This window comes from Schistocerca nitens, chromosome 9, assembly GCF_023898315.1.
Source record: "Schistocerca nitens isolate TAMUIC-IGC-003100 chromosome 9, iqSchNite1.1, whole genome shotgun sequence".
Classification (NCBI taxonomy): Eukaryota; Metazoa; Arthropoda; class Insecta; order Orthoptera; family Acrididae; genus Schistocerca; species Schistocerca nitens.
This window is the reverse complement of record NC_064622.1, coordinates 232641480-232785658: the sequence shown is the minus strand read 5'-3', so window position 1 is coordinate 232785658 and position 144179 is coordinate 232641480. Positions and strand designations below refer to the sequence as shown.

Genomic DNA, 144179 nt, shown 5'->3' with positions numbered 1-144179 from the left:
AGTAGAAATAATTTCTTCATTTCTTTTCAAGTTCAGATGTGTTAACTAATACTGGTGAAAACCTTTATATTTCACGTCTCTTTACGGCTAGTCAGCATTGATGAGCGTTGCATTGATCAAGTACCGGGCAGGTGCGAAAGTGTAATTTAGTTATTACTGGCTACGTCTGCTGGGTATCTGTTCAGATTCATAACAAAAAATTTCGTCATGTCATTTATAGTTCAAACATGTGGGCAAATAATTCTTCTTGAATAATTAATACAAAGACGTTACTGATTATACTCCATTAATATTGCTGTTTCTACAGAGCGTTTACCGCTGTTTATCACGTTTTCTTTAACTAGGTCCTTTAACAACCAGATTATGCAAAAACCAGTCGTCACTGGGACATTTAGCAGGTGCGGGAAAACCTTATACAAAGGAAAAATACTTCGAACTACCATAGACCTTTATTAGTCCAGGTATTGTCTGAGAATATCTTGTTCATGCAAACATTTACTTTGTTTAAGGATTTCTACATAATTTATCTGCCATAGTTAGTTGTTTCATATTGTAATGAGATGGTAACGTTTTAGAAAATCATTGAAACCTGTACAAACGTTGGGGATTAACTCGTCTCTAATTACGCGTTTTTCTAGTTTTTGCAGTATCATGGTGTGATGTTACATCGCACTGATTCCCTTAGAGAAGAGTATTGTCTAGTGGTCTCTCGTGGTATCCACTTTGTATAGTCAGAAGATTATACCGCAAAGCGATTAGAGGACCCGCTATACAGCTACGTTATGTTGGTTGCATGTAAATCAGGCGGATCACAATTCAGGTCGTTCGGATACTTTTACACATGATAGTACCAGAACAGATTGGAGTGTCTCGGGAACAACGTTCAGAATGCGTGTGTTTCTTCAGTTCAGATACCTTCGTAACTGGAGCTGTAATCATAACGATTTTCAGATAACCGATCAGCCGGAAGTCATACTGATGAAGATCAGGTGGTATCAGAAATCCCTCCGCGACAGCCACTTCACTGGCTGTGTAGTGTGTGTGTTTATGGGGGGGGGGGGGGGGGCGACTACTCACACATCCACGCTATTTCAGGGTTGAAATGACGTTAGTGTGCAAAAGACTCTCATAACATTTACAGTGACAATACAGGTAACAGAAGCCGCAGGACTTATCTCCTCAAAAAAATACGGCCCTACGATAAACGATGCCGTCAGCGCGTACTACAGAAACACTTTTCCAGAACAAAGTGGTACCTGTTGATAAGCGTACAGATCTTAGGTTGTCCATATTCCGCAATTCTGAGTATTGATATGTACTTGAAGATTGCAACGCAGCGGCCACATCTTCGACCGACGTCGGATCAACAATTTTCCTCCATTTGCCACGTTGCACATCAAGAGAATCTGTCTTTTAGAATTTTGTAAGAATTTTTCTATACCCACAGCTGACTCTAGACCACTGCCTTTTTTCATACTCTTGAGCGTCCGGAACTTCCGAAGCTCTATGGCGTGAAGCCTCCGTTCTTGGAAAAGACCTTTACCGGCAGCGCGCTATTCTTCGTTGAGACAGTCATGCTGGGAGCCTCGGACGCAAACTGAGGAACAGCCGTGTGACGCTTGTTTGAGATGTGAAGATTTTGACGGCTACAGTGCAATCTATTATTCAAATTTTCGTTATCTTTTTTTTTTTTTGTGGCTTTTCCCCCTGCGGACAAAAGCCATACTGTGACGGTACGCACACATACAGATGGCGGTAGTATCGCAAAACAAGGAATAAAATGGCGGTGCTTCCGCGGAGCTGTCATTTGTGCTCAGGAGATTCATGTGAAAACGTTTCCGACGTGGATATGGCAGCACGACGGGAATTAAAAGTCTGAACGTGGAACGGTGTTTTGAGCTAGACGCATAGGACATGCCATTTTGTAAATCATTACCGGCTCTCGCGATTAGGTGTCAGTGCTAACAGACAAGTAAGACTGCGTGAAATAACCGCAGAAATCAGTGTGGGACGTACACCGAATGTATCCGTTAGGACAGTGGGGCGAAATGTGGCGTCAGTGGGCTATGGCAGCAGACAACCGACACGAGTGCCTTCACTAACAGCAGGACTTCGTATGCAGTGATTCTCCTGCACTTACAGGCATATCGGTTGGATCCTAGCCGACTGGAAAATCATGGCCTAAGAGCCAAGATTTCAGCAGGTAGGAGCTGATGGTAGGGTTCGAGTGTGGTGCATATCCCATCGAAGCCATGAGCCCAGGTTGTCAACAAAATACTGTGCATGTTGGTAGTGGCTCCATAATGGTTTAAAATGTATTTACATGGAATGGTCTGGGTCCTGTCATCCAACTGAACCGATCGTTGACTGGAAATGATTATGTTAAACTACATGGACTTCATGCTCCAAACAATGATGTAATTTTTATGGATGACAACCCATCATGTAACCGGGCCACAACTGTTTGCTATTAGTTTGAAGAACATTCCGGACAGTTCGAGTGAATGATTTCGTCACCAAGATCGCCCAAAATGTATCTCATTGAATATTCATGGGACACGGTCGAGTGGTCAGTTCGTGCACAAAATCCTACATTGCCATCACTTTCGCAATTAGTGATGGCTATAAAGGCAGCATTGCTGAATATTTCTACAGGGGGCTTCCAACGAGCTGTTGAATCAATGCCACGTCGTCGGCCACTGTGGCCGAGCGGTTCTAGGCGCTTCAGTCCGGAACCACGCTGCCGGTACGGTCGCAGGTTCGAATCCTGCCTCGGGCATGGATGTGTGTGATGTCCTTAGGTTAGTTAGGTTTAAGTAGTTCTACGTATAGGGGACTGATGACCTCAGATGTTAAGTCCTATAGTGCTTAGAGCCATTTGAATTTGAATGCCACGTCGGGTTGCTGCACTACGCCGGGAAAAATTATTCCCGACATGGTATTAGGAGGGCTCCCATGACATTTTTCACTTCAGCGTATTCTGTTCAAATTGATGTCATTCTGAGCCGTGGTTCTGTCTCTACACCGATTTGAAACTGGAACTTTAATTATGGACACCGCGTTTATTATACGGCTTACCCAATAGCCAACTCCTGTCTTTTTCAGTATTACGAACATATTACACAAATTTACAGCAACGAAAATTTTGTTCCAGGTCAACAGATTCTATGAGCGTGTCTTTATTCAGTCTTGCTTCCGTTATCAAGAACAAATTCAGAACTGTGTCTCTCGTGGGTTTACCTTTTCTAAAGTCAAATATATCGACATCTAACAGATCTTGTTTTCTTTTCCATTCTTCACTACAATATTATTCTCAGCAGCTTCAGTGCATGAGCTTTTAATGTGATTGTGCGGTAGTTCTCGAACTTATCCGCATTTGCTAACTTCGAAATTGTATAGATGATAGAAGGCTGATAGTACGTCGACAGTATAATTGATACCACGCACCAACTTGAGCTAATTTGGTTGCGAATTAACACAATGATTTTAGAAATTCTGAAGGTATGTTATCTATCCCTTCTGCTTCATTTGATCTCAAATCATCCAAACCTCTTTTAAATTCTGACTCTTGCACTTTCTATTTTTTTTTTTTTTCGTTCCTAAGGGGTATATATTGCTGCATTCTGACCTCTCTTGAACATTTTTGTACTTTTTTTTCCCGCTACCAATGGAAGTATTTCTTCCGTAACGGAAAGTTTCTTTGGAATTACGTTCCTTGTAAAGGTCCTGATCTCTTCTACATCTGTCATTCCACTATCAAGAACGTCCACTCCTCTTCAACTGAATTGTCTACACTGGTATTCCTTATCGCAATACCCATATCCTTAGTGAATATCAAATGCGTGTCTCATCTTTTCTCAGTGCTTCAGTATCACACTTCTTTACACACTAATTCTCTTGAACTTCTGTCAATTCTTCGTCATTACTAAATTTTAATCTGAGTATATATCTGCACTAGGGTACGCCTTAATTCGAGTATTGGATTTCTTATCTGCATCTGATAATAATGTAATCCAGAAGGAATTTCCGGCATCTGCTTGTTGTATTCGCTAGTATTAACAGCTGATATTGCTGAACTCAGTTAGACTTTCTCCTCTCTTATTCCTACTGCCTAGTGCATATACTGCAGTAACGTCGTCTACCAATCTTTTCCCCACAACCAGGCTCCAGTCCTCCATTTTGTTAGGTATTCATGTCCACTTACACAGTGAATTACCCGTTCAGTATCCCCATACACTTTCTGTACCTCTTCATATCTGTTGTGGATTGGCAAGACAGCCAACCCACTATGAGAGGAAGCCGAAAGGCACGCATTGTAGATCACGCAGGCTGGCGTGAGGTCTGGAACAGGTCAAGGAAATGAGACTAGAAAAAAGGACGTAACTGTGGAATACTTAACTTTAATCCATAAATGGTGAACATCGCTCTTGACGGTACATGTTTTACAGCATCAATAGTAACTGGTAATGGCGCCTTGCTAGGTCGTCGCAAATGACGTAGCTGAAGGCTATGCTAACTATCGTCTCGGCAAATGAGAGCGTAGTTTGTCAGTGAACCATCGCTAGCAAAGTCGGTTGTACAACTGGGGCGAGTGCTAGGAAGTCTCTCTAGACCTGCCGTGTGGCGGCGCTCGGTCTGCAATCACTGATAGTGGCGACACGCGGGTCCGACGTATACTACCGGACCGCGGCCGATTTAAAGGCTACCACCTAGCAAGTGTGGTGTCTGGCGGTTACACCACAATATTCTTCTTGCTAAGTTGGCATTTATATATAAACTATCATTGACGGCATTGGTTTGCTGTCAAATCTGATGACAACAACCCTATAACTGAACTGTTCACAGTGACCCGCTCCCTGCCACACTTCCCTATTCATAAAGAATTCTGCTCCATTATACAATTTTCTGCTGCTGTTCATATTGCTCTGCGTTCATCTGACTATACATCCCTGTCTTCTTTCCATTTCACTTCACTGCCCCCATAGTATTTAGATATAGAACCTGCATTTCGTTTTTCAGATTTTCCTGCTATCCTGCTACCTTCAATCTTGCGAGATTCCATGCTCCGCCCAGTAGAATATCATCCAATCGTTGGTTATTCCCTCTTTCTTCCCTGGCCACCTCACCCTTTACTGTCCCCTCCCAGAAAACAGAGCGTTGATATAATTCAGAATATTTGGCCAATAGAGAGATGAATAAGACCGTTTTCCTATTACTTGCCGGATGGACTGTGGATACATCATGTGTCTTTAGTGCAGAGTTTTTTCATTGCCTTCTGCATCCTCATGCCATTGATTTTTACTGATTCTTCGCCTTTTTATGGGAGTTTCCCACTCCAATGGCAGAACAGTACCGTGAACCTCTGTCCACATCTCAGCTCTCTTCGACAATGCCGTTGACAGTTCGAGTAGGACTCCTTATAGTGGAAGTCCTTGGCCGCCATTGCCTATAATTTTTATTCAAAATTAAAGCAGTGCTTGGTTCGAACCTGGCAACCAGTACATCTGGATCACTTGTTACAGATCCTACTCGTAGACCCCACTTACCCAAAGTAAATATCCTACAGTTCCCAGGACACGAAAATTATTGAGCGTTAATGAATGTGTGTGCAGTTTATTCGGTTCGGACTTCTTGACCGGCTAACCTTCAACGATTTCACACTTTCATCTATCGTTCCCTGCTGGAACAAGCGCCCCAAAGAGTTCTATAGTATGCTGGGAAAGATCAATTCAGACGGGGAAGATCATTCAGAAAATGAACCCGGTGTTATGCTTACACGCATTCCTGAAAATTCATTGGTCCAATAGAGCAACAATGGTGGTCCCAGTGACGCCACATTCTTCGCTATGCCACGTAATCTGTATCGTGGCGACTTCTGTCTATTTCTACCCAGGAATTCCAGTTTAATTACCTGCTCAAGAGCCCCTGCGTCCACTAAAAAACTGTTTTATGTTCCTTTTGAGCATTCTGCTTTGCTGGTAACGCTGTCCAACTGTTGATCAGTTCTTGTTGGCGTTTAACGAGTTGTTATTTCGTCGCCGTTCACTTTGCTTTCTGATTTCACGCATTCGATGTCCCACTACTCGACATTCGTAAGATCTGTTCGTTCACATCTATAGTATTTTACCTCTGTGGAAAGAACATTCCGCTTATCGTGTTCGCGAATCACTAAGTCCACTTCCTCGCGCTGCATAGCAATCTTAACGGCAACAGCCAACTCCTTTGGATTTACCACCTGTATTCTGCTCGATATATCAAATGGAAGTCAGATAAAGAAATACAACTAGCGCCTTGTGTCCACTGTCTTGCAAAAACATCTTGTCATTATGCGTCAGCTGATGGGTTTATGCAGTGGTTTTCCTGATTCCATCGAAGAAAACGTCCACCGACTCGTTTCGTTTCTGTAAGACCCCATTAAAGTGTTCCCTGAGGAATCTAGCAATATTCTAATTGAGCTACCGCTGATAATTTGCTCAAGCGTACAAGCCTTTTTTAACCGTTTATGATACGTAACTTACCTCTTTGTTTTGACCGCTAATCCTAACTTAGCCATAAGAAAACGGTAGTCATGGGTCCATTACATAGACGGGCACCATCTTCCAGATTATAAACGCTGACACATCCTGAGTTGGAATATCCGAAAAGGGAGCCAGTACAGTAGCAGCACTAGGATAAACATAATGAACTCGTTTACTAACTAAAGCTTTTGTCTCAACCGTACCGGCTGATCACATAATACCTGTATGAATGTGGCCTTGCAGAGCGACCGTGACGAACATGGAATACCACGATATAGCTGTCTAAATCATCACCGAAGCCGCACCATGTTTCACTCTTGGGACGTAAGCGCTGTCAAAAGCTGTAAACAATGTGAAACAGTACTTTTCTGACCAAATGACATTCTTCCACTGCTCAACAGTGCAGGTTTTATGACTTCGGCACCACGTTTTCCTGTTACGGTCATTTTGGTTTTGGGAGTCCGGCCCTCAATTTCCTGCTTCTGGAATTCCCTTTGGGTAGTTTTGGTGATGCTTATCGGTTTGTGGGGCGCTTAGTTGCACGGTCATCAGCGCCCGTACAAAGTCCCAATTTTTACAGAGTCAAATTTCGACACAATCCAATGTAGCCACTGACACGAATGATGATGATGAAATGATGAAGACAACACAAATACCCAGTCCCTGGGCAGAGAAAATTCCCAATCCGACCGCGAATCGAACCCGGGACACCGCAATCCAGAGGCAGCAACGTCAGCCACTAGAACCACGAGCTGCGGACGTATAGTTTTAGTGCTGACCAGGTTCGCGAATGCGACGTTAATTTCTACGGGGACTTTTGCAGCTGTCGTCTTCTTATATTTCGTCACACTCCTCTTCAACGACCATTTGTCACCATCACTTAACACACACTTTCGTTCGTGTTGTGATTTAGCGGATGTTTTTCAACATTCCTTGTATGGCGTATAAATCTTAGATATGATGCACATTGAAACAACAAACTCTTGGGCTAGCTTTGTTATCGGAGCATCTACCCTAGGAGCATCTACCATTTGCTGAAGTTCGAACGTACTGAGCTCCGACATAATGCACATACAATTACACAGAACAATGCTCGCATCATGACGGTCACTTGTAACGTATCGAGAACATCACGCAGGTGCCGTTCGTGGTCAAACATAATAGTGCGACCTGCAGGCTTGTTTAGTATCAGCATTTATCTGAAAATATGCAGTTCTCGCTGTGTTATCATATTTTTGTCCGACAGTGGTACAAGGAAAATGACACTAACTGCTAAGACGGGAGATAGGCAGTGGGTACGCTGAGCACTTATATGCTTCATTCTCATAACGTCGGTATGTGAAACACGTATCTGACACTGCCTGCATACACGGTAATTCATTACCTGCTAAATTACTACTCTGGCGCTTCACCGGCCGTAAATATTATTCTTTATAATTCTCCTTAAACTGTGATGCTTCCGCAGGTCCTTTCGGTTTATCGCACTGCACCTTCATGTTGCTACGCACATCCTCTCCATCTAGCAAGGCTGTAAACAAAAGAAAACGATAAAGATGCACAAAAACCGTAATGCACGCTGCTGTCACAAACGTGGTCCTCGACCCCCTCCCCCTTCCCCCGTTGAAGTCAATGATAACCTGATACCGTTTTATAGCGAGGAGGATGGTCAATTACTACGGTGGATTGTGGAGTACGGTACTATGAGATCAGGATCGAAGTAGTGCATCGCTGAATGTTTGACCAGTTGCAGTTCTCCTGCTGAATGGGGGAGGGAGCCGTTCGTGTCCGGTCCCACATGACTTTGCTGGCCACACAGTCGCTCCCTGCTGACTGTTGTCCGGACTTGACTTCGGACATGCGAATAACCGGACAACACCGATCCTCGCTGACGTCACAGCTCGTGTCACTGCACTGCACAGATCCAATGCCTCTTTCTCCCCCCCCCCCCCCCGCTCTCTCTCTCTCTCTTTCTCTCAACACATAGGTAACGTTTTCGACAGAGCTTAGGCGATAGGCGATGCAGTTAACATCATACATCATGCGGAAAGTAATTTTATATTCAGAAGATTAATTACCGAACAGAAGCTTGTCAGTAACAGGAAACCCTCTACATGTTAAATAAATACTAGCTCTGAAATCAAAGAAACGTCTGTCTGAATAAAGAAAACATTAGAAAAAACTATACATTTGCGGATTTAGCTTTTCACACATTTACTCGAAGAAAATTTGTAGTTACCAGCAGTGGATAACTGAGGCACTGTAGATTTCATTGGCTGTGCCGATTTGCTAATGACATGCCAGCTTTACTGCAGTACCGTTCATTATGTACACTTCTTGCCAAGATACGTAAAATACGTCTTGCAAGTGCGGCCATCGCTGGAAGTTCCTTGCATTACTATAGTGCTGCAGTGCTATGGCGTGGCTTGTGATTACGTGTTCATATGAGCAAGGGCTCCGATAAACCTTATTTGCAACTGGTTGACTGAGTTTCTCAACCTCTGCAAGTATACTGTTTTTACTACTGTCGATAACTCTGAAGGAGCTGTGTCAGTGTGGGATTCCCTCCAACTGTGTATCTTTAATTGAATCGTTCCAGACTGGAAACACAATAATGTACAGCAGTTCATGTACGATATGTACCCAGCAGAGCTGCTGTATTCGTCTACATCCAGCAGGAATGTGTTTCATAATTCGCTATATTTTCTTCAGTGTCTTCACATTGATCTGTCTTGCTGCACGGACTTTCTCACGCTACATGATTACAGACAGACGCAACACGAATGAGGAACCTCTGCTGGCAGTAGTTTAGCACGGGTGAGGTACGTTTCACGTCTTGTAATCAGACATTACCTGGGATTCAGTCATCTATTTTTGGCACAGTTACCGGTGCTGGCAGCTAATCCACTTAGGCTGTGCTCACCCCATGTCGCATTTTGTGCCCGCTTACTCGGCCAATGGCAAACTGTAGTCAGCATGTCTGAAGTTTAACACCAGCGTGTGGGTAGCAATACGATTGTCATTGGATGCTGGTTGATTCCATCGTGTCCTCAGTGAACAAGCAATGATAAAGCACACTTTTATTACAAAGTACTACAACAGATGTGTCAATGCCCAGAGATCCAATGTAAGCAGTACACAGCCGACAGGGAATGTGCTGTGGCCGGCGTGGACATTATGTGATCAAAAGTATCCGGGCACCTGGCTGAAAATGATTTACAAATTCGCGGCATCCTGACTTGGTAATTCTGGAATTCAATATGTTGTCGCACCCTTAGCCTTGATGACAGCTTCCACTCTTGCAGGTATACGTTCAGTCTGGTGCTAGAAGGTTTCTTGGGGAATGTTAGCTCTTTCTTCACGGAGTGCTGCACTGAGGAGAGGTATCGATATCTTTCGGTGACGCCTGGCACGAAGTCGGCGTTCCAAAACATCCCAAAGGCGTTCTATAGGATTCAGGGCAGGACTCTGTGCAGGTTAGTCAATTGCAGGGATGTTATTGTAGTGTAACCACTCCACCACAGTCTGTGCATTATGAACAGGTGCCTGAACGTGCTGAAATATGCAATCGCCATCCCCGAATTGCTCTTCAGCAGTGAGGAAGCAACAAGGCGCTTAAAATATCAGTGCAGGCCTGTGCTGTGATAGTGGCACGCTAAACAACAGGGGGTCCAAGCCCCCTCTACGAAATCACGACCACAGCATATAACCACCAAATCCGAATTTTATTGTTAGCACAACACACGCTGGCAGATGACGTTCGCCGGGTATTCGTCATACCCACACTCTGCCATCCGATCGCCACATTGTGTACCGTGATTAGTCATTCCACACAACGTTTTTGCAATGTTCAATAGTCCAATGTTCACGCTCCTTATAACAAGCGAGGCGTCGTTTGACATTTACCGGTGTGATGTGTGGCTTATGAGCAGCCTCTCGACCATGAAATCCAAGTTTCGCCACCTCCCGCCTAACTGTCATAGAATGTAAATGTGTGTATTAAACCGGGGATATAGACAGGCCACAGTAGTCTACCCACCTCACGGCCGCCCCGCACCGAACCCAGCGTTATTGTGCGGTTCGGCCCCCAGTGGACCCCCCCGCCCCACTGGGAACGTCTCATGCCAGACGCGTGTAACCCCAACTGTTTGTATGGCAGAGTAATGATGGTGAACACGTACGTGGAGACAGTGTTTGCGCAGCAATTTCCGACATAGAATAACTGAGGCAGAATAAGGGGAAGCAGCCCGCATTCGCCGAAGTGGATAGAAAACAGCCTTAAAAATCGTCCACAGGCTGGCCGGCACACCGGACTTCGATACTAATTTGTCAGGCAGATACGTGCTGGGGACCGGCACACCTTCCCTGTCGGGAATCAGCGCGTTATACCGCGCGGCTAGCCGGGTGGGCAACTGTCATAGTACTAGCAGCGGATCCTGATGCTGTTTGGAATCCTGTGTGATGGTCTGGATGGATGTCTGCCTATTACACATTACGACCCTCTTCAACTGTCGGCGGTCTCTGTCAGTCAACAGATATTGTCGGTCTGTACACTTTTGTGTTACACGTGTCCCTTCACATTTCTACTTCACTATCACATCAGACACAGTGGACCCAGGGATGTTTAGGAGTGTGAAAATCTCGCGTACAGACGTATGACACAAGTGACACCCAGTCACCTGACAACGTTTGAAGTCCTTGAGTTCCGCGGAGCGCCCCATTCGGCTCTCTCACGATTTATAATGACTGCTGAGGTCGCTGATATGGAGCACCTGCCAGTAGGTGGCAGCACAATGCACCTAATATGATGAACATACGTTTTTGTGGTGTCCAGACCATTTTGATCATATAGTGTAGTTCGGCGGTGTCGTACAACGAGGAAGTGAGGCAACGAGCGGCAAAGAAAGATCCCTGACACAAACGATTCAGCTTCCTTCTGTGGCAGCTGTGGTACCTACAGGCGGTGGAATAGTCTTGTATGAGGCGGGCCATGGTGTCCGAGATGATGAAGTGGATCCAGCGTAGAAAGGGCAGCTCACCAGAGCAATATCTGACAGCACTACCAGAGGCTGTTACACATGAGTTTTCCTGCCAACATGACGGCAGGTGAGTGAATGCACGGTCGTGGACAAGAGCCAGAGACATTCAGGATGAAAAATCGGCAGCAGCTGATGTAGGCTCACGCGGTCCCCCCCCCCCCCCCCCCCCCCCACAGTACCTGGTTTGGAACCAGTAGCAGCACTGCAACTAACAACGGCAGAGGTCAGAGAGCGTGACAGGTTGAGGCACGAACATTCTGTCATATCACGTATCGATACCACTCCACGGGGTATCAAAGGTGGCAACAGAATTGCAAGTTTCTGTTACACGCCGACAGCGGTCGTGCCGGATCCGGCCGACCCAGTGGTGCACACCCACTGAACTACGTCTCTTACAGCTTTGAACTACGAGCGTCCTCTGCTGGCGCAGTTTATAGTACGACCAGTGGGAGCGACACAGCCCTCTCGCACTTGGAGCCTCTTTGTTGCGACAATATCGATCATGCTTAGTTCAGAGAATCTCATTCTTGTTGACATTTTGACTCTATTTCATGCTGCATTATTTGGAAAGTGTTTTCGTACGCATGAAGAAATACAATTTAAGTAAATCTTCAGTTTACTGCGTTATCTTGTTACCTAATCATTTGTGCTCCTGTCCAGCTTTTCTATAACAACAGTTGGTGCACCACTCTATAGCCCACCTCTCCTTAGAGTTATCTACAAAGTCATACACAACAGATGCATAGAGTCGTAGCATTGTAGACTCGTAGACTCATGTAGACTTGTGTCAATTTAGATCTCTCTCCTTGGTGCCTGTGACAGGAAAACTATCATAGATTTGACTAAAAATGACGAGTGTTTATACAGTCTTTATCTGTCCTTGGTTTGCTACAGAATTAATTTTTTTATCATGTAAGCGACAACACATCTGCGGCTCTATGTGGAGTCACTAGGTCACCGAAGTTGAATGTCTCTGCCTTCTTGCTGCGTCTTTGATATTTCTACTTCAGATGAACCTTGCGGTTTGGTAACCATTCTGCACTGTATCATAGTACTTGTAGTATGAACAGCAGTCACCAAAGAAGAAACGTTTGGTCAGCTCTCGTCTGATCCGCTTATGTGGCCTATTGTATCAGCCGTGATGGGTGTCTTAATATTTACTCAGCTGCGCCAAGTTATTACTTACAGTAGAACAAAGCTAATGCTCTAACATAAGATCACTAATTTTTGGGTGGCTCTGAGAAGTTTTTGAAAGCATGGAAACACTCTTTTCTTTCAAATGTGTAATATTGCTGTTCAGTACGCTATTTAAGTAAAGTGCCATATATCACCCACTGTGTGGTAGCATACGTTAGCATTATCAGCAGAAGCTTACGAAGCTTTTGTATTACAACATAAAGTTAAAATCCTATAATGGGGCTACTAAAATTTTCGCCTGACACTGACATCAGTCTTAGCTGAATCAAATGTTTGACAAAATCAAACATGGGAATGACGGGGTTTACTTTGGTAGAAAGATCAAAATATTCTCGTTGATAAGTGTTCTTTTAGCTGTAAATTAGGTGAGAGTAATGTCCATGTGTATTTATAACAAATGGATATGTTATTTGTATAAATTTAATGCATCGAACAGCGATTAAACTATGATGGTAAACTAAACTGAAAGTTACATTACCAGTGACAGTAAAGGAACCGCAAGTATTTTGGCCCGTAATGCAGACAATTTAGGTAGGGAAAGATTTCATTTGAGGTTCCACTTTGCCTTGAATGCCAGGCATTGAACTTCATTCATCAACAAATGTACCTTAGAACGTAAATTTGTGAGACATGAGTATTTCTTTAATGGTAACGAACAGGTAAGTTATCGTGGTTGTGCTCGAAATCTTACGTATTTTCAGAAATAATTTTTTATGGGTGTAAAGATTCCATGTTTGAGATATCTAACTGATATCTCTGTGTGAAATCTCGTTGCTTCATCGTCTTTCACCATGGTGTTTTATACGAAAAGACATTGTAAAATAAAATCGACTCACTGAGGATGATGCCGGCGTGTATTTCTTGAACAATCGATTGAACGCTACTGTGGTGATAAGAGTCCGGCAAGTTAATGGCTACTGTGGTATTTAAAGGCACAGGTCAAACATTGTACGTTTATTAGTTGAAAATAACCTTACTTGTTAGTCGTATCTGTAATCTCTACACATTCCAGAGTAAATGAATAAAAATGGTGAAGATCTGTGCAGTATATAACTGCACAAATGCAGGTATGTGGATGTGTTTAGATGTTATATACAAGCGACATTCAGTCATAGCACTTACATATTCAGAGGTGTTTTTTTTTAGTAGTAGGTGCTATTTTCTACAGTACTAATGCACACTAGGCTCTAAACGTTTTATTTTGTGATGCAGTAAAATGGCTCAGATGTTAGAGAGAAAACAACACAACCAGGAATAACTAACCAACTGTTTGCTGCATATGGCACGAAACCGTAATACACTCCTGGAAATTGAAATAAGAACACCGTGAATTCATTGTCCCAGGAAGGGGAAACTTTATTGACACATTCCTGGGGTCAGATACATCACATGATCACACTGACAGAACCACAGGCACATAGACACAGGCAACAGAGCATGCACAATGTCGGCACTAGTACAGTGTATATCCACCTTTCGCAGCAATGCAGGCTGCTATTCTCCCATGGAGACGATCGTAGAGATGCTGGATGTAGTCCTGTGGAACGGCTTGCCATGCCATTTCCACCTGGCGCCTCAGTTGGACCAGCGTTCGTGCTGCACGTGCAGACCGCGTGAGACGACGCTTCATCCAGTCCCAAACATGCTCAATGGGGGACAGATCCGGAGATCTTGCTGGCCAGGGTAGTTGACTTACACCTTCTAGAGCACGTTGGGTGGCACGGGATACATGCGGACGTGCATTGTCCTGTTGGAACAGCAAGTTCCCTTGCCGGTCTAGGAATGGTAGAACGATGGGTTCGATGACGGTTTGGATGTACCGTGCACTATTCAGTGTCCCCTCGACGATCACCAGTGGTGTACGGCCAGTGTAGGAGATCGCTCCCCACACCATGATGCCGGGTGTTGGCCCTGTGTGCCTCGGTCGTATGCAGTCCAGATTGTGGCGCTCACCTGCACGGCGCCAAACACGCATACGACCATCATTGGCACCAAGGCAGAAGCGACTCTCATCACTGAAGACGACACGTCTCCATTCGTCCCTCCATTCACGCCTGTCGCGACACCACTGGAGGCGGGCTGCACGATGTTGGGGCGTGAGCGGAAGACGGCCTAACGGTGTGCGGGACCGTAGCCCAGCTTCATGGAGACGGTTGCGAATGGTCCTCGCCGATACCCCAGGAGCAACAGTGTCCCTAATTTGCTGGGAAGTGGCGGTGCGGTCCCCTACGGCACTGCGTAGGATCCTACGGTCTTGGCGTGCATCCGTGCGTCGCTGCGATCCGGTCACAGGTCGACGGGCACGTGCACCTTCCGCCGACCACTGGCGACAACATCGATGTACTGTGGAGACCTCACGCCCCACGTGTTGAGCAATTCGGCGGTACGTCCACCCGGCCTCGCGCATGCCCACTATACGCCCTCGCTCAAAGTCCGTCAACTGCACATACGGTTCACGTCCACGCTGTCGCGGCATGCTACCAGTGTTAAAGACTGCGATGGAGCTCCGTATGCCACGGCAAACTGGCTGACACTGACGGCGGCAGTGCACAAATGCTGCGCAGCTAGCGCCATTCGACGGCCAACACCGCGGTTCCTGGTGTGTCCGCTGTGCCGTGCGTGTGATCATTGCTTGTACAGCCCTCTCGCAGTGTCCGGAGCAAGTATGGTGGGTCTGACACACCGGTGTCAATGTGTTCTTTTTTCCATTTCCAGGAGTGTAATATAGTATAGCAGAAACCGGAAACTATATGTGATGCTAACTACATTTCGCTTCAAAAATTTAGACCACTAAACAATAAAATGCTACATTTCGCCCTCAAGCTAACGTAAGAACGTAAATTAGTTACTCTTGTATTGGAAACAAACTGATTTTGTTCCACAGATCCACTCCTGCGACTGCCCCAGCAGCTTGCTGATAGCACCTTCACCATTGACAGCAAATGGCGTGAAACATGGACTACTAGTGCTCCATCTGAGCGTACCATGCCGTTGACACTCTTCAGAGGCCCAGGAGCTTTGAACTCTCACGGAGTGAGTGGATGAATGTAAGCTGCATTCGAACAGGACAGGTAGAGTACACAGTCAGCCTCCACAAATTGTGTAAGCAGTGAAGCCCAAGATGTGATTGTGAATCACCGAACCAGACCATATAGTACCTTTTATAAGTGTGTAAACTGAGGTCCTACCGCGGCAAAAGTAACAAATATTTGATACTTTAGTATATCATTTGTAATGACGTCTTGTTTTCTCCTTTTACTTTTGACTGTATTTCTTTTATAGTGATATAGGCTATATAAATAAATTACTTTCCCTCGGTCCTTGTTATCGTAGTATTTTTCCTCTTCTCCTTTTCATACTGTTGAAATCCATTCCCCCAACACAATTAAAATTTCTTCTCCCTTAGGTATGTGTACAATACTTTTCCATCTCATCATATATTCCTTTAAATTCTGCATCACATGCGGAGCTGGCTGGGATATATTCTAGTACTGTTGTGGAGGGTGTTGACAGTTTTACGATAAACGTAAAATGTTGTTCATAGAATCTCACACTTATTCTTGTTTTCTTATTCAGTGCTCTCTACCTCCGTAGCTGAGTGATCAGCGTAAGTGGATACCGTCTCAAGGACCAGGCTTCCATTTACGGTACAGCCAACGAGTTTACCTTGGTGAGAGGACTGGTACGGGATGCACTCAGCCTCTTGATGCCAAATTAGGAGCTGCTTGACCGAGTAGTAAGGGCTCCTCGGTCTGGAAGGTCTGCAAAACGTTCGGGAGTGCTGTGTGCTGAACTGCTGACAACATGCCACTCCATATCGCATTCACATGACGCTGCTGCACGGAGAGAGACACAGCGGCCAGTAGCCATCCCTTGGGGCCTCATGGTTTGTTGAAGAACTCTGAGTTATTATTTCTTTTATTCGTTATTACACTTAGTCCTGTGTTACCTTCATTCGTTTTTATAACGCTGTATTCATCTGACCGGAAGTCCTGTTCTTCCTGGCTCCACATTTCACTAAATCCTACTGCTTCTATCTTCTGTATTTCTTTAGCCTACGTACCCTATTAAGTGAACTAACGTTCCCGCTCCGATGCATAGAATGCCAGTTTATTCTTTTATTTATTTATTTATTTTTATTGCAGACGACGACAGCCTCCTGAGTAAACCCTACCTTGAGGTTCCGAATATACTTGGGAAATATTTTACTCAAACGCAGCCATGATCATATAACAGTACAGCAAAGTTACCCTCAGGTAATATAACGGCTGCTTTCAACTATTCGCAGTACCAATTTACAAGAACATGTGTTCTAATTTTACCAATCCACATCAGTCAACCGTCCCCACTGTTGCACCTGCATTATCATCGACACTGTTGCTTTTGCATTACGTTGTTGTTGTTCTGGTCTCCAGTCCTGAGACTGGTTTGATGCAGCTCTCCATGCTACTCTATTCTGCACAAGCTTCTTCATGTCCCAGTACCTAATGCAACCTACCTCCTTCTGAATCTGCTTGGTGTATTCCTCTCTTGGTCTCCCTCTACGATTTTTACCCTCCACGCTGCCCTCCAATACTAAATTGGTGATCCCTTGATGCCTCAGAACATGCCCTACCAACCAATCCCTTCTTCTAGTCAAGTTTTGCCACAAAGCTCTCTTCTCCCCAATCCTATTCAACACCTCCTCATTAGTTACGTGATCTACCCAGCTAATCTTCAGCATTCTTCTGTAGCACCAAATTTCGAAAGCTTCTATTCTCTTCTTGTCTAAACTATTTATCGTCCACGTTTCACTTCCACACATGGCTACACTCAGTACAAATACTTTCAGAAACGACTTCGTGACACTTAAATCTATACTCTTCAGAAACGCTTTCCTTGCCACTGCCAGTCTACATTTTATATCCTCTCTACTTCGACCATCATCAGTTATTTTGCTCCCCAAATAGCAAAACTCCTTTACTACCTTAAGTGTCTCATTTCCTAATCTAATACTCTCAACATCAGCTGACTTAATTCGACTGCAGTCCATTATTCTCGTTTTGCTTTTGTTGATGTTCATCTTATATCCTCCCTTCAAGACACTATCCATTCCGTTCAACTGCTCTTCCAAGTCCTTTGCTGTCTCTGACAGAATTACAATGTTATTGGCGAACCTCAAAGTTTTTATTTCTTCTCCATGGATTTTAATACCTACTCCGAATTTTTCTTTTGTTTCCTTCACTGCTCGCTCAATATACAGATTGAATAACATCGGGGAGAGGCTACAACCCTTTCTCACTCCCTTCCCAACCACTGCTTCCCTTTCATGCCCCTCAACTCTTATAACTGCCATTTGTTTTCTATACAAATTGTAAATAGCCTTTCACTCCCTGTGTTTTACCCCTGCCACCTTCAGAATTTGAAAGAGAGTTTTCCAGTCAAAATTGTCAGAAGCTTTCTCTAAGTGTACAAATGCTGGAAACGTAGGTTTGCCTTTCCTTAATCTAGCTTCTAAGATAAGCCGTAGGGTCAGTATTGCCTCACGTGTTCCTATATTTCTACGGAATCCAAACTGATCTTCCCCAAGGTCGGCTTCTACTAGTTTTTCCATTCGTCTGTAAAGAATTCGCGTCAGTATTTTGCAGCCGTGACTTATTAAACTGATAGTTCGGTAATTTTCACATCTGTCAACACCTGCTTTCTTTGGGATTGGAATTATTATATTCTTCTTGAAGTCTGAGGGTATTTCGCCTGTCTCATACATCTTGCTCACCAGATGGTAGAGTTTTGTCAGGACTGGCTCTCCCAAGGCTGTCAGTAGTTCTAATGGAATGTTGTCTACTCCCGGGGCCTTGTTTCGACTCAGGTCTTTCAGTGCTCTGTAAAACTCTTCACGCAGTATCGTATCTCCCATTTCATCTTCATCTGCATGCTCTTCCATTTCCATAATATTGTCCTCAAGTACATCGCCCTTGTATAGACCCTCTATACACTCCTTCCAACTTTCTGCTTTCCCTTCTTTGCTTAGAACCGCGTTTTCATCTGAGCTCTTGATATTCATACAAGTTGTTCTCTTTTCTCCAAAGATCTCTCTAATTTTCCTGTAGGCAGTATCTATCTTACCCCTAGTGAGATAAGCCTCTACACTCTTACATTTATCCTCTAGCCATCCCTGCTTGGCCATTTTGCGCTTCCTGTCGATCTCATTTTTGTGACGTTTGTATTCCATTTTGCCTGCTTCATTTACTGCATTTTCATATTTTCTCCTTTCACCAATTAAATTCAATATTACTTCTGTTACCCAAGGATTTCTACTAGCCCACGTCTTTTTACCTACTTGCTCCTCTGTTGCCTTCACTACTTCATCCCTCAAAGCTACCCATTCTTCTTCTACTGTATTTTTTCCCCCATTCCTGCCATTTGTTCCCTTACGCTCTCCCTGAAACTCTGTACAACCTCTGGTTTAGTCAGTTTATCCAGGTCCCATCTCCTTAAATTCCCGCCTTTTTGCAGTTTCTTCAGTTTTAATCTACAGTTCATAACCAATAGATTGTGGTCAGAGTCCACATCTGCCCCCGGAAATGTCTTACAATTTAAAACCTGGTTCCTAAATCTCTGTCTTACCATTATATAATCTATCTGAAATCTGTCAGTAAGAGATTTTAAATTAAATGTTGTCTGCAGACAAATATCAGTTGTGAGTGATATACGTTTGTACCAGTAATTTACAATATACAATGAAGCTCCAAAGAAACTGGTATAGGCATGCGTATTCAAATACAGAGATATGTAAACTGGCAGAATACGGCGCTGTGGTCGGCAACGCCTATATGAGACACCAAGCGTCTGGCGCAGTTGTTCGATCGATTACTGCAGCAACAATGACAGGTTATCCAGATTCAAGTGAGTATGAACGTGGTGTTATAGTCGCCGCACGAGCGATGGGACACAGCATCTCCGAGGTGGGAATTTTCCCGTACGACTATTTCACGAGTGTACCGTGAATATCAGGAATCAGGTAAAACGTCAAATCTCCGAAATCGCAGAGGCTGAAAAAAGATCCTGCAAGAACAGGACCAACGACGACTGAAGAGATTCGTTCAACGTGACAGAAGTGCAACCCTTCCGCAAACTGCTGCAGATTTCAGTGCCGCCCCATCAGCAAGTGTCAGCGTGCGAACCATTCAACGAAATATCATCGATATGAGCACTCGGAGCCGAACAGCCACTCGTGTACCCTTTATGACTGTCCGACAGAAAGCTCTACGCCTCTCCTGGGCCCGTCAAGATCGACAATGACTGTTCATGACTGGAAACATGTTGGCTGTCAGATGAGTGTCGATTCTAATTGTATCGAGCGGGTGGCCATGTACAGGTATGGAGACAACCTCATGAATCCATGGACCCTGCATGTCAACAGGGGTCTGTTCAAGCTGGCGGAGGCTATGTAATGGTGTGGAGCGAGTGCAATTTCAGTGGTCTGGGACCCTTGATACGTCTAGATACGACTCTGATAGGTAACATGTACATAAGCATCTTGTCTGATCACCTGTATCCATTCATGTCCTCCGTGCATTCCGACGGACTTGGGCAATTCCAACAGGACAATGCGACACGCCACATGAGCAGAATTGCAACAGAGTGGCTCCAAGAACTTTCTTCTGAGCTTAAACACTTCCGCTGGACACCATACTCCCCAGACATGAACATTATTCTGCATATCTGGGATGCCTTACAACGTGCTGTTCCGATGAGTTCTCCAAACCTCGTACTCTTACGGATTTATGGACAGGTCTGCCGGATTCATGATGTCACTTCCCTCCAGCACTATTTCAGACATTAATCGAGTCCTGCCACGTCGTGCTCTGGCATTTCAGAGCGCTCACGGTGACCCTACACGTTATTAGGCAGGTGTACCAGTTTATTTGGCTCTTCAGTGTATCTTTATTATTAGAGTCTAGTGCAAAGTATCATGACACAGAAAATTTCAGTTTAATGTAAGTACTGTATTTACAATGGGATTCCGGAGAAGCGCTACGTATAATAATACACAAAGCGTTGCTACTGATCTATAGAATCAATAAATACTTTGACTTACGATAAATCATTGCGCTCATTAAAGAATGAATAGTTTCCGGGAATTAATCACATGGTAACACAGCACATATTGTGGTTGTTGTTGAACTGCTTGTACCGCAACCATGTATTTCTTCAAGCAGTGAAGGGATAGATAGTGAAAAAACTGTAGAATTCTTGAAAATAATTTCGTAAATTGATTAAATAATAGTAATAGTTGCACGTTACATATGATAAGCACCAACATAGTTGAGGGTACAAAGGGATAGTAATCAGTTTTCTTGGGCTGAAGCGAACAACTATTGGCATTGAAGTGTAGGTCTAAGTTACTTGTATTTCATTGAATAAACTTGTAATTAAAAAGACTAATATGAAAATATTACATCTCGTGGAGATGTAGAACATTGTTAGACTGTCCTCGTATAAGTTATACGTATTTTCTGAGACTGTTAGGCCTTCTCGTTGCTTCTCAACCATTTGTGTTGATTGAAACTCTGGTTACGCATAGTCCACTTACTAACCATATAAACGCACACATACACATACGAGCGCAAGCTGACACGCACATAGCCTGGTGAATGCTAGGTACAATGGTACTTCGTGCCATGAAAAATTTATCTTTTAACACCATTAACGGTATCTCCATCTCAGACAGTACTATGGTTTTCGCAAAGAGATTCTCATAGGGCATCTCCTGTTCTACGTTAGAGAACCATATCCATCGTCATTGGTGTGCAGACAGGTCAAATGCTCCTCAATTTTAAACTATACGCTAGTCCCTTCTGTAACATCTTCCTCCTTAATCTTAAACATGTAAGCATTTCCTCCACAAACCGACTATAAACTATTCATTTGTCTCGCCTTTTTTCATTACTACAACATTTTGTAATGGGCAGTCAAGAGTAAACAACTGTTAATCATTTCAAAAGTAATCGTCGTAACTGTTAATACAACTATACCACGGTGAGAGAAAATGGTTCATGCCTTAATGGAAAATTGTTTGCGGTTGCCTACGGAAATATGATTGTACTCAGGCGTGGAACTCCTCATCTGAAACAAATCGAAGGCCATCTCTGTCTTTTTTCGGGGCTGGGAAAGTGTGGAAATCGGAGGGGGAGAGTTGGGAGTGTATAGAACACGTGTTGAGAGCTTACCAGTGAATCGTCTTCAGCGTACTCGAAACATCTTGGCAACATACTGGTGGCCCCTCATGTTGCCAAGGTTATATCGACTAAGCTACAGATGTTGCCCTGGGAAGTTCTGACACATCCTCCATTCAGTCCCTATTTCTCCCGCAGCGATTTTCACACCTTTGGAGACCTGAAGAAAGACGTTCAAGGCCATTGATTTGCTTCGGACGAAGAGATGGACGCCTGCGTGCAATTATGTTTTCGTAGGCAACCGCTAAAAATTTTCCATGAAGGCATGAACCAACTTGTCTCACAGTGGTATAGTTTTATTAACTATTACGGTAATTACTTTTGAAGTGACAAAAAGATTATCTTAGTTTTTCCATGTGACTCGTTTTCATTTGCCTGCCCCTTACATTTTGGCAAGTGCATTGCTGTATGCCATACCTATCCAGATGCCTCGCTTGCCTCAGATGTATATCGCTTACTTTTGTGCAAGTTATATATATATTTATTATTTGGCAGATGCATTAACCTATGCTTCTTCCTAAACAGCAACATTGGTGAGAAGAAATATGTTTAGGCACATTAATTGCAAAGTCGTTAATTTTCCAGACAAAACAAATAGACAAGTTTATTATAACTCTGACACACTTTTTCTACCTGCAGCGCGAGAAAATTCGAATGATAAAAATTCATCAGTTTAAAATATGTGTTTGTAATTGATCTCCGATCCCCATAACTCCAAATTCAAACTGATATGTTACAAAAATGTTTGGTAAACGGTATGTCGGTTTCTAAAAATGCTGTTGATACTTTATTTGTGACGTCCTCCCGAACTGCAAAGCTACAGAGGAGAGATTTGCTGTCTTCAGAGCGATGAATTCAAAAAGGAGGCAATGAATAAATATTACTGCGTTATGAAGGTTTCTCAACTGCATTACGAAGTGAAATCCTTGCTGGAATGTGTCACAATGAATCGCATGCCTAATTTTTCTTGTTTGTGTTGAAATCCTATAATTAGAGTCATTCTGTGAGAAACAAGGGGAGAAAGTGAATGTAAAGCATGTCCCCCTTTTAGCTAATGATTATGGCTTGAAATTAGTGTTTTGTGACAAATTATGCTGATATGATTTTATTTACTTCTGGTGCAATATATTATTACATTATCAGATGTTAAGTTGGTGCACAGGTATTATAATACAAGATAGATACTCTGCTGATACCAGTCTTATTCTGTCACAGATGTGGTTTTTAGCATACGTGATCCCGTGCGGAAAGATGTTCCGCGAAACCTTAGCATCTTCACCTGAATTGACACGCGTTTCTGGCGCAGTTGTTGTTCTCATCTGGAATAAAGAAGAATTAATTTTCAGAATTTTGAAGCAATTAACTTAAATCTACTAAGGGTACAAACAATGCTTTATATTTTTCAGCAGTAGATATGTCTGAACATTGTACGCTGCTAAAACATAATTACATATTACCGTAGGCAAACAAGTTAGGTTTCTGTAATGCCACTAACTGCTTTGAAATAATAAAGTATCCCTACGGCAGTTGACGGCCAAAGTCGGTAATTTGCAGTTATCATCTTGTGATAGAGACAGAATAATCATTGTCAATTTATATTTAAGTCACTGCATTCTCCTAGAGATTTTTGCCGGTAGGGAAGGATGTAATTTTTCTATTCACGCGGACTGAAATACTTCTAAACGCATTAATTTACGAACTGGCAAGAATAATTTCTTGTGATAAGCTGAAATGTGTTGGAATGGACAGTACATACGAGCATTGTCAGCCACCAGTCGTTAGTAATGATGCATAGACACTCAACCACGAAGGACCAATAAAAGTCCTATAGTTTCAGAATTTGACAGAGCTCTGAAAGATGTAAGTCGAATCAAGGCCCTGGGGGTAGACAATATTTCATCAGTGGCTGTAGGTGTAGGAAACATGCAGCAGTCCTCAGCAGTTAGAAGGCCTAAGTCAGTTGCAAAGTCTAACAGAAGGAAGAACGTTCTGTGGCTAGGTAGTTCACACGGTTGAGGTACGGGTCAACAGTTGCAGGAAGTGTTGGGGAGTGAATACCAGGTCACCAGCATTTTGAAACCTAGTACAGGGTTGGCTCAGGTGTCTGACAACATAGGGGGGCTATGCAGGAATTTTACAAAGGAGAATCCGATAGTGTTAGTGGGTGGAGCAGGGAATAGTCTTGATAGGGTCGGGGAATATGATGTAGGTGGTGACCTGGTAAAGCTAGCTACTCAGACTGGTGAAACTAGTGTGCATTTCGTGCAACTGTTTCAGCGTCATCATCGGCCCCATTTTAATGCGGCTTTTGGACGTGTTAACATGGGTCTGGAGAAGGCACTGATGGCAGAGGTCATGGGCCACATTTCAGTGGTGTCAGTTGCGTCTGTCAGTAGATCAGGTTTCACTAGGTATGGCCAGGACCTCAATAGGAGTAGCAAGGGGAGGCTGGAAAAGCTTATAGGTGACAGTGTAGTGGGTGATGGTGGGATCACTCATGGAAAAAATCCAGTAGTAGCTGGTGTGAGAGCTGCACCTTCTTTTAGATTGAAGTCAGCTGATAAGTATACCTGCTTAAAGGAAGTCTTCTAACTAAGAAATCACATTCAGGGAACGTCATGCCTCCAAGTAGAGAAGGAATTAGCTTATTTCATCACCGTCAGGTGGCTTGCGGAGTATGGATGTAGATGTTGATGTAGAAATTATAAGAGGTATTAGAGATAAAGTTAGTGAACTGCTTGTAGATGTTGACTCTGAAATTATTGGCATAACAAGGCACCACTTAAATAATTTGACAAATCAAAGGCTTTCCTTACCAGGATACAGATTAGCTGGCTGTTTTCAAGGAGTTACTTGTGGAGTGGGGCAGTGGCCATGTACGTAAAAAAATATTATTCCGTTTAAGTCCATAGAAGTATCACCGCACTTCACTGAAGGAATATGTGAATGTCGAGTAGGGGCAATTGAATTTAGCGAAAGTAAACTTATAGTTGTTGTTGTTTATAGGTCCCCTAACTCGGACTTCAGAGCATTTCTGTTCAAGCTAGAGATGCTTCTTGATTCACTTTATAGGAAGTACTAGAAATAAGTTACGTGTGGTGACATCAATATTAATTATGTATATGATTGTGCAAGGAAAGGAGCCGGCCGTTTTGACCGAACGGTTCTAGGCGCTTCAGTCCGGAACCCCGCGACTGCTACGGTCGCAGGTTGGAATCCTGCCTCGGGCATGGATTTGTGTGGTGTCCTTAGGTTAGTTAGGTTTAAGTAGTTCTACGTTCTTGGGGACTGATGACTTCAGATGTTAAGTCCCATAGTGCTGATAGCCATCTGAACCATTTTTTTTTTTTGCAAGGAAAGGAATGTTGGCAGGTCTCCTAAATTCATATGACCTGATGCAAACTATTTTTTTTTTCCCAACTAGGGTGCGGGGGACCATTAGCACAGCCATAGACAATATTTTATTCTTTCTTCATTAGTAGGTGGACATTCTGTTAGTAAAAAGGTGTATGGCCATCCGAACATGATGCACGAGTTTTAAGACTAAAAGGCTTTTGTGCTCAAATATCACATACAATTACAGACTATGTAGAAAAGCTAATCCATTGGCAATAGAGTTTTTTAAATTTCGTAATATGTGTATTTTGCTGATAACAGATGACAAATGTAATGCTTGCCTTAACACATTTATCATGCTCTTTGAGAGTTCCTTTCCATTAGAACGTTCTAACCGGGGTACTAGCGGTAAAGGGCAGCCTGGGTGGCTGACTAGTAGGATAAGGATATCATGTAGAACAAAGCAGGAATTATATCAAAATGTTAGTAGTCACAATCAATCTACAGTAGCCCATTACAAACAGTATTGTAAGGCGCTTAAAATATTATTAGGAAGGCAATGAACATGTGGTTCACAAATAGAATAGCTAATTCACAGGATAAAATTAAAACCATATGGCCAGTTGTCATAGAAGCGTCTGGTCTGCAGCACAAGGTAGACGATATAAACTCAGTTCTTAGTAAAAATATTTCTGCTTCTGACAAACCATAAATATGTACAGTACTTAACAACCATTTTCTCAGCATTGCTGGTCAATTAAATAAAAATTTTGTTTCTACAGGGAATCTTATAACTCTCTAGGCAAATGCCTTTCTGAGACTGATGTCTGAGATACTCCTTAGTGAACAGAGAAGAGGGAGACTGAGTCAATAATTAAATCACTGGCCCTAAGGACTCTAATGGATATGATGGAGTGCCTAGCAGAATATTTAAGTATTGTGCTGCACATGTTAGCCCTGTACGTAGCCATATTTGCAAAATTTCCTTTAGGAATGGTCAGTTTCCTGAAAGATTAAGGTACTCAGTAGGAAAGCCGCTTGATAAAAAGGGAGAAGAGCATAATGTAGACAATTTGATGCCCTTTTCTATGTCATCAATGTTTGCTAAACTTATTGAAAAGGCTCTGTATTTAAGAATAATTGATAATTTTCTATCACATAATTTGCTATCAAATGTACAGTTCGCCTTTAGAAGTCGTTTAATAACCGAAAAAGCTATATTCTATTCTCTGTGTGAGATACTGGATGGGTTAAACAAAAGGTTTCGAACACTAGGCAAATTTTTTTACTTAACTAAGGCATATGATTGTGTTGATCACAAAATATTCCTTCAGAAGTTTGACCTTTACCGAATACAGGGAGTAGCTCACAATTGGTTCACCTTTTATTTTAACAGCAGACAGCAAAGTGTCGTTATTCACAGTGTTGAGAATGACTCTGATGGGGGGTTTGAATGTGGTACAGTCAAATGGGGGGTGCCCCAGGGATCAATGTTGGGGCCACTCCTGTTCCTTATTTATATAAATATTTCTGTTTGGTGAAGACATTAGCTTAGTATTAAAGAATGTTGTGTGCAACATTGGCTCCGTTTCAAATAGTGTAGTCCACGACATAAGTTCAAGGCTTATAGAAAATAAACTAACGCTATATCACAGTGAGACTCAGTTTTTACAGTTTCTAACACACAGTTCAACAAAACCCGACATTTTAATTTCACAGAATGGACATATTGTCAGTGAAACTGAACAGTTCAAATTTCTAGGTGTTCAGATAGGTATTAAACTGTCATGGAAAGCCCAAGTTCAGCATCTTTTTTCAAAGAGTTAATGCTGTCATTCTTGTTATTCGAACGGTATCTGAAGTAAGTGAGCATTCGACACGAAAATTAGTCTAGTTCGCTTTTTTTCATTCCCTTATATCGTATGGTATTATATATTAGGGTAGTTCTTTTCTTGGCTCAGAAACGGGTGGTTCGGGCAATAAGTGGTGTAAGTTCACGAACCTCTTATTGACTTTGGCCTCTTGATAAATATACATTCTTCATTGTCGTTTCTTGTTAACAATGTCAGCCTATTCCCAAGAATATGCAGCTTTCAATCAGTTAATACTCGGCACAAATCCAACCTGCATTTGGATTGGTTTTCCTTAAAACTTGTTCAGAAAAGTGTGCAGTATACTGCTGCATCCATTTCAATAAGTTACTATGAGAATTCCAAAATCTTAGCATTAATGCACGCGTTTTCTTTTCTAAGCTGAGGAGTTTCCTCATGGATCACTCCTTCCATTCGGTTGAGGAGTTCCTTAACCCTCCAGCAGGTGCGTCAACTTTCATGACGCCACTAGTCGCGATGTATCTCGTGGATACATGCGAAGATTTTTGTGGTTTTTTGTTTGTTTACAGGTTCTTTTTCTTTTGTTTTTGTTTTAAATTGCAGTGACCTTTATTGTTACAGATTTTACAAATACAGAAGTGAACATCAGGCTCATTACACTTTCAAATTAACAGTAATATTTGACATTTTGTAATGGAGAAGTACATGAAATTCTTTTAAAAATTGATTTTATTATAGATACAAATAAATTATTGAACTAATCAAAGCATGTCTCTTTTTACTGATTGCCCTCTACAGAAAGACATTGTCCACAAATTATTTTTGCGTGCTTTTGCAAACAAAGATGTGTACCGCATTTTTCACATGTATACTTGCTGAGACAAGTCTTTTTTGTTTCCCTGTAGCATGACTGGCACCTTTTTCTTTTCTTGTTTTCTGATTCCAAGGATTGTTCAGCGTTTTCTTGCTCTTCTCCTTTAGGTTTGTACTTTACTAGCATTGACTTTACATCATCAGGTAGAGTCATATTAAGAGCTCTTCTTTTGAGATGATCTTGCAGTAGAGTCAGAGCCAAAGTTTTGAGGTACTCGCGCCGATTTGAGTATTTATTCTTGTTGCCCAAGAAAATTACTCTTGAGTTGATTCCTGCAATGTTCAACAGGTGGAAAAAAATTACCATAGGCCATCTTCTTGTTGACCTGGCTACATTGTAGGTTGCACAGAGTTTGTCAACTACATCAACTCCAGATTTGGTGTCATTATAGTGTAGAATAATTGCTGGTTTTTTCTCTAAACCTTCCGAAACCTCACTTGACGATACATGCATACTCGAAAGAAGGACTACAGTTTTCCCTTTTTTCGGGACATACGACACAAGGGTTTCATTGTTGCTTTAGCCAAATACGCTATCATATTGCTGCCTACTTTTTGGTGCTACGAAATTCGATGGCAGTTCCTTCTTGTTCTTTCTAATTGTGCCTACAAACGACAGTCTCCTTTTATGCAGTTCTCTTACTAACTCCAAACTAGTGAACCAGTTATCTGCTGTAATGTTTCTAGCCCTCCCATATATTGGTTCGGCAAGTCTCAGAACTACTTCTTTGCCGGAGTTGTTATTCTGAAAGGGTCCTTCTGGTTGTAATCCACAATATATTTCCATGTTGTAAGTATAATAAAGCTTGGCATCACATAGGCAGAAAATTTTGATGCCATATTTAGATGGTTTGGATGGTATGAACTGGCGAAATCCACACCGGCCTCGAAATGCTGGTAGCTGCTCATCAACTGTGACGTTCTGACCGAGGGAATAATGTGTCTTGCAGTTATTCAAACACATGGTGAACATTTCCCTCACGGCTGCTAATTTGTCTGTCTTGCGCCGTTCTTGTCTTGTGGCTCCATCATCTAAACGAACACATCTTATTAGGAACAGGAAACGTTTTTCGGACATGGTCATTCTAAAAATATTCAGACCAAGGTCATCTGCTGTCCAGAAGTCGTGAACATTCTGTTGCCCACCACGGAACACACCAGCAAGGTATAACAAGCCAAGAAAGGCTTTTATTTCGATTGCGTCTGTGTCCTTGCAGTCACTCTCGCGAGCAAAGTTTCCTTTTAGATCAGCTATACGCCTCTTAGTGTTGACCACAATTAGATCTAGGATATCATTACTGATGAATAGGCTCCAGCAGTCAATTTCAGTTACCATTTTCTTTGCGTCTCCAACTACCCCAGGCAGTTTGGTTAGTATATTATGAGGCCGTGTCTGTGTTGCTTTCGAAGGTACTTTCCTCCATTTAGTTCCATCCTTACCTAAAATAAAAAATAAGTACATTACACCATTATTAGGTATTGTTATTATTACATCTGAAAGCATATTTATTGTCTTTTCTACTCACCAAAATAGTAATGTTCATCAGTTTCCTGGGATTCATTATTTTCCTCTTCATCCATTTCATGATCTGTGTCTGAGTCTACAGATCGTGTTTCGAGTATATCTTCGCTTTCTGAATCAGTTTCTGCAAGATCATCTTCATCTTCAATGGATACCTCGTCGTCGAGAAGAAGGCGATGTACTTCTTCCAAATCCTTAGGATTTTCTAGATCATATCGTTTACCCATTTTGAAAGAGTGTACACGTAGCTACAACGAAACGTTGCTTCATTTAGAAGACAACAACGCAACTGCCGACTTGCGTACGCTGCAAACAATGCAACGGCTGCAGTCATTAGCGGCGACAAAGCGTTACCCGAGTAGGCGCGCTGTATCTGAGAGATACAGGCAGTACACGTTCCCACACCTGACTCATTTATGACCTAGTCAGTATCGGGATAAGACTGAAATTCCTGTGAAGCAATAAGAAAGGTATGACACAAGATGTCGTGGGCCAGCAAACCGTTACCACTGTTCATTGCGGTAATATTAGAGAAAAAGTTGGTCATGTATCTCACAGATACATGCGCGACTGTCGGAGGGTTAAGAAATTAAGCCGATTCTCACGTTATATTGGTGATTGCGTTTACTTAAAGTGATGGTTTTACTTTTTTCGGTTCATAAACATTTTATTTTATCTGTTATTACTTTTATGTTGTAATTTCATGTACTGACATGTTCCATGACCGGAGAGATCCGCTCCTCAATTTGGTCCTACGGAACTTGACATGTAAATCAATAAATAAATGAAACTACAGATAACCTTGGGAGAGCCAGCCGTGACAAAACTGTTCCATTTGATGTGCAAGATGTATGAGACTGGCGAAATACCCTCAGACGTCAAGAATAATGTAGTAATTGCAACTCCAAAGGAAGCAGTTGCTGAGAGGTGTGAATACTACCAAACTATCAGTTTAATGAGTCATGGTTGCAAAATACTAAAACGAATTCTTTACAGTAGTACGGAAAAACTGATGTAAGCCGAGCTAGGGGAAGATCAGTTTGGATTCCGGAGAAATGTAAGAACCTGGTAGACAATATTGACCCTACAACTTATCTTAGAAGATAGGATAAGAAAAGACAGACCTAAGTTTATATAATTTCTAGACTTAGAGAAAGCTTTTGACAATGTTGACTGCAATACTCTTCTTGAAATTGTGACGGTAGCAGGGGTGGAGCACAGGGAGCGGAAGACTGTTTACCACTTGTACAGAAACCAGACTGCAGTTATAAGAGTAAAGGGCACGGAAAGGAAGCCTTGATTGAGAATGGAGTGAGACTGGTTGCATCTTATCCTCGTTATTCATTCTGTACATTGAGAAAGTAGTAAAGCAAGCCTAGGACATATTTAGACAACGAATTTAAGTTCAGAAAGAAGATATAAAATCTTTAAGGCTTCCGATGACCTAAATTTTTAGAGCAGTTACACGGAATGTATAGTGTCCCGAAAGGTGGATATAAGATGAACATCAACAAAAGCAAAGCCAGGATAATGCATGTAGTCGAATTAAATCAAGGGAAGCTAGGGTAATTAGATTAGGATATGAGACACTTAACGTAGCAGGTGAGTTTTGCTATTTGGGCAGCAAAATTACTAATGGTGACCCAAGAAGGGAAATTATAAAACGTAGATTTGTTGTCTCAAGAAAAGGATTTCTGAATAAGAGAAATTTGGTAACATCGAATATAGATTTAAATGTTAGGAAGCCTTTTCTGGAGGTACTTCTAGGGAGTGTTGCCATGTATGGAAGTGAAACATGTGCCATAAACAATCCAGACAAAAGTAGAATAGAAGCTTTCGAAATGTGATGCTGCAGATGAATTATCACGTAAGTAAGGAGGAGGTACTGACCAGAATAGAGGAGATAAGAAATAAATAGCGAAACTTGGTCAAAAGGAGGAATCGGTTGACGGAACACATTCTGAGACATCAAGAGGTCACAAATTCAATTTTGGAGGTGAGAATGAGGATAAAATTGGTAGTTGGAGACCAATAGACGAAGACAGTAAGCAGATTCAGAAGAGTGTCGTTATTCGGAGATTATTCGGAGTTATTCGGAGTGTGTGAGGCTCACACAGGTTAGGGAGCATAGAGATCTACATCAAACCAGTCTTTGGACTGAAGACTATAACACCCAACGGTTTCAATTGGCCATTGGTTCTATTAAATTCCCGGTAGACAATTTTATTTTGTCAAGTAAATTCATTTGTTGAATAAACGTACAAGAAGTTTTATATTTAGGTCTTGGAAGTTTCTTCCAACTTCATCCAAAATTTCCAAACATCATAATGCCACCTCACAGTTACTAGAAGCAGCCTACCGCCACATGCATTGCCTCAATTTACGAAACAAGTAACTTAGACGTATAGCTCGACCCTACGATCGATTTGCCAAGTTTCTCAATCCAAGGAATTACAGGTGTCCCTATATGGTAGGAAGAATCTGTGTATGGGTGTTAATTTTCCTTCTCTGTATCCCTCGTTGTTTGTTTTCGCAACCTCACACTTGACGTGACGAATGACAGACAAAAGGTTGAAAACATTCTGTCCTTTCATGTGAATGAAAAAATTATTCACGATCTGTTGTCTCGAAAATGTGATCACAAATTTTCGTGATGGCTAGTGAATGAGAAAATCTTCAGTTACTTCACACAACAATGATCAAGGAAGTGCACCCACGATCTTCACAGACTCGTCTCAGCACTTGTCAGAGTTAAAAAATAAATCAGTTTCCATGTCAGAAATTTGATAAATGCTGATATCATTAAAGGAATTCGAAGACTGTGGAACATATCATAATATATTATTAGACTGTTAAGATTTCCAGATAGCCTTCTGCGTGACACATACGATCTTAACAAAGGGTGACGTAGAATATGATTAAAATATTGGTAGCTACACCAGAAGTGATTCCATAAATGGGTCTAATCACGTCTGTCAGGCGTTAAGGGTAGACAGCAGGCCGCTTTTATCCCTATTCTCCCAATGATATTACATCCTTTGAGTAGCACTTTTCAAAATTTCTCTAAGCATTAAAATAATGAATTTTTAGAGTGAGATTTTCACTCTGCAGTGGAGTGTGCGCTGATATGAAACTCTACCATCTGAGCTACCCAAGCACGACTCACGCCCCCTCCTCAGAGCTTTACTTCTACCAGCACGCTGAAGGCAAAGGTCCCGAGTTCGAGTCTCAGTCCAGCACACAGTTTTAGTCGGCCAGGAATTTTTAATGAATTTTTGTTAATGTATGTAACATATATGCCTGCATTTGCAAGTTAAATGAAGAACATACCTCTCATGGATTTCATGGAAAACTTATTTTAATCTTTCTCCAATAAAATCTTATATTTTCTACAGAGTGGCGCACATAAAAGTATCCCGTATAAATATAAAGGTAATGCAGAAAAATTACAGAAACTAAGAACTGAAATGGACTTACCATTTATATAAAGTGAAAAATGCAGTGAAAAATAAAGTTGCCCAATCCTCGTGTTCTGCGAATTCACATTACCGAAAAAATGAGAGCATGCTTCATCACTCGCGATGTAGTGGAAAGGGTCTAACAAACCATTGTTGATGTTATTCAAAAGCTAAATGCAGTAATTTGCACGTTCTGGCTCATTTTCCCGTAGTTGTTCCATAATCGTTACACGATGTTGCTTCAGATTAAGACTTCTCAGTATCCGCTGGCAACTTCTGCTTACATGCGGCTGTTGGCTCAGTTTACTTCTCTGGGCTCTGAATAATTCTTTGGCGAACGTCTTCAATAGCTCTTGGTCTCCGAAGTGAAGTAATTTTTTGTCGTTTCATATTTCGTACAGATCCGTAGGTGCCTCATTTTTTTTTTATACAGAGTCTTTATTGGTAGTCCTCTATCTGGATACTGGACCCCAGAAATTTCGTCAGTTCATCTAATCGAACATGTTAACATTTGCTTCCACTATTTCAATTCCTTCTTTTACCGAGAAAATCATTTTGTAGACCATAAAGAGAAACATCTATTTTCACTGATGAAATAAATTGAAATTCTGACAGAAGAGTGCTGATAATCGATTATTGCATAAAACTGTCTATTCTTGTACATATCTGTTTACTCTGTTTCAGAAATGGAAATATTGCATTCGCATTCGCATTCAGAGGGGAGGTGGGATGCTTTTAACTGTTCCACCCTATACATTACTTATCATAAAAAAAAGTTTTGATGAGTTGGTGGTTCTCGATTTACTTATAATAACTTATGACCATCCTAAGTACAAGCTGAACAACTTTTATATTTCTAAGTATTTTAGTTCATAAAATAATGGTACCTGAAACTCACAAAATGTAGTTGAGAGAAAAATCAATTCAAAGTTTAAATTTCATTATAGTTAATTATGCGAATTTCTCATACTTAATATTTTCCGTCACCATTCTCAGCATCATCTGAGTCGTACTGATATTCTACTCTTCTTCTGGTCCCTCTTCTTTCAGTCGTGGTTCTGTTGTGCATTTCAATAACGAGTTTCTGCTCTGAAAATTCTTCCTTCATCAATTTGCATTAAGGATTTTGTAGTATTTCCACTCGTTCTGATTTACAACACTTCCAAAACAGCCAGTTTCCTTGTTGTATCATAACTGAACCATAAACTTGCATCATGAACACCAAATGTCGGGGTTGCAATCTGAGCAAATGCAGTTTTTGATAACTGGGTCCAGATGACAGAATTTACACATTCATTTAAACTTTGTGCTTTCCTCTACAGACATTTCTTCAGCAAAGTATATTTCCAAAGACTTCTAGGTTTCATTTCAATCATTACTGCAGCAGGTAAAGAATGTCTGTGGTCAAATACTACACTTCTCCTGTTCTTGTACCAAGTGCCACGATCATTTGGGCAAGAATGATTCTGAGGATTTTCATTCGTGCAAAGCTTATGGAAAAAGTTTGCCCATGCAGCTTTCTTCTTGTTTCCAAAAAATTTCTTCTTATGGCCAAGCCATAAAAATTCTGTTGTCTTGCCTATTTCAACATTTGTCAGATGTCCTTTACTACCTATCTTTTTACCGTCTTCCAACACCATTTCCTTTCAACCATTTTCACTGTTGCACATGCCCAATACTCGTACATCCTAATTTGGATATTGTGACACTAGGACTATAGGTTTCTTCTACGCGTATGCTGTCGTAAGCCTTCCTGTCAGCGTCCCCAAAATACTGAACGATTAAAACTAAGGAGAAATGTTGCTACTTCTTCTGACGGATGTGTTAATTCTGTTCCTCACTTTCACTGCTACAAGTAGTACAGTACTTGATTAGACTCTCTGTGTCAGTTACCTTCCCAGTATCAAATGATGTAATTGTCACAACACCATTTAGTGACATGTATCCACGTTTCTGCCAGCTGCCATCAAAATATTACACAAACATCACCACCCACATTTCCTCAGTTTCCTTGCGTGCTTCTTCAGCTGCCTCCTCCAGTGAAACTTTAAAGACCTTAGCAACAGCAGTTCCAGTAATTTCATTATAGGTCGTATATTATACAGGTGCATTTGGATATTCATCCTGTACTCAAAACAGTTTTCCTGCTTCTATCCCTTTACCAGTTGATCTGAGATCATAAAATTGCCATTTGTGATGTCTTAGTTGTACCAAATGCTTCACTCTTTGCACATTTCAATGTCAGATTTGACACAATCCCTTCGAAAGCCACTGTTTCTCCCCCGAAAGATATGTCACCACCACAAATTCTGCACCAAGTATTTTAGGAAATAAATTCACAGAGCCTGCTGAATTTCACCCCAACATTTCAAAATGAGTGTTCATCTTCACAAGCTGACTTCAAGGGATCGCCTTGAAGATGCTGCAGTGTCCTCCTTGAGATACTGATTTTCTTTTCATCTGAGATTCTTTGTTTCTTTGGCCAACTAACGTCAGTTACCTTCATTATTTAGTACCTCTCAATTTTATTTTAGGTGATAATTTTTTTATTCGTGGCAAGTTTATATAAAAGTGCGAAACCAGAGAAAATATAAGTGAACACTTACTTCAGTCACAACAAACATCATTAAGTACAAATAATGGTAATCGAAAGCAATAACAAACACGATCCAAACGAAGGCTGTCGATCAGTTTGAGAAATATGTCTGCAAGTTGTTGACATTAAAATAATTTTAATTTAAATAACTACCCACAAAACCTAGTTTTCACTATCAGAATTCGTAAGTTATTATTGGTATGTAGTCACAGAATAAGACAACGTGGTATGATAAAACAATATAAGCAGCAAATAGCTTAAAACCAGATTGAGCAGAGCAACCGTAAGGCAATCATAGCTCACAAACAAATTTTAGTATGTGTATGAAACAAAAACTGTTTTACCATTGGAATAGAGGACTTTTCAAATAAGTAAGAATCTAAAAAGCAGTTTCTTGAGCCAGTTAGCCTTCAGTCTCTTGGCAAGGGTTAAACTACTTTGAGCTCTCTATTATCACTGTAGTAATGTTGTATATTATGCGTAATCAAACTTTCCATAACTAGAAATGACTAGGTAATAGTTATTCTAATAAGGTATATGGTGTGATAAACTATGCACACAGCTCTTTTCATTTACAAAACGTGCGTAACATCAATCTCTAAGAACTGATCGTTGAAAGTTTACAACATGAATACAGTATTTTTTTACAATGACAATCACCAACGCAAATAATCAAATCCGACACAATTATTCGCAACCACTGCACAGGCATTGATGTGGTTGGACGCGGATGGCGTTACTGTGGGTTAATTAATTTACGACGCTTTCACTACAACTGAATTTACGAAACAATTAATTGAAAATTGAATAAATGACATTATGTTATTGACTAAATCAGATTCCGTTCTGGTGTGCCGTTAGCTAATACTGAATTAAAGAGCGCTAAACCCTGGTAAGAAATGTGTATTAAATCCCGATAATCAACGTAAAACATAATGTTTTGGTAATCATGGAATGTAAATAATGAAAGTTAGCAACGTCAATCAGTTTGGGAACGACATCTGCAAGTTGCTGACAGTTAAATAATTTCAATTTAAGTAACTACCCACAAAACCTAGTTTTCACTACCATATTACTGAAATTATTATTGGAATGCTTCCACTTATGATCAGAAACGTAAATGGTACATGAAAACCTCGGTTGTGTACAGTGAGGGTTATATGTAAAACAAAGTGTTGAATAAAATATGAAAATTGACTATAATGAAAGAATAAATACGACCCTAGGAAAGAACAAAATTGACCTTTGGCCAACTCATATCAGTGAGTTCATGGCAAAAACAAAAAACACACACACATTGTTGAATTGTGAATGTCTGTTGGAGAGCAACGCGCAGCAAAATTGGCATATGTCTTATTCATCTCAGATAAAGCATGGGAAAAACAAAAAAAGTACGAGGACCGTTCAGAAAGTAACCTCCGGTTGATTTAAAAAAATACACCAAGTTAAATAAAAATATTTTTATATATACATCTTACAACTACATCTTTGCACTATTTTTCTACATAGTCTCCATAGCGATTGAGGCACTTATCGTATCTCTTCACAAGCTTTGAAATTCCTTCTGCATAAAAATCACCCGCTTGTGCCTGGAGCCAGCCTGTGACCGCATCTTTGAGCTCTTCGTCGCCATCAAACCGCTGTTACCCGAGCCATTTCTTCAAATGCATGAAGAGGTGATAATCACTTGGCGCCAGGTCTGGGCTGTAAGGTGGATGGTTGATAACGTCCCACTTGAAGGACTCAAGAACGGCCGTTGTTCTGCGAGCAGAGTGAGGACGGGCGTTATCATGCAAAAAAACGATACCGGAAGTCAGCATACCACGGCGTTTGTTCTGTATAGCCCGTCGTAACTTTTTTATTGTTTCACAGTACACGTCTTGATTAATGGCTCACGATGAATAGCTGCTGCAGAATACGCTTTGGCTGTAAAAAACCTTATGACAGAACGCACTTCACATTTGGCGGGGTTTTCTATTGCAGCACACATTTCAAACTGCCACAAAAACTAAACTAGCGCAGGTACGACGTTCACTCGACCACGGCTTGATGCCGACTGACCTGTTGAGTGCGTGAACGCACAGATGGCGTCGCTACTCCCCCCACAACCCGCACTGTGACCAGTCGGAGGTTACTTTCTGAACCGCCCTCGTATAATTTATGGTGGCTCAATGACTTGATGTTGCCCTAAAAAAAACAAAAAAAACAGAGGAGACATAGATGTAGCACTTTGTTGTGAGCCCTTCGTCCGGAGGGGGGGGGGGGTGTGGGAAGGAAGGGGAAGGAGTTGTAGAATTTTTGAACACGTATTATGTTCGATTACAATGACTTCTCTGCAGACTAGAAATATACTCTAAAGGAATCAGCATGGGTTTCGAAAAAGACGATCGTGTGAAACCCAGCTCGCACTATTCGTCCACGAGACTCAGAGGGCCATAAACACGGGTTCCCAGGTAGATGGCGTGTTTCTTGACTTCCGCAAGGCGCTCGATACAGTTCCCCACAGTCGTTTAATGAACAAAGTAAGAACATACGGACTATCAGACCAATTGTGTGATTGGATTGAAGAGTTCATAGATAACAGAACGCAGCATTTCATTCTCAGTGGAGAGAAGTCTTCCAAAGTGAGAGTGATTTCAGGTGTGCCGCAGGGATATGTCGCAGGACCGTTGCTATTCACAGTATACATAAATGACCTTGTGGATAACATCGGAAGTTCACTGAGGCTTTTTGCGGATGATGCTGTAGTATATCGAGAGGTTGTAACAATGGAAATTTTTACTGAAACGCAGGAGGATCTGCAACGAATTGACGCATGGTGCAGGGAATGGAAATTGAATCTCAATGTAGACAAGCGTAATGTGCTGCGAATACATAGAAAGAAAGATCCTTTATCATTTAGCTACAACATAGCAGGTCAGCAAATGGAAGCAGTTAATTCCATAAATTATCTGGGAGTAGGCATTAGGAGTGATTTAAAATGGAATGATTATACAAAGTTGATCGTCGGTAAAGCAGATACCAGACTGAGATTCATTGGAAGAATCCTAAGGAAATGCAATCCGAAAACAAAGGAAGTAGGTTACAGTACACTTGAAACTTCCTGGCAGATTAAAAGTGTGTGCCGGACAGAGACTCGAACTCGGGACCTTTGCCTTTCGCGGGCAAGTGCTCTACCAACTGAGCTACCCAAGCACGACTCACGCCCCGTCCTCACAGCTTAACTTTGCCCGCGAAAGGCAAAGGTCCCGAGTTCGAGTCTCGGTCCTGCACACAGTTTTAATCTGCCAGGAAGTTTCATATCAGCGCACACTCCGCTGCAGAGTGAAAATCTCATTCTGGATACAGTACACTTGTTCGCCCACTGCTTGAATATTGCTCACCAGTGTGGGATCCGTACCAGATAGGGTTCATGGAAGAGATAGAGGAGATCCAACGGAGAGCAGCGCGCTTCGTTACAGGATCATTTAGTAATCGCGAAAGCGTTACGGAGATGATAGATAAACTCCAGTGGAAGACTCTGCACGAGAGATGCTCAGTAGCTCGGTATGGGCTTTTGTTGAAGTTTCGAGAACATACCTTCACCGAAAAGTCAAGCAGCATATTGCTACCTCCTACGTATATATCGCTAAGAGACCATGAGGATAAACTCAGAGAGATTAGAGCCCATACAGAGGCATACCGACAATCTTTCTTTCGACGAACAATACGAGACTGGAATAGAATGGAGAAGCGATAGAGGTACTCAAAGTACCCTCCGCCACACACCGTCAGGTGGCTTGCCGAGTTGGGATGTAGATGTAGATGTAGATGTAGAGGTAGATGATTTTTTCATCCTCGCAACTGTAAGTATGCAAGACCGTTTATACACAAGACTCGACCCACCTCCAATCCAGCTCTGTAGTCCTCTCGACGAAGGCTCGTGTGGACCCTCTTTTGCTTCTGGCAGACATGCCAAGTGATGTCCCGTATGTCTTCCGTGGCAGGTTCCCGCGTAAGGGTGGCACTTAGTAAGTTCTTCTGCGTCCCCCCCTCCCCACCCCCCTCTGCCAAGACGTTTAGTGTCATCCACCGACTCGGAATGGCGCCAGCCATGCATCGGGCACCCTCTCGGTACACCGAGCATCGTACAGTGAGTGAGTGCGTGGGTGAGTCTAGGTGACCCACGCGATCTCTTCCGTTGATATGACGGGTGGAGGGGTTGTGCAGTAGCACTGCCTGCGCCGCCTTTACTCTCCTCTACGGATATTGCGGGTGGACGAATCGTGTCGCAGCACTGTCTGCGCTGTTATTGGTATGTGTCAGACACGCGTGCCTTACGGTGTTGCTGGCACCCCATCACCGCACTCTGCTGGCCGTCTGTTCTCCTCTTCTTCCCGTAGTAATGAAAGTGTGTCCAGGCAGACAAGGCGCTCACAGTAAAGGGTGTGGCCGCGTGCGACATTCGTTCCGGGCAGCCGCTACTCCAATCGGTTCAGGCTGACCGGTGTATGGCCGCGGTTCTCCCCATTCGCAGGAATCACTGACTGCGGAAGTATTACAGGGCGAATGATAGCGCCATCTGCTTTGGATTTCCGTCTGCGGCGTCGCCTTGCCATATCAGAGCTCGACTCACAGATGGGACACGAGTCATGTTTATACAAATTAGTAGTAATCCGTTCTTTCGACATCAAAAGACAGACAGAACAAATAAGGAAAAACTAAACTAACCTACCGAGTAATGAGGATAACATTGTTGTACACTGATCTAGAAACGTTAAAATTTGGGCAGTAAAATAACAGTAGTCTAATTACTGTGAAGCGGTGTAAGACAGTCGATGCCTCAACGCTGTAAAAAAACTTAATGAACTTTACAAATGAGAAAAATTTGATTCCATCTATGTACTGTGATGTGGTGAAAAACAGAATATCTTTACAAATGAGAAAAAAATTCAATCTACGTGCAGTGATGCGGTGTGAAACACAATAACTTAACAAATTAGAAAAACTAAATTCAGTCTATTTACCATGATGCGGTATCAAATAAGGAATTAGTACAATGTTTTATAATGAGAAAAAATTAAATAAGAGTAAAGCTGAACTCTAAATTTTGCATTTAATTGATTATATATTTATATAGCAATGGAGTCAGGCAGAATGCCTCTTATTTTTTTATAAATGAAAATCTCCTTGGAATCATGGAGAAGGGAACAGGGATACTATTTGGATTCATGGTGTCTCTTGTTCAGCATTCGTTCAGACTAAATACTGCTAACTACACACGAAACAACACGTACTAGTTAGTACTAATTACTTCTGTGCGTACACACTTAACACAGCTATGGTACGACGTAAAGCAAATATTATCTAATCCCAAGTACTTTATGATGTGTACAGGTACACAACACCCTGTAGTACAATACGTAACACATACTACCATGCTTTCTCGCACGTACTACACCGTCTGTTACCATTAGTCTTTGCCCATGGATTGGTCTCTGTCTCGTTGGTTGTTGTGGTGCTAGTGGATTCACGTGAAAATGGTGAATAGGCGACAGAATTATGGCAGAATTATCTATAGGAATAATATCTTAAGCTCAAGAACAAACATACGCTGCATCTCCCTGCGTATACATAAATTAATACATTAGCTGTTGGTACGCTAAGTCACAAAAACTCCATAAATTCTGATTACACTGTACAAAGAGCAAAATATCAGAAAAATGCAATGATTAACTTCGATGTTACCCCAACATCCGGCGATTGTCTCCTTTTCAGAGTCTGTTCATTCGGGGAATGGCCTTGCGTTGGAGATGTCCTTAAATCCTTTTGATTGTTTGGATCGAAGTGTGTCTACCTCCAGCGCGTTCGGATGTGGAATGCGCCGCACCCGATATGGTCCATCGAAGACAGTGAAAAATTTTTTGGCGTGGGAAGAATGTTTATATCAGAGTTTGTGGTTTCTGATGAGGACCTTTTGTCCTGTTTGAAACTCAATATTCCTAACACCTTTTTTTATAAGCCTTTTTTCTAGCCTCGGCGGCCTGTGTAATGTTCTTCAGCGGTAAGTCTATGATTACTTGACGCCGGAGTATCTGCTCTTTCGGCCAGCAAACTGCATCTTTGATCTTACTGGGGGTTCCTTGTGTTTCAGTACCAAAATGGGGGGTAGCATGGACAATTCGTTGATATGTACTGAACCGGTTTCAGGTGCGTGTCCCAGTTTCTGTCATTCCTGTGACAGTAGATCTTCCATAATTTTACAAGTTCTCTTATAACGCTTTCCACGGGGTTACGGCTCGGTTGGAGCACTGAAATGAATATCAGCTTCACTTTCCCATGCCTCAGCATTTGTGACAACTCTTTCGAGCGAAACTGCGGCCCATTGTCTGAAATTACCCGCTTCACCTGTCCTGCTTCTCACAAGAAGTTGTTAAGAGAAAGCCTTCGCCATATTTTTACCAGTTGCTCTCCTCAGTGGTGTAAAGGAAACAAACTTGGACGTTAGTTCAACAGCCACCAGCGTATAGGCAAAGCCTGATATAGTGCGGGTTACTGATCCGAACAAATCGGCAGCGGCGATGTCACACAGTTTTGTGACGAGTATTGGGTGGAGAGGTGAAGCGTGCGTCACTGCGGCAAGTTTGGCTCCCTGGAATGGCCCGCATACTCTAATGACACTGCGTATTCGCTTCAGCATGTCGTTATCGTAGCACGTTTCATGGAATTTTTCGGAGCACCTTTTTGCGCCGAAAGGCCCGTAACTTAGGTGTGTACCGCACTAATTTGTCTGCGAGTACATCTGGAATTGCGGACAGCCAGCGTTCATCGTCTGAACCACGTCTTTGAAAGAGAACGCCGTATTTTAAAAGCAGAAATGACGAATCGCCGCATTGTCGCCATAGTCACGTTTTTCTTTAATATCTCTCAACAATTCCTCTCTGTCCTGCTCGTGTGCAATATTCCTGAGAGAGGTTGTAATAGCACTTTCTCTAGCCACACAATTTAGATACAGGATGCTGAAGTTCTTGTCCCCGGGCTCACCCTCTTCTGCACTTACTAATCCTACAGGTACACATGAGAGGACGTTTGCAATGATGTTTTTGTCCTCGGGAATGTACTCCAACGTAAACCGGGTTTCTTCCAGGTATATCGCCCACCGCGCCAGTCTCTTGTGGGATAACTTTGCGGTCATTACGAATTGCACAGCTCGATTGTCGATAAATATCTCTGTCGTTTGACCACAAAGGTGGTATCGAAATGTGGTAAACACCCACACAATTGTGAGTGCCTCCAATTCCGTGACCGAGTAGTTTCTTTCATAGCGAGTGAGCACCTGGCTTGCGAAAGAAGTCGTCTCGCAAGAGGATGGATCGGTGATCCTCTTGAAATAGAATAAACAGAATGACACCCAAACCCGACAATGTCAGTCATGATACAGAAATTTTGCACTGGTTCAGGGTGTGACAGAATCGATGCCTTGACTAATATCTCTTTAAGTCTCGTGAATTCGTCTTGTGCCTGCTGGTTCCAGATCCATGGGGCATTTTTCCTGTCAGGGCACAAAGACGTGGTGTGGAGGTCAAGTTTAGATTGACAAAGAGCTTCTAGAAATTACATAGTCCGAGAAAACCGCGTAATTGTTTTTTACAGGTTGGAGTTGCGCATTCCGCAGTCGCACAAATCTTTTCCGGGTCGGTTAGTATCCCATCTGCAGATACGATGTGTCTCAGTTCCTCCCACCTTTTCAAAGGTTCCTAATAAACGATGCACCACTTCACTGTGCTCAGCCCAAGACTTTCCTGCCATGAGAATTTCATCCACATTGTGTTACGCGTGATTGTAAGTTTGCGGGAATGATATTGCCCAGGTCTCTAATAAAAACAGCTGATGATATATTTAGCACAAATGGTGGGCGTATTGAACTGGTAGCAGTTCCCATAAGAGAGACATGTTGTGTACAGCCTGCATGAGGGGTGAAGAATTACCTGATAGAAGCTTTCACGTAAATCAATTGATGACAAAACTTTTACGCCATGGAAAAGTTGTAGAAGCTAGTCCAAAGTCTAGTGTCTATCTGTTTCCGGTATAAAAGCAGTGTTCACTTGCCTTGAGTCTAACACTAACAGAGCAGACCCATAACGTTTAGGAATTACTAGTAGCAGTGAATTGTACGAGCTCAACATCCGTTGAATCACGTCTTGGTCCAGCACGTCGTTGATTTCTTTTTCAACTTGAGTTTTATATGTCAGCAGAATCGGGTATGGCTTCACAAGAAAATTGTGTGTGTTCACGCACCATAAATTGATAGACGAAAGCTTGTATCGCGCCCGGCTCGTCTGAAAATACCCGTTCACGACTCCGCAAAATATGGTACATTTTCTGCCGGTCAACTTTCAGTGCTCCGATCCTGGCAGTACACCTCTCCACAGTCTTTGCGACAGTGGCATCTTTATGACGCTCGTCAGACGGCTTATCTCACTAATGTAATTCACAATGAACTGCAGGTCGGGCCACGAAATTTTAAGCAGCTCACCTCCGACTCGTCACGCAGGACGCACTGAGCAAACACAAGCACAGTGGGGCCTTCCCCAGTTTTAACCGTCATGGTTCCTCCACCCAGGTAAATTACCGTCTTCTGGGTGTGCAGAAAATCGGTTCCTAGGATTGCTTCTACATTTAGCAGGGGCACATTAAGAAGTTCCATTCACTCCCTGGACACATAAATATAATGCGAGTCCGCTTCCTGATTTCAGTGCTCTTGCCATACACTGCTCCCCTCACCTTCGTTCCATGCAACGGAAGAGTGGGCCAAGCCCCCGTCTCCTGACATCTTAGAAACACATTTCGCTCAAAATACTAAAGGGACTCCCTGTATCTATTACGCAGGTAAGTGACACTTCTTTAATTGAAACGATAACCACCGGGATAACGCCTAGGACTGTCATACTAGTTTGTTTCGCGGAGTAAATCTTCCCTCACATCTTCCTTAGCAAGAAGCCATAGATTGTCGACTTCCGGTTTTTTGTGGCTAACGATAACGCCCCCAGCATTTGGCGAGCGTCATTGCTGCGCGTGTGGTCCGTCGTTTGGCCGATTTTGGCGGTGATCGTCTGACCTTATTTCAAGGGCAGGCCCCTTAGACACGTTGTGGTTTTGTTGTTCGCCACATTCATTGGGGAAACGATGTTGATTCTGTAACTGGCTCTGTTGCTCTTTGGTGCGTTACGTTCATAGCACCTATTATCCCTCGTATCGGCATTCCGATCATTGCTACCGTTGAGGTGCCAGTTGTTTCGGTATGGGTATTGTCGGCTGTCGTGCTGTTCTTCCTGCCGCGAACGGTCTGTCCTCGTTCTACGGCGACCGCGACTGTTATCGCCCGGGCGTGGTCCGGAATTGTTCCGTGGCGCTTGCCCACTGCTTGTTCCGCAGTCACTCGCGTCATATTTTAGCTCTTGTAGTAGTTTTTGAATGTTTCTAGGTCACCTTTGCATCTATTTGCTAGGAGTACGTGACGAGGATGCAGTTCAAACTTTGTGATACAGATGCAGATGAGCTCCACTGCTCTATGCAGGTTGTACAGGAATTAGTTTCTCTGCACCATGTTGTCGACAAATCGCCCACGACTCGTGAAACCGGGCTGGTTCAGGTGTTGTAGCATTATTATACCATGTTTGACTTGTTCCTGAACCGCTTCTCAGGAATAAGGAGAAAGGAATGCCTCAAGAAATTTATAAACTGTGTTGCAGTTCCGCCAAGTAATCGCCTTCGGAATGCAGGTTCTCGTTCTAGATAGTGCACATGAATTGGACCTTAAGTGCTTGAGGCCAAGAGGGAGGTAATGAAAACCGAAACTGGTCAGCCCAGGCTTGAGGGTGAAATCCATCCTTTTCGTCTCTGAAGACATCTAATTGCCTGACAGAGAGGAGATGTTTGCAGTCAAAGTTGTTCGATTCCCGTCTCGGAGAGCGCTCGCTAAAATGACAGATATTCATTCTCCCAAGCACCATTTCGGTTTCGCGTCTCGCGTCAAGGTTGGCCTCATGACCCGAATCTCTATCTCCATTGTATCGCCTACCAGTATCACTGAATATATATCTCTCGTATTATTGCATTTGAGGTAATTCTCCAAGACTGGTGCTTGTTTAGGTCCTCCGAGGCGCCCCTGTATCCTGTTAAGTTAGTATTGTCCTCATTGGAGTCTTAGCAGGGACCGTACTTCCTCAGCTTCCTGCGCGGTTGTCGACAAGATGTGTACACTACCTGCACGCGCATTTAAATAACCCATGATCTCTTCAAGCTTTAGTAGATCGCGCTTCACTTTAGAATTTTCCTCCTCACAGTTTAGTTTAAGTTGTAATCACTACACTTACTATGATTTTAAATTTGTTTTCGATTCACTTAGGTTAACCCACTTGTGACTTGTAAAATTCCTGTCTTTTCTGTTACATTTAATTTGACTGCGTTCATCTGTGATAGCTGTTATTTTTAAATAGGTTGTAGTATCACGATTAGATCACTTTTAGCCATGGATTGTTTTGATGGCATAACTTTCCAATGACATGTTATATGATTACATGCTGTTTCTATATTGACAATTTAGAAACGAATGTCATTGGTATGTCATCATATTGACTGCTTTATATATCCCTCACAGTTAATAACGATTATGTGTAACCTGAAGCCTAGGTGGTTCTTGGCACTGTATTTGTACCACATCGAGCAACACATTTTTTTACCCTTATGTTTGTTAATATAACAATTATTTCTTGTTTATTGATTACTGGCCTCCTACGAACCATTTACGTCATTTGTTTCACATGCCTCCATGATAATCTCTATTTACTCATCTGGTGATGGTCCCTGGACTTTTAAGACTAGGCCCTATAACTTGAGGTATAGATGATTTTAGGGTTGTCAGTAGATAATTAAGTATTAAGTTTGTTATTGCATTTCCTGGGATTATATGACTGACGATCTTCACAATCGTATACCACCCTTTGTTTTAATTTAGAACGTTAAATACAGCTCCTTTTGATAAATATCGTTTAGATAAAGAAAGATACTTCATATTTCTGAATTATACCCTGTCTGACATGTGTTATTGCATAAAGAGTGTTGCTGTAGGTGAAGTAGCGCTGAAATTCGATGTTGCACTTTAGAATAACCTTACTGATTTTATTACATAATTTGTTTTGCACCCTCAACCAGTTGTACACATTCGTTGTTGTAAACAGATCTCGTTTCAGAGATATGTGTATCCTCTTTTATGAGTCGACTTTTTTTACTGTAACTTTCAATATTAATGTTTCTCTGTTTTTGTTTACGTTTAGGCAAAGATGTTGGTTTAAATGTTTTGTTCCTCCACCTTACCAATGATGCAAAAGTATGTTGTTAGGATACCTGTACAGTACAAATGTACTATCTTTGATATAACTTGACTGCTGAGGGGTTCTTCCAGTAATTGTTCGTCTTGTTTCCCATGTGATGTCTGTCTGTTTGAAATAATACATGACTGCCAGTGTTCTAAGATAAATTGCTTGTAGAATTGTACTTGGTAGTTTCGATGTTGTTTAGCTTCAATGGAATGTGAGACACTTTTAAATATAAGTATGTTGTTAGGTTACCTGTGCAGTACAAATGTAATATCTTTGATATAACTTGACTGCTGAGGGGTTCTTCCAGTAACTGTTCATCTTGTTTCCCATGTGATGTCTGTCTGTTTGAAATAAGACATGACTGTCAGTATTATAAGATAAATTGATTGTAGAATTGCACTGAATAATTTCGATGTTGTTTAGGTTGCATGGAATGTGAGACGCTTTTAAATAATCTGTTATACCCTGTAAGTATACAAATGGAATTTTGTACCCATATATATGTTGAGTTTTGCTACTTTTGTATGCATTGTACTTTCAAAGTTTTTTAATGTTGCTGCTGATAGACATCCTGTTGATGGTTAATAACCAAAACTGGTAGATAAACAATAGGACAAATAAACAGCTGATGGATAAAATGTATTTTATAAAATGTGTTACTGTTGTTTTAAGACTACTGAACAATTTGAGCTTTTAAAGTCGATTATCTCGTTATGATTATTTTCTGTTTGTTTTGAATTATGAATTATAATTTCAGTTTCTTTCAGGATATCCATTCTATTTCGTTTTCTGATTTTGTGCAAAATTTTAAGGTTTTCTTCATTTTTAAACGGACAGCCTGTGTCTTTAAAGCGTGTTGCTACTGCTGATTCGTTACATTTATCCAGTCTTTAGCAGTCTACATGTTCTTTAAAAGGAGTTCTGGAATTTCTGAATTTTCCACCAGTATAATATTTGTTGGGTTATCTGAAGGTGATTTTGTATATGCCAGATGTATCAAGTTGATTTTCAGTATTTACACGAAATCTACGGCCTCCCAGAAAAAAAGCTACATGTGTATGAGTGCTAGATGCAATTTTCCTCTTCATCACACAGAATTCCAACAAGAAATGGAGACTATAATATCTTCTTCAATACACAGTGGGTCTTATCCTTTACTCTTTAATACAATAACGCAACAGGCAAACAATACCTGAATGAACAACAACAAAATACCCTCAAAACTGATAACAACGCAGCATTTAAATATGAAAAAATTAATATGTTAGTGTAACGCCTGAGAACTTAGCAAGGCTTTACGAAAACACAGATGTAAGATTCAGCTTCAACATTAAGAAGGACCTTAGTATGTAGTATGAAGATTATCCACAATGTGAAACTACTAAATTCAGATTTTGATGCCCTGGCGTTTACAAAATTACCTGCAGCCAATGCAACACATATTGTATAGGCTAAACAGACAAATTTCAACACACAATGTAAAGAACTAAGACATTGCTATTATCTGGATAAATGTAAGAAAACACCAGTAGCAACACACATCAATAACAGACAGCATCTTTTGACAACCAACGACAACCTTCGAATTTTACAGAGAATGTTAAAGAACTGATATCGTGGAAGAAATAGAAATTTTCTTTCATAATACAAAATATGCAGCTAGAGTTCTTAATGAGATACTTGGTTGAAAAAAATTGAAATTCTTCAGCATCCTTAAATCAGATGTAATGCAATAAATTTAGTATATCCAATGCAGACAAAGCCAACTGCCAGTATGTCAATGTTATGACATCCAGCTCTGCTTCTGTGAACTGAAATATTAAGTTATATTTGTGTATTTAGTCATATTTGAAACTTTCTTTCATATTTTTAGCATGAACAATGAGACTTTTTATTTCCTTTGTATGCATGTCTATGATTTCTTTACTCACAAGATGTGCATAATAATTGATTACTCTGATTATTTAAAACACAGCACCAGAATTGACAAATTTTATGATTAATTTTGGCTTCAGGCCCTGTTTGTTAAATCTGATGTTTCGAGTAGTTCAACAGTTTAATTTTTTGTGTTGATAATGTTGGATTTTACCCCTTTGCCTTTCATGGTAGAAAGTCACACATCTTTTCCAAATTGGGTGCTACAGTAATGAATTAATTAAAAGATATGCCATTTACCACTTCTGATATCCCAATTTTATTATACAAAACTATTTTCAGCTTTCTGGACTATACTCAAGTGATTTTATGATTCTGTACAAAGCCAAATATCTTACATTACGTCAAGGAATATAACGTAATGATGTAAATGTAAAAGTATTGGAAATACATTTACCTACAACATAAAAATACGAAATGTGTAATGAAACAGCAACATCGTTAATTTGGTTTCTTTTATTTATGTTTCTTCAGATGTCCTGTCTTGCTGGTGAAACAGCTTGACAATTTGACACTTACAAAGATATTATGTTGATCAGACAGTAGAGCTAAGCATTCAACAAGTGGAATAATAGTTTCGAATACTATGACTATACATTTATGTGTTTATTTGATGAAGTTAAACGTATTAAGACGTAAAACAGTATGAAATATAAAGTAAAATAAAAAATATTTAAATACAAAGTAAAAAAGAGCACTCCGTCTTCAGGCCACAAGTGGCCCATCGGGACCATCCGACCGCAATGTCATCCTCATGTTGAGGATGCGGATAGGAGGGGCTTGTGGTCAGCACACCGCTCTCCCGGTCGTTATGATGGTTTTCTTTGACCGGAGCCGCTACTATACAGTCGAGTAGCTACTCAATTGGCATCACGAGGTTGAGTGCACCGGCCACGCCTGACAGTGCGTATCTTCGGTGATCTCACGGGAACTGGTGTATCCACTGTGGCAAGGCCATTGTCAAATAGAAAGTAAGGTGTGATTAAATTCTTAAATTTCATTTTATTTAATAGATGACTCTTGATTGGTCATTAGCAGAAAATATGAATCAAGTTACTGTGAGATTTTTTGTTCTGTAGATCTGTTTGCACATTGAGAAGTGTACTAGTCTGCTTTTTTAAATAGCTGAAATTTTCTATAACGTGTAAGATATTCATTTCTTAGGGTAATACAAGATTTCATGCTTGTCATTAACATTTTTGTATGTATGTTCGTTGGTTAATGCACTTCTATGTCATTGTTGGTGTTCATATGCTCTTAGGTGGTTGGTTTTCGAAAATTTGGAATTGTGTGTCTCAAATTTTCTTTCTTTCTCCACATATCTATTTCTTACCATTTCTAACTCTCCACAAATACACACACAAATATACAGTCACAGTATTTGAAATTATTATTCCATTCATTCCTGCCTTAGCCTTACATTTAGATTGAGGTAATACCCTCATAAATGTTAAGCTGTCATCATATCAGCAAGGGAGCATATATGAACTAGCACGAATATAAGATTCAGATTTAAATGTGCTGTCATTTCAGCACAATTGCCTAGTTTTCCTTGCAGTTAAATATATTTAAAACAATTTTGTATTCTCATCAATGAATTTCCATTTGTGGAGGTAGTATAATACATTCTATTTTATTCAAGATCACAAAAGACCTGAGAATGGCTGATGCTAATTGGATGGAAATATCAATAAAGCCTATGTGTCGATTCTTTTTACAAAATTGAGTTACCCATGATTATGTACTGTAGTCATATAGCCCAATCATGATTTAGGGAAATCCCATATGTTTTTGGAATTTTTGCTTTGTTATGCCCACTGTATCACTGTAACTGAAGGAAAACCTCAAAAGCATAAAATATACGGGCTTTCACGAAATTTTAACTTTTTTTGCGCTGTTTTAAACAGAGAGAATAATCGACATTGGCTCTTACACTTTTGTTTGACTAGCTTACATTGTTATGGTGGTAAAATATCAGACTGTGGTGTTGCTAGTTCCAAGTTTCAGAAAGTAATGAAAGAAAGATAGAATACAGTGGGTTTTCAGAAACATATAGCCATAAGACGAGCAATAGTGAAAAATGAAACATATATAAATTGTAAAGGGAATAGAAATCAATCAAAAATCATAGCTATTACTGCAGGTTAGTTATAACCTGAAACTCAGGATTGCCTCAAAATTAACGTTTAATTAGAACATTAAAGTCAGTTGAATATGTAATTTCATTTCCAGTTAGCAGATGATATCCATGACAGGGAGATAACAGAAGGCAGCAAGATACTTATAAGCTAAATTTATAGAATTCCAAAAGAAGAAATGATTAGAATGTATTCCTTCAAGGACTCACAGCAGTAATACCAGTGACACGAAAGAAACCTAGAAGTGATAAGGAATTTGTGAGGAAAAATCCAAAGAACAGTCGTAAGAGCATTGGCACTAGGTTCTCTATATTAATTTTAACTAAAAATTAGAAGAAAAACTGAATTTAGGCATCATTTTAAAACTTGGAATGTTTTTGTATCTTCTGAGAAGTTTAGTTTCTAGGAAATGTTAGGTTTCTCAGTATCCCCATACATACAGAACAAGTGGAAAATGCCATGTTCTTTTAATACATTCTTTGCTGTTATGCCAATTATGAATGAAATAGTAATACTTCGTGTTGGGCTGTCCGCTTTCCATCTTTCGGTTTGCAGTAAAATATAAGGGGACCGGTAACCATATCACAGACACATTCAGCAGCATGTCTGAGGTCCCTCACATTAATCTAGAGGCTTTTCAGGTACTGAATCATGCAGCTTGAGGCATGATGCGTCAGGGCATGCGTAATTAAATTGTTGTCCCCAACATGGATTCTGGCGGCTCATAGCAGTGAATTGTGCCTGCACTGACGGCGACAGACAGCAACAGCATTTGCCCCCGCAAGTGATGACGGCTGGGCAGCTGGATCGCCTGTAGGTGAACCGGAGTAGGTGGTTAGCAATGGTCGGAAGTTATCCAGTAGGTCATTTGCACTTAAGAGGCAGCAAGTCATCAGTATTAATTGAGACTTGGTGCGAACAGCATGCCCACAGGTAGTGGAGATAGACTGCTGGCAATGTGTATGTTATGCTTGTCTAAAATTGTCTATATTAGGTAAGCCTGGCCTGCTGTTGTTTCTGAAACGCTAGCTCTTTTGTCGTCAATCTTACAACAAGACTGAGGTGCAAGATGTAACCTTTGAGCAACAATGACGTCGTAGACCCATCGCTCCCATTGTGTCAGCAACTTAACAGCACAATTTTCACGAGTGGTTTTCATACTGTCATCATAATCCTCATACAGTGTTTTACACGGAAACTGTTATTGAGTACCGTATTGTGTTTCTTGTCACCTACGTGGGACGTCACCTGCTAAATCTTCCATAGAAATTTTCTGCTGGCAGAGGCGAAGCTGGGGCGCAATAACAACAACCAACTGACGATACTTAGTAATTAAGAAATGAAACTTGTACGTGAATCAAATAAGCTGTCTCTATTTTAGCTGCTGCTGAGGACTTTACATACTAAGATGGTGCAATGATATCCCTTTTCCAACATTTTTGCACTTTTGCTCCAAGAATCGAATGAATTACATAGCCTCCTGTAAACACCAAGTAACTTTTGCTTTCTTAATTTTGGAGAACTTGGTTGAAAAACGAAAATAAAGAAAGCTAGTTTGGTCTGGACTATCATGCTCTCTGTTGCGACCATGATAGATACATAAAAACAACAGGTAAGTATTTGTCAGATTTATATATTTTCTCCCGGCGCAACAATGAATACACTGTGTGTCTTGCGCTATTAGAAGATATATATGTATATAAGGCTAACTGACGTGCATACTCACGCACAGTGTCGTCTGCTATCGATGTGACCTTCATTTGCAATAACTCGCTGAATTTCTGCAAGGGGAACGTTCCTGGTTCGACCTTAACACCGTCATGCAGAAACCATTGTTTCCTGTCGTTGTGGTCGCCACATGTATACGTAAGTAACCTGTTCCAAGCGGCTCTAATATTGCTTTGTCTATATTGTAAATTTTCCTTTGCAGATAGTCAGCAATATATACATTTCTGGTTTCGCGACACTTTTGCTTCATTTTAAAGTAGATGGAACATGCGTTGTAAATCACACAACTCTTTTTCAACCACGTTTAAGTTCACTGTATACATTCTGTGCTCTAGTTTATTTTGTGTTTTCATACAACAACAGTAGTAGTGAACTGTTTTTCCTACTGTATTTCACTTTTGTGCATCCAGTGTGAGTCTAGTCCTTGTTCTCCAAAACGTGTGATGAGTTACCAATGATTTTTGAAACGGGTTAGGAAATGCGTCTTGCAATACACGACTCCATATCTTTTTATTTCGACTATCGTCTTCGGTAACATTCTGACCTCCCTCGGCCCATTAAAGGAGTATTTAACTGTGCATTCCCAGACTGCAATAGCTATAATTCATACAACCTTCACCATAAACTTTTACATTCTGCAATATATATTCACCGGTTTCTCGCCTTCAGCAAGTAAAAATCGAATAACAGAACACTGTTCCACTAATGTGGACGTTTCAAGCGGTTACCTATTCGTATGAGCTTTTGTGACAAAGTATAATTTATTATCAAAACAATACAGTATTACGAACGCAGTAGCAGGTCAATACCTATATCTGACCAAAACACAAAAACCATACTGCAAAATATACACAGCGACACCAAATCGCTGACTATTACTAAATGTATTAACAAAACAAGTGATTCAAATTCAAACAGCAAACTGGGTGCAATAAAATGTTGTGCACAAATGGAGAATCCGGTTAAATGAAAAATAATATTCATTATTTATTTTATAGTACAGTTTTATTCGTTTCTTTGGAAGGCATAAGACTTAAACAGCCTTGAGTGGTGTATATTGTTGTGTGTCCCTCAATATATCTAATCATTGTGAATACACATAACATTTTTCGTATTAGTGTTCTAAAGTTCTGACATGCGGCTTATGACCTCAATTATTTTTGCGCCAAAAAAAAAAGTCATCAATAAATTCGTTAGCCCCGTAACCGTGGGTAGGAACGTACATTAACAGCAGCATAACGAACAATGCCTGTTAAATCCTATTCTTAATTCAGAATTCCAAAAGAAGAAATGATTAGAATGTATTCCTTCAAGGACTGACAGCAGTAAAACCAATGACACGAAAGAAACCTAGAAGTGATAAGGAATTTGTGAGGAAAAATCCAAAGAACAACGAACAATGCCTGTTAAATCCTATTCTTAATTCAGAATTCCAAAAGAAGAAATGATTAGAATGTATTCCTTCAAGGACTCACAGCAGTAATACCAGTGACACGAAAGAAACCTAGAAGTGATAAGGAATTTGTGAGGAAAAATCCAAAGAACAGTCGTAAGAGCATTGGCACTAGGTTCTCTACATTAATTTTAACTAAAAATTAGAAGAAAAACTGAATTTAGGCATCATTTTAAAACTTGGAATGTTTTTGTATCTTCTGAGAAGTTTAGTTTCTAGGAAATGTTAGGTTTCTCAGTATCCCCATACATACAGAACAAGTGGAAAATGCCATGTTCTTTTAATACATTCTTTGCTGTTATGCCAATTATGAATGAAATAGTAATACTTCGTGTTGGGCTGTCCGCTTTCCATCTTTCGGTTTGCAGTAAAATATAAGGGGACCGGTAACCATATCACAGACACATTCAGCAGCATGTCTGAGGTCCCTCACATTAATCTAGAGGCGTTTCAGGTACTGAATCATGCAGTTTGAGGCATGATGCGTCAGGGCATGCGTAATTAAATTAGATTTTTTGCTGGGTTCTTGATTACAATCTGCTTTCATGTGATTTTGGACAATTGAAATTCATCTCGTAAAAAATAACACCAAAGATAACATTCGTAGAACAATAATGCGGTGTTCCTCAACGATAGCATAATGTCGAGTAAACGTTGTAGATGCGTTTCGTAGATTTGTTCTTACTTTAAACAAGAAATTTAACGTTTCAAAATTAATGGATCCAATATCGCAGATATAGGATTACCACCTAATCAAAGAAAAGAAAGAGTACATTTATAATAAAATAGTTGAGTACTCCGATAACAAATGGGATACTTGTTAAAACAAGTAACTGACGTACACAACTTTAATTCAACTTTTATTCGATTGACATTGCATCAAATCGCGTCCTTACACTTTTCTAAGAAAGGACAGGAAGAAAGGAAATTTAAAGCTGTACTTTATCGTACACAGTAACAGACAGGAAAAACTACTGTATGATGGTTTGACTCAAGAGATTTGGACGATCAAACCGTGTCACCCAATCTGCAACTATTGAAAGTCCCAGACTTGAGGACTTCCTATGAATTCATACAAGCTTCGGTAGATGAGACAATTCAAGGCACTTGTATTCTTCAGGTATCTACAGATCTGTTATTCTGAAAATCTGAGCTTGTGAGGTACCTGATAGCATTTCCCACAAAACCCTAAATTTCTTTTACTTTAGATATTTCTTCACTTTGGAAATTGCTTACGGTAAAAACGAACCTAACAAGTAAGTCAACAACAGCACTTATTAGAATGGCAGATAATCAAAATAATTATTCTTAGAAATACGAAAACTCAGTTTTTATTAACCATAAGAGACAGCCAGTTTGCTGCATCTACTTCGCCGGCCGAAGTGGCCGTGCGATTAAAGGTGCTGCAGTCTAGAACCGCAAGACCGCTACGGTCGCAGGTTCGAATCCTGCCTCGGGCATGGATGTTTGTGATGTCATTAGGTTAGTTAGGTTTAACTAGTTCTAAGTTCTAGGGGACTAATGACCTCAGAAGTTGAGTCCCATAGTGCTCAGAGCCATTTGAACCATTTTTGCATTTACTTCCTGGTATACAATATTTTAAAGTGAGAAAATGTTCCAAAAAATGTATACATACGAATTGATTGGTGGCTTGTGACGTTCAAAATGGACGTCGCTTCTACACTATGTCGCCTGAAATGTTCAGCGTCTCGACAACATTACAGATGATTGTCACATACGTCATTCACCGTGGATCTAGATGCGGCAAATGCGAACATAGTGACCAGTGACTAGTCTTACTGTTCTTTCGGCCTTGACACACGGAAGTTTCCCCTTTCCAACAAAACAAGTGTCTCAGTTGGCTAGGGCTGAGACACTGGTCTTACCGGTTTTATTGACATAAATGAATAGATAAAGCACTTCCCGTTGCTGCATTCCCCTGCCATATCAGGAAGTTAATAGAATATCTCCTCGCTAATTAGGTGATACGCACGTATAAGGTTTCCACATGACTTTTTTTGACAGATAATAACTATCACGGTGACCTCTGTAAAACAATGGACGGTGAAAAGTATTTAAAGAGCACTGTTCCGGACGCCACCATACTTTCCGCGATGCAGAAGACACTGTTTACCGTTCTCGTGGTCGCTGCTTGTGTAGGTAAGTAATTGTTTCTTTCTCGCACCATTGCTTAACTACGGTTCGGTCAAGAGAAACTTAATTTTTGGTCTTCGTCTGCAAGCCGCGGTTTCATGAAAAGACATTTGTGTCTTGTTTTTAAAAAGCAATAACTTTGAGTACTTTCGTTATCGTAGATGTAGGTCTCTATAGCCCTGTTGCCATCTAAATTCAAAAATTGCCCCATGCGAATCATTACTTCTTACAGCAGCCAAACGTCGGTACCCCCAGGTATTCATTATTTTCGAGTTAACGATTTATAAACTGCTTCAAGAAGTATTAAAATTAAAAGGTGTGACTCGAAGTTAAGCTGTAAACGTGCAAATGTCTCACGCAGCTTGCTGCAGTGAATATATGGAGAACAGATGTTTTCGGTCTGTGCCAATAAGGGGTGAAAGTATGAAGTGTAGCCCAGTCGCTTGAAACCAGTTTTTTAAGCCTGATAGAAATACATACAAAACCTACAAAATTGTTTGGTGAAGGAGCCCGTGTTCGATTCCCCGGTGGCGTAGGAGATTTTATCCGCACAGCTACTGAGTGTTGTGTTATCCCTATAATCGTATCGTCATTAGCGACACGAACATCGCATGAACTGCGTGGAAGGACTAGTCTAAGCCTATGCAACCTCGTACTAGGGTACGGCTTGGTCCTTCTGAATGTTCTAAATTGCTGAAACACATTGCCGTATCTTCTGCTCTTGAGACAGTTGCATGGGAATGTCCCGAAAGCCAATTTTATTTAATAAATTATTTTCTTTACAGGCTACATGAAGTAGTATATGGTATACTCGTTCACCTTATTTGAAACATTTCTCTTTCGTTTTAAGTTTTTCTTCACTATATATAAACTGGTTTCTTATACGCAAGAGCGTAAGTTCCCACTTGCGTACATATGTACGTTGTTTGATGGCAAACGATCATTTTGTCCAGTGTAAGACTTTTCCATTTTATGCGATTTCTTTTTGCTGCAACGAATGTACCGAAATATCAATGTGTCATTCCCCTCCCTAATAAGAAAAATTCTTCCCAATAGGCACTTACTTCGTGGAAGACGCTAAACAATATTTTCCACAGTCTCTCCCTCAATCTTACAATCCTATAGCAGTTACGCTAATTACGGATTACACTATAAGACGCCCGAAATAATACACGAGATGATCCATTTGATTTTGGGAGTACAGCAACAGAATATCAAAGATTATAACGGCCATACATTTTCTTGCCGTCTTCTGAGTGCGCTGACACGCTAAATCTACACCACTGGCATCCATTAGTTTACACGTGAGAATTTAAGTTTGTGCCGCTGCAGACCCAAGATACAGATCGGTAAATATATCACGAAAATACGAAGTTGCACATCGGCATGTCTGTTTGTTGAGAAATTTCATTCCAACTATTTTGAAATGAGCTACTACTCACATTTGTTTTTCAGGTAACCTAAAAATACTTTTCTCTTGTGGTCAGTTATCGGAAAAGCAAGTGAATTTCTAGACAGCTGATGTGGGAGTTAGTTTCTAGATTAACTGCTAAACAAGATGAGTTGTATACGGAAACATACCCACCCGTGTAGCCATGAGTATTAATGCGCTCGCTTTCGGGGTGAGAAAGAGGGTCCCCTTTCGAATCCGCCCGGCGGATTATCGACAAGGGCCGGGGTGACGACCAACTTGACTGCGCTTTTTAGGCGGTTTCCCACATCCCACGAGGTCAATACCGGACTGGTACCCACGTACTCCTCAGATATACCCTACGCAAACGTTTAGAAAACTTTCTTATATTTCTTCACAGAATTTAATGTAGGCGCAGCAGATCGGGTATCAATGTCAGTCGGTGAGTCCTGGCATGAAGTCGGCGTTCCAAAACATCCCAGAGGAGTTCCGTAGGATTCGGGTGAGGACTCAGTGCAGGCCAGTTCATTACAGGGATGTTATTGTCGTGTAATTATTCCGCGGCATTGTGAACAGGTACTCTGTCGTGTTGAAAGACGCAAGTCCGCAGCTCGTGGTCGTGCGGTAGCGTTCTCGCTTCCCGAGCCCGGGTTCCCGGGTTCGATTCCCGGCGGGGTCAGTGATTTTCTCTGTCTCATGATGACTGGGTGTTGTGTGATGTCCTTAGGTTAGTTAGGTTTAAATAGTTCTAAGTTCTAGGGGACTGATGACCATAGATGTTAAGTCCCATAGTGTTCAGAGCCATTTGAACCATTTTTGAAAGGTGCAATTGCATTCCCCGAATCGCTCATCAACAGTGGGAAGCAATAAGGTGCTTAAAACATCAGTGTAGGCCTGTGCTGTGATAATGCCACCCAAAACAAAAAGGGGTGCGAGCACACTCCATGAAAAACACGACCACACCACAACATCACCGCCTCCGAATTTTACTGACGGCATTACACACGCTGGCAGATGAGGTTCACCGGGCAATCGCCATACCCACACCCTGCCATAGTGTGTACCGTGGTTCGTCACTTCACACAACGTTTTTCTACAGTTCAATCGTACAATGTTTACGCTTCTTGCAAAATGGCTCTGAGCACTATGGGACTCAACTTCTGAGGTCATTAGCCCCTAGAACCTAGAACTAGATGAACCTAACTAACCTACGGACATCAAAAACATCCATGCCCGAGGCAGGATTCGAAGTTGCGACCGTAGCGGTCTCGCGGTTCCAGACTGCAGCGCCTAGAACCGCTCGGCCACTTCGGCCGGTTACGCTTCTTGCACCAAGCGAGGTGTCGTTTGGCACTGACCGGCGTGATGTGTGGCTTATGAGCAGCAGCTCGACCATGAAATCCCAGTGTTCTCACCTCCCGCCTAACTGTCATAGAACTTGCAGTGAATCATGAGGCAGTTTGAAATGCCTGTGAGATGGTCTGGATAGACGTCTGCCTATTACACATTACGGCCCTCTTCAACTGTCGGCAGTCCCTGTCAGTCAACAGACGAGGTCGGCCTGTACGCTTTTGTGCTGTACGTGTCCCTTCGCGTTTCCACTTCACTATCACATCGGTAACAATGGACCTAGGGATGTTTAGGAATGTGGAAATCTCACGTACAGACGTATGACGCAAGTGACACCCAATCACCTGACCACGTCCGAAGGCCGTGAGTTCCGCGGAGCACCCCATTCTGCTCTCTCACGATATCTAATAACTACTGAGGTCCCTGATATGGAATACCTGGCCGTTGATGACAACACAATGCAACTAAAATGAAAAACATATGTTTTTGTGGGTGTGCGTATAGGCCTACTTTTGATCACGTAGTGTATATTGGACTGTGATATTATCGGAATGCTTATAAATAAGAGTTAAGGACTAACATTAAAAGTGGCAGGTATTCATCTGGGCACACAATGTTTTTTACGCGGATAGCTCTACATTTTCTACTCCTGTAAATTGAGAGCCAGAAATCTCTACATACACGCATAAAACAAAAAGTCTCAGGGCGTTTTTAACAGAGATGTACTACAGTAGATTTCTGGCTCTCCATTCGCACCAAAACATTTACAATCTCGTACCTGCTAGGCATGTCGTAAACAGTAGTGAAATTATATCCCCTTCCCTGGCAAATTTTGTAGTTCGCTACAATGTCATGCAAAAATTTTTCTTTAAGTTAACGTGTGAGTTGTGAACGACATGTTTTCTGTCAACCTCACCCATTGTCTCCAGATAGTTAGGTCATAGTACATAAACTACATCTCGTTATTCTGCTCTATCAACTTCCGGTACGGTGGGACAGGCTTTTATAACCTTGGCCAACGATTCAGTCGCTTTGGTTTCTATTAGTCCAAAACCCCAGATTTCAACAAATGGCCTGGGTGGATATAACATCTCAATGCAATTGTGCGGATGCTTACACTTTATGTCGTAGGTTTTTGAAATGGATATTGGAGTCTAGCCCAGCTGGTACACTTAACCATCACCCCTACCCCTTTCACTCAGTACTCAATGGAGACACTTTTAACGGCCAAACAATGCCATCATACCTTCCGGAAGGGTGTCGTCTTCTTATTTTCTTGTATCTTAGTAAGGAACTCTCTTTTTCCGCCTAACATACATTCCTATGGCTACACGTCACTGTCATTTCATTTTTATTACAGTCGTGACTACGTGTTGCTCTCCCACCTGTTCATTGTTAGAATTGATTGTTTTCCGGTCTTTCCTAGTAACTGTCAACGTGCATCTATCGACTGCTCACTGAGCGACCATCAGTTCCTGAGCAGTTCTCCCATTTGAAGTAGATGTCTCACTACAGTAAGTCAAACTGGCAATACAGTAATGCAATCGTAGGATTTCCGTAACAGCCACATTGCAATTTCTGTTTTTCTTTTTCACATATTATTTGATGCATCAAATTATTGCTTATTATTTTTACTATCCCGTTCATTATTTTTGCTGTCCATGTAGTTGTTCTTCGTAGCAAACTTAACAACTAAATTTCATCAACTGGTTCTGTTACTTCAACCCAGTATGATACAGGTAATGCAAACAGTACGTTCCAGTGAATGTGGGTCAAAAAAGAAGCCATTTAGGAGACAAACCTTCTTACGTTCAATTGGGCTTTTTGCATACTTTGTGTTGAGTTTCTGTTGTTGTTGTGGTCTTCAGTCCTGAGACTGGTTTGATGCAGCTCTCCATGCTACTCTACCCTGTGCAAGCTTCTTCATGTTCAAGTACCTATTGCAACTTGCATCCTTCTGAATCTGCTCAGTGTATTCATCTCTTGGTCCCCCTCTACCACTTTTACCCTCCACGCTGCCCTCAAATACTAAAATGATAATCCCTTGATGCCTCAGAACATGTCCTACCAACCGATCCCTTCTTCTAGTTAAGTTGGGCCACAAATTTCTCTTCTCTCCAATTCTATTCAATACCTCCTCATTAGTTATGTGATCTACCCATTTAATCTTCAGCATTCTTCGGTAGCACCACATTTCCAAAGCTTCTATTCTCTTCTGGTCCAAACCATATACCGTCCACGTTTCACTTCCATACATGGCTACACTCCATACAACTACTTTCAGAAACGACTTCCTGACACTTAAATCTATACTCGATGTTAACAAATTTCTCTTCTTCAGAAACGCTTTCCTTGCCATTGCCAGTCTCTCAACTTCGACCATCATCCGTTATTTTTCTCCCAAAATAGCAAAACTCCTTTACTACTTATGTGTCTCATTTCCTAATCTAATTCCCTCAGCATCACCCGACTTAATTCGACTACATTCCATTATCCTCGTTTTGTTTTGTTGATGTTCATCTTATATCCTCCTTTCAAGATAATGTCCATTCCGTTCAACTGCTCATCCAAGTCCTTTGCTGTCTCTGACAGAACTACAATGTCATCGGCGAGCCTCAAAATTTTTATTTCTTCTACATGGATATTAATACCCGCTCCGAATATTTCTTTTGTTTCGTTTACTGCTTGCTCAATATACAGATTGAATAACATCGGGGAGAGGCTACAGCTCTGTGTCACTCCCTTCCCGACCACTACTTTCCTTTCATGTCCCTAGACACTTATAACTGCCGTCTGGATTCCGTACAAATTGTAAATAGCCTTTCGCTCCCTGTAATTTACCCATGCCGTCTTCAGAATTTGAAAGAGAGTATTCCAGTCAACATTGTCAAAAGCTTTCTCTAAGTTTACTAATGCTAGAAACTTAGGTTTGCCTTTCCTTAATCCATCTTCTAAGATAAGTCGTAGGGTCAGTATTGCCTCACATGTTCCAATATTTCTGCGGAATCCAAACTGATCTTCCCCGAGGTCGGCTTCTACCAGTTTTTCCATTCGTCTGTAAGGAATTCGCGTTAGTGTTTTGCAGCTGTGACTTATTAAACTGATAGTTCGGTAATTTTCACATCTGTCAACACCTGATTGGGACTGGAATTACTATATTCTTCTTGAAGTCTGAGGGTATTTCGCCTGTCTCGTACATCTGGCTCACCAGATGGTGGAGTTTTGTCAGGACTGGCTCTCCCAAGGCTGGCAGTAGTTCTAATGGAATGTTGTCTACTCCAGGGGCCTTATTTCGACTCAGGTATATCAGTGCTCTGCCAAACTCTTCACACAGTATCATATCTCCTATTTCATCTTCATCTACATCCTCTTCCATTTCCATAATATTGTCTTCAATTACATCGCCCTTGTATACACCCTATATGTACTCCTTCCACCTTCGTGATTCCGTTCTTTGCTTAGAACTGGGTTTCCATCTGAGCTCATATTCATAGAAGTGGTTCTATTTTCCCCAAAGGTCTCTTTAATTTTCCTTTAGGCAGTATCTATCTTACCCCTAGTGAGGTAAGCCTCTACAACCTTACATTTGTCCTCCAGCCATTCCTGCTAAGCCATTTTGCACTTCCGGTCGATACCATTTTTGAGCCGTTTGTATTTCTTTTTGCCTGCTTCATTTACAGCATTTTCATATTTTCTCCTTTCATCAATTAAATTCAATATTTACTCTGTTACCCAAGGGTTTCTACTAGCCCTCATCTTTTTACCTACTTGATCCTCTGCTGCCTTCACTATTTCATCCCTTAAAGCTACCTATTCTTCTTCTACTGTATTTCTTTCTCCCATTCCTGTCAATTGTTCCCTTATGCTCTCCCTGAAACTCTGTACAACCTCTGGTTTAGTCAGTTAATGCAGATCCCATCTCCTTAAATTCACACATTTTTGCAGTTTCTTTAGTTTTAATCCACAGTTCATAACCAGTAGATTGTGGTCAGAGTAAACATCTGCCCATGGAAATGTCTTACAATTTAAAACCTGGTTCTTAAATCTCTATCTTATTATTATACAATTTGTCTGATACCTTCCAGTATCTCCAGGGTTCTTCCATGTATACAGCCTTCTGTCATGATTCTTGAACCAAGTGTTAGCTATGATTAGGTTATGCTCTGCACAAAATTCTACCAGGCGGCTTCCTCCTTCATTTCTTACCCCGTATCCATATTTACCTACCACGTTTCCTTCCCTCCCAGTTCCTACTATCGAATTCCACTCACCCATGACTATTAACATTTCATCTCCCTTCACTATCTGAATAATTTCTTTTATCTCATCATACATTTCATCAAATTCTTCGTCATCTGCGGAGCTAGTTGGCATATAAACTTGTACTACTGTAGTAGGCGTGGGCTTCGTGTCTATGTTGGCCACAATAAGGCGTTCACTATGCTGTTTGTAGTAGCGTACCTGCGCTCCTATTTTTTGTTCATTATGAAAACTACTCCTGCATTACCCCTGTTTGAATTTTTATTTATAACCCTGTATTCACCTGACCAAAAGTCTTGTTCCTCCTGCCACCTTCACTATCTCCCACTGTATCTAACTTTAACCTATCCATTTCTCTTTTTAAATTTTCAAACCTACCTGCCCAATTAAGGGATCTGACATTCCACGCTCCGCTCCGTAGAACGTCAGTTTTCTTTCTCTTGATAACGATGTCCTCTTGAGTAGTCCCCGCCTGGAGATCCGAATGGGGGACTATTTTACCTCCGGAATATTTTACCTAAGAGGACGCCATCATCATTTAACCATACAGTAAAGCTGCATGCCCTCGGGAAAAATTACAGCTGTAATTTCCTCTTGCTTCAAGCCGTTCGCAGTACCAGCAGAGCAAGGCCGTTTTGGTTAGTGTTACAAGGCCAGATCAGTCAATCATCCAGACTGTTGCCCCTGCAACTACTGACTTGGCTGCTGCCCCTCTTCAGGGACCACATGGTTGCCTGGTCTCTCAACAGATACCCCTCCGTTGTGATTGCACCTACGGTACAGCTATCTGTATCGCTGAGGCATGCAAGCCTCCCCACCAACGACAAAGTCCACGGTTGACATGGGGGGAGGTAGTGTTAGTAACAAATTAATTTTGTGTCTGTAACAAATTAAATTATGTTCCCAGTGACGATGCAGAGCGTAAGCGCAGATGTTTTTATATGTGGTGCCTTGATATGCATATAGATTAATGTGGTGGTTTTCTTATTTCTCTACATCGAATGGTCTTCTACCACACATATCTCAAGCTTTATGAGCTGATGTTTTCTATACTGCCGTATATGCACCACTGAGAGGACTATGCCTGTTAGTGTAGATTGACTGTTTTATATCCACACAGACACACTTTAAGAAATGACCTGCTGCTCGGGGGAACATAAGCATAATGGTTTTCTCTTGGCACATGTTGTTGGAGGTACTAGCCAACCAAAAAATACATAACTTATAATAGCTCTAATTATTATTCTGTAAATCACATAAATATTGAAGTAATGTTTATCAGTACACCATCCTCGGTTATCAACAGAATTACCTGCAGATGTACCCATTGTACACTGTACAGTCTGCAAGTGCCATGTAGTCTTTTTCACAACGTTTTCCTTGACGTTTGGAATAATCTGGTCTATTGCCGGATGTTTGTGTCGCTCTGGCACACTATTTCGGTCACGTAACTCGTTGCCTTCTTCAGGTGCTACCTGAGACTGCCGTATTGGAGGATCTTGCCCAGTATTTATTCCCAGAGAGCACCCAGCACCCTTTGGGCATAAATACTGGACAAGATCTTCCAATACAGCAGTCTCAGGTAGCACCTGAAGAAGGCAACGAGTTACGTGGCCGAAATATTGTGCCAAAGCGACACATACATCCGGCAGTAGACTCGGTTATTCCACATGTCAAGATCTCGCCTGGAAAGCCTGAAGAGTTACAATGTTTTTCCTTTTTATTAGGCATCAGCACCGCACAGGTGTCCTGTTCTACAGAATGTTTGAACCTGGCAAATCAGATTCGCAACGCCGACAGTATTTTCACTGCAGGTATGTATAATTATGCACAATTCAATAATCGTTTGATGTTCTTGCGTATGATTGGTGCTATTTACCTGTTAAATAATGATTCACCAAATAATAACAATTTTAATTTTGTCACTTGATATGACAGAGATGTGTTTTCAGTGTCTCATGAAAGGTACTACAGCAGAGGTAATGTGGAAGTCCTCAGTGCTTTCTAGTTTAATTCGCTTATTTAATTGCTATCTAGGAATCTTCAGATCAAATTTAGCATGTTATTTTAAAAGTCTATATCAACAAAGAAAGCTCTACAGTAATGTGAAGTGATACACCAAAGTCCACTAATATGATTGCTGCCTCCTGGTTCTTTTCTTTTCGTTTCCTTTTTGGAGGTTGTACTGATTTTTCCTGCTCTATTTTATCCACTGCAGTATTTTCTTCTATATCTGATCCACTTCTTCCTGCATTGCTCCTCTAATATTATGTGGATTGTTGCTGTGCCTCTCACCTGAAATGTGAGATTTTTTTTTAATATCTTGAAAGCTGCATTCCGAGACTCATATACGTGTGTTTTTATGTTAGAGTTGTGTGAGAGTTGTATGTATCACAGCTTTCCTGTTGCAGCTTCTATTAATAAATCGTTTAGCCTCATTTGACAGATTTCCATTCTTTGCTTTACTTTCAACGCTTTCATACCATCATTTTACAGAATTATTTTTTTTTTGGTCCCAAAACTTTCAACGATTTCATTTATGTTCATCATATTCATACATTTCTCTTCAAAGTCATTAACTAGTTCTACTGAAATGGCTGTTACTATTATTTGCTTCTGATATAGATGTCATACAGACTTTTCTTGTAGACAATATGTTTCCTACCTGTAATCTCTATTCGTTTGTTTATTTTTCTACCACATCCATAGCAAATGTTTTTTTTCTGAAATCGCTAAGCCGTGATCGTTGTATAAGTCACCTTTTCTATTAGCTCTGGGGTTTGTGAACTATTTTGGTGTTTTCCATTATGTCTGACCTCTTACTGTCCATATCAGGAATCATTTGATGCTGAGAACAAGAATTAGTAATTCTTATCTGAGATAAGTTACAAATTTAAGATATATCTTCCATTACATCTCATACATTATCTAACAGTTCATTAAGAGTTCTAGCATTAAACCCTCCTACTAAGCCAATGAAGTCACTTTGTAACATTCCCACACCTAGCTAAAGCACTAGGCTGAGCGATCGCGCACCTAAGGACTTCTGGAGCAACGCTATCGTTCCGAAAACTGCCGAACACAAATGGTCAAATCTACAGAACTGCCTGCTGAGAATAGCAGTGACAACTCTCTTAAATAGAATATTTTTGATATGATATTATTGATTCATAAAAGGGTTAAATGTGGTACAGATCTTACAGGGAAATAACTATTAATATTTGGCTGAATAACCTAGTTGCCTGACATGAACATTGGTGTATGTGAAATAATACAGCCCCAGTACACCACGACAGACTTCACTGCAGAATCATTTGACTATAGCAGTGACATACACAATCTACGATAGCGTGTACAATTCGATTAAGTAATTTTGTATCATACTGGCTAAATATTCAATGTGGTTACTCAATTTAGTATGTTCGAAACACAGTTCAAAAATTTGGAAGGAACATTCTTAATGCATAAAATGTTCAGTGATTACCGTCACGATGAAATGACCTTGAACACGACAGCACACTGAAACGTCCCCTTAGAAAAATTGTATATGACTGTGCTTAAACTGACACACAATATTTTTAGCGCAACGCAATCTGACTTTTAATAATCCCTACAAAAGAATGGCCCTGACTAACATTAAACTATACCTTTCACAAATCACTTACCTCACAAAAATCTTCGTTACTCAAGCCACTGCAATACAGCGAGCGCCACTACTGCCAGCTAAATAAAAAATTCAAACTACTGAAGGCACTAACTACTGATAGGCACAGTTAGCAAATGAAAGATTTTTATAGAGAACAAACAACGTATTCACCTTAATGGCCATAATATATATAGCACTTCATGACATCCAGTCTTAGAAATTTCAAAACTCCGCTATATCTCTCCCCACATCCACCACTGCTTTGGCTCACCTCCAACTGCGCAACACTACGTGCTGTTAACAGCCAACTGCCCAACGCTACAATAGCCAACAACAATGCAAACCAGCCACAGACTGCACGCAGCACAGCCAGTGATTTTCATACAGAGCGCTACGTGGCGTTACCAATAAAAAAAAACCTATACAGCCTACTTACATAGCCCCCATGCTCCCCACAAAAAATTTTACAAATTGTTTTGGGCACTGGCCAATACAGATTTGAAAAAATTTTTCATAATTACAATAACAAACAATGTATTCACCTTAATGGCCATAATATATATAGCACTTCATGACATCCAGTCTTAGAAATTTCAAAACTCCGATATATCTCTCCCCACATCCACCACTGCTTCGGCTCACCTCCAACTGCGCAACACTACGTGCTGTTAACAGCCAACTGCCCAACGCTACAATAGCCAACAACAATGCAAACCAGCCACAGACTGCACGCAGCACAGCCAGTGATTTTCATACAGAGCGCTACGTGGCGTTACCAATAAAAAAAAAAAACCTATACAGCCTACTTACATAGCCCCCATGCTCCCCACAAAAAATTTTACAAATTGTTTTGGGCACTGGCCAATACAGATTTGAAAAAATTTTTCATAATTACAATAACAAAGAAATCAAATGCACACACTTATTGATACAATGTTGATCAAAAGCTAAAATTTTCTCACAGTCCATAGAGACAGTCCTGATCATTCATTACAGTAAAATTGCAGTGTTTCTTTTTTTTCTCGAAGTCTGAACATTGAAGAAAACGCACATGGAAGTAGTGGATTTCCATGCAGTGTTGAAGAAGTAGTGTTGTCCTTCCAACGGAAAGACAGTGCTGACTCTTGACATGCAGACAGGTAATGGTCCACAACAGAGCAAACCTACAGCTGAGTAAGTCGAAGTTTTGAAGAATATTGGTAGGTAGGTCATCACAGAGCAGACCCACTGTAATCCTGGTAGAGATTATGGCATTGGTGTGCCACCAGAGGTACAGACTCACTGCAGTCCTTGTAGAGATAATGGTATTGTTGGGCCATCAAAGATGCAGACCCACTGTAGTCCTTGTAGAGATGGCCAGCAGCCATCTGCTGTGACTGTGCAGGTGCACAATCATCAAAAAATGGTTCAAATGGCTCTGAGCACTATGGGACTCAACTGCTGTGGTCATAAGTCCCCTAGAACTTAGAACTACTTAAACCTAACTAACCTAAGGACAGCACACAACACCCAGCCATCACGAGGCAGAGAAAATCCCTGACCCCGCCGGGAATCGAACCCGGGAACCCGGGTGTGGGAAGCGAGAACGCTACCGCACGACCACGAGATGCGGGCACACAATCATCATTGAAGAGTCTTGCAGAGAATATAGCAAGTCCATAAACCACCACTTGTGCACTCACAAAGTTTTTTTTAGTTGTCCTTAGAACCAGCAATGCTGTTAACCAGTCCCTTGCTGAATTATCAACATACGTGCAAGCACTAACAGTCCCAATGTCTCACATACTGTGCATATATTATGAGCAACAGAAACGTGTGCAGTTAAATGATACTTAATTTGATGAACTGGTGTCAATTAAAATTTTATAACATAAGAATACAATAACAAAGGTACAAAATACACCATTAAAGAACATAACAATACAGATAACATTTTTAGTAGTACAGGCTTTATAAAAGAATAGAAGTAAACAGACACATCAGTGTTACAGGAATTATGACATAAGTAAATATATAAAATAATTAGAATAGTTTTCGAAACATTAATTTCACACATGAGAATTGAAACAGAACAGAATTGATAATGTCTATAAAAATCTTTACAAAGAAAATAACATATTATTAATGCAAAATATATTTGAAGATAACAGTATTCCTCATCATAGTGAATGTAGCTTAGTACTAGAAAAATTCTACAACATAAATCTTATTAGCTAAACACATAAAGACAGGAAAACACAAATACCCAAGGGTACACAAACACATAGTGGGATATCACAAGGGGAAAGGACAGTGTTTGTTTTCAGTGTAACATTTGGTACTGCAGTCCAACCCAAAACTTCATTCCATAGATCTTTCGTCATATTTCAACATTTGTTTCCACCAAAAAAAATTCTATCCAAGCATGCTTTCTGTATTTATATGTTAACATATTTCTTACCTCATTATTTATTTTCCATTATCTTACCTCATCATTTATTTCCAAGAAAATCCTACCTAAATCAGTTGTCCCTAAACCCTACTTTTTTGTTCATATCCTCTTTCAAAATTCTTTTTTGGCCAAACCATTTTCTTATAGCTTCTCAATGCATTTCTTCCAATTCATCACAACTCGTTCTCTTATAAAGCCTACCCCATCTTAAGCTAACTTAAATCTAATGAGCTCAGATGCTAAACTAAGGGACGAGGCAATGCAGCAGCAAAAAAACAATTAACGCAAACAGCAATGACAAAAAAATGCAAATTGGCAAAGCAAGCAGCAGTAAATATAAATTAACAGAGAAAATGCAACATTACAACTAATATGAGTCAATGTGCAGCAACACGAAAAATAAATCAGTAGTAAAACTGGCTTAACAGAGTAATACAAAGTGAAATTTAGTAGCACTATGCCTGGAAAATCAGCAGCAGCAAATGCAGTAACTTATATCTAAACATGACAAACTCACATGCAGAAAAAATATTACAGTAAAAATGGCCGTGTTTAATACCTATGTCACATCTTAACACTAGAGTGATGCATCACGATAACTTACTCAACCAAAAAAAAAAATTACCAAATAGTTGAAAAGAAAATTATGTATGCAGTTACTGTTATTAATCCCTTCTTATTGTTCTTTCCATTCCAAGTGCTCCTTTTTCGAAGAATATGGATCATAAAATTATTATTTAATAGATCTGTTGGCAGAAAGTGTTCACATTAGCAAATGCACTTAATTTTATTTTATAAAGCCAATGGTGCAACACAGCTGGAAACCAGATATTAAACAAAATGAGCAATCTCTCAACTAGAAAGACAATAGATGTAAAATGTTTCTCATCATTTCATTTCAGTAAATATCATAAATTAAGAACTCTTCAGTGTAATCATGTTTTCAAGTTTGAGCGTGTCGTATTTGTGATGCTTTCTACAAAGAATTGTCAATATGGAAGTTAATGGCCTGTTTTTTCACCACCTAATGGCTTTTTCTCCAGGTGACGCACAGCTGTGCGTCAACGACGTATTATGTCGAGGTCACTTAGCTTTCTTACCAAAATTTACAACAGAAGTTTCCGCTACAGTGACACGATACAAATAAAATTTTACAAGTCGATAAATTACAGTAGAAATGTGTAGAAACAAAATCCTATAAATGTAACAGTGTCCAAAAACTTTTCACCGGCATTGTGATACATTCACGCCTTTACACACATTTCATAACTCTTAAAGTACAATTCTTGGTTTCCAACATCCTTTTTCTCAAATCAGGGTGCCTAACCACTACTCATTATGCTCTACCTTATTACACAGATACATGTTCGTCGACACTTCTTCAATATTTCTTCATAACAAATACGTAACATAATTAAATTCCTCATATAGCATCAGCTTATTGATCATAAACATACCTCAACAGCATAATACCCATTGTCATCGTAAAAATAACATCATAAAAACTCAGCCAAATCTCAAAAACGTCGTAGCTTTCTGCAATAATTTCAAACCCTAAAAAATAGTCTCTGCTCATTTGAATAGTGTCATCTACCTCAAACATACTTTAAAAATCATGATCTCATTCCAAATACATCATTCAAAGCTCTCATAGTATCACAATGGTTCTGAAAAAATATGAAGAGTTCACAAAGTACATACAAAATACAATTTCATAAGTGTGGAGTTATCCAACTGTGTAATTACATAAACATCTGTCACTGATGTAGTAAAATAAATGTTTGTCTCTCTCAGTTAAATGATCAGATAGCTGTGTAATTTATGTGTTAGAGAAATATAGTACCGATGTGTAAAGTTGTATAAGCAAATACCACATTAGCTAGGGCTCCTTGTGCTTGCCAAACACATGGTACACAGAGTAGTCATGTACCCCCATGAGGATTAAAGTAATTATACCCTCAGGTGTTACAGATTACAGCAATGGAATGAAATGTATCACAGAAAACCTTTGTATCATTTAATTCAAAAATCTTTAAAAATAAATGTTTTATGTACAAAATCAATCACTCAAATACGTGTACTGTAGCGCTAAACTGTGCGTCTTGTTGTAAGATAATCTCTGTCACTACTTAACGGTAAAAATGTGCTAAGTGTAGTAATTATCGTCGTCCATAAGCAAAGTTCTGGAGAAGTCAATGTACTTACCTCGTAATAAACAAAAGTGAAATGCTTTGCGTATAGGTATCGTAGTTATTATGTACCTTACTGTGATCAAGAAAGTACTATAATGTAACGTGTTGTTGTGCTATGACAAAGGCTGTCTCATTGTAGCTATACCACAAAAGTTACTACTAAAACATGTTTTACTTTCCACAAGAATTCAGAAAAACTGTGCAGATATAAAACAGATACACCGCAATAGCAACAATGTACATTGTGTCACACATTAGTAGCGTCGTGTTATAATCGTGTAGCTGTCAAATAAACTAACCACTGTGTCATCCGGTATCTCTCAGAAAGTACTTTAAATCCAGAATGTATTTTCAAGTAAACCAAAATGTTGCGTTAAAATCTCATTAGCAGTACCAGTAAATGTTCTAAGTATGTAAGCCTTATAGTCGTTACGTAATCGTGCAACTAACAAGCAAGAATGTACACACACAATAACATTGTGATGTCTGTTCACTATAACAATGCATTCGTAAATACTGTCTAAATATGTTCCCTAGGTTCCAGACTGGATAGTTAACTTCAAAACATTTTTGCATGTTAACAGTTTCTCGGTGTGACAAATTATACCAGTAGCGTGAAGTGAATAATTTTATAGCAAGGACTAAGTTAAAAAAAAAAAGATTATCTCTCAATAAACGGTTTTACATGTGAAATGTGGTGCAATCTATTACTCTTTCTACTATGCAGAGCTCCAGCTTCAACGGAATTCTCATGTGGTATATGGTACATCGGCAAAAAATGCTCAAATTTTTCTCAAGGTTAGCGTCTATGTTATTTTTCTCTGAGCCAGCCGGCGCATGTGGCTGCCTGCGGTGCGAGTCATTGTCTGCTACTTCTTTGTTGGCGTGCGTCCCTATTGCGATTAGGAGACCTAACTGCCACAACTTCACCTTGCCGACAGAGCCCAGCACTGTTTGAATCCCGCCAGTTCTGATGAAATTCAGGTCTGTCCTTATGATTATATCGTCTGTCGTCATGTCGGTAGTTCCTGTAGTTTCTTTCTTATCGGTTAAGTGGTAAAGAATTTCTCCCTGAATTACCACTGCACGGTGGACTGTTGCGTCTGAAGTTATTCTGTCTCCCGTGATAATAATAGTTCTGGTTGCCAGATTGTCTATTTCTATGATTGTCTCTGTCATATTCATTACTACGGAAATGCGATCTTTCTCTGTAACTATTACTCTGCCAGTGGTTGTCATATGGGTGGTGTCTGTTTTGTTCACGATTTGCGTTGTAAGAATAGCCTTGTCGTATCCAGTTGTTATTTCTTTCATCGCAGAATTGTCACGGATGTGACCTGTAATTGTTGTGTTCATGTTTTCGCGTCGCGCGATTGTCAGTGTCAATTACTAATTTTTGTAAGAGTCCCTGAAAAACATCAATGTCGTCTTTGCAACGTCCTGCCAAAATAATATGTCGTAAATGTTCAGGCAATTTGATTAAGCAAATGCGGATGAGTTCTGAGGGGCTGTAAGGGTTTGACAGGTACCTTACTGTGCAACATGTCTTCAAAATATTTCACAAGACTGGAAAATTCAGATTGTTCGAAATGTTTCATCATTATGATGCTATGTTTTACTCGGTCTTGTGTAGCTTGAGACCAATATGCTGAGAGGAAGGCATGACAAAATTCTCCTTCACTGTGACAATCGTGAATGACTGATCGCATTCTTTCAGCTGGTTCATTCTCTAAGTAGCCACACATAAATTCTGATCTGTGCTCTAATGACCATTTGGGAGGAAAACAATGAGAGAATTGATGGAGCCACGCTTGTGGATGAATGTCGTTGCCAGAATTCTTAAATGTTTTGAATTTACGTGTAGTAATGAACAGCTTATAGTCAAAATCATCGTGTCGGCGAGTAGCATATCGGTCATTGTTACTTCGTGTCGGCGGTTCCATCTCAAAATTCGGTGCACCTTGCCAATTTCTTTCATAGTTTCCGAAATGCCCTGTGTTATTATTTTGTGGTTTTTCCGTATTTTTAAGTCCCTCTTCCCGTGTTGGAGCGCGAGTGTCCTCTGAAATATGTAATTTTTGTATTACGTGTGCCAACTGATCTTGTACTTCCCGGATTTCTCTTTTGTGTTGCGTATTTATTTGATTCTGAATTTGTTTGAATTTCTTAATTTGTTCGTATTCTTCTGGGTCATTAAAGACTACCGGTCTTGCGTCATTCAGATTATGATCTACCTTTGTGGATAAGTTAGTGAACTGATCCGAAAGTTCGACTACTTTCTCTGATAATGAACTAATTTTCTCCATGTGTCTTTCTGAACCTATTTTCAGAGTATCTACTATGTCCTTTAAGTTTTCCTGAGGTTTTGCAAGTAGCGTAACCGAATCGGTAGATGAAACTGAGTCAATTTTAGCCCACAAGATCTCATGATTTTCATGAACAATGGTTTGCAGTTCTTTTATGGCTGTTTCGTGATTCTGTAATACACTCCTGGAAATTGAAATAAGAACACCGTGAATTCATTGTCCCAGGAAGGGGAAACTTTATTGACACATTCCTGGGGTCAGATACATCACATGATCACACTGACAGAACCACAGGCACATAGACACAGGCAACAGAGCATGCACAATGTCGGCACTAGTACAGTGTATATCCACCTTTCGCAGCAATGCAGGCTGCTATTCTCCCATGGAGACGATCGTAGAGATGCTGGATGTAGTCCTGTGGAACGGCTTGCCATGCCATTTCCACCTGGCGCCTCAGTTGGACCAGCGTTCGTGCTGGACGTGCAGACCGCGTGAGACGACGCTTCATCCAGTCCCAAACATGCTCAATGGGGGACAGATCCGGAGATCTTGCTGGCCAGGGTAGTTGACTTACACCTTCTAGAGCACGTTGGGTGGCACGGGATACATGCGGACGTGCATTGTCCCGTTGGAACAGCAAGTTCCCTTGCCGGTCTAGGAATGGTAGAACGATGGGTTCGATGACGGTTTGGGTGTACCGTGCACTATTCAGTGTCTCCTCGACGATCACCAGTGGTGTACGGCCAGTGTAGGAGATCGCTCCCCACACCATGATGCCGGGTGTTGGCCCTGTGTGCCTCGGTCGTATGCAGTCCTGATTGTGGCGCTCACCTGCACGGCGCCAAACACGCATACGACCATCATTGGCACCAAGGCAGAAGCGACTCTCATCGCTGAAGACGACACGTCTCCATTCGTCCCTCCATTCTCGCCTGTCGCGACACCACTGGAGGCGGGCTGCACGATGTTGGGGCGTGAGCGGAAGACGGCGTAACGATGTGCGGGACCGTAGCCCAGCTTCATGGAGACGGTTGCGAATGGTCCTCGCCGATACCCCAGGAGCAACAGTGTCCCTAATTTGCTGGGAAGTGGCGGTGCGGTCCCCTACGGCACTGCGTAGGATCCTACGGTCTTGGCGTGCATCCGTGCGTCGCCGCGGTCCGGTCCCAGGTCGACGGGCACGTGCACCTTCCGCCGACCACTGGCGACAACATCGATGTACTGTGGAGACCTCACGCCCCACGTGTTGAGCAATTCGGCGGTACGTCCACCCGGCGTCCCGCATGCCCACTATACGCCCTCGCTCAAAGTCCGTCAACTGCACATACGGTTCACGTCCACGCTGTCGCGGCATGCTACCAGTGTTAAAGACTGCGATGGAGCTCCGTATGCCACGGCAAACTGGCTGACACTGACGGCGGCGGTGCACAAATGCTGCGCAGCTAGCGCCATTCGACGGCCAACACCGCGGTTCCTGGTGTGTCCGCTGTGCCGTGCGTGTGATCATTGCTTGTACAGCCCTCTCGCAGTGTCCGGAGCAAGTATGGTGGGTCCGACACACCGGTGTCAATGTGTTCTTTTTTCAGTTTCCAGGAGTGTACATTTTCATGCCGCGAAAAAATAAGTTGAAAATGCTCACAAATTTGTGTTTTTACGTCATTACAGACTTTTTGACATTTCGATTCAATGTTATGTAACTCAGTAGTTATATCTTCACGTGTTTGTTCTAGTGTGGTGTCTAACTTTTGAAGCTTTTGCTGTGTTTGTCTCTGATTTTGTTCCATTGTGTTTAACTTTTGAAGCTTTTGCTGTGTTTGTCTCTGATTTTGTTCCATCGTGTCTACCTTTTGAAGCTTTTACTTTGTCTCTGATTTTGTTCCATTGTGTCTAACTGTTGCTGTGTTTGTCTCTGGTGTTGTTCCATTGTGGCTAACTTTTGAAGATTTTGTTCCATTGTGTCTACCTTTTGAAGCTTTTGTCCCATTTGTTGCATTAATTGTAATAACAATGCACTGGTGCCTGAAACATGCTCGTCAGTGCTATTCGGCAATGCATTTGAACCGGCAATATTCGCATTTTGAAAAGCAGAAAATGTGCCTTGACTTATTTGAGAAAACGGCGAGGACGCAAAACCTGAATCTACAGTATTTGCAAGATTGTGTCCTGTCATTTCGGATTCCTGAGGCAAGCTGTTGCCGACCGTTAGATCGATAATGCTTCCCTGTTCACTAATTGTTTCACTGCCTACACCACTATTTGCAGCCCGCTCCATTTCCCTATGCACAATTACCAAATTACTACTTTGAACATTAGTTAATTCATTACACAGTGGTGCTGATAAGCTACGCTCGTCGTCACTATTATTTCTCAGTTTACCTTGTAACCTAGTGTTACGTTGTTCACACGCCATTATTGTCACAATATTTCACACGATAACACAGAAAAGCACAATTTGAAGAGCAAAAGTAAGAGAACATAGCACTGAAAATAATATCTAGTTAATGGCAAGCGCAGCTGCGAAATAGTTGGTGCAAATTTAAATGCATGCCACAACTGTTTTACTGTACAACAATGAAAGACTGCAACTACAAAGGAGATTTTCTTTACAATTACGCGCTAGCAATAAACAAAAGCTACACTAATTACACAAACTACAAGAAAAAATCAGAAGATTCAAGTGAGGTATCCTCGGCTAAGGGTCGACATATGAAATATCCCCTTACTAAAATTAGTTAATTACTGTGCTGGTAAATCCCTTACGTTATTTGATTTTCAAACAGCTGAGCAGAACTGAACGCACTCAGACATTTCGCTCTTTACCTATTGTGTTCAACACTAAACTGACACACAATATTTTTAGAGCAACGCAATCTGACTTTTAATAATCCCTACAAAAGAATGGCCCTGACTAACATTAAACTATACCTTTCACAAATCACTTACCTCGCAAAAATCTTCGTTACTCAAGCTACTGCTAGACAGCGAGCGCCACTACTGCCAGCTAAATAATAGATTCAAACTACTGAAGGCACTAATTACTGATAGGCATAGTTAGCAAATGAAAGAATTTGATAGAGAACAAACAATGTATTTACCTTAATAGTCATAATATATATAGCAGTTCGTGACATCCAGTCTTACAAATTTCAAAACTCCGCCATTTCTCTCCCCACATCCACCACTGCTGGCTGCTCACCTCCAACTGCACAACAGTATGAACTGTTAACAGCCAACTGCCCAACGCTACAATAGCCAACAACAATGCAAGACAGCCACAGACTGCACGCAGCACAGCCAGTGATTTTCATACAGAGCGCTACATGGCGTTACCAATAAAAAAACCTATACAGCCTACTTACAACACAAACTCCGTTGCACGCTAGCCTTTACGTAGACAAATTTATTTTTAAATATGTTAAACACCCTCCCCCCATGAACCACGGACCTTGGTGTTGGTGGGGAGGCTTGCGTGCCTCAACAATACAAATAGCCGTACCGTAGGTGCAACCACAAAGAAGGGGTATCTGTTGAGAGGCCAGACAAACGTGTGATTCCTGAAGAGAGGCAGCAGCCTTTTCAGTAGTTCAGGAGCAACAGTCTGGATGATTGACTGATCTGGCCTTGTAACACTAACCAAAATAGGCTTGCTCTTCTGGTACTGCAAACGGCTGAAAGCAAGGGGAAACTACAGCCGTAATTTTTCCCGAGGGCATACAGCTTTGCTGTATGATTAAATGATGATGGCGTCCTCTTGGGTAAAATATTCCGGATGTAAAATAGTCCCCCATTCGGATCTCCGGGCGGAGACTACTCAGGAGGACGTTGTTATCAGGAGAAAGAAAACCGACGTTCTACGGATCGGAGCGTGGAATGTCAGATCCCTTAACCGGGCAGGTAGGTTAGAAAATTTAAAAAGGAAAATGGATAGGTTAAAGATAGATATAGTGGGAATTACTGAAGTTCGGTGGCAGGAGGAACAAGACTTTTGGTCAGGTGAATACAGGGTTATAAATACAAAATCAAATAGGGGTAATGCAGGAGTAGGTTCAATAATGAATAAAAATATAGGAGTATGGGTAAGCTACTACAAACAGCATAGTGAACACATTATTGTGGCCAAGATAGACATGAAGCCCACGCCTACTACAGTAGTATAAGTTTATATGCCAACTAGCTCTGCAGATGACGAAGAAATTAATGAAATGTATGATGAGATAAAAGAAATTATTCAGGTAGTGAAGGGAGACGACAATTTAATAGTCATGGGTGACTGGAATTCAAGCGTAGGAAAAGGGAGAGAAGGAAACATAGTAGGTGAATATGGATTGGGGCTAAGAAATGAAAGAGGAAGCCGCCTAGTAGGATTTTGTGCAGAGCGTAACTTAATCATAGCTAACACTTGGTTTACGAATCGTTAAAGAAGGTTGTATACATGGAAGAACCCTGGAGATATTAAAAGGTATCATATAGAGTATATAATTGTAAGACAGAGATTTGGGAACCAGGTTTTAAATTGTAAGACATTTACAGGGGCAGATGTGGACTCTGACCACAATCTATTGGTTATGACATGTAGATTAAAACTGAAGACACTGCAAAAAGGTTGGAATTTAAGGAGATGGGACCTGGATAAACTGAAAGAACCAGAGGTTGTACAGAGTTTCAGGGAGAGCATAAGGCAACAATTGACAGGAATGGGGGAAAGAAATACAGTAGAAGAAGAATGGGTAGCTTTGAGGGATGAAATAGTGAAGGCAGCAGTGGATCAAATAGGTAAAAAGACGAGGGCTAGTAGAAACCCTTGGGTAACAGAAGGAATATTAAATTTAATTGATGAAAGGAGAAAATATGAAAATGCAGTAAATGAAGCAGGCAAAAAAGAATACAAACGTCTCAAAAATGAGATCGACAGGAAGTGCAAAATGGCTAAGCAGGGATGGGTAGAGGACAAATGTAAGGCTGTAGAGGCCTATCTCAGTAGGGGTAAGATAGATACTGCGTACAGGAAAATTAAAGAGACCTTTGGAGAAAGGAGAACCACTTGCATGAATATCAAGAGCTTTAATGGAAATCCAGTTCTCAGCAAAGAAGGGAAAGCAGAAAGGTGGAAGGAGTATATAGGGGGTCCATACAAGGGCGATGTACTTGAGGACAATATTATGGAAATGGAAGAGGATGTAGATGAAGATGAAATGGGAGATACGATACTGTGTGAAGAGTTTGACAGAGCACTGAAAGACCTGAGTCGAAACAGGGCCCTGGGAGGAGACAACATTCTATTAGAACTACTGACAGCCTTGGGAGAGCCAGTCCTGACAAAAATCTACCATCTGGTGAGCAAGATGTACGAGACAGGCGAAATACCCTCAGACTTCAAGAAGAATATAATAATTCCAATCCCAAAGAAAGCAGCTGTTGACAGATGTGAAAATTACCGAACTATCAGTTTAGTAAGTCACAGCTGCAAAAAACTAACACGAAATCTTTACAGACGAATGGAAAAACTGATAGAAGCCGACCTCGCGGATGATCAGTTAGGATTGCGTAGAAATGTTGGAACACGTGAGGCAATACTGACCCTACGACTTATCTTAGAAGAAAGATTAAGGAAAGGCAAACCTACGTTTCTAGCATTTGTAGACTTAGAGGAAGCTTTTGACAATGTTGATTGGAATACTCTCTTTCAAATTCTGAAAGTGGCAGGGGTAAAATACAGGAAGCGAAAGGCTATTTACAATTTGTACAGAAAGCAGATGGCAGTTATAAGAGTCGTGGGGTATGAAAGGGAAGCAGTGGTTGGGAATGGAGTGAGACATGGTTGTAGCGTATCCCCGACGTTATTCAATCTGTATAATGGTCAAGCAATAAAGGAAGCAAAAGAAAAGTTCGGAGTAGGTATTAAAATCCATGGAGAAGAAATAAAAACGTTGAGGTTCGCCGAAGACATTATAATTCTGTCAGAGACAGCAAAGGACTTGGAAGAGCAGTTGAACGGAATAGACAGTGTCTTGAAAGGAGGGTATAAGATGAACATCAACAAAAGCAAAACAAGGACAATGGAATGTAGTCGAATTAAGTCGGGTGATGCTGAGGGAATTAGATTAGGAAATAAGACACTTAAAGTAGTAAAGGAGTTTTGCTATTTGGGGAGCAAAATAACTGATGATGGTCGAAGTAGGGAGGATATAAAATGTAGACTGGCAATGGCAAGGATAGTGTTTCTGAGGAAGAGAAATTTGTTAACATCGAGTTTATATTTAAGTGTCAGGAAGTCGTTCCTGAAAGTAATTGAAAGTAATTGTATGGAGTGTAGCCATGTATGGAAGTGAAGCATGGACAATAAATTGTTTGGACAAGAAGAGAATAGAAGCTTTAGAAATGTGGTGCTACAGAAGAATGTTGAAGATTAGGTAGGTAGATCACGTAACTAATGAGGAGGTACTGAATAGGATTGGGGAGAAGAGAAGTTTGTGGCACAACTTGACTACAAGAAGGGATCGGTTGGTAGGACATGTCCTGAGGCATCAAGGGATCACAAATTTAGCATTGGAGGGCAGCGTGGAGGGTAAAAATCATAGAGGGAGACCAAGAGATGAATACACTAAGTAGATTCAGAAGGATGTAGGCTGCAGTAGGTACTGGGAGATGAAGAAGCTTGCACAGGATAGAGTAGCATGGAGAGCTGCATCAAACCAATCTCTGGACTGAACACCACAACAACAACAACAACAACATGTTAAACACAACAGAAAAAACGGAAGTTTCTCACCAACTAAATGAATTATGGCATTATGATATACCAACCCCTCAAACAACATTCAAATATTGAACACCAAGCAATCAACACACAGTTATATCAGAAGAAAAATGAATTTTCATTCAATATTCAACCTGTTTAGAGCCGAGGTTCAAACAAAATAGATTAACTGCTTTCAAATAAAATAACACTAAACTGAAGGTCGGTACACGGAAAAATGGCTCTTAGTTAAATTAAATTTCCAGAAGAATTAGAAGAATTTTTCAAAGAAACCAAATGTGATGTAACTGTTAAATATTGTTAGATATTTATGATACTGGACATGTCAGTAGGTTTCTTGGAGGCAGGGACCTATTCCTGATGATAAAGACACAGGTCAATAATGTAGTTTAACACGTAGTTTACACTGCTACGAAATACTATATTGCAGAAAAATTTACATCTTCAGATGGTTCAGTAGCTTCAGATTTCAATTACTACACGCTCTACGAGTCACTTCTACATTCAAGTGATGCTGTAGTTGTCGAATGTCGTAAACTTCCAGTGCTCGGACTGTGAAACGCTATGTTTCAAAGTCATTACTAGAAAATTATATGAGGCGTAATCTTTACAATTATGACCGCCCCATCATATATCAGTAATTACATTGTTACACATTAACCACCTCTTCTGTTCATTCAGATATTAGTCTCTCCTTTATGCAGTTACACGACATCAAGGAAGAACTTCCATGATATTGGAGGGGACTGTAGAGGGTAAGAATTGTAGCGGAAGACAGATATTGAAATACATCTAACAAACAACAGCAGTTACGAATGTTTCTCTGAGATCGAGAGGTTGGTACAAGAAAGGAATTCGTAGCGGGCCGCAACAGTCCAGTCAGAAGTGGAAAAAAAGATTAAATTTCGCCATTTGTTGTTCATTAATATTGCATGTCTCCACTCTATATCACAGTATACTTGGTAACAAGCGTGTTTCTTCATTGTAGTTATTCCGTGCTTTCTATAAGTACAGCATTTTCTAATTTTCTTCTTGCTGATGTATTTAGCAACTCTTATTTTCCCTGGGTAGTGAACTAATATTCCATGTAGACATTTTAGCTAACTTCCCAAAGATTCTTCGCGCTCACATGCGGTTCCTCTTAGTCGAAATGTCTTGGCTCAAACTCTTCTAGGTGTTAAACTGCACGTGTCGCATTACACGCCCTAAATTAGACACTTGTGACCGTTTGGTTAAATTGTCTGTCTGACGGCAGGTTTGCGAGATTGTATGAACCAAAGAATCTTAATATAAAATATTACAACAGTGCTAATAATATCAGGTGTTAAATTAACAACCCATAAATGATGTAGGCCACACAGTTGCGATTTGGTTAGAATAATATTTATTCAGAAAGCAAACTAATAGCGAAAGTGATAGTACTTAGAGCTACTGTTCTACTGGAGCGGATATCCACTTGACAGAGTTCGATCATTCACAAACTCATCGCGGAACACAAGTCCAATACTCCACTTCGTTATTTACACGAAAAGTTAGAGTTCACACCAGGCGCGCGGCTACTCACCGCACAGAGACTATGTCCCGTGATACCACACAACGCGAAATTTCCTAAGTCGTTTCACTTCCTAACTACATAAACACCGACTGTCCGTCTGCCCGTCTCCGGCCGCGTTTTCCCGCGGGCAGAACGTTGTCGCTCAACTAAATAGTGCATTTCCCTTCCCTGAATCTGTCCATCTGATTGGCTACATTTATTCTACATTATTTTACGTTTTAACATGTTTAAATAATCAAAGCTTGACCACTTTCACGTTCTAAATAAAGTAACAATAATATCCATTACATAATAAACAGTAAATTCTTACACAATTTCCTTCTTAGCTTCGAATGCCACGGCCAGAAACCTTGCACCAATGTACTTTCTGATAAATAAATAAAGAACAAAAGTGACTATTATGCACTAAGCTTTACAACAAATATTCTGTTACCTAATGATTCAACAAGGAGTCATGTTACTATCGTTCAATGTGTTCTGTGTGGAGGAAATGATGTCCTGATGCTTAATTGAAAATACTTATAATTTAAATTTACCATATCTTTTAAGCAAATACAGTTACAGTGTTGATATTTACAAAATTTGTCATTTTAAGGAAGCGCTTCTGTATGAAATGTCGATCGTTAAGATCGATCAAAGCGTTCATATTTGATCATTCAGGTCTTTGTTACAAAACTTGTTAATTTCACTTTAACAGTAAATCCTAAACTATTATAGATATGATAAATATTCAAGTTTTACTGAGATCACCATGAAAATTTATGGATGATGGTAGATTAAAATTACTGTGGCTTCATTCCCTAAATTACTACATAACTGAATAGTTTTCATAAATGTTTCTTTTTATGGCCGATCTTAGGTCCGTCATATTTGACACTGCTACGTCTCCGTGGCCACAAACGGCTTCTACGGGATTTCCCTATTACGTAGGTTCTTGTGTCTCTCACTCACACACCTACAGCGCCTAGGCCTCATTCAGCACAATAGCCACCTGTGAATTTCCCCGTACCGGTCGAATCCGCACTCTTTATGGCACACAGTTGAGGGTTCGTTTCACAATTCCTGAAGACTGACTCTTCGGCCATATATTAAATGAGAGCGCAATGCTCGTTAACTCACATGGCTATACCTATTTGAACTGTGTGGGACTTGACATATCTGTGTATGTAAGGCCAAACGATAATAAATAATGCTAGTGACAGGGATGCCAATCTAAGCTCCCTCGAGTTGCGGAGTGGTACATTATTTCCTCTGCACCAGGTGTTGCGGTTCCACCAGCTATACTCGGCCATCAGAGCCTCGACAGGTAGGGTTCACATCTAGAAGGTGAAGTCACCATTTGAGTTGGAACGGCTTTATATTTGCATCACCAGCACATGAGTACAGAAGTAACCTGCAGGTTTTATCTTCAAGTTTTGCGAAACCTTCCTAGTCAGGCGTTATCATCTCTAATAAACCTTTTAATTTTTCTGATTCTTCTAAATTGTAATAATACTTGTTGTAGTGCTTATCCCCACTGCAAATAAGACAGTAATATTTCGCGAAATGGCCAGGGCTTTCATCGAAAAGACTCTTACCTCAGCTAAGAATGTGTATGTTGATTTCATGTCTCGCTCCATTGATTCCGTCGTGCAAAACAGGAAACAGCTTTTTAAAACGATAGGCAATGACAAACTGTCAAAAATTCAGGAGGAAAAAATTAACCGGCAGAACGTACTTCCATTTTTTTATCTATAAACTCTGAACTCGCTGTAGTGCAATGTATCAAGAAACTGAAGGAGGAACACTGTTTCTGTGTTTCAGTTAATTCTCGTTGTAACTTTGTCGATGCGAAATTCTCAGATATGGAGTTTAATGACTACGATTTTAAAAATATGCCGGAAGCTAGAGATCTTGTCTTATGTATTTAATTATGAGTATCAATCGGGGTTTTGATACCAGAAACGGATTAGATGACGTCATGTTTTATTATGAAGTAGTACATAGGATTGTCTCTAGTATTACAGACTAATTAAGTGGCTTACTGAAGTGATTAACAAAGTTTTTTTTTTATTTTACAGCTTCCCTTTATAGCGAGTTTTTCATCGATCGTTGCAATATCCAGTGCCTAAACCAAAGATCACAGGTACGAATTATAAGTAAAACTCATATTTCTCGACTCACCTAGTGTCTTATTTACTAAGATATTCGCCGTTTATGCTTCTAAACTTATATGAAAGCATAGAAGCAATAATATGTGTGTTGTGGCAATGTATTGAAGGCTTTGTATCTAATTTTTTAAACTCAGTTTGATTTACTGTGTACAACATTTATAAAAGATACCACCGCCTTTCTCAAAATGATGAACGTTGCAAACTTGAACACTTTATATTTCGCCATACCACAAAATAACTTTTTTGCTGGTTACCGGGATTTCCTCTTTCTTTCTTTTTAATTTAGTTCTTTTATGATCGTTCACGTTATGGACATCAGTATTAGTTAATAGCTCACCTGACTCGCCACATATGTATAATATGGTTTAGATCCTATTCACATAAAATTTAGAGCCTCATTGCTAAATTAGCTCGTACTGAATGTGAAGTAGTTGTTTTCACCTAGATACGTGGCTTAAAAGGTGTGATGTTCAACATTTGGGCTCTCAGTGATATCAAAGCTTGTACTGGGTTTGAAGTAGCTGTATGGGATTTGAGCATCTCTGTTCGCAGTGAACGATAAAATATCAATCCCAAACCTCACAGAATTTATATTAATTTAAGCTAGACACTCTGCAGTTAAGAAGAATTAAATTGTAGTACCTCCGAGTGAATTTTGCTTGTCATCCATTACTGAGCAATCTTCGCTGTTACCTTTCATCTATTTTCCTCTGAAATGGGTCTGTTTTAAGGCATCGGAGCGCAGAGCACGATTTCTGCTGTTACTTGTAGACAATTCAGTATTATATTAAATGCTAGGAGAGGAGCATAGGTGGCACTCCTACACTGTACAGTTCACGCAAGTAGAGAAAAATACATGAAAAAGAAAATACTTGATTTTGTTGGAGTTATTATTTGTATTTAGCAACGTACTTTCATTTTGTTATTAACCTATAACTTGTGTCCGTTTAATACGAAATTCCTATCTTCGAAAAAGAAAATTACACGTCCCTCAATGTTTATTCCACTGGAAAGTAAAAACTTTATCCAAATACTATTCAGATCCAAGCAGAGAAAATTTGAGGGAGAACGTGTACGTCGAATTTATGTTGTTCAAAAGTTCATTCTCAATAATTAACATTCTTTTGGTACCTTCAATAAAAATGACCAATCATGAAAAATTATTAAAAACTAATAACACTTAACTGATGTATAACGTATCAAAATTATTTTCGCAGGCGCCAAACGAGCAATGTAGCACCATTAAAATGTTTCCAAATTTAAAGCACCAGTTGACAGGGACTGATTTAGGGCACATGTGGCTATATTTACTGTTCTTTAGCCATTTCAACATCTGTTGGATGATATATGGAATAATTTGCGGGATCTCTAACGTTAGTTAAACCGTAACTGCTGACAGACGTCGGCACGATAATTAAAAATAATTACTTCTATTAAAAAACAACGAACATATAAAGATATTTGACCTACTTTGGAGATCATATGTGTTGCACAGAGGGTTATCTAAAAATCATAACAGTCTAATAATATCAAAAGATAGGTACTGAAGTGTGCAAATTCTTTTCACGATACTGAGATTTATGAGGCTTTGTCGTTTGAGTTAGTACTGTACTCAACCAAGTACAGAGATCATTCTGTGAAGGTCAAGCGGGCAGTTTGTTGACCTTTATTGCGTGGGCTAACTGAAATTTGTTGGAAATACTTAACATAAAAGCATTATAAATTAAAAATTTACTTTAAAGAATCGTTGATATTTTTTCCACCGGATGGAAATGAATAGATTCCCATCAACCGTTGGCATTACGAGAATCCTGTCATTTGTCATGTCCATTGTCATGGTGCAGAAATAACCAACGAGGAATACTGACAACGGGAATTTTTAGGCTTTTAATTAATACCAATGCACCAATTCCTCCTAGCATATGATAGCAGTTGTACCTCACTGGACTCGAGATCCTGGGAAAATACATCCCACCACCGAGGTATACATCTTACCATTTAGTGTACATAATCTGAACGGAGGTCTTTGCCGGCAGGCTCTCCTGGTGAGAGTACACAAATAAGCAAGTTAACGAGAAGTAGAAATGAGGAGGAAAAATGACTGGATGAGTCCATTAGGATTATTCTTGTTGAAGAAACTATAAGGTTATATTAGAAACCAAATAAATGTTCGTTAATCTCACATACCATAATGGTGGCCTCACAGTGATTACATATTCAAATGGAAAATAATTAAATATTAAATAATTATGTAGTTTTGCAGCATGTAGTGCGAGCAGAATATTGTATACAAAAATATGTGTGAGCAAAATGCATTAAGAGCACAGTAATGCAAGAGAAGACAACATAAACATTTCGAATCCGAATACGCAGTTCCCAACTGTAAATCGCAACTTCAACTCAAATCTTGTGGACAGACAGTGTGAAATACATGCAAAAATCTGTAAGACATGAATACAGGTGTTAACTGCAGTTGATAAAATGATTTCACAGCTGCCCTCAAACCCATAAACAAAATGTTCATATGGTTACGCAAAGTAAATCACAGAAAGCCAAATCAAATAACCTACGTCCTGTAATTCCTTAAATCGTGCTCACGAAATTATTCATAGTCCACTAAAATGGTGAAGTATTTAGCTCGCCTGTGAATCCTTGGATGTACAGTCTCACGGCAAAACACCGCAAAGGGCCCGCCAAAAAAAGATAACAATGAAAAGACTCACTCTTTCATTCTCCCTTAGAAGCTCTTTGTCACATCACACTACTTAATCTAAAGTAGTTGCTTAAATAATGGCAACCATTCAAATTAATGCCAGTTATACATAGACATATAACGCTAAGAAACAGATAAAGTTATTGTGTCCATTTTACAAGAAATCGTTAAAATATCAACGTAGTTACTAAGTAATTAACAAAGTCGCGAATGTATGCCAACATCCGGTTTTCCAAGGTAAAAAGGTTTCGGAGCATTATATACACTTACGAAATAAAAAAAAGAATGTGGTTACTCTTCCTCTACCATTATTCGGTAAGGATCTAGGAGCTCATGCTCCCTTCGAGTTACGTTGAAGTGTGAACGGCTAAATTTTAATATCGACTTACACTTTACAGATATGCCTGATTTTAAATGTAGGTTCTTGTGGTGTTTACTGACGATGTATCATGTGATCAGAATGCCCTAGTAGGTTACTTGTCATTAATTTTATAATCTGATTCAATGAATAACAATACTCCATTTTAAACTCCCTGTCAGATTGAAAGTGTGTGGCGGACCTAAACTAAAACTCGGGACTTATGCCTTTTGCTGACTAGTGCTCTGCCGACTGAACTACCCAGGTACGTCTCACGACCCGTCCTCACATCTTCACTTCAGTATCGCAGCGAGCGCTGAGATTAAACTTCCTGGCACATTAAAACTGTTTGTCGGACCGAGACCTAAACTAGGGACCTCTGTCTTTCACGATTAAGTGCTCTACTAACTGAACTATCTAAACACGACTCACGACCCGTCCTCACGGCTTTACTTCCAGAGGTACCTGGTCTCCTACCCTCGGCAATCAGTTTTAATCTGCCAGGAAGTTTCATAACAGCGCACACTGATGAGAGAAATTTGCAATCTGGAGACATCCCCCAGGCTGTGGCTAAGCCATATCTCCGGAATACCCTTTCTTCCATGAGTGCTAGCCCTGCAAGTTTCGCAGGAGAACTTCTGCGAAGTTTGGAAGGTAGGAGACAGGTACTAGCAGAAGTAAATCTGTGAGAACGAGTCGTTAGCCGCACCTGGGTAGGTCAGTAGGTAGAGCACTTCTCTGCAAGTGAAACTTTCCGAGTACGGTATCGGTCTGGCACACAGTTTTATTCTGCCTACAATTCCATACCAGCACACAATCCCCGGCAGAGTAAATATTTCATTTTGAATACTAAATTCTATAATAACCAGTCTAGAGTCTAGCTTGAAGCTTTTTCTGGTGTACATGGTATATCTGTATAATGCGTTTAGGATCTGTAACGCTTCCGTTGAAAATACAGTATAAGTGTTTCGTCTTGCATTTCGTCTGTCTTTGCTGCTATTGTGTCGTCTTTACCCTTTCAGATAGCGAACAAGTTGTGGACTCGGAAAAACCCGTCAGCCAGTTGTTCAGGAACTTTGACGCCTCACGTTCCTTGCCATGCTAGTTGCCACTTCTGCCTGCTGGCCGAGCGTCAAATGCAGACTAGTGACCGTGACATTACAAGCCGGTTCCTCGTAACGTCCCAGTGTCGTGAGGAAATGAGGAGGCCAAATCCTCGAAACTTCTATGTCACTAACGTAAAACAACTCGTACCCATATTCAGAACATCCCTTTACTTGACAAACTGAAACTGTTACCGTAGTCCAGCAGAAATTAAGAAGAATCAATCGCCAGTTGAAACTACCATTCACTTCATCCATGCCCGTGTAGTTGGATGTCGGTAGATCACTGCTAACCAATAGGCAGCTCGCTGTATTTACGGCCCGTTCCAATACACTTCAGCTTGTCACAAAATAACTTTTGTCATATGTACCAAAAAAGTAAATGAGTTCATGGAAAATGTCAGCCATTCGCTCTGTGCGATAGCAAAATTACGTGATTACTTAGTGGACCACGTCTGTAGGAGAATACAGCGAACCAATATTAACTGAAATTTTATTCTCCCTACACTACAAGAGGATAACATAACGTTATCGATTACGGCCATATAATGTTGTCTCGATGCAGATAGTTGTATTTCAGAAACCAAGCCTGTGTAACTTCCAGTATTTAACTACATTTTGCAGTGTAGAATGATTAGATGTTTTTACACATTTAAGTAAACTGCTGAAGCCGGGAAACTGAATCATTTTTATTGCAGGCAAAATACAAATCACTGTTTATGTGCGACGTAAATATTCGTTTCAGGAAGATTAAAATTATTCTTCTATATTCCAGACTACAACTACGACGACTAGAACAACTCCAAATACAGCGACACCATCGACAACAACATCAAGGATAATATCAACAACAACTGCGCAGGAACCGCATATCAAATCTGGTTAATATGCTAACGTTTTGCAGAACAACACTCTGCATGGCATAATGCACGTTACAAACAACGCCTGTGACAATATCACCCTGGTCAACGCAGATTTTGTGTGGTATTTACAATAAAGATGCACCAATTTAAACCACTGATTTCTGTGTAACAATATATAGCACCAGCATTAAATAAAATCAATCCAGCAGAAAGTGTGTAGACCTTTATTAATTTACTGGCATCTGCCAAAACGATAACTTTCAGCCCTTTTTAGAGGATGTAAGTGTTACATGCTTTACAAGCAGTTTCTCTCCTTGATTCTCACAAAAGAACTCTCTACTACATTGTGACAAATTCCATCAGAGACATCACTTCGTAAAAATTCACGGCACAGTAACATTTATGTGTATCTATTTGAGGAGAATCTATCAGTTGTATTATTAATGCGGTTTTTAGAAACCAACATAAAAATTATTGTACGTTTCGTAACAAATTAGATTGAATTTTTCGGTATCAGGCTAGGAAACCGATCGCAAATACAATTTGTTAACTCGTAATTTTTTATCATACGAATTTTGGAGGGCTGCAAATATAACATATGGTTCTGAATTGCAACAAATCTGTCGGTGTGTGTGTGTGTGTGTGTGTGTGTGTGTGTGAGAGAGAGAGAGAGAGAGAGAGAGAAAGAGAAAGAGAGAGAGAGAGAGAGAGAGTTGTTTTTTCAAATCGATGACTTTCCAAATTAATTTGGGCAAACTTATTTCTTGAAGTCAAAATTGTTGCTGTGGACGGAAATGGATTTATGTGTCTACCAAAAATGAACATAAGATTTGTAGAAATCACTGATTCCCCTTAGAGACAAGCGAGAGGTCTGGATAGGTATGACACCCAGCATTGTAGTTGCAAACACACAGCTTTCCTGGAATGCCGAAGGAGGAGCAAAATGGTCAGTTTATTGTGGAATTGTGGAAGACTGATTTAAATTTATGCGATTCAGAACTAAGGGCTTACAGAAAGGTCTGGAAGATAGTTTAGATAGAAAAGATTGGAAGATAATTTAAATTGGAGAACTGTTGATCCTATCAGTACGCCAGTGACGACGGACTTCGTTCTCTGATAAAGAACAGGAAATGTCCTGTGAGTCTCATATGGTACGAGCGACAGTACGCTTTATGAAGAGGATGCCGTTAGTGATGTTCACTTATTTTGGGCGATGTGAGTGGAACATTCATTTGATACCAGTATCTGTTGTATCTGTCATACTATGTGTTTGTTTGTGCGTATGTGTGTGTGTGTGTGTGTGTGTGAGAGAGAGAGAGAGAGAGAGAGAGAGAGAGAGAGAGAGAGAGAGAGAGAGAGAGAGAGGGAGACAGGGAGGGAGGGAGTGAGGGAGAGAGAGAGAGAGAGAGAGAAAGAGAGAGAGAGAGAGAAAGAGAGAGAGGTTAACTACCTGTAATGTACTGCTAGTTAAACTGTACAGAGTTAACTGCCTGTAATCTGACGTTACTTCAATTAAGGACGATGTGAAGCAATTGGAGGGACTAACAATAAATATCACGAAAGATGAAGGTACGAATGCAGAGTAATTGTAATTAACATTCCAGCTTCAAATCGCTGTAAAAAAACAACCACTGCTCCGTGTGACATAAAATTGGAACAAAAGTTTATCAAATAAGGGGTAAACTTTACCAAAAAAAAATTACCACAAGATGTTGTTGAAAACGTCATAATGTAAATAAGTTCGACTTGAATTGACAGACGACTCGCAGTAATACGACTGTGATGTGAAATGCTTACTCAAACGACCGTACCATGCAGTACGATGCACTTAAGTATGACTTTCAACAGTTGTGAAACTGTTAGTTAAGTAAGTTTAAGAAAGCCCATCAACCACGGCAGAGTCGTACCACATCGGATAAATTAGGTTTTTAATTCTCTTGATTAAAAAAATTCATAAAACATCAATTACATCAGTTTTTAATGGTCCTGAACCGAAAAACCGGAAAAAAGCAACAATGAAATCGGTTATTAACTGCCGAGAGACTAGCTCCAGCCATTCGTCCACCGTTATCTGCCAAAGGTTGAAATCGAGAAACAGCATCCTCCACAACAGACCGGAGTCTCAGAAGTCACACGGATTAAGATCAGGTGATGGGGACGGCTAGGCTGTGGTGAAATGATGGCTGATAATTGTAGCTCTTCGAAAAGGCCTCTGCGTCAGCTGCTTCACTGGCTTTTCAATGTGCGGTGGAGCGCCATTTTGCATAAAAATGATCGTACACACAAATCAACGCTATTGGTGGGCAAAAGACTCTCATCTACATGGACATTCTGCAAAATACACTTGTCTGGCAGAGGGTACATCGAACAACCTTCACAATAATTCTCTATTGTTCCAATCTCGAAAAGCGCGTGGAGAAAACGAACACAAATGTCTTTCCCAGCCCGCTTTGATTTCCCTGATTTTACTTTGATGGTCGTTTCTCCCTAAGTAGATCGGCGACGATTAAATACTTTCTTTTTCGGAGGAGAAAGTTGATGATTGAAATTTCGTGAGTAGGTACCACCGCAACGAAAAACGCATTTGTTTTAACGGTGTCCGATCCCAACCCCTGTATCATGTCAGTTACACTCTCTTTCCTATTGCTCGACAACACAAAACGTGCTGCTCGTTTCTGAACTTTCTCGATGTACTCCGTTGATCCAATCTGGTGAGGATCCCACACGGAGCAGCAGTGTCCGCCCCGATAGCTGAGTGGTGCAGTCTGCTTTCCGCAGCGCTGCGGCGAGGACGTCTTGTTTACGACCCGTCCGCTCGGTCGTGAGTGCCCGTAATTGTTTACTACATCGTTGTCGCTAGTTCAGAGTCCATCACTACCGACGCAACATGGCACAGTCATACAGACAAACCACCATCAAGATCAGTTTTCAACCCGATCACGCACGACCCCGAGGTTTTGAAGTGGAACTTTTTCTACGTGACGACGTTAAAATTGAACCGCGGGACATAATTGGTATCCATCTCTCCATCTCGAGCAGTGTTGTCTACGTCAAGTTAGTAAGTGACGAGGTGTACAACAGAATCGTGAGCGCACATGCGAACGATCTTAAATTCAAACACTCTGATGACTATATTGGGGCGGTCTCTATCGATCACGCGGGGCTTGGCCTCCGTATGATACGCGCCTTCGAACTCCCTTTCGAAGTACCACCGGACGTAGTCACCGCGGCTTTCCAGCCTTACGGCAGAGTAGTCAGCCATATGGCCGAAAAATGGACCACCTTTACCACGTACCCCGTTCTTAACGGGGTACGACAGATCAAAATAGAACTGGCCAAACATGTACCATCATATCTTGTCATCGGCGGATGTTGAGCGACCATTATGTATGACGGTCAGACGCACTTGCTCCGGTTGTGGCCAAGAAGGGCACGTCCGGTCGGATTGTCTCCGCCGACGGCTTACTCAAATCCCAACAGGTGAATCTATGACTCCTTCTACGGTGACGACCCTTCCTCTCAAATTATGCCGAGGTTGCAAGAGCAGCAACCCTTTCCGATGTTGACCACATCAGTCCGATAGCCGCCCCCGATGGCGAGACCATGATGGATTCTCCAGTACTGGATCCGGCCTCTACAACGGCGCCCCCACCTGAAGATAATCACCGGAAGGCATGGATGCCAGGATGGACATTGACCTATGGGTTGTGCCGTCAGCGGCTTTTCTTCCAGACACCGGAGCAGCAGACGAAATCCACCCACATTCGGATACTGAAACACACGTCCGTAAACAGCGTTCCCCGCGAAAACACAAGAGACGACGGCGTGCTCCATCGAACGACTGTTTGCAGCGATCGTCTGATATGGACTGTGGACACTCCGACGACGGTACCGGCGGTACAAAGGCCGCAGCAACATCCTACCAAACAGATCGCCATGGTGACGGCTTCAGTCCGTCCGACCTCACAGAACAGCAGGATTACAAGCAGACAGCCGCTGCCGATTCCCAATCAGTAGAGCCGATGGAGTCAGCGCCGAGTGCCGCAGCAGCCACAAACAGCCACCAACAGCCGATGGTATTTCATGGCGGCTGGGCGGAAGACGGTGAGGAAAACTCCTTGCCCACCGTGTCGGACGACAGGCGGGGGAGTTTACCCCACCATTGTTGATCCTTTCCTGCCATCAGATACAGTGACGAGACAGCCTTACAAGGGTATTGATGGCCAACACGGGTGCTATGGATAGATCTCAAACTTATCGCGTTGCGACTATAAACGTCAACACTATAAGGACTCCCGCTAAGTTATGCTTGCTTCGGAATATGTTGAATTCTGCTTCCATCGATATAGCCCTTCTCCAGGAAGTGTTCGTCGACGACCTCCCAGGCATGTACGGTTACGATGCTTGCGTCTCTCCAGCTTCCCCCGCAGTCAGCGGTGTCGCTGTACTTCGTCGGGAAGGGATAGTGGCGGACGATATCGTCTTTCTGCCTGGGGCAAGAGGAATGGCACTCACAGTATTAGGTGTCCGCCTTTTCAATATCTACGCACCTTCCGGGACGGACAAACGTTGTGAACGTTCACAATTCTTTGCGGAAGACGTCGCCCCGCTCTTCCAAGGCCTCCACGACCACCTGGTGTTTGGAGGTGACTACAATTGCGTACTGGCGCTCAGGGACCAACTCCCACGACATGATCCCTGCCCGGAACTCGAGACGCTAATTCGAGACGTGCAGATGGTTGACACTTGGGAACATCTTCACGGCCACCGACCGGGATTCATACACTTCACGAGTCACTCTTCCAGTCGCATCGACCTGATTTATGTCTCACGTTCACTCGCCGCTAAAACACAGGATGCGGAACTGTGGCCCACAGCTTTCTCGGACCACTCAGCTTACATTTGTGCCGTCACCCTGCGGCGGGAACAAGTGTGGAGAAGCCGCAGCCAGTGGAAATTAAAAATCGATCACCTGTCGTACCCGGATTACCGCCAAGCCGTTGAGGATACGTGGCATTCATATGAAACTCGCCTCCATGCATATCCCACGACGATCCGCTGGTGGTTGGACTGCGCCAAACCGGCACTGAGGCGAACGTTGATAACCTACGGTCGCGACCACGCTGCTTGGCGCAGACATACACTCGACTTTTACTTCAGGGTACTGCGCGAATGCGATGCTATGGCGCCATCTCTGGAACGACAAACGGCGGTCCACCATGCTAAGGCTCAGATCATCGCTAATATATGACGCCACCTGGAGGGGGCGGTAATCCGCTCGAGGACGCAGGATCGGACAACGAGCGAACGCCCGTCGATGTTCAACGTACTTCGTGAACGTAAACGACGCCTACGAGCGCTGATACGCTTCATCGACACGGAGGACGGTCGTCGCCTCACCACGCAACAAGACATAAACACAGCGTTCTACGATCATTATTACCAGCTCTATTCCGCTCAGACCCGACAGCACTGGAGGACGTCTCTCAGACAATTTACGACACCGTCACCCCGGCAATGGAAGCGGCCTTGATGGAAGAAATTACCGAAGAAGAAGTGATCGACGCCATTAAAAAAGGAGCTGTCAATAAGTCTCCGGATCCTGATAGCCTCCCCTTGCAATCTTACCGGAATTTTCAATATTTATTAGCCACCAGATGGACGGACATCTGTCGCGAACTACTATCCCCGGCAGTGCCACTCCTTGACGCCCTTGTGGAAGTGATGATTATTCCTATTCAAAAACCGTCCGGTGGCTCACGACTGCAGGACTACCGCCCGTTGACGCTATTGAACTGCGACTTTAAGATCTTTTCTCGCCTGTTGGCGGCGCGGATACACCACACTTTGCGAAACGTTGTCTCACCCGATCGAACGTCATTATGAGGCGACAATAATATTCAAACAGCACTCAGTGAACATTGTGACTTGGTCACACTGGCGAGAGCATGTCGTCTGAAGGGTGCACTGGCGGCAATCGATTTCAGCCAAGCTTCCGACCGAGTGGACCACGACTATTTGGAAGCGGTCCTCCAACGTATGCGGTACCCACAGCCATTCGCCACTGTCGTCATGCGACTACTCCGTGGCGCGACATCCAAGGTGATCGTCAACGGCCGACCTACGCAGCCCCTCACAATTTCTCGCCAAGTCTGCCCTCTGTCCACTTTACTTTACGCTGTGGCCATGGAACCACTCCTATGCGGCCTGCGCCAACGACTAACGGGTATGACGTTACGAGGCCACACTTTCCGATGTAAAGCGTACGCTGACGACCTGGTGATTGTCATCCGCAACGGCGACGACACCGCTAGCGCAGTGAATTGGATAGCGACATGTAGCATGGCCACTGGTAGTCGTATCAACGTCGCAAAATCGGTAGTGATGAACATCGGGGTCGGATTGTCTGAGGACAGTGTCACCCCCTTACAGCCCAGAGATACTTTGAAATGTCTCAGCATTGATTTTACAGACGATATACGACGAACTGCTGCTCACAGCTTTCGACGGCTTTTACGAAATGCCGCCTACGAGCCCTGGACGTCGTACAACGGACCCAGTATGTTAACACACATTTAGTGTTCGCACATCGCCCAGATATTACATACACCGGTGGTGTTAGATCGCAGTATACTTGCGGCTTTTGGGTCCTTCGTGAGTTCAGAAATGCTTTTCAAGATAAAATATGAGACTCTCACCCTTCCCCCGAATCGGGGAGGGCTTGGCCTTTATCACGTTCATGACAGAGCGGTCGACCTATTTGTGAGCACATTAGTCAAGCTATGGCACCGCCGTCCGGACAGTCTGACGGGTTTGTTAATAGAAGAACTAGCACCGCCCTCCCTGTTGCCACCTGTGCCGATACACCACGTCCCCTCCTCGCTTTTCTACATCGGTGTCTTTTACCTCGAATTCAGTTACGTTCGACTTGCATTACCAGCGACTCAACCAGCGACGGCAAAGATGGCTTATCGGGTCCTGCAACGTGGACGACCCGATAACGTCGTGGAGAGGAAGCACCCGAACGTCAACTGGCGAGTAGTATGGAGGACAATTCACCACGTAACTCTGGACACTGACGTCACAGCGATGTGGTATATCACTGTCAACGGTAAGCAGGTGACCGGATCAAGGCTACATGCGATCCATATGGTAGACTCACCCACGTGCACGAACTGTGGCGTTCAAGACAACGATGAACACCGTCTTAGCTGTGGCGAGTCTACGGCAATGTGGCACTTAGTGAGGCAAATGTCAGCATACTTCCTTCGAGTAACGCCGAATCATATCGACCCCAAGACTATCTTATTCCCGGATGAGACGTATTACCCATACACGAAAACTAATGCCATGACGTGGCTTCGTGGACATGTGGTGCATTATTTGTTTCAAGACGGCACTAAGGACACTTTAGACTTTTGGAACTATTTGCAGGAACGACATTACAAGATCCTCCGTAACCCAAAGTATCGACAATATTTTTCCAATTATTTGTGTAGTGCGTTCCACGACCCTCCACGTAGCTGGAACATCACGTGTAAGAGAAGCTAAAATTACAATACGGTACAACGTACTCTATAGTAGTATGTGCCCCATTTCCTCTTTTTGTCCCCGGTGCGAAAAGGTCTTCGCAGTTTTTGTTTCCTGTCCGGTGCAAAATGTAGCACCTGTTAATGGTGGTATGGATTCGACCATTAGGGTTTGTTCCATGGCTTCCTTAGCCACACACTTTGCTCTCTTTCTTTATGACTTTTGCTACAACCATAAGCATGTTTTTAGTTATGTGCGTCCCAACATGACAAATAAAAAAATGTGGTCAGCGTGCCGGATTACCGTCCTACGGGCCCGGGTTCGATTCTCGGCTGGGCCGGGGATTTTCTCCTCTCAAGGACCGGGTGTTGTGCTGTCTTGATCATCGTTTCATCCCTATCCGGCACGCAGATCACCCAGTGTGACGTCGAATGTAACAAGACCGGCACAAAGGCGGCCGGACCTGCCCCGCAAGGGGCCTCCCGGCCAATGACGCCAAATGCACATTTCCATTTTTTACCGAACAGCAGTACTCCAAAAGAGGACGGACAAGCGTAATGTAGGCAGTCTCTTTAATAGCTCTGTTGCATGTTCCAATGGTTCTGCCAATAAAACGCCTTCCTCACACCACTTTTAACGTGTTCTTTCCAATTTAACTTGTCCGTAATTATAATCCCTAGGAATTTATGGCCTTTAGGTTTCACTGATTTATCGACTAACCGAAGTTTAACGGATTCCTCATAGCAATTGTGTGGGTTACCTCACACTTTTCATTATTTGGAGTCAATCACCAATTTTCGCACCGTACAAATACCTTTTGTAAATCGTTTTACAATTAGTTTTTATCTTCTGATGACTTTACTAGACGAAAAAGGACAAAGTCATCTGCAAAAGACCTAAGACAGGTGCTCAGATTGTTTCCTAAACCGTTTACATAGATAACTAACACTGTAGGAGCTATAGCACTACCTTTGAAACGCCAGAAATCACTTCTGTTTTACTTGATGACTTTCCGTCAATTACTACGAACTGTGATCTCTCTGAGAGGAAATGACGAATCCAGGCACATAAGTGAGACGATATTCCACAACACGCTGTTTCGCTACAAGACGCTTGTGAGGTACAGTGTGAAAATACTTCTGAAAATCCAGAAATACGGAATCAATTTGAAATACGTTGCCAGTAGCACTCAACACTTCGTGAGAGTAGAGGGCTGTTTGAGTTTCATAGATTGATGTTTTCTAATTTCATGTTGACTGTGTGTCAATAACCCGTTCATGATGTTGGAACACAATATATGTTCCAAAATCCTGCTGCATATCGACGTTAACAATATGTATTTTAGTGGGTTGCTTCTACCGCCGTTCTTGAATATTAGTGTGACCTGTGCAACTTTTCAGTCTTTGGGTAGGGATCTTCGTCGAGCGAGCTGTTATATGTGATCGTTAGGAATGGAGCTATTTCATCAGCATATTATGAAAGGAATCTAATTGGTATATAGTCTTCACAGAAAGACTTGTTTTTCCTAAATGATTAAGTTGCTTCACTACTGTGAGGATATCTACTACTAAGTTACACATGTTGGCAGCTGTTCTTGATTATAACATTTACAGAATGTCTCTCAGCGTTTATTAATGACGGTACACGTAGTAATACCCATCTCCTCCACAATAAACGATGCCGTCAAGCCGCTCCACACAGCTACCTCAGTAGAATGAAAGGGTACCGGTTTAAGGTGTTACCATAATGTTTTAATGTTTGCTTCAAGGCGCAATGCTGAGCTCTACTAAGGCAACACAAAGTATTTACATCTCCTTGGAGATGGAAATGAGCTTGGTCTTTCCGCAGAATGTTCCATGACCATTCATTGTCCACCTCCATGCGAGCAAGAAATTCTAGAGCGAATGTTGGTGTTACTGATAGGACAGCATGAGGCAACTCATGAACAGGGGTAATTTTATATGGATAGTAATAAGGATGCTTTCGCGTAACGTACTGACACGCGTGTCGTCAGTTCCGGCAGATAACCGTGTATAACACTAACGTATATCACTTTAACGTGAAACATGCTAATGTTACCCTCTGAGAGGATTTAGAAGATTGACCTCGCTGGTGTCTAATGGACAAAGGCATCGGACTATAATTTTGAATTTGGTCAAGTTAACAGGAAAAACAGACGGACTTTAATCTTGGGAGTTAATGAAAGTGGTAAAATCATAAATGAATGAAAAAAATGAACGGTCGCCAGCCCAATTAGGCGCATTAATTTGGAAATATATGTATAAGAAAATTGAATATTGGTTATTGAAGTTACTTTTGTTGAGATTTCCCTTTGAATAGCGAACAGGATACATACTTACACAGTGCACTCTGAACTACGTTTAGCAGTAGTTACCAATAACGCACATACCAGTAATTTATAGGATGTAATTTGGCACCAAGCTCATACTAATGACAGCTACACTTAAGAGCATTACTTAATCAAATACTCAAATGTTACTGCATGAAGTGCAGAACTATCTTGACCGACATGAAAAAAAAACACAAATTAACATGAATAATATCATAAATACATTGTTTCAACTCTTCTACATATTTCAGTTTTCCTTAGCAACAGTAATAGTTCAATTTTTTCCTAATAGGTGGAGAATATGAAGGAGACCCATAAACTAGTTTAGTTTCACTAGTCAATGCTATTTGATTATTAGAATAGGAAAGACTGATTGAAAAAGCTAATCATTCACTTCACTTGGAGTAGTTCATAATTTACTCTGCAAGACATGAAATACAACATTTGGCTTAATTAACTTCAAAAAAGGAACCATTCATGACAGAAATCAAAACCACACTATTTTTGAAAATGAGCATAAATTAGTTGCCTTTTTATCACCTGATAAACAGGTATTTTAGACAACAATATTTACACAATCTTGCACTGTAATCCCACAAAACTATATGTTGTAATAAACTAAGGATACTTTAGCAATAACCTATCCAACTTCACTTTTGTGGTCCTAGCTTTAACTTCTACTATTTCTTTCACATTAGACAAAAATTACTTTTAATCACTTCAATGCAAGAATTGATCGTTTAAATCAGGATACTCGGTTTTAGTAGCACTTAGGTGAGGACCCTGCATCGGTTCGTAATCAGGATAGAAACTATAGTTCTGGACACGAATTTATGTTTTTCTGATTATTATTAAAACAACACACAAGTTAACTGGTACATGCCCATAAATGTTACTGAATGTATCGAGTTAGTGAAGCACTGACGCAGATTGGTGGCAAGCGACAAGGCGGCTAATTGTACTCACGGCTCTTGATATTCGAATGCTCGATAAAATCTCTTCGTAGCGTCGGATTTTCAACATATTGGAGCTATTCCTTTATGCCGAGAATACCAAATAATAGCCAGATCCACATCCGAGGCAAATCCTTTGTAAAACAGCTTCCAATTGCCTCTCTTAGCACCGTCGAAGTGTTCCGTGTTACGGCTAAACACATACTTCGTGCTGTTCACACAAAGGGGCAGCTCAGTTCGTCCGCCAGAATCACCTTTTACATCGCGCCATTCCACTTGCGTTGCGGGGGGACTTCCCCACAGTTTTTACATGTTACAAATACGAGAGCCCTAGGCATTAACCAGCTTTCAATAAACATTTTCTTTTTTTGAACATACACATACTGTAATAATTTATAATTTTAACATATTCTTTTTTTTTCATTTATACATTACAAAACTCTAATTTTCTTGCAACAGATCAAGGAGTTTAAATAACACAGAATACACACTTCATAATTGCAGATACACAGTTACATAATCTAAGTCTACTTCTAATCGATATAAGTGTTACACGTACACTGCATGTTTGCACGTCACCACTCGATCCCCCCTACAGTGCTGTGGCCATTTCTTCTACTGACTTCAGATCAATTGATTTCCTCCCAATGACATACTGAACTTTAAAAGAACCTTTCTTTCTGAATTTCGTAATAATTTCCTCCAGACCCTTGGCAGACATCAGATCAACGCTTTTTCTCATACCCTCGAGGGCCCAGATCTTCTGCAGGGCTACTGGTGCTCTGTCACAGTTCTTGCGCGCGAACCTGCCTTGAGATAAGCACGCCGAGTGTCTCAGTCGCAAACTGACAAACAGCCTTGTATTCCGCTACTTTTATTTTTCATAGTGTTCCGCTTGCAGCAGCATCTAATAGTGAAATTTTTGTTAGTTTATTTTCGTTCTTTTCTTGATTGCATAACGTTTTCCCGTTCTTTGATATTATTTAGCACAAATTTTACGTAACTCTGAGCAGTGGATCGTCTTTCATAGCGTTTTGAAACTGTAGCATTAATTATAATCGCATTGTATACATCACGATAGTCTAAACCGTACACTGGCATAGGCTGTGAAATTTACATATTACAGTTTATGTATTATAATCATTTTGACCAAGAAATAGAATGAAATGAGGTCCAATTTTAGGTGTTAACATTTATTCACTTCAGCAAAAGAGATTGATCTGTGGCTGGCTCGTGTCATGCTTGTTTTGCGTTAAACCTTGGTTGCAGTTCTGTGGTTTTATTTCTCCTGCAGTTATTGCGATAATGTTGCTGACCTCTGTATGAGTGGCATCAGCAGCGTGTATCGATACTAATACTGCTGTACTGTCTTTGGTGTGGCGGATATCGTTTCTGGCTGGGCGGTGTGTGACCAGTAGGTCGGTTGGCGTGGAGTAGCAACGAAGTCTCCGTCGCGCGTGCTTTGGCCGGGGCCGCTGGCGGTGTGCATTCGCGGTTGGAGTGTGAGGTGTTGCTTGCGAGTGCTACGAAGTTCGTCGCCCACCGATCTTGGACATGAAAGTTGAATCCTCACTTAACCTACTATAGAGCCTCAACTGTTTCCTTTCCTTCGTTTGATCCTGGTTGTCGCTTTTGGGACATTCCCGTGAACAACAAGGTGTGTGTATTCGAGTCGGCCAAGATTCCAGCCGTCTTCCAGTGGGGTTTAACTTAACGTAATTTATTCCCTGTTATTGAAGTTGACCAGTGGTATTTTCAGCCTTGTGGCCGTTGACGTTCCGGTTACCTGCCACGGTCATTGACGTAATTTTCGGCAGTGTATTTTCCTCGTTTTGTTGTTGCTGTCCAGCGCGGCGTGTAGTTCGACAGCTGAGGTGTTGCTGGTCGTTGTGGGCACATATATTCTGTGTTTCGTTGTATTGAAATCTTGTGGTCGTGTTGCTGCTTGCGTGGAGTGGAACTGATCTTGTTGATTGGTCGGTTGGCTGTCAGCCAGTTGGGTTGCCTTCAGATTAAGAAGTCGTTGGACAGGCTGCCTGTCTCACCTAAACGGGCGTAAGTGTTACAGTCTCAGGCCAACCCCTGGAAACTTCTGAGCGCCGTTCCTTGTGTGTTACATAGTAATTTCACTGCTTGGGTTTTAGTTATTTGACTGAAGTGTGGGCTTTAGCCCAGTATCAATATCTCTTAAATTAATGTTCTTGTCTTTCCCTGAAGGTATGAGATTGTTATTCTTTATAGAAGCGTTCTGCCTTTTAAAATTGCGATTCTTCTTTCTGGGACTTAAGCTGGTAAATTATTTGCTAATATGCGGCCTTCAGCCGAGTTTCAATGTCTCTTACATTAATGTTCTTGTCCTGCCATTAAGACATCAGATTCTTATGCTTTTGTATGGCGCCTTCAGCCGAATTTTGCACGAAATGTTTCAAGGTAAGGCCTTCTGCCTTTTGATTGAAACTCTTCTTATTGCTTAATATGCAGCTTGAGGATTTAGAGGAAAAATTTGGGTGAAACCTCCAGAAGAACCTTGTATTTACATTTCTTGCTTAGGCCTTGCGTTTTGGATTTTGAGTGTGGCCTTCCGTCGATCTAAAGTTTTGAGTGTTTCGCATCCTTGTAATATTGTGTGTTGAAAAATAAAGTTTGTATGTTGAGTACCACTGACAGCATCTTATTTTGGGCCCTTTACACAACCTAATCCGCTCTGTCCTGCTAGTCCAGACATTTCAGAGATCTTCGTTTCCTTAACAATGTTGCAACTTGTCAAAAAAATACTTTGTACTTAAACTGTAACTTTTACCTTTATTTAATCATTTCATGTTATTACTTTCTCGAATACTGCAGTTCTACCAATGACCTAGACCATCAGTATTTAAAACAAGAGATTAACGTGGTACATGCAGTCCAGTAATGATCGGTACACGTGCTAGTTTAGCGTGTGGTTAGTTTTACTACTTACCGAGCGAAAATTATTTATAATAAGACAATGCATTTAACGTATTTTACGGATCAATAGTAGTATTTCATGTAATATTATATGTAGCACTTGCGCTCCCTAGCACCCAATTGTAAATAACACAAAACTTGCCTTAAATTTAAATTCGCTATCTGACGACACACCTATTTATATCACCCACAACTCTTATTTATTTACCCACAACGCCTACTTTCAAATTTCTTATATATGCAGGCACAACAGTCTGGATGATAATGTAAGGGCCACAGTCTCGATGATGGACTCATCTGACCTTGTAAAATTACCCAACACTGCTATGCTTTGGTGACACTGCGAACGTCTGAAAGCATGGGGAAAGTACAGTGGTTATTTCTGACAAGGGCATGCAGCTGTACCTTATCGTTAAATGGTGATGGCATCATGTTGCGGAAAATATTCCGCAGGTAAAATAGTACGCCATTCAGGCATCCGCGCTATGATTTCTCAGGAGGATGTCGTGATCAGGAAAAAACAAAAGTGGCATTCAGCGTGTTGGATTCAGGTGTGTTAGACCAATTAATCGGACAGGTAAGCTAGAGAATTTAAAAAAGGGAAGTGGATGTATTGAAATTAGATACAGCAGAATTAGTAAAGTTTCCGTGTTAGGAAGAACAGGGTATCTGGTCAAGTGAGTACAGGGATATTATTTGCCTGTGCTGGGGCGCATCTTTATAGATCTATAACGAGGTAATTCAGGTGACACCCTAGTGAATTAAACTACTTGAAGTTTGAAGAGAAACTGGCAGACTCTTAAGACTCGCAAATTTCTATGGCGCTGTAACGAATAGATTTTTCAGTGTATTAAGAGAAGCGGATAGAGTTGCAGGATTGACTACATGTTCCACTGCTTACTGATTAGTACAAGCAATCATTCATTGATTCACTGGTGCGGGGCATGACTGTACTGCATTTCCCTGATGAGTGAAACATAATTTGTTGAAGAATCCCTCATTGGAAAAATATTTCCACTCATGTGTAGCTTTGAGCAAATGATAACGTCATTCCTAGATATACCGAGACCGACAAAATAGACGTGACGGAAGGCATACGTCACCTGCTGAACATCACGTGACCAGGAAGTGCCAAGATACAGTTCTGTGCCTAAGCTACCGGTCCTGCGTACCTCCTACAATACTGACGGCATTTCTGAGTGCTCCGACAATATGTAATCACGAATTAATGTACATGTACTAGGTGCGTCTTCGACTCGACCGCGTACATTGGAGCCAAAATAAATTTTCAGATGAATCATACTTTAAAGTTGCCTATTATATTAGAATTGGTGACGAAAGTTCGATAAAACAAATAACTGCTTCTAGAATGAGATTTTCACTCTGCAGCGGAGTGTGCGCTGATATGAAACTTCCTGGCAGATTAAAACTGTGTGCCCGACCGAGACTCGAACTCGGCAAAGGTCCCGAGTTCGAGTCTCGGTCGGGCACACAGTTTTAATCTGCCAGGAAGTTTCAAATAACTGCTTATTTTACGTAGGCTTTAGTTGGAGAGGAACTTTTCTGCTACGTAATCTTCATTTCATACGAGGTGCTCAATGGATGGCGATTTTCCTTTTCTTTCGTCGTTGTTTGCTCTTTCTCATTTAGGATAATTATTATGTTAATTAAATCATTACATTTATGGGAGTCTCACATTTGTTGCTTATTATTTTAAGCTTTGAAAAATAAAAATCATGATACGGATTGTGTACAGAGGTCTTTGTAGCGTGCATCTTGCCAACAGCCTTGCCGCAGTGGTAACACCGGTTCCCGGCAGACCGCCGAAGTTGAGCCCTGTTGGGCTGGGCTAGCACTTGGATGGGTGACCATCCGGTATGCCGACTGCTGTTGGCAAGCGGGATGCATTCAGCCCTTGTGATGCAAACTGAGGAGCTACTTGATCGAGAAGTAGCGGCTCCGGTCTCGTAAGCTGACATACGGTCGGGAGGGCTGTGTGCTGACCACATGCCCCTCGGCATGCGCATCCAGTGATGCCAGTAGGTTGCGGATAATCCGGCGGCCGGTCAGTACCGTTGGACCTTCATGGCCTGTTCGGACGGAGTTTAGTTTAACAACTTTGGTCAGTGGATATCACACACTAAACAGTTTCTCAAAAATGTTGAAATGTGTGTGAAGTCTTATGGGACTTAACTGCTAAGGTCATCAGTCCCTACGCTTACACACTACTTAACCTAAATTACCCTAAGGACAAACAAACACACCCATGCCCGAGGAAGGACTCGAACATCAGCCGGGACTAGCCGCGCAGTCTATGACTGCAGCGCTCCTGAGACCGCTCGGCTAATCCTGCGCGGCAAAACAGTTTCTGAGAAGCACTATAAAATCTGGCATAGTCATAACTGGAAAGCAAGTGAGAGAAGTAGGAAGAGAGAGAACTCATAGGGGAGAGTCAAAGTAACTGTATACCAATGTGACAGCTAACCAAGGCTACATGAAGAGGGAATTCCAGTTTTATGAGAACATTACTGTAGAAATAGACCACCTTGTAAGCTTTACCAGATTCGTGAGGCACAGTAATTACCGAATGAAATGATTAGTTAATACAATGATACAAAACATGAACCCACATTTGTTGCTTGCACCTGATTAATTGAAAAGGAAGAATCATTAAAATTTCTCATGTGAGTCTTCAAGTTTTTTCATCACTAATGAATAGACATAAGCAACCAAAGACCTGCAGGCCCTGTGCCTTGAGAATTTCAGACTTCTGTATAATATATCAAAAATGGCTAGCCCCTACCTGATAACTGACTGGGTGAACCTTTGGCAACATTACAGCTGTTTCTGCGCAACATGGTATGCCATTAGCTACAGGTTTGCTTACCACAAAATAAGAAATTACCTAACGTAATAGCACTTCACGATCATATTAAGGTGACACATGGTGATACATGACGCATAAAAACGTAAACAGTGCTGCAGGGAGGGAAAAACTATTCTTATAGTTACTAGTACAATTATCAATCTTACAAAATGTTTTTGTGAATGAGGAACAACTAGTCAGAGTCGCTTGGCTGAATACGAAAGTGTAGCATATATTACCTTCGTCACAGACATATTGGCGTTCATGGTTCTGTTTTCCAAAACTGATCTTACGGTACTCAGACTTTCCAGTTAGTCCAGCTGCAGATGATATAGATTTCAGATGATATAGATGATATAGCCGTTTGCATGTTGTCTTCTTCTACATCTGCATGACTTTTTACTATAGACACATACCTCTAAAAACAAAATGGTGTGTTTGGAAATATTGTGGGCAGATCACTATCTTTTAGTTTAGGGTTTACTCTGGGAAAGACTTTCAATTATTCACTGTCTATAGGTTTGTACATTCAAGTTATACACCACTCATCGAAATATTTTAGGAAAACACCTGGTTGTTTCAAGTCTAAAAATTGGTTTGGAACGTGTCTTAGACACACACCGAGACTTGCTCATAGATGGCAATGAATATACCTTCTTTCTGTTTCAGTTTTGTGACTCAATCTGCATCTAAACACACTACACATAAAATTGTAGGATGTGAGGTCCGCCAGTTATGCAAAACATCGTTTTTTCTCAGTGCTGGAACAGGTTTCAGTACCATTGTGCCATCATCAGTGGGTTTACGTTTTATTTATTCTGTAATGTTAACATTTTTATTAAATGATTACAAAATTATGTCGATGTTTAGTTCAAACCATAGTTCGTTACCTTTTGTTAATACCTTAACACTTGGTGTTCTTAATTTTTCCGGATCACTTGTGTATTACTTACCACAGTCTTGTCATCTACAACCAAACGACGTTGACGAGAAATTTTGCTGGGAGTTAACCTGTCATCTAGAACGTAATTTAGTTTGTCGCGACATTTCGCGCCTATATTCGTTTCTACCTAGGTTTTCGTGTGGCAAGCCCCTTTATTTTCCGCATCATGGTGAGGTGTCGTGATGCATACGTAAATATAAAACTATTTTGCCGGCCGAAGTGGCCGTGCGGTTAAAGGCGCTGCAGTCTGGAACCGCAAGACCGCTACGGTCGCAGGTTCGAATCCTGCCTCGGGCATGGATGTTTGTGATGTCCTTAGGTTAGTTAGGTTTAACTAGTTCTAAGTTCTAGGGGACTAATGACCTCAGCAGTTGAGTCCCATAGTGCTCAGAGCCATTTGAACCATTTTTTATAAAACAATTTTCCACAAATAAAGTCGTAAAAGAACTTTTAACTTCACCAAAACACAGTGTGATAGTGATAGTTGTGTTTCCCAGCCCAGTCAGTGTTCATTTGTTCACCGGAGATTTCAGGGCCAAATTTAAATTTTGTTTACATTTTAACTTCGTGTGTGTTTGTGTTTCCTGTACGGTTCTTAGCTGTTTGTGATGTCTTTGCAGACTGTTGTGTATCCATTTCTCCTGTGTGTGTGTGTGTGTGTGTGTGTGTGTGTGTGTGTGTGTGTGTTTGTGTGTGTGTGTGTGTGTGTGTGTGTGTCCATGTGTGTGGTTTTGTAAAATCATCAACGTCGTTTTGTTGCAGATGACAGGTTACTTGTAGTAAATAACTCACAAGTGATCCGGAAAAATGATGCACACCAAGTGTAAAAGTATTAACAGGAAGAAACGAACTATTGTTTGAACCAAGCATATACGTAATTTTGTAATGATTTAATAAAAATGTTCACATTACAGTATAAATAAAGCGGAAACCAAATGATGATGGCACAGTATTGCTGCAACCTGTTTGGGTACTGAGAACAAACGGTGTTTTGCGGAACTAGCGGACCTCACATCCTACAATTTTAACTGCAAACACGGTCAACACAAGGAGCTGTAAATCCAAATGATGAATAACAGTACACATACATGGCATCTAGAAATTTCTACAAATCTAGATACAAAACGAGACGGATGTTAATATCTATTGCAAGTGACTACCATGGTGTTTGTAGAAGATTTATTTTACTGCTACGTCGTGACTATAACAGCAGCAATGCCATGGCGAATGGATATGCATACTTGCTGACGTGCGAGTCGAGTTAGCACCAAACATACTTTTTTTTTTTGTCCAAGCATCAAATTGTATCCAAATTACATCTCGACAATGCGATATATTGTGTATTTCTTTCTGTTACTTTAGCTAAACATTAAGAATATCGTGAACTTATTACAGACTTAAATGACCACATTGTTTGCAAAAAAATCGTCAGTCGCAAGATCATTCTTTGCTGGGCTATAGGCAGATTAATGGATACCAGAGTCATATGATGGGCTATTGACATGTGACAAAATGCAAAATGATGTTCTGCCTAAAAAGAGAAATACGGAACGAACGTCTAAATAATAAACTCACGTGCCTTGCCTTCTCCTCCTAAAATAACACGGCATAACTAGTCTGTGTCGATGCTGCTGCACGTGCGGCTGCTCGACGACTGACGCTGCCTTACCAGAAACGCCACTTACATATCTGCCAGTTATCAGATCGCAACTTCCGGCCGCCAGCAGCGAGCCGAGTCCCTTATCTACTTCCGCTCTGGCGTTTTTAGCGCCCGGCGATAAGTAATACTAGTAGCTTCGCGCTAGAACGTCCAGTGGGCAACGCAAAGTACCTTAAAGCCACACATAATACACTAGCATATAGAAGATATAAAATAGCAACTGGCAGCAAATGATTATTTATATATATAATCCAAGATGGGAGCACAGCTCCCCATATTGCCATGGTTTCCCCCTCTTAGATGTGAGTGTCTGTTGGTGAATCAGTATTATAATAAGGAGAAGGCGTTGCTGCCAGTTGCTTAAATATGCTAGTGTACTATGTGCGGCGTTCTAGGTACTTTGCGTTACCCACTGGGCGTTCTAGCGCGACACCGAGTGGAACGTTCTCTAATGCGTCAGGCGGAGTATCGCATAGAAAAGTAAGATACGGGAGCGCTTTCAACTTGTCCAACAGAACGTAAGGGCCCAAAAGTACTCGTCCCACGATTCCAGTACATGTGTTTATGTGAAAACGAGCCTCTAAGCCACATTCACGGCTTACATGCGGGTTTTGTTTTCATCTATAATGGCTGCTGACGAGGTAGAAAATACACTACTAGCCATTCAAATTGCTACACCATGAAGATGACGTGCTACAGACACGAAATTTAACTGACAGGAAGAAGATGCTGTGATATGCAAATGATTAGCTTTCCCGAGCATTCACAAAAGGTTGGCGACGGTGGCGACACCTACGACGTGCTGACATGAGGAAAGTTTCCAACCGATTTCTCATACACAAACAGCATTTGACTGGCGTTGCCTGATGAAACGTTGGTGTGATGCCTCGTCTAAGCAGAAGAAACGCGTACCATCACGTTTCCGACTTTGATAAAGGTGGGATTATAGCCTATCGCTATTGCGGCTTATCGTATCGCGATATTACTGCTCGCGTTGGTCGAGATCCAATGACTGTTTGAGGAATACGGAATCGGTGGGTAATACGGAACGCCATGCTGTATCCCAACGGCCTCGTATCAATAGAAGTCGAGATGACAGGCATCTTATCCGCATGGCTGTAACGGATTGTGTAGCCACGTCTCGATTTCTGAGTCAACAGATGGGGACGTTTGCAAGAAAACAACCATCTGCACGAACAGTTCAACGACATTTGCAGCAGCATGGACTATGAGCTCGGAGACCATGGCTGCGGCTACCCTTGACGCTGCGTCACAGACAGGAGCGCCTGTGATGACGCACTCAACGACGAAACTGGGTGCACGAATGGCAAAACGTCATTTTTTTGGGTGAATCCAGGTTCTGTTTACAGCATCATGATGATCGCATCCGTGTTTGGCGACATCGCGGTGAACGCACATTGGAAGCGTGTATTCCTCATCGCCATACTGGCGTATCACCCGGCGTGATGGTATGAGGTGCCACTGGTTACACGTATCGGTCACCTCTTGTTAGCATTGAAGGCACTTTGAACAGTGGACGTTACATTTCAGATGTGTTACGACCCGTGGCTCTACTCTTCATTCGATCCCTTCGAAACTCTACATTTCAGCAGGATAAGGCACGACCGCGTGTTGTAGGTCCTGTACGGGCTTATCTGGATGCAGAAAATGTTCGACTGCTGCCCTGGCCAGAACATTCTCTAGATGTCTCACCAATTGAAAACGTCTGGTCAATGGTGGCCGAGCAACTGGCTCATCACAATACACCAGTCACTACTCTTGATGAACTGTGGTATCGTGTTGAAGCTGCATGGGCAGCTGTACCTGTACACGCCATCCATGTTGGGTATGACTCAATGCCCAGGCGTATCAAGGTCATTATTACGGCCAGAGGTGGTTGTTCTGGGTACTGATTTATCAGGACTACGCGCCCAAATTGCGTGAATTGTAATCACATGTCAGTTCTAGTATAATATATTTGTCCAATGAATACCCGTGTATCATCTGCATTTCTTCTTGGTGTAGCAATTTTAATGGCCAGTAGTGTATCTACAAGAGCGCAGCTAGCTTCGTCAGTCCGTATCGCGTCAATTATAAGATGTTCGTTATCTTCCACTTGGTGCAAAAGCACTCACAAAACTGTACGCGTCGAATGCAGTCTTCTTACAGCGGGTGTTGAGTTAACGTGTAATGATACGGATACAGTTCTTCTTCATACAACACTTCAACAACCAGAGTCTGAGATATCTGAAACAGTTTTGCAATGTCATGGGTACTTCGCCGAGGTGATTTGGTGAACTGTTTCAAGTACGACGTCCCCTGTTCGTGGTTAACATTTAGTCCTCAGACGACCAGTGTCCATTACTTGTGGACGAAGATTACGTTGTCCGTAGGAGTTGCTCCAGGCGATGAAAAACATTCTTAACGGGATGGCACCTTTGCGGGTACCATGCAGCGTACGCACGAGCAGCAGCAGCTACTTGGTTGTCGGGTACACCTAGCACCAAATGAACATCGGTGTAGTCTTTTTTGCTTACCGCATCGGGAGGCCGCCCTACCTAAACTTGAGAGAATCAGTTATTGGTGCGCACTGTACGGTTAGTAGACACATGTCTGCGATTCAAAGAATCCAAAGAAGCCTGACGATGATTCGAACGATAGCTCAAAGGTGGATGTGGGTTTGATGTTCCAGCAGTCTACCCAGCGAGCCGCGGCGGCTGGTACCGTAATGTGGGATAATGCACGTCGCTGTGTACATTCTTATGCGCAGTACTATGTAACAGTGTTGCCAGCTCCTCGTTTTCATATATTTGTTTTTAAAATGCACTCGATCTGATTGTGTTAAATACACTTTCGTCTTCAATCTAAATGAGAGATAGGGTGCCGACCTCCAAGTGCAGCATTTTTACTTCATCCAACATTATGTTGTTTGAGAAATGGTTCTTGGACCAGACGTCAGACGTCGTTGTGAAATCGCCTAACTATTTCACCGGCGCAACGGACCAACACCTTCTGGTACGACGAACACACTCCTCATCTGTGTTTCTTTCCTTTACTGTTATTTTAGTTTTCCAAAAATGGTCGGGCTGGCAACTGGTGAAAATTGCTCTTCAGCCATAGGTAATACAAATTGAAAACATGGTTTAAAATATATAAAAACAGATGACACTAAGAGATGATTTCTTAAAAAAATACGTAATGGTGGACAATATGTACGTTTGAAGGCTTTCACGACCGGATGACATATCTTCTGGTAAACCTTCCGGGACGTAAGGTCGTGGTCCATGAAACTCTTCAGCTCCTAACGTTTCGTCCAGAGCTGCGCTGGACATCTTCAGAGTGGTGTTTCTCCTCCTGTGAGCCTTGCCGACTGTCAGTCGGCAAGGCTCACCGGAGGAGAAACACCACTCTGAAGATGTCCAGCGCAGCTCTGGACGAAACGTTAGGAGCTGAAGAGTTTCATGGACCACGACCTTACATCCCAAAAGGTTTACCAGAAAATATGTACGTTTCTTACAGAGAAAAAGATGAAAACTTTAAGATTTTCTAAGAACACTGGTAGACAACATTGAAGGTTATCGAAAATTTTCTAAATGTTTTCATATTACGTTTAAAATAAGATCACCGATGATACTGTGGATTATGTTGTGTATTGATGATGCTGGTGATGCATATAAAATGATCAAGATTATGGAGAAGACGGAGTGATGAGTATGACGATGGGCCTCTGTGGTACCGCAGGAAGCGACTCAAAATCAGCAAGGTGGAGGAAGTGGGAGGGAGCAAAGTAGAAGAAAGGTGAGATGCGGAACGTGGTTTGTAGGGTGGGAAAGACGGGTATATATCGTGACGGATTTCATCGTGGAAGTTGGTTGAAATTCCGTCCGGACAGGATGGATGAGGCATGGACGTGTGTGGCAGGTGGCATATAGGTGCAGTGGCTCAGCAGCGTACCTCGATTTGTGATTAATGGGTGGGAAATTTCGGTGCTGGGACGCAGTTTTGCTGTTAATATAGCGCATCCGAACGTGTTCTAGGACGAGAAGGTGGGAAGTGGATGCCGGCCGGTGTGGCCGAGCGGTTCTAGGCGCTTCAGTCTGGAACCGCACGACCGCTAAGGTCGCAGGTTCGAATCCTGCCTCGGGCATAGATGTGTGTGATGTCCTTAGGTTAGTTAGGTTTAAGTAGTTCTGAGTTCTAGGGGACTGATGACCTCAGACGTTAAGTCCCATAGTGCTCAGAGCCATTTGAACCAGTTTGGGAAGTGGATGAGTTGGTACAGGACTGACTGCTACGCCAAATGTCTGACGATGAAGCAAGAGCTAGGGCGCACTCGCAATAGTGGTTGGTTATGTTGTGCCCTGCCTTCGGACTAACCAACTCCCTCTGTCGTGAGCCACATGACACACGCATCCGCGCTGACGTGACTATCCTCGCCTTTGTCATCCGAATTACCGTAACTCATCCCTTGTATGACCAACAGCTCCCCTTTGTGATCGATGAGACTTTCAGTTTCCCAGCTTTTGATCCAATGTTGTTCTTCGTTGGTATCCTGTGCCTCTCTTCATCAGATGTCGAACTATGAATTTTCACCTCATGCTTAACTACACTGTCCCAGCACTAAGCAGTCGGCAAGAGGATTCTGGTATTTTAGTAGCCCACATTGTGCCCCACTGAGACAACGCTCGACCACTGCAGATTTCTGTGGCTGGCCCAGACGAGTGAGTCGACGATGTTCCCACAGCTACAAAGAACCTTATACACAATAAGCCTTCAGAAAACAACGTAGTCTGAGCCCAGAAGAGCTTTCGGTTCCATTGGTGAACAGAAGATGCCATTAACTTTGTGTTTCTTAAATTACTTTTTCCGTTTTCGAAGAAATATTGCCTACAAAGTCCACGCTATGGCAATCTTATGTACCGTATCATTATTCAGAAGCTTGCGAACTGCTGTTTTGCCAATGCTAAGTAAATTCCTGTGATAAAAATTCATAAGGTCGACGTTTGTAGTTTTAGAAGGAGACCGAAAGTGAATGACACACATCTTAACGGGGTAAGTCTATGCACTGCCCAAGACTTGAGGGTGCTCGTTTCCCGAAAATATTTAAGTCGCTGCAATCTTGCCATGTAGCACTAGACCTTTAAATTTACACATGGCTGTCAACGGAATTCAATTACAATTCGCATTCATACAGGCTCAGTCACACAGTTTTAAATTTACAGGCTTACAGGTGTTAGGCGGGACGCAGTTATGGATATTTAGGAACGTGTTAACGAGTTGCACTATCTACAGCATAGTAATACACTGGGGTGACAAAAGTCACTGAATAGCGGAATGCACGTATACAGATTGCTGTAGGATGGCGTACACAAGGTATAAAGCGGCAGAGATTTGACGGAGTTGTCATTTGTACCTAGGTGCTTCATGTGAAACGGTTCCCAACACGACTACGGTCACAAGACGAGAATTCGCAGATTTCGAGCGCGGAATGGTAGTTGGAGCTGGATGCGTGGGACATTCCATTTCGAAAATCGTAACGGAATTCAGTATTCCGAGATCCATAGTGTCAAGAGTGAGTTGAGAATACCAAATGTCGGGCCTTAACACTCACTTCGGATAATGCAGTGCTCGATGGCTTTTACTTAACTACAGAGAGCACCAGTGTTTGTGTACAGTTGTCTGGGCTCACAGACAAGCAACACTGCGTGGAATAACAGCAGAAATCGATGTGGGATGTACAACGTACGTATCAGTTAGGACTGTGCTGCGAAATTCAGCGTTAATGGGCTATGCCAGTGGTTCCCAACAGGTATTCCGCGGACCCCCAGGAGTCCGCGAGCTATGCCAGAGGGGTCCGCAAGATGCTATTAGAATAAAAAATATATTAAATATATTTCTTATCATAACAGATTTTTTTGTTTTGGCGGCTTCCTGCTAAAGCAGAACTTCAGCAACGCTAACTTCTGCGTCTAGCGTCTTCCTAGAGCCAACGGACACTAGCACACTCTAGTGCAAAACTAGAATTAGATAGAGGCAAATAGTTCTGCTGTATGCCGTTAGACTGCGCGCGCTGCCTCTTTGCGGCTGACAACTAACAGTCACTTTACACAGAAACTCGCATTTCAGACGACAATCGGCCGTTGTTTATTTATTGCCAGTGCTTTCACAGACCGTGTTGTTTACATATTCAATATCCTGTATTAAGACAGTAGTGTTTGTAAAGCGTTGTTTCTCGCGGATGCTACAGTTCGCGTGCTTAAAAATGGATTGTTGGATAGAAAGTGGTTCGTTGAAACGAGAAAGGCCTACAGATGAAGAGCAAGATAATGCATTTGATGTTCAAGCAAGTAAGTCAGTGGCTCTCGAACCAAAGTTGACAGTGTCCATTGAACCTAAATCGTCGGCGTCCCTTGAACCTAACCCTTCCAAGATCAGTGTTAACCTTACTGAAAAAATTAGAAAATGTAACTCTGATTACTTGGAAATCGGTTTTACGTTCATTGGAACTGAGCAACAGCCAAAACCTCAATGCGTAATTTGCTATGAAAGCCTTTCGAATGAATGTATAAAACCAGCAAAACTCCGGTACCATCATGAAACAAAGCACACAGAGTACAACAGTAAGTCATTAGATTTTTCAAAAATAAATTAGGAGAGTTGAAAATATCTCGTACAACAATTACCAAACACTGTGGTGCAAATGTAAATGAAAATGCAACCCTGCGTCTTACGAGGTGGTTCAGATTGTTGCTAAGTGTGGAGAAAACAACACCATTGCTCAGGAACGTATACTGCCATCAGCAATAATACTTTGCAAGAGAATGTTAGGTGATGCAGCTGCTAAGGTAATAGGAACTGTCCCGCTCTCAAATAATACTGTTCAAAGACGAATTACTGATATGGCAGTTAACATCGAAGAAACATCGCTGCGTAGACTTTGCATGAGTGACATGTACGCTCTAAAACTGGATGAAAGCACAGACATATCAAAGAAAACTGTAATGTCGGTTTTCGCTTCGCGCGGTTCTTATGGGACCAAGTGTTCGAAGATTATGTTCTTCCATGCAAACTACTGCATACAACAGCAGACGATATTTTTAATGCATTAAGTAATTATCTCAATGAATGCGAAGTCACCTGGGGAAAATGTGTAGGATTGTCGACGGATGGAGGAAAGTCAATGGCTGGCAAAAAAAAAAAAAAAAAAAAAAAAGGACTTCTAGCTCGTATCAAAGCAGTAGCCCCCGAGGTGAAAAGGACTCATTGTTGTATTCGTCGTGAAGCCTTAAAGCCTTAGTAGCCAAAAGATTGACTGACCTTTGCGAAAGATACTTAACGAAGCAGTTCAAATCATCAACTACATCATTAAAACTCGACATTTGCAATCCAGATTATTTTCTTTGTTGTGTAAAGAGACCGGCAGTGAGCATGAGCAACTTCTTATTCATACGAAAGTAAGATGGCTTCCTCGAGGTAAGATCTTGTCAAAATTTTTTGAACTTAGAGACGACGTTCGTATCTTCCTTCTTGACACAAAGAACGCGGATTTTCTCACTAACTCCTCTTGGCATTGCTCAGTTGCGTACTTAGCTGATGTGCTTGAACACTTGAATGTGTTAAACTTGAGTTTACAAGGAAAAAATGTAGACATGTTCAGAGTTGAGGATAAGATTAGTGCTATGGTCAAAAAGTGTCAGATCTGGCCGTCAAGGATAGAAAACTAGTCACTAACTAACTTTTCTACTCCTGCACACTTTTCTGCCTTCCGGCAGAGCAGGACGCATCATTCAATGCTACAAACGTATTATGCATCTACACCGACACTGATACGAAAGTAACAGTGGAGCGTTTTCTTTTAGTGCTACTTCCATTGCTGATCTGTTCCCCTAGCGACCCTGTTCAGCAGGATATCAAATTTCACGCCGAAACACAGTGGCAGTTAGATAAGAAGATACTTGGTAACCCTTGGATAATTAATATTAACACACAAGGTGTGAAATCACAATTTTTAAGGTGTTTCTCCACTTACTCGATGAGAATGGGGAAACTAGAGTCGTCCTTCCTAGGGCCCTCCTACAACATGTGCTGCATTTATTATACCAGAGTTCTTGGGCGCGTCGTTCTCACCAAACGGATAGCGCGTGAATATGTTTTTTGGGCTGAAAGTGACAAAGATATGGAGCCCAGCCTTACTAACTTTGCACTCTGTCAATGCCACCAAGCACATTGCCTAAGAAGTATTTCCCATTTCCCTGCTTAACGTGGGGCAATGGTTGATCTTGATTTTGCAGGGCCATTGTTGGAGTGCAGGTAGGGAGGGGGGGGGGGAGGTGAAAGGGATGGACTCAGTGCTCTTTGTCGTTAATGCTTGGTAAGATTCCATTATCTCCTGAAAAACGATTCAAGCGTTATCAGGAATGATATCTACCAACGGGTTACTGATAACGGTACCCAACACTCGTCTGTGGAGTTTGCAGACACACTACGAGGCAAACGCATCACACACATTCGATCGGTACCATTTCACCCAGAATCCAATTCTCTGCTGTCATGTTTGTGAGGACATGACGCGAAGTAATCAGTTGCTTAATCAACACAATCTAGATTATACCTTAACTGAATTTTTATCCTCATATCGCAGCACACCTCAAGAATATCGATTTCTAGCGGAGAGGTTACATCGTTGACGACAAAGGACCCTTCCGTCTATTGTCAAAATAGTTGACTGTAGTGGTCGTGCAGACACAAATTCGGGTAGTATGACCGGGTGTTTACCTCCATATTTCTACGGGGCAAGTGACTGTGGTTGCAATCATGCATGACCAAGTTCTTGGGTCGCTATATATTTGAGAATCAAACGGCACGAAAGACTTGTTCCGTCGACGACAGGGAGTTTTCTATACCGAAGAAAATGCTGTCATGTTATCTTCTTCAGGACAACTCCATTCGGCTCTCTCTCCTGACCAACCACAGCACATGCAGCAATAGACTCCCTTATCTCAGAAACATGTCTCTATACACAGGCCTGAGCGTTTCAACATCGTCTCAATGGAGGTCGATGTCGTCGACCCCAAGGCGATGATAGCCACCGACACACCTTCCGAGGTGATTCCCACAACATCGAAGTTGAATCACCATCCTTCCCCTAGGAGGGGGAAGATTTCTGTGCACGAAGAACACTGCGGGCTCCTGTAGTAGTCACGCCTCTAGAGTTGCCTCCACTGAAGACATAGAGATGTTAACGGAGTATCCACAACTTACTTCCGGTCAAGCTCATGGATGGTGCTACTCCAACAGATGTCTCCAATGTAACTGCACTACTTTCAACACCATTCGTGTGTACTGAACTAGAGCGGGACAGTTTTCTTCTGTTCATTGGGTAGTTTAAAGGCTTCGAAAGGGAGATGCCTTCGAGACGCTTTCGAGTTGTCTGTAAGTTGTCTATGAGTTTTCTGTTAGTTGTTTGCGAGTTATTAGGCAGCTGTATACAAGTGTCACCGAGAGTTCTATTGTGACACACAAATGTCCACCTCCTGGACGAGTACCTGCAAGCCAGCAACCCCCGAACGGATTTAGAATCTGGGACGGGTAAATAATATTATTTAGAACTTTGTGACTAAATGACCTTTAGTTGTCTTGTGCCTTTTACATTAAAAATCTTCACAAGATTCAGAACAGTAAGTGTAATAAATGTGGTGTTCTGATTAAGTGTGTCTCTCTGTAATTGTGTAGCCACAATGATAAACTGAGACACAACATAGTGTGCAATACAGCACACTATGTGAATGGGAAAGTTAGATCCAAAAGCGCAATCAGAAGCGCTGCAAGGTGTCAGGGATTTCCTGAAGTTGACTCGACTGTAGGAGTATCTTATTAATAAAGAACAGCCGTATAAAAGCTTTATGCATAACGCGGCATTTTTCCACGCATCTCAGTGTTTATGGTCTGATATTTCTTGATCTATCTGTCGTATAATGATATAATTGTGTATATACATTGAGCAGCATATGTTAATACAGTCTGCGAAATATGTTCAAAGTAGAATTAATAGCAAAGAAATAATAAGTATGAAAGTCAAGCATCCAGTTAGTAGTGAAAACTGACATGAGTGAAAGCGTACGAAGTCCACACGTGCGATACCTTTACGTGTTCAAATATGTCATTAATGTTTTCCAGATAAAGTTTACATTTAAAATTTTCGTGTTCTTTTAGTATTTGTATCGTCTCTTATAAGCATATATGCATACTAATGTATCCCCTGTTCTTCAAGCATGTACATAGTAAGTCCTTTTGATATTCTGTGTCATATTTTTAATGAAGTTTCAATTTCCTCAGCTATGTTGTACTGGCTTTTTAGACGCAAATAGTAGCTAGATTGATTACTAACGCGATTTCTGGTGTGTTATTTGAATCTGATACTAAAATATCGTCCTGTTTCACCGATATAGAAATCATTACAGTTGTCACAAGTGATTTTGTGTATTCCCAGATCGATATATTCTGGGACTTTGGTATTGTCTGAGCGCAGTTTTGCTGCGGGATTGCTGTTGGTGCTGAAGGCTAGTTGGATGTACGTAATTTTGAATAGTGCATTTGCCTTGTTTGGCGTTCATCCTAGATAAATTCTAGGTACGTACATTACTGCTGGTTTAAGTTTTGTCCACTTAGATGCTGTTGTCTATTAAGTTGTGTTTGGGTTTCATGCGCTTTTTGGGCAATTTTTTTACTACGATGGGTCAAAATCATTTTTATGATCAACGAACAGAATATTTTTAGTTTCATTTTAGTTGCTCCTTTTTATGGTGGTAAATTAATTAATCTATTGATCGCTGGGTGGAACTATGCATGCTTTTGTGGTTTCAGTTGACAGTAAGTGGCTTTTATAGCGTTATCTGTAATGGTAATATTTCTGGAAATGTCAAACGTGCGGAGGTTGTTGTTTCTGATAATTTTGAGGTCAAGAAAGTTTTTTTAATTACTTGTTTCTATTTCCACAGTAAATCTGATTTAGGACTGTAGGTTGTTAGGTATTTGGTACATTTCTTGGAATTTTTTATTATTTCCACCAATTAGCATTACTGTGTCAGGCTACATATTTATCATAGTAAATAATTATATTAAATAATGGTAACTGAGAGTTGAAAAATGTTTTGGCAGTTTTTTTGAGGAAATTCTCAGCTGCTGTGGTAGCTACACATTTTCTTGTAGCTACTCTATCTGCTTGGGTGTACATTTTGTAATTGAATTCGAAATAATTACGAACTAATTTAATTTCTAGAAAGTCTATAATTTCGTGAGTTTCTTTTGAAGATGTGTTTCTGTATTATAAAAGATTGAGCTACATAATCTTTTTAATTAATTTTACTGGTATATTTGTATAAATGTTTGCAATATCAAAAGAAATAAATATGCCTTTATGTGGAATCTGCACGTATTTTATTCGTTTTGCTAAACAATGTGAGGTATTCATTCTGTATTTCTTCATGTAAGTACACAGCTGTGATAGTAATTTGCTTAGTTTCTTATAGATGAGGTATGTTGGATTATTGTTACTGTTCAATATGGGGCAATGCGCTCTACCAAAAGTTTATGAGCCTTTAATTCTAAAGGCCTATGTATTTTGGATGAGCACATAATGCTGGCATGGCTTGATTTATCATAACACATGTTGTATGTTAACAGTCTGTTAGTACCCATTAAAATTTTCAGTACTTTTCTCTAGTTTTTACTGCATATTTATTTGTTGGATTATTTGGTAGTTCATCAACATTGTGATTCATTTTAATAGTGCTATTAGCATTGTTTAATTTGAATGCTATTGCATCATTTGCAAGTAATTTTTATATGTACTTTCGAGATTAGTGTATTCCACCTTTGGTTGTTTATTATGTATTGTCTTATTACGTGATTACCTGTCCATGGTGTTTGTAACTCTAACTGTTAATTCATTTTGTTTTCTCATTACTGGGTTTGCCATATCAAATGCAACATTTGTTGTAGCTATTAGATGATTTATGGAAGTTTTTTACAATTTTGCTTCTGTATTTCATTACAAATCTTTGGTAAGTAGATTTGATTCATTATACTTGTTAGAGTTTTGTATCTGTGTGTAAAACTGAAATTGATATTGATGATTTTGTGTAGATTTCTCTCTTTAGTGTTTCGTATGCTGTGGTATATCATCTATTGTGTCGATGCAATCTACAGGCGACTCAGGAAAGTTCAGCAGAGTCGCTGGTGAACTAAGAGCTCTTCAGAATCCACCACAATGATTCTTAGCCAGTTTTAATATATGTTATCCTCAACAAACGCAATTCATCTTTCGTGATGTTAATGCAATTTAACTAAAGGATAAACATAGACTTTAATAATTAACTAAATTTTAAATAATCTGTGGTCATGAAATTAATAACTTTGAAACAAATAACAAGGCTTCTTTAAAAAAATTACTGTAATGAGTTAGATAATTAAATTTGTATATATTTCGAATTTTGCTACTAATATGCGATATGTTTATTTGGCATGTATTTATTTGCTAATGTAATCAAATGTCAGTGGGGTTACGCTGTTACTGAATCATAAGTGCACAATGTGCATATTGTGGTTTGTCCTTTAATTCTTGATTTATCCACTTTCTTGCTCTGTAGTTCTATTTTGTATTTTTGGGCTGGATTTTGCTGTTTCTTGAACGCAGACATATGGCAAAATAATTTTGTGTTATAGACTTCGTTTGTTGTTACTTATGGCCTCATTTAAATTTAGTAATTTAATTTTTAGGAAAATTTGAGGAAAATTTTTGGAGTAAAAAGGAATGACATTAGCGGAGAGTGGCGAAAACTGCATAACGATGAGCCCGTAGTACAGTACAAGTCATAAAATGATATTCTGATATTTTGTTATGACAGCTGTTTAGGCTTTCCTGATGTTCTCAAATAACCTGGGAACACAACATGCTTAGACAGTCTACATATATGATCGTTGTCCATGTGAATAGTTATACACTGAAATTATACATTGGTACTTACCATTAGTTTCAATTGTCGTCTATATTGCCTCTATAGTAAACTATCATTGTCTAATTCCAGCGATTCCGTGATATGCATTTATTACAAACGCATAGAATATGTTTTGACTCTTATTTCATATTTCGGTTTCATGTAAATGACAGTGAATTTACATTGATACTGTATGTTTACAAAGTATATGCTGTACGTTTATAAATTATAATTAGATAAGCAACGATAATGTTCTGTTTCACTGGCTGAATTTTGCTATGCACTATGTCTTTGATTTGAGTACTGTTTTTAGTCCACATATACTATCCCTTGTCGTATTATAGTATGTCAATAGTTTTCCAGTTAACATTAGCGTAGTCAGAGGGAGACTTTTGGAGATTCAAACTCCTCCCAAAGTGTTCATAAAGCTGAAAAAACAAGAGAGAGAGAGGGAGAGAGAGAGAGAGAGAGAGAGAGAGAGAGAGAGAGAGAAATGACCTGAAAATCGATTGCAATGTAATCTTTACTTCGAAATTACGTCGTTTCCCAACCGTGAGTACTGACAGCATGGCATAGTGTGAGAGGAAAGTACAGCGACGATTAGCCAGTGGCGGAGAGAATAATGTGCATCAGTGTGTAGACTGAACCTCATTGGAATGAGATTTGTCTGAAATCCTGGAAGGTCCAGGTAGTTCCGTCACTGATGAGGACTACCCCAGTTGCACACAGCTGCGACGGTTGGTCGCAGTGAGAAGACAAGCAGCAGCAGCTTCGCATGGCAGCAGATTTGAACTACCGTCGTCATCGCACTTCTCGAATCTACCGTAGCCCTTGTTATTATCGTGGTGAGTATTTTTTAAAATGTTTATATTAAGTAACGTTATGGAGGAAAGGAGAATGGCTACTGCGTACAATACGATAATCGCTCTTTCTTTTTTTACGTCAGCGTTTCTGCACTTACGCGATATGTGAAATATCTGAGAATTGGCCTGCCTGACGCAAATTCCTTGAAAAAATAGCTGTAAAGCATCAAAGTCAGTTTTCAAGAATCGAATGAAGTGACGAAAAACCGAGTAGATAAGTAAATATCATCACTTATCAGTTTGATAGAAATCGTACGCGTCAAGATAATACACTAGTGGGCAAACTTGTACCATACGTAGAACAAAGTGCTACAGTATTGTACAGAATGTACCAGGAAGAAATACGCAAGGTGACGAACAGAAATTACACTTTTATTCAAAGAAAGTAATTACGCTGAAGTCATTGCGATTCGTGATGGTTCCCTGGATGTTGTGAAAGACAACTCATGGATTTACGTCTATCGGGCTATTTCCATATCGGCCAGTTTCAGTATCAGTTTTAAGAACACACAAAAAACAGCGACAATAATCAGTCCAGTGTTTTTTTTACATCTAAAAGGCTGATACCATACAGGTGAGATAATGGAAACTGCATTACAAATACTACAGAGAATGCCGAAAGAACTCGATATGAACCGTGATTTATTTTCAAAGAATTTATTTTATTTACTAGCAATTCATCAAGAACATTAACACATTTAATCACACTATGTTAGCATGGACGTAGTTGCCAGGGAGTAACTGATGAAATCATAACCAAGTTCCTTTTAACAAATGGGAATTTTATTCACTTTAATAGTGCCTAAAAGCATTTTAAAAAAGAAACAGATTTAAAATTATAATCAGAAAGCACCCTCTAAATATCAAAGGTACAATTTATTCAGAGGCAGAAAGAAACAAGTTTTAAATGTATGAGCTTTCGGGCAGAGAACCTTGTCGCTCCCTTTTGACACGGCCGTAGTTACGACCGCTAACAACAGCCTCTGAATGACTACACTGGTACAAATCTGCAACACAACAAATAACTTTGAACCAAGAGTTTTAACAATTTATACAAGCACACAAACTATGCAGGCCCCCCTCCCCCATAGGAGGGATGGAAATGGTACATACCACTAACAATTAAAATATTAACCTTTCCACCGAAGGTGCAACTTGATTTTAACTTCTAATGAAAGACTTACGATGAAAGGGTGGCAACTTTATGTACTAAAATGATCATTTAAATAAGAGCCCATGAAATGCAATCTTACATAAAGTTCTACAAGGTTGGCCAAACAATAGTTAACATGCTCTACACTACATAGATACCGACTCTCAAGATCATAGGCAAGTTTCCAAAGATCAAAAGATATTTCAGGTATTAGGCCGTTACACTCCAAGCAATAAATTCGTTAACACACCAAATCCGACAAACATGACAGAGGCAGTTACTAACGTACGGTAGATTGATTGGGAGATTACCGAACAACCCGAACTGCAGGTTTCTCTAACACGCCCCTACTCCACAAGGGAAAAACAGACCACCCAATTTATAAACAACCACCTTCCGCGGGTGGGCAAACGGAGAAGAATGGTGGGACGAACCAAAAGCAAAACGGCCGGTGACCTCACCAACAAAGCAAGTAGAATTTAACAAGAGTAAATGAAACAACATATCACCAATCACTTAACTTCTAGTAAACTGCGATTCCTCGAGAAGACCTGGCGCAGCACCCCCAAATCGCTCTCCCGAACCGTCCGCTGCCGGCCGCTTCAACGGACGCAGGAAGGCGCGCCGATCTCCCGTCTCACGGCGTCGCAGCTTGCACCGGCCACACCGATTTCGTGGGTTGACTCCTGTTGCTCTAGTGTCGACCGCGAAGTCACTACCCCTCGCTATACGCCGCGGCCCACTGGACTCACGTGGCGACCTCACATGCGCCGACGCTCAAGACGACCAAGTCATCTTGTGTCTCAGTGCGCGACCAACCAACCGATCGATCCAACCGCCAATGACCATAGCCTGAGCAAACTCGAGCAGAGTGGCGGCCTAACGCGCAGACTCAGATGCAGGAACTAAGCCCCGACCGGGCAACTACTCGCTGAGTTCTGTTACTGGTGGAGTGGAAACACTCTCGTTTGCCGGCTTTAAAGATTGATCCGAACGACAGACAGACACTAACTGCCTAACCAATGCGGACGAGAGACTGACCCAGACTCAGACTGACCGACAGGCGAGTTTTTTTTTTTTTTCTTTATTGAATTTCAATTCCCCCCGAAGGGGGCGGGCTGGCAGCAGCTTACTACGCCGCTCTTCAGCCTACAGAAGTTGTGTTAAAAAGATGAAGATAAGAAAAAAATAACAGTTGGCGACAAAATCGGTGATTTAAAGGTAAAATGGCAGAAAATTCTAGAACTTAAAACATAAAACACAGGGTTGATGATACTAAGAAAATACACAAGAAGCAGATAAATAACAGACAGACAGTTAAAAAACACGGCGACAGTCTGGCTTCTGTTCGCAAAATATAAAATGCACACCCAGCGACAGCATGATTTCTGTTCGCATCACTGTGGAAGGACGCACAACACTGAACACTCACTTAAACACGGCACTAAAAAGTGGGCACAAACATGACATACCACAGCCGAGAGCAGATGGGGGGGAGACAGGCGAGCTCATAGCGCCCCTTAAATGCGCGTGAGCAGGCAACCTTAACCCTTTCCCAACAGAGGGAGACACCAAAGCTGCGACTGACATAGTGGCGCCACCGCCAGAAACGGAGGGCGACTGCTTCACACAACATGCTGCGGCGCGCTCTTCAAAACAGCAATTTTTACCACGGCTCAATGAACATACATGAAGAACTGAGTATATATACATATACACGAGAGAGTGTCCACACGAAATGCTAAGCGAACACATAGACTTCAAATATGAATGATATACTTTATTGACATACTGGCACATGATAAGGTATGTTACGTGTAGACAAATAGAACACACCCAGACTAAAGAAATAGATCACAACCAAATTCGATCAGTGAAATATAAGTTTTTCGTTGCTCAGCTAATTATACTTTGTTCATAGTAAGTGTACTTTCAAATAAATGTCAAATCATTCTTTATAGTAAAGAAAATATCATAGTAGTTTAGATTCTTACCTTAAATCGAAGATAGAAACTTAGGTAACGTCTGTGATAAACGACAACCTGAGATATCTCTCCCCTGAGACTCCAGCACCAAATTGACACAAAGGGAACAGCCCTCTTGAACGCTCGTTTATACAGAACGGGATCAGAACTGAGTACAGGGCAGTCATTGAGAACGGTAAACAGCTCGCAGCCCATCATCGTATGCCCAATATTGCAATATTGAGCAGAAAATTTCATCCAATCGGAGATGTTTGAAGCACCGGGTATTTGACGTAAAGAGTAATTAATGACTGCCAGTAGGTGAATGATGTTTACGATTTGACCGCAAAAGTCGATTATGTAAGCCACTCATTGAATGGTTAGTCTTCGGGCGTAAGTGATATCAGCAAATTAATATTGTACTATAAACGTCGATTATAATAATATCAATAAATGTGGAAAAATTTGCATTTACAAGTAAATACGTCAAAAAATATTTTCAGAGCAACGAAAAACTGTAATAAAGCACTCCAAACACGTTTACCATTCAGAAAAAAGGTGCAGCAATTATGACAAAATCCAGTAAGCGGGAATATTATACAGCGCAGCAAAGTCTCGCTAATCCGAACCCAGGTAATCCGTAACTTTGGTTAATCCGAACATGGAAAATGTTAGTTTAAGGGTGGAAAACTGTCCAGTAAAGAGCTGTACATAGACACTATTTTAATTTACACAGTACAGTAAACATGTATTAGAAATCAATATGTCAAAAATCCGCTCAGTTGCGAAATGTTTCTGGTCTTTCCCAGGTTTCAGCTAGAGTAATCTAGCCTTCTTCAGAAACATAAAATAAACTAATACATGCCAGAATAAGGCAGAAGAATGTTGAAGATTAGATGGATAGATTGTAAGGTGTCAGGCAAATCCAACACCTTCCATGAAAACCCTGACATGATAAGCAAATCCAGTAGTATATCACATAGCTCCGAATAAATCGTGACATTAAATTAACCAAAGTAATACGAGTAACGAGTGAGCAAATGGAATACCACAGACTAACACAAGAATGCCTAAATGCATGTCATACCTTCCCACCGTGAGACAGACGCAGTTCCGAGGGGAGAAACGAGAACAGAAGCCGAGAACAGAACCGTGTTAAGCTGGAAGGCCCTACAATAAGGTACGGACACCCACGTCGCCAGCTAACCGCTAGGACCATCCCCCAGCCCATGTTAAAAGCCAGAGGCCTCCAGAAAAACAGTATAGATCTCACGATAACACTAAAAGGACCACCCCAGCCGCAGGCTTTAGCGTGAGACTTTTTCGCGTCTCAGTTACGTCTGGACCACCCCCCAGCCCATGTTAAAAGATACAGCCCTCCAGAAGAACAGTATAGATCTTACGATAACACTAAAAGGATCACAACAGCTGCAAGATTTAGTGTGAGACTTTTTCGCGTCTCTGTTACGTTGCAAACTTTAAAAACATTGCCCCACCACGAAAAGTATAACGTTTCTCATTGGATAGACAGAATTTTTGTAGGCTTAGCTTAAGGTTAACATTGAGACCCTGATTGGTCAGATGAAAACACAGCCAGATAGTTTTTTAAACCAACTTCGGTAAATTGTAGTAAGGAGAAGTTAGGGGAGAGTTGCTTCCGAGACGGCGAGGTGAGCGGAGCTGTGCTGCCCGCCATCCCATGACGAACACCGACAAGATAATGAACGCACACGATGCCGCATAACAGCGCATAAAGCTTCACTCAGAACTGCAGAAGTCTCATCTGTTACACCCCTTTTTGCGTAATACTAGTTTCAATCGTCAATTAAAGCTCATGGTGTTCACATTTGCCACTTGAAGTAAAAATCTGAAACGCGATGATATTTCTGTTGTATAGTTATTGAGAAGCCACATCAGCCACTGTAATTTACGACAAGCTAGATAAGTAATTAAAGATAATTGAGGGTCACTGTAGACGATTTTGATAGTTTTCTCTTTTGTAAAACTTAATTTAAACTTAGATTATAGATGTGATATGGCATAGGTCATCCTTCGATCAATTGTAGAACTTGGAAACCCATTCACGGAATATTCGTTCACATTTTTGTTGAACGCATTTGGTTTTTACCATCCTGTATTAAAACATTTCCTTTTATCAATAGTGCAATTTATAAACAATGTTTTGTGAGTAGAATAAAATTTCCAATGGTAAACTTAACTGCTTTTTCGACGTTATTTTTACCAGCTAATTTAAAATAGGTAAGCCTTGAACCCCTTCCGCTAAATTTAGTTAGTATTAAGATTCTTTTACAGGGAGTGGAGTGGAGCTGACGCTGAGATCATTATTTGGTTATATCATCGCTCCTTACCAGCAACAGGTCCCAGTTTCAAACTAGTCAACTCCCTAAAAAACACGCTCAGAGCGTCGTTGCACGAAAGTGGTAGGGAGACACGATATAGAACAAACAGACACCATGCAGAATGTTAGAGAATGGAGACCCTGCCAGGATGGTAAAATACCATGGTTGAAGGTCGACCAAATGCCTAACTAGGTCAGAAAAATATCCTGTTAAAAAATATTCGTAGTAAAAAAAAATTTCTCTTGAAAGACATAAATAGTTGAAAACAGTAGCTGCAGCGATAGATAGTGAGACATTCTAGTAGAGACAATAGCATAATTAAGTTATGAATTTTAAAAATTGTTAGAATTAACTTTTCTCCTCAATGCATGCGCATAGGTGGCGGATACATCGTTGACAAGTTGGTTCTGACCCAACAAGTAAGTGAATGGATTGTCAGTCTTGGGTATAATAAGTGTCAAGTCGTGTGAACAAAAAGTTTATGAAACGCGTGATATCGTATGAGCGCATGTTGACTCGAAGTAGGGCGCGTGAATAGCTTTTAAAACAGAAAATAAGGGATTCGGAAAGATTAGCAATGGCAGATCGAGACCTTGACCGAATTAAGGTTGAGACCCAGCATGAAAATGGACAGAGAATAGAGGACAGTACAACAGACGATGCAGTATCGCGAGAAATAGGACTTATAACGCACCATAACGAGGATAATGTACGTCAAGGCATAGAAAACATAAGTCAGCATACGACAGAGGAGCAGGACAGTAGAGAGACAGTCGATGAGGACTCTAACTTGCGTCTTGAATACGTAGAACCCATAGTACAAGTAATCAGAGCTCCCTCGCCACAGACTACAAGGAATGCGAGCTGAAACGTGTCACAGCACAGTTCAATGCAATCGGTTGCGAACCAACACTTGGGCGAAAACACAGAGCGTAGGACGTCGGAAGGAAACGCAATAGGACCCACCAATCTGGCAGAATTATTACAACAAATTACGGAAACCATAACAAGGCAAAATAAGGACATAGCGAACCAAATTCAAATTCAGAATGCAGAAACCACGAGACAAATGCGTGCGATTAAAAAACAAAACAAAACAAAAATCAGTTACACCTAAGTCATATTGAAGACGAGGCAAAAGAATCTCGAGATGTGATAGGAAACTTAATAACAGGTCACAATCAATTGAGAACAGACATTGACAAGGTACAAGCGGACATACAAACATTGCGTAATGAAATTCAGGACGGGATCAAAACATTACGTAACAACACCCAGGGAGAAGTCAAGAAACTAGAGAAACAGATAAACGAAATTACTAGACAAGCAGCAGGTACAGCGCGTTAAGTTGTTGAAAACAGTGTGTTACACAAACGTATCACAAAAGCAGCGCTGAAAAGATATGATAACCGCATAGTCAAAATAGAAGCGCAAACGAAGCGACAATTTCAGAAATTGCGAACAGAGTTGTTGCAAACCATTGAAGAGCATAGTGAACAGTATCGAACAAGCACAGAGTCTGCAACCACATCCGTATCTGTAAGATCACCGGAAAAACAAGCAATTAACGAAGATATTACGCATTTTCGATTCCAATCACTGGCGGAAAGTAACATACGTGAAATCAGACGGACTGCAAAGCAACAAACACGTTTCGAAATTATTGATGAACAAACGTCATCACATACACATGCGGAATCACAAATGTATGTTTCAAGACAGTTTGGATCGTGGAATGAAGCAGCAAGGTTAGCCAGACAAGATACCGAACCAATACCTGACAATGGAAAGCCAGGTCGCGAAGAGTACAGTGCAATGCATTCAGCTACACGTTCACAACCGATAGAAGAAAATTACTGCGTACCACTCCAACGATACTACGCAAGGGTAGGCGAAAGTTACAGTGGACAATATCCAATGGATCTACCACAACCGGAAAGAACGACGAGAGAAATGATCAGAAACAAAAGTGGCGAAGAATCGCGAATTTCATATGGAACTATGACGAAGTACGACAGCGGTCATTTCCTCACAGTCATAAAATTTCAACACTTTCAAGAAGGAAACTCATTACATCCACGAACTTTTATTGATCAATTCCGAGTAGGATTACCAGAACACTGGATGCTAGCACACAAATTAGACTTTATATGTGCACACATGTCAGGAACAGTCGCAGAAACCATGCAGAATGTTGCAGCGACATGCCGATCGTACGAAGATTTCAGAGAGAAGTTTCTCTCACGATATTGGTCCAGCGAAGCACAGAACAGAGTGAAGTACGAATTATTACAGAACCCATATTTCGAAAATTCAGGAGAGAAGAGTCCCGTGAAATTTTTCGAATTAATGGCAAGGAAAAATTAATGCTTAGATGTACCATACAGTGACGGAGAGTTCATTAAATTATGCGCGATGGAGCTACCATTGAAATACCAGGAATCATTAGTAGGTCGCGGAGGCAATGACGTCGAAGCATTTAAAGGTATTCTAAGGGACTAGAGTTCATATTTTCGGAAGATGACCCAAGAAAAAGACGAAGCGCACGTGAAAACGAAAGCAAAAAGCAGTGGAATCCACAAGACACAGTAGGAAAGAAACAATAATTACGAACCATGTGATAACTTCGCACTAAGAAACGACAATAGATTTCAACAAAGAACCGGTTATGGATTTAGAAGAGAATATGGCAATAACTATAATTCACCCAGGAACGGCAACAACTATTACAGAGGTAATAACGACAACCGGAACGGGTACTGGAGAACCAATAGACCGACAAATTATCAACAAAGAAACCACTATCAACAAGCTGAACAAGAAAAGAGAATACAGAAAGAAGAGGTGGAGGTAAGACCACCAAACCCCGATAAACTTTCGAATTGACAGCTAAGCGCCCATGCCAAATAGAATGACGCATCGACCCAGGACAATTGCAGCACCTTGAACAGAGAAGTAAAAATCTTATCATGAGAAGAGAAGAAGGAAGAAACAAATCCGCAGGGACCAGATGAAAACGAAGACAAGAAAATAACAATATCGTGTTGGGACGAAATTAATTGGGAGAATACTGACGAGGAAGATGAATTACCAGAGGCATGCACAACGAATGTAGGAGGAAAGGATGAAGTAATGAGTATTGTAGAGCTATTCGAGATGGAAACCAGGGAGAGAGAATTCAATGAGGATAATGCGCAATCGACAGAAGTTGAAAATAAGCTACGAGTGGGCACACAACCCAACGTATATAATGAAGGAAGTTATGAAGCGATAATTAGAGCATTTAGACGCGATTATGTGGAAGTAGCGACGAAGAAGGAGAAGATGGACGAGGATGAGGAAAAAGTAGAGGATGTTGAAGAAAGCGTAAATGAAGGAAGAAATAGAGAAGAGGAAATAAAAGAGAGAGAAGTAGCAGTCGAAGCTTATCCTACAGAAAGTTCGAATTCACAAGGGAAATTCCTAAAAAGACTCATGTATGATTCAGTGGAGGATTCGTTGATGCAAGAAGAAGAAGAACAGAACCAACCCTTCCAAATTCAACCAATTGTGAAGGCCATGGTAAAGCATATCCCAGTCAATATTGTAATTGATAGCGGAAGTGAACTGACTGCGATCTCAGAAAATTTATTCATGCAGTGTAATGCCAATGAGGAATTGCCAGTTCTGCAAACACGTAAGAATAAAGTAAGAGGTCCTATTAGAAACAGTGCTGCGGAAGTTACGAGACAAACAAGGTTAACTCTTTCGTGTCAAGGTCAAAAGATCGAAGCCAACTTCATGATTATACTTTAACTAACTGTAGATTTGATTATAGGTGCAGATTTTTTAAATGAGAGACGAGCGATAATAGATATGGGGAAAGGTAGCGTAACATTCGGCGATGTCACACTTCTCATTGAGAAATTAGAAGAAATACCAGTTGTAAACAAACAATTAAGAATGATGCGAGATAAAGAGGATGAAGAATTAGAATGGTATGCACAAAAGGGGGAATCGCCTCAACTCATGTTAGAAGTCCATAAAGAAATCGACAAAAAATTGCAAGAAGTTCAAGGTATTTCAGAACACAGTAAAAGAGAATTAGAGGGTATTTTACGAGATAAAGCAGAGGTACTTTTACCTAAGAGTGGCAGTATTAAGCATTTTCAGTACAAGTTTGAAGATTAATTTTATTACTGGTAAATAATCAGCACAATATTTCAAGATTATGTTGCAGAAAAGATCGTCAGGAGAAATAAGAATGAAGAGAGAGGAAGGTGGGAAAAAGAAAGTAGTTTCAATAATAACACCAATAGTACAATAGATTAAGATGAAGGGATAAAGCATAGATAGTCTAACAGCATGAAATACTAAAATGCTATCACCACAACACTACACAAAAATTAAAAAACGAATTTGAGGATTCTTTTAGAAGTTAAGACTCAAAATATATTAGAATTTTAACATGGAAAGGGCGCCGAAATTTGTAAAGCTTTTTAAGAAGTCGTAAAACAATGTAGGTACTAGACATATGTTAGGTGATTATAAGTAAAACTTTTTTTAAGAACCATTGTAAAAACTCCAGCAAGGACGAGATGCAATGACCCACAAGTCGCAACGCGAGAAGTATCAAGAAAGGAAAGGACTCAATTAGCAAGACACGATTCCCACAAGGCAGAAGCATCAAGAGAAGGGAAAGGACAGCGAGACCAACAGAAGGCCCTTGTAGCCGAAGTGGGCAGTAAATAAATCTGCTGCCAAACTGAACCATGGGGTGGCGGAACCCTGCTGAGACAGAACACGGAACCACACAGTGGCGGAGCCCTGCAGAGACATGACAGGACACCGAATGCCAGAAGGGTCTCCAAACGCCCCGACTCAGCGGAGCGAACAAAAAACGGCCCGACGAGAAGACCTTCACAGAGGAATGCGGTACTTAAAACTCTAGTACATAGGGCGCGCACTATCTCTGACGCAGAGAGTCTACCCCAGGAATTGGAACATCTGAGAACTGTGTTTCGAAAAAATGGGTACTCAGAGTGGCAGATTCAACGTGCTCTCTGCCCAACCTCTGCAGCACAACCTGTTGAGATGGATGAAGTCACGAGGGAGAAGGTAGGCACTGCATTTATTCCATACACAGGCGCACTCTCGGGGAAAATCGCATCGTGCAGCATCCGCGGCAGCAATTTGATCAGCAGTTGGCACCACAGTGATACAACTAACTGTTACAGATAGGTTGCTTCAAAGACAAATCCGAGCCATATGCCCTGTAGCGTGCATTCCACTGATCCGAAACCACCATCATTAGCTGAACACCAGAGGCACACTCGACTGATGTATCCGAGCAAGTCAGCGGTCGCTGAACATTGTTTGTCAGAAAATCACACCATGGAGTATGACCGCACTAGGATACTGGTACAGACATCGAGATACTGGGACAGCGTTGTTAGAGAGGCCATCGAAATTCGCACCAATGACGACCTCATAAACCGTGACTGTGGCTATAATCTTAGCAAGGCTTGGGAACCAGTGATTGGGTTAATCAAGAGTAAATCGAGCAAACGTATAGTTGTGACGACCACGGCGGACAGAGCCATCACACGGACGTCATCTCAGACGCCGTCGCAATCTGTTCCACCGCGCGACCGTGGCGCGGGGCGCGGACGGCGGAGGGAGCGCGCCGCGGGCGGAGGGTATTTAAATCGGCCGCCGCCGCGACCGAACCCAGTTCCTTCTGAGCAGCCATAGCGTACGGATCTCCGTGCCGGCACGTTCACAGGAGCTCAGTCCGTCAGTTCACCTGATGATGGCGACATGTATGATCGCCGAAATATTGTGCCCGTTGGACACTATAGACCGGCAGCATACCAGTGGATATTTTGGTTATCAAATATGCCGGGAGAAACTCAACAATCACATTTCTACTGTGTTTCATACACCAACGGCTGGGCGTAGCCACAGAGCAAGAACTACAGAGGTGTATAGATCACAGTGGGCTCGTGCACCGTCGTGTTGAAATCACATCCTTTAGCGGGCAACTGGGCATACGTTCTCCAAGAAATGTCTCAGCACATCTCGCAGGAACACAACGTAACGTGGACCAGTAATTGAGGGAGGCATTAGATAATATTCTATTTGGTGATCTTCAACAACGCCCTCTTATTCGTTCACAGAGAATCGCTGCTGCTCACTGATGTGGGTGGAATGGTGATTTTCCTCATTCCAGACATGGCTGTTGCAGCGGTTGAAAACACTATCACGGATGAACGTACGAACAGCACGAAGTTCGGCACTACAGTACTGTGGTGGATAATCCATTGACAGAAGTGAAAGTGTGGTTCAAATTTCGTTGATCCCAGTGCTTCTGTTTCACCAGTACTCTCCACAATGCATCCCTCGAAGTGTGACTTTCACGGGCAAGTTGATCGGTGTTTATTGTTGGGCACTAGGTGCTGGGTCACACGATCCGAGACCATCTCCTCAAAGTCTGGTGTTCGGATGTGTCTTTGGAGGGAACCTTGGCGGGCTTTCTGTGGCGTGAACGACCCCGTCTCTCGTAAGTTAGTATCCACGCAGATGAACTTCTTCCAGTTAGGATGACGCCTGTTGGGAAAGCGTTTTCTGTACATTCATGCTGCTTTACGGGCACTACATCCTGCCGCAAAGTAAAATGCAAGTCTGCCAACTCTCCTGACGAGTAATATCTCTGACTGCGCGTCATGCACTGTGTATAGTAATACATCTGACCATGGACGTACCACAAGCTGTCTAATGCAGTGGATAACTGACACCAGGGGTAGTGGTGTGCATGCGGCACAGGTTGATGCGGCAGTGCGATTCATGTGTTCGTCACAAGTCATACGTGCTATGAGCAAAGCTGTGCACAGAATGTCTGCTTGGTGCTCTGGGGAGTACGCTATTTGTTGCCCGCTGCCTGTTCAAGCGCGACAGACAGCCGGGATGCTAGCGAGAGTGCAACACAACTGCATGCGTCGTTTCAACACACGAATTGAGACGGGCGATAGTCGCTTTGTACAGTTACTGTAAGCTGCATTGCTATTATGCGGTGTACACTGTGTATGTCCATAACCCAGTAAATATCCATTTCCGAACATTGGTTCCCTATCTCAATACAAGAAATTGTGGGCCCTCTTTTCCACTGGGCACTCTGCGCACGTGCCCAGGGCCCCGCGATCGATAGAGGCCTCCTAGTTTCTGCCAATCACCAAATGATAACCGGTATTTATTACCAAAAAACAAATTTATTTCGAAAAGAAATGAACGATAATGAGCGACTACAATACCTACTTGCTTATTAGCTTTGCGCAGTTCTGCACGGAGCGAATTACGAAGTAAAATTAGTCACCAGCCGACTTCAATAAACCGACTGACAGTCGGGAAATTACCTGCTTTTGTCTGCAGTGTTGTGACGTTTGCTTTGTTCGTAGTTGTTATTGACTGTGCTCTGAGGTATTCTTTGATTAAATAGTCGTTTCCCTGTTTTGTTTTGTGTTAGCGACTAATTTCGGTGTAAACGTAAATGCTGAATTATAATATAGAATGTCAAAACGGACGTATCCTAGCAGAAAGGAAAAACCTGTACATCAGAAGGAAGTAACTGAAAAGTTACCAAAATGAACAGCGTATTTTACTGCTACTACTAGAGCAACATCCGTAAGTAGCAATCAAATAAGAAAATCTTCACATGATGATTCGTGTCGACCACAAATTGCGGAAATTTCTGAATGTTCATGATCTATACTAATTTCAGATTTATATCAATTTAGCAAACGAGATTGAATCACAAAGCGACCGTCCCTATGACGAAAGTGCAACAACTTCGGTGACTTCACCAACAACGACAACTGTGTCAGCTGAACAATAGTTTTCCAACACAGGAGAAATATCACATGACCCCGCTGATTATTTACTTGAAAATTTTACACAGAGAAATAGCAAAATTTTGATTCATAAGGGGCCTGTATATTTTCAAAAAAATGATTCTGACTTCTCCGAGGCATCCAGAACCTGCGAAGATAATAATAAATCAGTAACAAGGTATTTCAATAAAGCATTATTTATTCGCACATTAAAGAACAATGAAAGCATGGAAAGGAAATGGTTGTTGTACTCTGTATTTCGTTTTTCATGCTACTTACTTAATCCTTCTGATGTAAATCTATGCTCTCGGAGGGATGCAATGATTATAAGCACATTAATCACATAATTTTAACACATGAAAATAGCCCAGCACATAGGAGATCTATGATGACATACCTAGCACGAAGTAAAGCGATTGGTAGAATAGATAAAAACTTACTACCTCAATATAAGAATGAAGTGTATTACTGGAGAAATGTACACTATATACACGGACAGTAGCTGTTGTAAAACCTGTGGCCTCGAGAGGGCTTCCATTTCGCAGTGACAATGAAATCATAGGATATCCCAACAATTAAATTATTCAGGATGTGTGAAATTACTGAGTGAATTCGATTCATTTCTTGCAGATCACTAACAAAAGTTTTGGAATCCTGGAAAGGTAACACTCCTTATTTACCAATGAATGTCTGTAATGAGTTTATAGACATAATGGGTAAACAGGGCCTAAGAAACTGTAAATGAAGTTAAATTAGCAAATTATCTTCCCATTAGCGTTGACAGTACGTCCGATCTGCGTCATGGTAACCAGATACCTTTTATAATTCAATGCGTAGAAGACCGTGTTCCTTTTTAAAGGTTACTGATATTTGAAGCTATTGAAGAGCATGAATCTGAGTATTTATCGGAAACCATCTTGCATTCTTTAGAGAATCATGATATTCCCATAAAAGACTGCAGAGAGCAAAGCTATGACAGTGCTTCAAACATGTCGGGGATGTATACTGGTCTACAAGCAAGACTCAAGGAGAAATGTGAATTTGCCACCTTTGTACCATGTGCGGGACATTCACTGAACTTGACAGGTGTCCAAGCTAATGTGTGTGTATCAGAGACAACAAAGCTTTTTGAAATGGTTCAGAAAGTGTACAACTTTTTGTCGATCTCTACCCATCGAAGGGATATATTGACAGAATATTTAGGTCCGAAAGAAGTCGTTAAAAGTCTTTCTCAAACGAGATGGTCAGCCCAAGCTGATGCACTAAACGTCTTGCATGAAGGTCATAAACAAATTATAAAAAGTGTGATGTGTATCGCAGAAGATAAGAACAGGCAATAGAAAATAGAGACGAAGCCCTTAGTCTGTCCAGAAAAATGGGAAAGCTAGATTTTATTATATTAACGGAAATTTTAGGCTCTATATTGGAAAGAATAGACAATAACAATGCACGCTGCATCTAATTTTTTGCTTCACTTGATGATATTGTCATTAACTTCAAATCGTCCGCCAAAGAAAGGAACTCGGAATCTTAATACAAAGACCTATCTCAAAGAACACAACGTAAAAGCTCAGGCCAGAGTTTTTTTGATGGCTCTGCACCGTCAGTCTAACTGAATGGAAGAAAGAAATTCAACGTACAAACGTTTCTTCCCATAAGTGATACCTTGAGCGTTCATCTGAAACAGCGATTAAGTTCGTATGAGACCATTAGTCAGCGTTTTGGTTTATTTTTCGCTTGAAAACTCTGTATTCCGACGAGCTGAGAGAAAGTTCCAAAGAATTTTCTGAAGTTCAGTTTGAAGACTTCAACGAGCAAGAGTAGGACACGGATTGTCTGCATTTAACAGCCGGCCGAAGTGGCCGTGCGGTTAAAGGTGCTGCAGTCTGGACCCGCAAGACCGCTACGGTCGCAGGTTCGAATCCTGCCTCGGGCATGGATGTTTGTGATGTCCTTAGGTTAGTTAGGTTTAACTAGTTCTAAGTTCTAGGGGACTAATGACCTCAGAAGTTGAGTCCCATAGTGCTCAGAGCCATTTGAACCATTTTCTTTTTGCATTTAACAAAATACTTGAAAACTGTTCATAGTAAAAATGGGGGAACTAATAGTCTTTTGGAAATATCGGGTGATCAAAAAGTCAGTATAAATTTCAAAACTTAATAAACCACGGAATAATGTAGATAGAGAGGTAATAATTGACACACATGCTTGGAATGACATGGGGTTTTATAAGAACAATAAAAAACAAAGTTTACAAAATTCCGACAGATGGCGCTGGACAGCAAAACGTCAGTGACTGCGCATGACAATCGTGTATAAAAGGAGCTGTAGTGATAGAGAGAATCAGATGCGCCAGCAGTCGCAGCGTGTTGACGTTACCTGAAAAGGCGCTTTTAGTGAAGCTGTATTATCAGAATGGGGAATGTGCTAGTTCAGCGTTACGATCCTATGGCCATAGGAAAGGGATTCGAACGGGTAAAGGTCCGTTGACAAATGCAGCTGTGGCGAGAATGATTTCGAAGTTCGAAGCCACGGGTTGTTTAGACGACAGACCCCGTAGTGGCCGACCGAGCACAAGGCTTAATGCTGCTGAGACAGTTCAGGAAGAAATGGAGACTGTAGCGGGTTCGTCTATGCACGGGGAAGTCAGCGCTCGAGCAGTTGCATGTCGCTCCGGCATTCCATACACTACTATTTGGTTGGCACTTAGGCGTACCCTCCGATACTATCCGTACAAAATCCATCGGCATCATGAACTGTTACCTGGAGATTTAGTGAAGCGGAGGGCATTTGCGGTGTGGGCCTTTCAAAAGATGGCGGAATATGATGATTGGTTGAGTAACGTGTTATGGACCGACGAAGCTCGTTTCACGCTCCGAGGGTCTGTCAACGCCCACAACTGCAGAATTTGGGCTACCGAAAATCCTAGAACTGTCGTGGAAACTCCATTGCACGACGAGAAAGTCACGGTATGGGTTGAATTTACCACATCTAGCGTTATCGGGCCTTTTTTCTTCGAGGAAATGCATGATTCTGGTTTTGTAACTGCTACCGTGACGGGTGAGAGGTACGCCGATATGTTACAGAATCGCATCATCCCCAGCCTGGCTGATAAACACCTGCTGGAACGTACGATGATTATGCAGGATGGCGCTCCACCCTATATTGCTAGACGCGTGAAAGGTCTCTTGCGCGCGTCGTTTGGTGTTGATCGTATGCTAAGCGGCCACATTCGTCATGCTTGGCCTCCCAGGTCCCCAGACCTCAGTCCACGCGATTATTGGCTTTGGGGTTACCTGAAGTCGCAAGTGTATCGTGATCGACCGACATCTCTAGCGATGCTGAAAGACAACATCCGACGCCAATGCCTCGTTATAACTCCGGACATGCTTTACAGTGCTGTTCACAACATTATTCCTCGATTACAGCTATTATTGAGGAATGATGGTGGACATATTGAGCATTTCCTGTAAAGAACATCATCTTTGCTTTGTCTTACTTTATTATGCTAATTATTGCTATTCTGATCAGATGAAGCGCGATCTGTCGAACATTTTTTGAAATTTTGTATTTTTTGGTTCTAATGAAACCCCATGTCATTCCAAGCATGTGTGTTAATTTTTACCTCTCTATCTACATTATTCCGTGATTTATTCAGTTTTCAAATTTATACTGACCTTTTGACAACCCGGTATATCACATTTTGAAAGAAAACAAAACTAAAGAGACATTTACAAATGTAGAAATCGTACTGAGAGTCTTTTTAAGGATGGTGTTAACCAACTGCAGTGCAGAATGGTCCTTCTCCAATTTGAAAAGAATGAAACATTAATTAAGAAGTACGATGCTTCGAATGGCGTGAAAGGGAAAGAGGGGTTGGGAAGGGTGTGAGGCAGGTTTGTAGACTATCCCCGATGTTTTTCAATCTGCATATCGAGCACGCAGTAGAGGAAAAAATGAAAAATTTGGAGTAGAAATTAAAACCCATGGAGAAGAAATAATAACCTTGAGGTTTGGCGGTGACTGTAATTCTGTCAGAGACAGCGAAGGATCTGGAAGAGCACTTGAAAAGATTGGAGGAGGGTATAAGATGACCATCAACAAAAGCAAAACGAGGATAATGGAATGTAGCCGAATTAAATAAGGTGATGCTGCGGGAATTAGATTAGGAAATGAGACACTTAATGTGGTAGATGAGTTTTGCTATTTGGGGAGCAAAATTACTGCTGATGGTCGAAGTAGAGAGGATATAAAATGTAGACTGGCAATGGCATGGAAAGCGTTTCTGAAGAAGAGAAATTTGTTGACATGGAGTATAGACTTAAGTATCAGGAAGTCTTTTCTTAAACTATTTGTATGGAGCGTAGCCATGTATGGAAGTGAAACATTGGCGATAACTAGTTTAGAGAAGAAGAGAATAGAAGCTTTTGAAATGTGGTGCTACCGAAGTGTGCTGAAGACTGGATGGGTAGATCACGTAACTAATGAGGAGGTACTGAATAGAATAAGGGAGAAGAGGAATTTGTGGCACAAGTTGACTAGAAGAAGGGATCGGTTTGTAGGACATGTTATGAGGCAACAAGGTATCACCAATTTAGCATTGGAGGACACCGTAGATGGTAAAAATCTTAGAGGGAGACCAAGAGATGAACACACCAAGCTGATTCAGAAGGATTTAGGTTGCAATAGTTACTTGGAGATGAAGAAGCTTCCGCAGGATAGAGCAGCATGGAGGGCTGCATCAAACAAGTCTCTGGACTGAAGACCACAACAACAACAACATGCTTCAAGAGAGATTGACTAGTTTATCGCTGATGTCCATAGAATGTGATATGTTTCAAAAATATAGATTTCAATCAATTGCTTAACGATTTTGCCCATCTCAAATCTGGAAGAGTACCTCTTCAATCAACATTGATTTTTAAGCACTAACATGTGAATGCTAAATGAGTTACTTTTATGATTATATTATATAACCTATTCATTTAACGTGACTGTAAAGAAATAAAAATATATCTAGAACTTCGCTTATCTATTTTCTTTCTCCATTCTAACAAAATAGTGCTCTCTCTAAGTCATATGGGCCCCATTATCCTAATGTGCTCAGGGCTTCCAATAGGTTACAGAGGGCCCTGGCTATCACATGTTTCAATTCACGCAAAAGGTCTCTGATACCCTGTATAATTATTTCTAAGCGACAAAAAATATACTTTTTAGCTTTGGGGATTTTCTGTGTCATTTTGATATCCTCTGCACGAATAATATCTGTGAAAGTCGCACCTCACATTACTTATATTTGCGACGATCAGTTGTTAGCTGAAGATGCCTATGAAGCTGAAATCGTGACTAATTAAACATAACTTCCAAAAACATTAGGAAGTGTTGCCTATTTAATATTAATTTTAACTTTTTTACTTACTTACTGGATTGGCCAAACAAACCGAAGTAGGCATTTGGCCTCGCCTGTCTACCTCCTCCATTTTCTTCGTTCCACGTGTTATTTTCCTCCACCTAGCAATATCGTACTCATACACTCATTTTACCTGTCTTGAAACTGAAAATTAATGTTAATTTTCTATAGCTTCTATTCCGAAATACATTTAACTTCTAACTGCTTATTTATAATAATTCTGGTCCGTTTGATTTTACTTACTGATTATTAGTGTGTAGCAGAGTAACAATGTAACAGACTATTGAATAAAGTGCTATCAAGATTTACTCGGCTGCTAATGCTTTTAAATTTCAATAGAATATCTGTTGCTAGGTGTATGACCACGTTGCACCTTGGGACATGTTTTTGCATTTGGAAAAAGAATCTTAATATTATGGAGTAATTTTTCTGGTTTCAGTAAAAGACTGGAGCATACAGAAAGCGAATGTCATCAGTTACAAATGGAATAAGAAAATATATTAAATTTCTGTTCCGAGAAGTTGAAAGTGTACCAAGATTCAATACTCTGCTCTACTTAAAAGCAATTGCAGTAGGAAGAAAATACATCGTTTGGAGCTCTTAGTCATCCACATTTAGGTAAAATTCTGTATCTCAGGTTAAGTATACGATAATCGAAGTGCATTATTATGGTGACCAAAAACAACTCCAGTGAACTGTCCCAGAAATATATTGCTTTGACACAGACCAATATCAATGGCTGTAACATTTTCACTCTCCCTTCCAAACTTACTTCAATAGTACAAATATTTAACACTATTTATGTAGTAGGATCATATTGTAATTGAGAGACAAACATATTACACAATAGATAAAATGTTTAGCAATACGTTAAAAGTAGCTCAGCATCGAGGGAGGGATATGAGAGACATTCACACGCAGAAACACAAGTAGGGTCTATAGAAAGCATTTCTGAAACTAATACAAGAAAGATTACAGACTATTGATGTTACCTTCGTAAGAGCATTGACTGAAGATGTTGTAACTACACTGAACCTTGTTTGTAGAGTATCTGAAACAGTATATTATAATCCACTACGATCAAATTGGAGAAAATTACCTCCGTGTAGTAGGCCCTCTGTTTCGATTGTCCTCCACTGAGTATTCCTAATTCGACCTTCCATGTTAGATAGAACGCATAAGGTTCGAAATGACAACGGAGAAATGAACACTGTCGTGTGTCTGAGCAGTTAGGAGACACGCAAAGTGCTTGGACGTTTCTAGTTTCCCTATCTGTTTGCTGCATTTTTCCTAGAAAATGCCTCTAACAGCTATAATTACCAACGTTTACCGTTTCATACACTTGAGAGTCATTAGCTATGCAGATAGGAAGCATGCCTTCTAGAAGATAAGTCCCCTTCAGCTGTTATTTTTCCTGGTAGTCTTACCGGCGTCGTCACTGCGTGCCAGGACTTGATAGCAACAATTATTGGGAGACATTTTACGTAAAACTGAAATTTTTCTTCGCGATACAGACGCGAAATTAGCAAAGAAGATACTTCAAACGATCTTCTTTAGCTATGGGCGTAATTGGATTTTCCCCTTTCTTCCATCAAAGTGCTAAATCGATACCTTCATATTTGAATTACCCCCCCTGAAAATTTCAGCTCCATATTTTTGGTGAAGGCTAAGCAATCATCTTAAGAAGGCAGTGGATGACAGGCAGTTGTCACCTTGTTTACTGCGTTTAGGTTATTGTATTGACTCCGACCTGCGTTGCTTGTTAACTTGTGTGGTATAATGACTGAAGTGAGTGGTAATGAGTCAGAAAATAATTTTACAGACAAAAAGGAGTCAGTGTGACCGGAATTTTGGCATCTACGGAAGAAAGTTGAAGAAGAAGGAAACTGTACATTCAAAAGAAGAGTATGTCATAATCCTTAAACAATGAAACCAGAGCCATTTAAAGTCATTGACGGAAGTGAGCTTATTAAGGATTGGAAGAAAAGTTTAATGGGCCTCTTCTCATCAAAGACACAGGGGAAACTTCCTTTGCAGTTGCAGTCATATGTGAGGAAGCACTTTGTCAGTGATGGCGCAATTGGTGCTTCAAAATCATATTGGAAGGTCTTTATACCATCTAAGTTCATTAAGAGACAACAAGAATCCGAGAAGATATTTCATTTTTATCATTAATAGAGAAACCAACTGTATCAGCAGCAAAGTTGAAGGACATTCAAGATCTGTTGCGCTTTCTTCCTGTTACAGTGAAAGGATGCTACGGAGAACTTCTAGACGGAGTAATCAGTGAAGAACCTACTGATCCTGAACGGGATATAAATTATAATGGCCATGAACATATATTTTTGTCAATGTACAGTTTAATTGGATAATAAAATAATAAAAGCAATTTTCAACTCAATTTTCGTGATATTTTATAGAGGTATCATGGTCTGATGGAAAAAGGGCGTAAACCATTCATTATATTTTGTTTAATATATCACAAATGGAAGAAATATCTTGAGGTGCAAGGAATGATTCTGTATGTTAAAAGTATGGTCTAAGACAGAATTATTACCTCATTGAAATATAACTGTTTTTCAATAAGATATAAACATACAAATCTTCAACTCACTTTTACCGTAAATACACTTTTCGGATTTATGCCCTTAGTCCATCAGACTCCTCAATTCGGACCACAAGAACTATTCGAAAAGATTAAGGCATAGGCAATCTATGGTAAAGTATGTTCAAAACTGATCGGACAGATAAGCACTACAGAAAGATGTGAGCAGAATGTGGCAGGAAAGATATCTATTATGAAGACTACACCAGAACAAAACACAGGTTAACAAGTTTAGTAAATCCCCCTGAGTAAGTTAACGGC

At 41.2% G+C, this 144179-nt stretch overlaps 1 protein-coding gene and 1 long non-coding RNA gene across 2 annotated transcripts; one reads left to right on the top strand and one right to left on the bottom strand.

Annotated features, from left to right (window-relative positions):
• Nucleotides 1-23058: 23058 nt before the first annotated feature.
• LOC126203501 (uncharacterized) lies at nt 23059-142547 on the bottom strand. The gene is made up of 2 exons (XR_007540268.1): nt 142413-142547; nt 23059-23288 (listed from the first exon to the last, which is right to left on the bottom strand). It is a non-coding gene; the product is annotated as an uncharacterized LOC126203501 (long non-coding RNA).
• Nucleotides 56309-89667, top strand: LOC126203500 (uncharacterized). The gene is made up of 4 exons (XM_049937828.1): nt 56309-56360; nt 65103-65189; nt 84326-84390; nt 89368-89667. Exons 1-4 carry the CDS (start codon nt 56315-56317, stop codon nt 89476-89478), a joined length of 309 nt encoding a protein of 102 aa, XP_049793785.1. The 5' UTR covers nt 56309-56314; the 3' UTR covers nt 89479-89667.
• Nucleotides 142548-144179: the final 1632 nt, after the last annotated feature.

What these genes read in the sequence shown, in the direction of transcription:
- LOC126203500 (XM_049937828.1), top strand. Translation starts at nt 56,315, where the DNA reads ATGCAGAAGACACTGTTTACCGTTCTCGTGGTCGCTGCTTGTGTAG. An exon ending in CGTGGTCGCTGCTTGTGTAG is followed by an intron (nt 56,361 to 65,102) that starts GTAAGTAATTGT and finishes CCTTTTTATTAG; the next exon opens with GCATCAGCACCGCACAGGTG. An exon ending in GCCTAAACCAAAGATCACAG is followed by an intron (nt 84,391 to 89,367) that starts GTACGAATTATA and finishes TCTATATTCCAG; the next exon opens with ACTACAACTACGACGACTAG.